Source organism: Cavia porcellus, unplaced genomic scaffold, assembly GCF_034190915.1.
Source record: "Cavia porcellus strain 051 isolate PalLab524CR breed Dunkin Hartley unplaced genomic scaffold, mCavPor4.1 scaffold_10, whole genome shotgun sequence".
Classification (NCBI taxonomy): Eukaryota; Metazoa; Chordata; class Mammalia; order Rodentia; family Caviidae; genus Cavia; species Cavia porcellus.
The window spans coordinates 75,822,131-75,966,309 of NW_026947493.1; positions in this window are offsets into that span (position 1 = coordinate 75,822,131).

Here is a 144,179-nt window from a genome sequence, read left to right on the forward strand (position 1 = left end):
TCAATGCAATAAGACTAAGAAAACAATCCAAAGAATCAACAAATCAAAGAGTTGGTTCTTTGAAAGAATAAATAAAATTGATAAGCCCCTAGCCAACCTTATTTTAAAAAGGGAAGAAAAATCTCAAATTCATGCAATAAGAAATGAAAAAGGAGAAATCACTACAGACCCAATAGAAATACAAAAGATCATCACCTATTTCGAAAACCTCTACTCTCAAAAGTTTGATAACACAGAAGAAATAGACAGATTCTTAGAAGCATATGAAGTGCCAAAGCTAGATCAAGAGGATGTAAAACTGTTGAATAACCCAATCTCTGTTACTGAAATTGAAAATGTAATTAAGTCCTTACCCACCAAGAAGAGCCCAGGCCCAGATGGATTCACTGCAGAATTCTACAAGAAATACAAAGAAGACCTAATGCCGACACTCCTCAAACTATTCAATGAAATTGAAAGGGAGGCAATCCTTCCTAAGTCATTCCTGGAAGCAAATATTACTCTAGTACCAAAACCTGAGAAAGACCCAACTAAAAAAGAGAACTATAGACCAATCTCCCTAATGAACACAGATGCAAAAATCCTAAATAAAATATTGGCAAATAGGATCCAGCAAATCATCAAGAAGATTATACACCATGACCAAGTGGGATTCATCCCAGGAATGCAAGAATGGTTCAACATACACAAATCAATAAATGTAATCCACCATATCAATAAAGCCAAAAATAAGAATCACATGATCATTTCTATAGATGCAGAAAAAGCCTTCGATAAGGTCCAACATTTATTCATGATAAAAACTCTACAGAAAATTGGAATAGATGGTCTTTACCTCAATATAATAAAGTCCATTTATGACAAACCAACAGCCAGCATCATACTAAATGGCCAAAAATTGAAAGCCTTTACTTTAAAATCAGGCACAAGACAAGGATGTCCTTTATCACCACTCCTATTTAATATAGTACTGGAAGTACTAGCCAGAGCAATTAGGCAAGAAAGAGAAATAAAAGGGGTAAAGATAGGAAAAGAAGAAGTTAAGTTGTCATTGTTTGCAGATGACATGATACTCTACATAGAAGACCCCCTAAGCTCCATTGAAAGACTCTTAGATACAATAAATAAATTCAGTAATGTGGCTGGATACAAAATCAATACTCAGAAATCAATAGCATTCCTATACACAAACAACAAAATCACAGAGAGGGAAATAAGAGAAACTGGACTATTCACATTAGCAAGCAAAAAAATGAAATATTTAGGAATTACTCTTACGAAAGAAGTGAAAGACTTATACAGTGAAAACTATAATACACTGAAAAAGGAAATTGAAGATGATCTCAGAAAATGGAAAGACATCCCTTGCTCATGGATAGGAAGAACAAACATTGTGAAGATGGCCATTCTCCCAAAACTCTTATACAGATTCAATGCAATCCCAATAGAAATACCATCAACATGCCTCATAGATCTAGAGAAATCACTCCTAAATTTCATCTGGAACCAGAAGAGACCTATAATCGCAAAGGCAATTCTAAGCAGCAAAGACAAAGCAGGAGGCATCACAATCCCTGACTTGAAATTATACTACAAAGCAACAGTAGTAAAATCAACATGGTATTGGAATCAAAACAGAGCTGAAGATCAATGGAATAGATTAGAAGATACAACCACAACTACAAACACACTCAACCACCTTATCTTTGATAAAGGAGCCAAGCAGGTTCACTGGAAGAATGACAGTCTCTTTAATAAATGGTGCTGGAAAAACTGGCTCTCCATTTGCCGAAAACTAAAGCTAGACCCATCTCTATCACCATGTACTAAATTAAAATCTAAATGGGTCAAAGATCTGAATATTAAAACAGAAACACTAAATCTACTGGAAGACAAAGTGGGTAGAAACCTTGGAGACATAGGAGTAGGTAGAGAATTCATGAACAGGACTCAAACCGCACGGGAAATACTTCCCAGAATCAATAACTGGGACCACTTCTTATTAAAAAGTTTCTGCATGTCAAAAGAAATCTCCAGCATAGTGAAAAGAAAACCCACAAACTGGGAAAAGATTTTAGTGAACTCTCTCTCAGACAAGGGACTCTTGTCTAAAACATATAAAGAATTAAAAAAACTCAGACCTCCAAAATTCAAAGATCCAATCCAAAAATGGGCATCTGAGATGAATACGCAATTCTCAGATGAAGAAATGCAAATGGCAAATAAATACATGAAAACATGCTCATCATAATTGGTCATCAGAGAAATGCAAATTAAAACCACACTGAGATACCATCTCACTCCTGAAAGAATGGCTAGGATCAAGAAAAACAACAACAACAAATGCTGGAGAGGCTGTGGGGAAAAAGGAACTCTCCTGCACTGTTGATGGGAGTGTAGACTGGTACAGCCTTTGTGGAGGTCTGTCTGGAGGTTTCTCAAAAAGTTGGGACTGGAAATCCCATTTATTCCAGCTATTCCACTTCTAGGCATATTCCCAGAAGAACTGAAAGCATCATACCACAGTGATATATGTGCACCTATGTTTACAGCAGCACAATTTGTAATCACCAGATCTTGGAAACAACCCAAGTGTCCATCAACTGAGGAATGGATAAAAAAGTTGTGGTATTTCTATACAATGGAGTATTATTCAGCTATAAAGAAGGATCACATTGAGATATTTATCAATAAATGGGCGCAGCTTGAGCCCATACTCATAAGTGAAATAAATCAATCTCACATGTATGAATACCGAATAGTTTCCCTAATGTAAGTAATGATTCAAATATATGAAAATATGTGGCAATCATGATTCCCCATTATGTGGCCTTGAAGCCTTATAAAATTTTCACTTATTAATTAGAAAGGCTTTATTCTGGGCTTCTTGATATGGAAATATTTGAAGCTATAGTATATGAAGTTTTATCCAAATATCTCAAGGAAAAAGACAGACACTATGGTAACTATTATTCTTTAAAAAATTATTTAGTTATTTCTTATGTTTATTTTAATTAAGGGAAAAATTTAAAAAATTAGGATATATAATAGTAACTCTTTTCGATTTCCTATTAACTTGTTTTGAAGTCCTGTAATACTCCCACGATCTTGTTTTGACTGATTAGACTCTGTTCCATTCTGTGGGATAGTATCAAGTCTGAGGGTATAGGCAACTACTTTGAAGGCAATAAGATTCACTAAGATGCCCATTCAGGTTTGACTATTGTCTCCTTTGGAAGTCCTGTAATGTTTACAATGTCTAAGTTTTATTGGTCTTGTTCTCTACTGTTTTGTCCAACTTTATAATATCTAATGAGATAGACAAATCTTTTTAAGGAAACAAGAGACAACGTTGATAACTATTGTTAATAACCGTGTACTCTGTTCTACATCATGTGCTAAGTCTATCCTTGGTTTTGACTGACAGCTTTGTTCTGCCATATTTGACTTTATTCTCCCCCCCCCAAAAAAGTAACAAGAACTAAGGAGTAATAAAATCTAAAATGTGTAAATTTTGTTGTAAAAAGAGAGGAAGGGAAAAAAAAAAAAAGAGCTCTAACGTATATAACAGCAAGTGTGTATAGGGGTGTTGAATAGCTGACTATATTAATGTTTTTGGATCATTGAACACAGCTGTTTGTAGTCTCTCTGTTTGAATGTCTACTTTGTATTCTTTGATACTGTGTTTTGAGCAACTATTTCCAAGATGATAATATGTAATCTATTAACAGGTGATTTCTTACTGTTATGTGTTTTTTTTTTTGTAGTTCTGTATTATATGTAACCTTACACTGCAAAAAAATAAATCAATAAATAAAAACAAAAACAAAGTAGAAACAATACAATCTTTTATAGCCCTCCTATCACTGTGTATATTATTTTAATTTTATTTCATGAATTTGAGTTTTCTAAGGGAGGTGCAAAGTCTTTGGCAAATAAATTCTTAAAAGATTAAAGAGTATAGCTTTTATTTTAAAGTTCCAAAAATTCAGAACACTATTTCATAAGAATGCCTTATTGATGCTCATCCTGTGGCTTACATTTAGCATGATGACATTAATCCAATATATTTATTATGTTAGATACATTTGCATCCCTGTGGATATTGCTTTCTTTTGTGATAAGTTATCACTTTGTCTTAGTAGCACAAGATGCTACCTGCTGTAGTTTTCATGCAGTTGGAGTCTGCACCCCAAAGGGTCACATATTACAAAGTAATTCACATTGTGAAGCACCTTCTCTCACTACAGTAACCACAGGTGGTCTTTGAGAAATGATTAAGATTTGAGAAGTTTGTATGTATGGATCTCAGTAATGGATTCCTGGTGGCTTTATAAAAGGCAGAGAGACCAGAATAGATATACACAAGTCCACTCCCCATCTACAACCATCTCATGTCCTACACTGTCCTAAGCTACCAACAAGATTCAGTCCCTTGACATTTAATCTTTGGAACCATAAATGAGAATAAACCCTTTTCATTGAAATTTACTTATTCTGTGTTTTTTATTAGCAACAAGAAATAAATCAATATACCTCAAACATTAAATAAGCCCCAATTGCCTTGAAAGGGAATGCTATTTGGAAGACATGATCTTGGAAATAAGGGGTCTTAGCAATACTGCATTGGTCACCATTCCAATATATCAGTGAACAGAGCTCCAAATTAGATGTTTTAGAAGCAATAATGATCTGTCCAATTGTTGCATGAACTATGACATAATGTCAATTTATTTTATGTAAGCATTCTAATTAATGTGAAAGTTATCTGTGGGGATCTGATTTTATTTAAAATGTAATAAATTGATTTTAATTTGTATACAGATTTCTATGAATTTTAACACATGTATAATCAAATAGAACCAACTGCATACACCTCATCTCTAGCCCTAAAAATTATTAATTTCATCTTCATCATTATAGTGATTCTTTTCAAGAATATTATGTGTGAATATTCATTAAATGTATATGTATATATTTATATATGTACTCATAATGTGATTAGTATAGCTGAATAGCATACAACAGAGGTACAGCACCGTCTTTACTGGAAGCCTATAGTACGTGCCATGTAGATATTTTCTTCCCAATGAATAAATAAATGGTGTTTTGTTTAACCAAGCCATTGTGAGTTTTAATAAAAGTGACACTTTTTACAGCAGCTATCTATTTTTTCCTGCTATTTACTTCTTTTTTAAAATATAATTTATTATTTAGCTTACATTGTCACTGTATAAAAATTACTTTGAAATTTGATAAACATTCAATATATTGAAATAAATGAAAAAAATCTGTTTTACTATACTAACAATGACATAAGTTGTCCATATATCTTGAATTAGGTTTTTCTATTGAAGGAAATAATTGACAATAATAATAAAGAAATAAAAAGAAAGTCCAAATAATTTTCCAAAAAGGTGAACTGTTAATTACAATTTATATATAGGCAAAATAAAAGTAGAATGTATGGTGTTTTAGTGTCAGAAAATTTAAAAATAAAATTTGCTTCAAATACGTGGAAAAGTGCTTTGCTTTACTCATTGCAATCATCAGAGCTAAATGAGGACAGGTCAAATTAATTGTATGCAGACCCAGATGTAAAAAAAGTGTATTTATAAAATTTTTGTGATACCAAATAACTATTAGACTACTCCTGCATATTTCCCCAAACACACAATATTTTCTTTCCTTTCCTAAATATCTTGAGATATAATTTCTTGAATTTTGTTTTGGTTTTTGCTTTTTTGAGACAGAGTCTTGCTACTGTCTTATAATTACGTTGATCTTGAGCTCATTTTGTAGCCTAGGCTGATCTCAAATTTGCAAGGATTCTCCTGCCTCAGCCTCCCTAGTGCTGGGATTACAGGCATGTGCCATCATGCCCAGCTTGCTTTCTTGATTGTTTAATAAATGAAATTTTGCTTTGAAAGTCAGCCATATTCCTGATGTAGATTGTTACATACAAAGAAGGTAAGACGATGTCACAGGGAGCCATATGGGTTGGCATGTGGTCTGCTTCATGACTTAATTTTGTTTCTTAAGTTACTGTTAAATTTGTTGGAAATCGTAAGGAAAATAATTAAGAAATTTGTGAAGCCAGACCTGATATCATGATGCTGAAAGCACCTTTGAGTGAGAGGCACAAGGGATAGTTCTGACTTCCTTTATGTCATTGCACTGTGGATGTTTTACCATGGTGTTTTGCAAATATATCTCCTGTTTCTAATGAGATAGAGAAACAGAGAGAGAGAGAGAGAGAGAGAGAGAGAGAGAGAGAGAGAGAGACAGAGACAGACAGAGAGAGATACAGAGAGACAGAGAGAGAAAGAGACAAACAGAAACAGAGACAGAGAAATAGATTTGCTTGCTAGTCTCAAAGTAAAACATAGAATTTCAATATATTCACTTAGGTTTATTGTAATGTGAAGTAGGTCAAATAAAAATTATCTTTGCCTCCTCCTTTTCAAATCCCATAATTACAAAATATATTGTGAACTCCACATGCACCTCTTTTTAACAGATCATTTTCCTTGAAAAACCTAAGTCCTCAGTACGAAGGCAAGAGAGTTCTAGGTGGGGAAGAAAGAGATAGAGTGCACTGAAAAGAGGGAAATGAGAGAGAAGGAGGGAAGAAGTGAAGAAAGGAAAGAGAGGAAGAGAAGGAGGAGGGAAGATTGGAGAGGAGGGAGGGAAAAAGGGAATGAGATTGAGTTCCCACTTTATCAAACCGGTAGCTTAAATAACTCAATGAACCCTAGGCAATTATATTGAAGGGGACAAGATAACCTGGGTTGGAGAACAGAGCTAGAGAACAATGAATAAAAAATGCAATGTTTAAAAAGAAACAAGTATTGAAACAGGGCAGACAGGGAGTGTACACAGACAAGAATATAAAAAGGTCAAGAAATATGTTGTAATCCATTTACAAACACAGCGTAGGAAGCAGGTATCCTGTGATGCTGATTCTATCAACAGGGAATAAAGGTCAGATGGTGGCAAATTGTTCAGGATGGGTTTTAATATAACATTATTTTCTCAACATCATTCACTGTAAGATAGTCTTTGATGCAAAATGAGTTTACCATCAGTCCAGAAAATAAAGGTTCTGTAGAAATGGCTATTTTCACATTAATCAAAATAAATGAGAATTTATCTCAGTGATATAAAATGCATATATTTATTAAATGTACAGATTATGTTTCCTTTTTACATATGTTAAAGACTACACAGTACATTCAGTTTAAATTATTTGAGGGGATTCTTAGGCACTGTGGGAACACTGGTGAAGAGCTGTGGGAAGATCACCTTTCTTCTGATCTCAACTTTGCCGTGTCTTAATTTAAGTGAACTGGCAAAATCTTCCTGATCCACTTGCTTCATACACAAAGTAGAGGTAAATCTTACTGCATGAAATCATCATGAGCATTAAAATATTTTATAGCACACAGGCTATTTGATGTATTGGAAAACTTGAATATTAGAGATTACTACTAATTGAAAATTCACTTGTTTAAGGGTGATAAAAGGAGAATTACTTCTGAGAATCACTCTTGATACCCCTCCATCCTTCTCCTTTTAAAACCTGGTGTTGCCTGCATGCTTTGGTGTCTTTAATCACATATTTTTTTATGTGACTGAATGGATTCTTCAAAAAGCACTTGTGGTGGAGGTGCTGTAGGGTGGCTAAATCAAAGTCATAGTCCTGTGTGAAATTCCTTTCTAGGGTATGTGTGTCAGAAGAGCCTGTTGTTTGATTTTAAGCCAGTTGCATATGAGAAATGGGATGAGATAATACTCCTGTGATCATGCTATGTTTTATGTCTAAAGTAAAAGTCTTGATTGCATTGAACTGTGTGAGAATCTAGCTTAGACACAGAAGTTGAGATCACAAAATGCATTATGCACTTACATAAAAACAAAATAGAGTAAAAGATACATCACCATGCTTCTCTAATTACTCTCCCTCTCCTCAAATATGTGTATCTAATCATCTTGATACACTTCAAAGAAGTTCTACAAGTCTCTCACTGTGAGTCTTCAGTTACACTGTTGGGATTAACTAGGTGTCCTGAATCAGGTCAGAATATTTACTTTTTATGGTTTTCTTGACTTTAGGGAAGAGCTGGAAGTTGCCTGATGGAAGTTTCAATGAATAAGTTGGATGAGGACACATCATAATGTTACTATGAGCCAGGCTTTTTACTGAATGGGTCTAGGAAAACTACTTGCCATATGTTTGGTCATACCTCATACAGAGATTCGTGAGAGAACTTCCAGAACTGCTTCAGGAAGTGGAAGAAATGGAACAAGTGATCTTCAAGCTAAGGGAAGAGTTTGGGGTGGACCCCTGGCAATGTGTCTTATATCATAATACATTTATAATTTATATCACTTGAGTTAAGAAAGAACGGCAGTTATCAAGAAATCAACTGATAAAAAATGCTGACAAGCTTGTGGGCAAAAAGGAATACTTCTTTATTGAATGTAAATTGATACAACCACTGTGGAAATCAGTATGGAGTTTCCACAAAAAACTAAAACTTGAAATTCCATCTGATCCAGCTATTCCCCATTTACATATCTTTCCTAAAGAGCTAAAATCATCATCCCGCAGTGATACACATGCAGCTGTATTTCTAGCAGCGAAATTCATAATAGCTAAATCTGGTGAAAGAAGAACACTTATGAAGCCTATCTACCCACTGACGAATGGATAAAGAAAATGTAGCACCTATAAACAATGGAGTACTACTCTGTCATTAAGATTGATCAACTTGAGGCATTTGTAGGAAAATGTATGCACCTTGAGACCAAAATGGTAAATGAAGTAAATCAGACAACAGTTTGTACATCATATGGTTTTCCTTGTATACAAAATTTACTAGGGAAGAGGAGAGGGAGAAAAGAAAAAGGAAAAAGTAATTATATTCTAAGTACATTTCTGTTGTTGGTCTCTGGTTTCTCTCTAATATGTTATAAGAACTCACATTGCAGGACTTGTACTTCTTTGGATATAAAAGGTCTTTATTGTTGTTGTGAGCATGATCTGTTTTGCAGAAAATAAGTAAAATCTGAGAACGAGAAAACCTATAGAGATAAAAAAAAAAAACAGCTGAGTGGTCTTGTAGATTTACACAGGGAGAGGCTGGGAGATGAGGACTAACAGGTGGAGTACTTTGATTTGAGAGGTTAAAAGTGACCTCTGTTTGACTGTAGTTGTGGTTGTAAAACTTTGTCAGTGTGCTAGAGTCTATTGTACCTTATATTTGAAGTTCACAGTGGTATGCAGATTTTTAATTTAATAAAGATATCTTCTCTAAAAAAATAAAAAAAAATTAAAACACACATGAACAATATATTTCTTATCACTCTGTATTAGAGAGTGACAGAGGCACCTTTTCTGGTTGGAAGGGATAAACTATGACACCATGAAACAACCACATAGCAAGGAACTGCCAGAAATGTCTGAGATACAGTGTAATGGGTTGACAACAGCCAAAAGATAATAGAATTTATCCTACAACCGCATGAAGATGAATTTTGCCAGCATCTGAGTGAACTTTGAAGCATATTTTCCCCAGTTGGCACTTACTAGGGCATAGCCCTAACTGACTCCTGGGTTATGATTTGATGAGGAGCCAAGCAGTGGACTCTGTTAAACAATACTTGAGTTCAGTGTGTATGTGAATGTGTGTGTATGTTCTTGACACCTATTAAACATAGTCTACCATACAGTCAAGTCTAAGAAAGAGAATAGATTCCAGTTACCTTCATTCATGCTATTTCAATATGAGGCCCTGTGCAGGTTCATACTTCCAAACAAAGCTCATTCATACAAAAAGTCTTTCTTGTGAACACAAAGTGCACTGACTGTTTAATTGTTCTTATTTCACAAATACTTGGTGAACAGAACTTCATAGATAAGAAGCTCTCTAAATTAAAGAGAATATTCGCATTTGAGAATATTGTCCACTCAAGATAAATTTGCTAGATGCATCCAGGAGAAAATAAAGATCATTTAAATAGTTTTAAAATACACCTTTATTCCAATAACCCATTTATACCAAAATTAAACTAAGAAGAGAAATGTTTCTGTCACTCAGAACATTATTGCAGATTGCTGCCTTATATAAATGTGTGTCCCACAATTTATAAACTTTATGTCTTCCAATAAATTTCACACTTAATGTGTGTCTTCTTTAGAACTCTGCTTTAGTTACTGTTACTAGAAACAATAACTCAAAAATTTAGTGGTGGACATTTGGCAAGAAATATATAATACTACAGATTCTGTCACACACGTATTCAGTAAAGTCTCTGCGGTGGTTGCTTTTACCTGTTCCACAGTAACTGAGCTTTGAGGACCTGCATATCTGCAACACCTATGACTGAGTCTAGAGAAATTACTTCACAAATACCTCTTTCATTGACAATGTTCTTGGTGAGAAAGTTTGGATTGGCAGGAATTTAACACCTGGACATCTACAGATGGCTTCTTTATGTGACCGGGGCTTTTCACAAGATGACATTAATACAAGGAAGGGAATGCCATGAGAGAGAAGGTCCTGGCAGCCAGATTTCTTAGAGATCATGTTATAAGTTACAAGCCCTGTCATGGCCCACTTCTGAAGTAATGCGTTGTTCTTTGCTTTTTGTTATTGGCTATAAACTGCTAAACAGCCAGCCTGCAGTCAAAAACAAAGAATTGAATTTTAAATTTTGATAAAGAGAACAAAGAAGAAGAGCTACATGTTCAATGAGTTTTCATTTGATAGCAGAAAATTTAGAAAATGCATCCTACTACATACACATGCATTAAAGCTCTGTACAAAGCTTTATTGTATATTAGGTCTCTGAACAAAAATCTAGAAGATTGGTGTGGTGATATGTCTTTTAATACTAGCAGAATAAGACAATTTGTCACTTTACTTCTTAGCTTGCTTGTCTTTGCTCCAAAAGCTTTGCATTACATAATCTACAAGTAGCTGTTTTGGACTCAATGAATATATAATCCAGAATGGAGGCCACAAGTAATTTCACTATTTGTGGTTCCCTTATGTGCTACCAGAACGCTGGAGCAGTAATTAAGCAGGAGGGTGAGCACTAGTTTAAGTTAAGTTCTACTGGAACACACAGAAATTAGAAAAAAGGCAAATATAGGGAAAAATACTTCTACTAATACAATTGTATGTAATATGGGTAAAATGTTAGTTTGAGGTATAACCTAAAGAAAAACTCTTTTCTATTTTTTTCTAATCCATTTTATTCAAACACGAAAAGAGAGGAAAAAAAGTACATCAATCAGGGGGTAACAATAGTACACATATTGCACATTGTCATCCCCAACTCGTTCACCCAGAGCGTAAGACATCTGCCTGCAATTGCCTGAACAATACCAACACAAATCTTCTCTTAGAGAAATCAGGAGCATAATTATCTTCACTATTTTTACACACACACACACACACACACACACACACACACACACACACATATATATATATATATATATATATATATATATATATACATTTTATATACATGCACACATATGTATGTTTATATACATATGTGTGCATGTATATAAATATGACAAACTGCCCATTTTTATAGGTAAATGGATGCACCTTGAGAACATACTCATTTGTGAAATAAATAAGACACACGTGTAAAGTTCATATTGTTTCATTAGTGTGACAAGCTGAAAGAAAAAACATATGCATACTTATTTTATTCATCCAACAATTTTTGTTTGTGTTCCCAGTTTGACTACATTAAATTTTAGTAGATATATATTGCAAGACTATAAAGTATCTACTTATAACTTTCTGATTAAATGAGTCCTTATAGCCAACAGGCTCAATTGTGCCAGTTTTGTATGTAATGTTATCTCTTGGAAAGTAAAATAAACTTGCAATTATTGAAATTTTAGTGAGATCTATATAGTAATTTCTGCAGATATTCTGATCTAAAGTGTAATCCTATTAGTAATAAGGATTAAGACAAAAAAAATCACTAATTGGGTAGAATTCTTAGGCTAGATTTTCAAGTACCAGTTGATTTGTTTGCTATGTAAAATAGTTATTTTACAAATAATATTGCTCCAGGAAAATTTCCAGACAAAACAATATTAAAAGGATAATTGAAATCACAATAAGCATAATGAAGACTTGAAATTTCCGTGGCAGGTTGCGAGCACTTTAAATGTTAAGCAGCAACATCTATATATTTATCCATATATTTATTTAGATCTCACCTAGAATAACAAAGTATTAGATTTAATACTACCCAATATAATCTTTACCCATGGAATAAATACTGGCATGTAGTGCCCCAATGCATATTTATATTGGTTAATTTAAATTTGTAATTTTACAATAATATATAACATCTTTTGGAGCGTTTGTTTCTGGAAGAGGATAAATCAAATTAAACTATTAACTGTGTAGTTTTTTTTAGTTATTCACATTTTCCTTCCAGTGAATTATTTGAATGCAATTCCTGTTCCTGCTCCACCTTAGGAAGTTGATTTGATGCTTATCTAAATAGGACAATTGCCATAGAAACTGCTTACAATAATAAAAATTGAACAGGGAAAACCTCATGGTTCAACTACAGTGTCAGTTTTCTGTAAAAATCTATTTAAAATGACAACAATGTAATCTATAGTTTTAAAGTTAAGCCTTATTCTTACAACATAATTTACTAAGAAAATTATGCATAAAGTTAAAGTCACAAAAAGTCACTAGAGAAACATTCCAGCAACATAACTAACAAATTGTTTATATATATATATATATATATGCTAAACCTGGGAAAATACTGCATGAGTGGTGCTACGACTTGATTCTCTGAACCGTAGAAATGCAGTGTGGTAAAGGACAGTTTTAGGGTAGTGATGTGAGGGGTGTTGATTCAAATTTCCTCAAATTTTAATTTGGCAGCTTTACATAATGGCTTTCCTAGGGGCTTCTTTGAATGAAAACATTTATTCTGAGGAACATAAACATCAGGAAATGAAAAGAAATCACCTTTAAGTGGGTTAATCATTACCCACATCTAAAAAAAAAAAAAAAAAAAAACATGCTACTGTTAGTAAGACATTGCACTGAGGGCTTAGGCAGCTGTGTGAGCTATATCTGGATGATGTCACATTTTGGAAGGGACACCAGTTGCTGAGAATGCCCAGAAGCCTCCATTCAGTGACTAAATTTTGATGCTGATGCTATTGTAATCTAAGTTAAAGACATTAAAGAGAGCTGAATCCTGCTCAAGGATTTTTTGAAATTATCTTTGCTAAGTATGGTCATTTAATCATTTCTGAAACTTAAAAATGTCACTTTTATAATTAATGATAATGATTTTTCATCTTGTATACAAATTTTGCCAGTTCGTGTTTTTTTTTAAGAAAAGTAGAAGGGATTTGAATTAAATAAAACATAAAATATGTGAGTATATACACAAAATTTGCAAGAATTCTTCCAAATATTGGATAGGGAAAATTGTACATTTAGTTTTAGCAGAAAAAATATTAATGTACTTACCAGTGCTCCATGTTTTTTTAAACAAAACTGATTAAATAAATTCTAGGAAAATCAGTATTTTCTAAAACCCACATATATCCTGAAAATAGTCATCCTACAAAATATTTCTATTTCTATTTATAGAATGAAGAAAATGGTTTTGTAATACAACGATTGAAGAGATCTTAAAATATTGTATTTCATATTATTGCACTCAGAAATTTTATTTCAAATTCAGGCATATTGTTAGTCCTAGAAGAAGACCAGGGGCGAAAATGCTGTTTTTCTTTGAGCCTTCCCTGTATTTATTTATTCGTAGCCTCAGTCTAAAAAATAAAGCTGAGTAAACCCTAGCATTTTGAAGAAATGGAAAACTAGTTGTCTGCAAGATTTTTATTGTCATACTTTATTGCACAATCTCATCATATTTATATTTGCTCAAGAATATGAGTATTACATTAATGATCTACCTCACTGAGAAAAATATGAGTTACAGAAAATGAAAATAAGTAAACACAAGTGTTAATATATTATTTTATCTCCTAGTGGGCCCTTTCCTCTGCAAGGTAGAGACCACCCTTTTGGGGGTGGACATAGGAAGGTGTTCAGGAAATGAAGTAAACCTGCCTATCCTGCTCACTAGCATGCATTTATATATTTGATCTCACCGAGCAGATTTTATGTTGTAGGTAGTGTGCTCAACGCATATTTATGAATTTAATTTAAAAGTTAGTTTGCAAAAGCAAACAACTTTATGCATTTCTCTGTACTGCTCTGTGAATTCTAGAATTCATTTCCAGTCTTTCTCTATCATTGTTTCCATGTATCTGAGCAATAGGCAATTACATAATTAATCCTCTATATTTCCATGAACACATAAATCCACAGAGGCATACACATGCAATGTGATATGATAGGTAGATAGATAAACAGATAGATGACATGTAGATGGCTGACATCCTACTACGCTTTTCTCTTTTCAGGTGGTTCTGTCTTCATCACTAATTTTGCAAATATAAGAAAGATTGTTATCACTTCTTCATAGATATTTCCTAATACCTAACTTTTGATTGCTATTCATGGTTACCCGTATACGGCTTTAGCATTTCTTGCTGAGTTCAGTTTGTGCCCATGTGCAGATCATACATTGTTATGAGTAACAATTTTACTATTCTCTGTACTTTATAGGTTTGGATGCTTTTCCTCCCAAAATTCGCCAGTCATCCCTTTTTTCAGAGCTGGTATAAACCCTATGCTTCTCTTCATGATAGACTCTTCCTTAATTCTCACTATCATTTTTATTGTGGAGATATATATATATATATATATATATATATATATATTTTACCATTTTAACACTGACAATTCAGGATTAGTGAGTGCACATTCTGTGCAAACATTACCACTTCCTTTTCAGCATCTCCAATTCAAACTGCTACCCATTAATAAACTTAATCTTCATATTCTCCCTCCCATTTCCCATTTATAACTGTTATATTTTCTGTTCCATTAATGTTGATTTTTCTAGGTTATCCTCTTGAAGTGAATTCAAGCATGTGCCTTACTTCATCTGGTTAATATTAGCTTATTCTTGCATTCTCAGAGTTCCTTTGTATTGTATGACATTTCAGAATTTTCTTGTCTTTAAAGGGCTAATATTCCAATGCACACATGTGCACAACATTTTGTTTATCCACCAGTGAACTGACCATAAGTTTGTTTATATATCATGAATATTGTGAACAGGTAATGGTACCATGAGAATTGGAATAAAAATAATTGTACAGTTCCCTGGTTTGCATTTTGGAGGACAGTACCTTCCTAAAAGTGGAAATGCTAGATCGTATGCTCACTTTGGTTGTTATTTTTTAAGAATGTCCATATTGTTTTCTAAATAGTTTCAGGACACTATTAATGTTATTTAGTAACCATTTTACATCCCATGTGCAGGGTAGAAGAATTCAGTTTTCTCCCTGTCTTCCCAGCATTTGCCAATTCTGCTTATTTTTTAAAATTATATCAACATTCCAACACATGAAATGATGAATAATGGATTTTTCCTGAATGGAATAATTTATGATTAATACTTCCACACGTTCCTATTTACAATTACCTGTTTATGCTTTTAATGAGTAATAGTCTTTTTTAAATTACTTGGTGCTTTTAGGCTTGCTAGAATCTACTGACACATGTGGAAGCTAAAATTGGGCTCACTCTTTAAGTACAGAAGATTTGCTATAATAATATTTAGTAAGTACTTTTCAGATTTTCACTATATCTCTATTCATTTTAAATTAGATTTATTTGATATTTGAATTCATTGGGGAATATCGAGTGTTACATGTAACAGAGTCTCTTTAAAATCATGAATATTCTGGTCTGTTTCATAGAAGCACTCTCCATCTTCTTTATATATCTGGATGCTCCTGTGCATGTATTGATTATGATTTTTGACATCATGGGAGATTTACTACATTCATAAGTTAATGTTATATTTGAATGGTTAATATTTTGTCAATATTGCTGTCTAATGTTTATGTGATGAATGTGCTTTACATACTTGGATTAAAAATTAAAATATTAAATATATGCTGTATGACATTTACAAAATACATGGTATGTACTACTGAATTTGGTTATTTTCCATGAAACTTTTATTAACATGGTCCATCATATTCAAAATCAAATAAAGCTCTTTAAAATCCATAAAAATATAAATTATAAATGGTTCGTTAGATCTTGTTTTGGCAATCATAAACCTATATAGTCCTAAAAATTTTGATGACAACAAAGCACTTATCACAGTACTGTGTACTCATTTAGAAGCAACAAATGTGGAAGGTAAAGCTTGCTCTGAAGTCCTTAAGCTAAAGTACAGAGTAATATTTAGTTGTCAGCAATTTATCAAAATCCACATGACATGCGGTTTATATGAGAAAACTCCCAAACCATACAAAAGGTATAATACATAGTGTATTAAATGCCATGTTGTTATTTCTCTTAAAGGTTATAAATAGTTTCAGGATACTTTGTTCTTTAACAATGTGCCTTCATGTTAGATTTAACAGCATGTTTATTGTACTGTATAACAAAAGAAAACTAATTAGTTACAAAGTATAATTCTTTAGTTTCTATGTTTACTAATATCTTATATGTCATTAATATCAACAATTAGAAGAAAATATAATCAATTTGTCAAATATAAGGGGGCCCAAATATATTGTTAATATATAAATCAAGTCAGTATTTGGAGATGCCAGAAATTGGAAATGAGATTGAGTTAAAAATACTTTAGAAAGATTGCTATATGTCCATTTGACAAAAATATTAGAATTAATTTCAAGTTTTTAAATTATTCAGTAACATAATGAAATTGTAGTGTGTACTTCCAGCTTCCAGACAGCTAGGTAATTTTTCATAGGTTTTATGCTGGTTTTGGTTGATTGATTGATTTTTCTTTCATATAAATGTTTCAGCAACTAACAGAGGAAAAATTGTTTTCCACACTGGAATAACTGGGACACTCTATGGAAAATTGAATATATAATATTTTATATGTGTATCTCCACGTACACACTGACAAACAATTCTTTTGTGGGCATTTTCATCTGCCTACATGTCTGTACTTGTAGTAAGACCACACTATCATGATTACTATGATTTTTATTAAATGAAGTTTTATAATATTAGTCCTCCAGGTTTATTCTTTTGAAAACTGTCTTCACCATTTTAGATCCTTTGAATTTCAATATAATGGGCTTGCCAATTTATACAAAAATCCTGTGAAACTTAGAATCTAATTTCAGGGAGAAGGCAGATAAATTTGGGAAGAACTGTCACCTCAGATGTATAAATGTGAATAAGACTGTATATACTTATATTCATTGCTGTTTTAATTTTACTTCAGATGATTGTACCTTTTGTTAGAAATAATTCCTATGAATTTCACCTAATATATCACTGAATCTTAGTGATGGATAATTGGAAATTTAAAGAAATTCATATCAAAATTTGCAATTTCTAATATCATCTTAAAATGTGAAATAATTGTATATTAATCTTTCCCACTGAATTCAGGAAGTTTTAAGCCCACACTGCTTTCCACCAAGTAGAAGAATAACAATGTACCTGCAGAGCCTTACTGACCTCCACTAGACTCACACAGACTGTGACCATATGTGTAAGTGAAATAAATCAGACTTGCACATGTAAATATTGTATTATCTCCCTAGTATAAAAAACTGGAAGAGGAAATAAGATCCAAAATGCACAAATCAAAGGGAGATAAACTGCTCAAAAGGAAAGAAAAACGGAATTAGGACAAAAGAGAATAGGAAAAAGAGAAAAAATATATATATGTATATAGAGAGCATATATAATTGTCACCCGATCTATGTATCTATCTATGTATCTATGTATCTATGTATCTATGCATCTATCTATCTATCTATCTATCTATCTATCTATACAAAATAGATAGCTATACTGTGTTGGAGACCACTACAAAGCAACTCTGAGCAGGATTTAAATTTATTAATTGGCTTTCTATGTTTATCTGTGAGTCTGTCCTAGGCCTCGGCCCCTTGCCTGGCGATGGGAGCTGATTCATAGTAAATGAACCTCTATGAATCCCTGGTCCTGGCTGAGTCCTGTAGTGGCCTGTGAGGCCAGAGATACCTCACAGGGCAAGATAAGGCCAGAGCTGTGCACACTTTGGCTCCAACCCCAATTAACAAGGTAGAGACTGCGGCTGCAAAGATTACTCCTATGGTCTCACTTCTACCACGTCTTCATGATAAGACAGTGCCACTGAACTGACTTGATTCATTACTTGGAGGCGTCCTTGAAGTGACTCCCAATGTCCTGCTGACTGCCTGCACTTTCCTCAGTTTCTCCGCCCTTTGTCCTTGGTCCAATATAAGTGGACTGATCCAGGGAATCCTTTGTTTTTACCTTTGAAGCCTCGAGCTTAATTAAAGAGTTTTGACCCTCCTGGAGTCCTAAAAAATCATACAATTTATTTCTTTTTATTTAACCTGTGCCGTACACTTATTTGGGGGATCAGGGAGCTAGGACAGAACCCAATAAACTGCTATTTCTGTAAGTTCATCAAAAAGAACAATGTGTGCTTTCATTGTTCGATTGTTTGATCATTTTTTCATGCCTATATCTTATAATCTGAACAACTACTTTGTTGATAACAATATGCAATATATTAACCACTGCTAATTTCCTGTTATTTTGCTTTGGCATTTTGTAACATCATTTTTATTCTTTTTTTCATTTAAAAAAAGATCAGTATACTATGGCACTATTTCTGAAATTGGAAAAATGATAAACAAAATTCTAAATTATAACCAAACTTTCACAAATTATCTTCTGTTAAACAAGATATGATGAAAAGTTTTACTTATTTGGGTCTTTACAAACTCTATAAGGAACTGAATTCTGGCACTGAATGAAAGCAAAATTAGCAGTGCAATTAAATACTTGACAGTTTTTAATGAGGTAAGTGGCATTAACACACAGGCAGAGTTTGAAATTCACGTGTTTATTCAGGAAGCAAGGACTATCTAGTAAAGATAGTTAAAATAGATCAATGGAGCTGCATGTGGCCCTGACTCCTTTGGCTCAAAATCAGGTTGCCATTTCTTAAGGATTGGAAAAAACATGGACATATTCAAGACAAGGAAGCAATATATTTAAAAGCACATTAAAGAATTTATGCTGTTTTGCCCGTTACTTCTGTTAGGTCAAAGTCATTAGATAAACAGTGTAGATCAGTGAGGAATTCTCCTAGGTATGTCTGGGTTAGTGATGGAGATATGGCCTTGGGCACTATAGATGCTCTTTTAACCCTTCCTTTCTGGCTGTGGTCCCTGACCCTTCTTTGAGGGCACCGTAAATTGGGCAGCTTTGCTTCTTTATTTGTTCCCTTCCCATGTAATGTTTCTGCCATTCACACATGGAAAAGATGAACAAGTTGAACTTTTTTTCTCTTAAGTTTTGGGTGTCCCGTGTTGTGTCAAGTTACAGAAAAGCTGAATAATAAGAAAATTTGTATCCCTGAAGTTGAGTCATTACTGTGACTTTACGTGCCCATGTGGTTTGGAAGCCTTTGGAGTTATTTTTGTAGGCGAAGTCTGGACAGGTTTGAAGATGTGAGCTAGTAGAGTGTTAGTATGCTGCAAGGGGGCCTCTCAGGTGACTCTGGTTGGCACTCGGAAGGCCAGCATGCCGTCAGGAAGGTAGACAGCCAAAAGTCATGCTCCAGATGTTTAAGAACAAAACGCCTTTTAGTAGTTGCCCCAATATCATTCACTGCGACATAAAATGTGTACTGTGCCTATCTCCTGAGACTTTGCAGGAGACAAAGAAGATTAATAGCAGTAGATGAATTAATCTGGCACAAGAAAATTCAAGACAAATCCATTCAGAATACGTTATGGGTACTGCTGGCTACTTTACCAAATTTACAGTGAAAATTGGAGAGAAGAGGCAGAGCTGAAAATTTTGAAATAAGACCTACATGTGCATGAAAATTTGGTTCAAAAAGTTGTTTGGCTGCTGAAGAGGCTACCAACATACAGTCTGCTGCCACTACAGTCAAAGAGAGCTTGGCTACTTCAGGGACAGATAGGAGGTCCTGGCATTGTCTGGACGATAGTGGTTTTAATGGTATACAGAATGCAATAATTGTAGGCCGTGTGAAGGAGGGTTGTGAAGGACATGGCATGTAGTCCCTGCCAAGGTGAATTAAGCTATAGGAATGAAACCAAAAGTGAAGGAGTGACCGCCAGAAATCAGGGCTCCCAGGAACAGGGGACACTTGTAGAAGGTCAATGTGGGAGGTTAGGGAAGCCTGTCATAGGGGCCACTTACGAGAAAGCCATAGGAGTGGGGCTAAGGAAGCTCTTTAGATGAATGTCTCATCACCATATGATGAGCTTCAGATGCTAGATAGGGAACCTGCTAGGTTAATGATTGCCTGCTAGATTTTAATTTTGGTATGTTCTGATTCTTCCCATGTGGATCAGAAATGTTTGCCCTGTGCCATGGTACTTTGAGGTTATGCAGTATCTTTTGGAATTGACAGAGGTTCATACAGAAGAGTTTGCGTTGAGTGTCAGAGGAGACTTGAACTTGTAAAAAATGCTGGAATTATTGAGACTTTGAGGAAGGGAATATTACATTTCTGGTTGTATGTGAGAGATTCATTGTACCCTAGGTATTATTACAAATTTGTTACTGCTTTTATTGAAGATTAAATGTGGTTGAAGTTGTGTTTAGGTGTGAAATTGATAAGAGTGTCTTGTGACTTTTAGTCTTGATATGTCAATCTTATTGGAGATAATTAAAGGGCACTCCTCTGTCCTCTGTGTGTCTGGGTGGGTCAGGGAGGCTTGCTTGTATACTATATACGATCACTTCTTCTGTCTTGATGTTGGGTCAGGGAAAGGTGACCAATGCAGCGTAAATTGAGTAACTAGACATGGTTTTTATTGGCTTTAAGTATCATCTAGTAAAATGTGATTTTGGAGAAAAATGTCTAAATAATCCAATAAAGTAAACGGGTTTTTTTGTTGTTGTTGTTTTGTTTTGTTTTGTTTTGTTTGTTTGTTTGTTTTTGTTTTTTGTTAGATCTGCAGTTCAGGCTGGCATTGAACTCACTTTGTATTCCAGGCTGGTGTGGAACTCAAAATTATCCTCCTGCCTCAGCCTCCCAAGTGCTGGGATTATAGATCTGTGCTATCTCCGTTGGCCAGAATTGAATTTTCTAAATAGAAAAAAAGCTCAACAGCATGATTGTGAATTGCTATTAGTGAGTATGATGAAAAATATGGAATACACTGTTCTTGCCTAGTTGAAGGGTGGAAGTTAGGCATAGTGAAGGTTCAAAAATTAAAAACAAGAGAACTATAAGTAGAAAAAGCAGAAGTCATACTGCATGGAGTAGAGCCAGAGCTGGCCTACAAAATCGACAGCCATCCAGACAGACAAACTGAGTAAATGAAGAGGCAAAAGAATGGATTAATTTTTAAAAACTAGAAAGTAAGAAATACAAGTAGCAGAATTCATTAGGGATGAAGGATTGAAAAGGGTTTAATGGAAAAGCAGCTCTTTATCTTTGTAATACAAATAACACATTGTAACATATCACATCGGATAATCTCAAGTCACCCAGTAAGTAGTTAAGTCTTCCAAATCTGTTGAAAATAGTGAAAACACATGGTAACATTTGGTACAAGTCATTTTTTGTCAAGTATTTCCTATATTTTACAGTGATATAGAAACTTTTTAAAATAATCAAGTTCAGAAAAGCAAAACACTTAAACACAAATTAAGTCGTGCATCCTCTTAGACAGTTTAATATTCAATTAACTTGCATCAGGAACAATTAAAAATGCCTTTCCTAGCCAACAGAGCACCAGGAAAGGATGCTACAACTGTTTTTCCAAATGGTAATTTAAGAGATGCAAAAATAATTTCTACGTTTGAAAATATTTTAAACATGTCAGATAAGCAGCCATTTAATAGAGAAGTATGCAAGGCTTACCAGAAAGAAACCACATTAATGTTGGCTAGGATAAGAAATGTCATCTGCAAAATGAGATTTAATCCATTTTGCTAAATTCTCATTACAATCAAAGACAAATGAGATGACTTTTTGCAATATTTTCCATGTTGAAAATACTGAGTAAACATTAATTAAGAGTCAGTAAGGTTATACTTTGCAATAAAGGCATGTAATGAAAGAAAATAAATACTTGACTAGGTAAAATCAGCTCTTTTTAATGAATGCTAGCACTAATGAATCTTCCAAAACTGTCAGATGCAATGACGCTGTATTCACTCTTAATGTTAAGAAGATATTTTTCTTCTTTATAATTGGAACTTTTCAATTATATAAACAGTTCATTGCTTTTAAGTATAACTGAATGATTTCAAAATAATACACCATACCCATACTTTCCAGATTGCATAATGAGACTCCAAAGAAATCAAACTATCGAGTAAATGTATTTTAGCGTAGTTTCTGTAGAATTCAAAATCTTCTTTTTACAGCACAACAAACATTTTGAAACAGAAATGATATTCCAAAAATGCTATTTGTTTACCTTTTTAAACTTTTGTAAACATATGGAAATACAGTATGCAGAATTCTATCTAGTTTCCTAGCTTACTCACTGTATAAATGAGATTTTTTTAATGCTTAGGGCAAAAAACTCTCTCAATTATTTAAATATTTAAAATTATAAAAACTTGGTGAATATCAATTTAATGAAGTATTGTGTTAAGATATTCTGAATCTGTTTCATTTCATAGTTTCAGTGATTTGAAAATTACTTTTAAATGTTTTGTGCTATAAATCTTTTAGTGTATCATCAGTTGGTATTTTTCATCTGAATTACTTCTTTTTACATGGCACAAACAGTTTTTTCACCAGAAACGTAATGGCTTATATATTCTGGAAATTATGCCACCAACTATTTTTATACCAACTTGGAAAACATGATTATAAAAATAACAAATAAAATACTGTGGGACTTGATTTAATTTACATATAATAATTAATTATAAAAGAATTTATAATACAAATTTTAAATATAAATCAATTGAATCGTCTAGTTTAAATGTAAACGGAACAGCAAAGCTATGACATTTGCAAGAGACAAATCCTGAGACATGCTCAAATTAACCAGATTTCTAGTGTCACTAAGCATATATAGTTATGTTTTCTCATGTGCTTCATGACATTTTTCTTATGGTAATATGATTATATTTATTATATGGCATCAATAAACAACAGAGTTATAGTAATTGACCAAATTCACCTACTTGCAGCACAACTTACATTTACATCAGCTTTTTAGTAAAGACATTTCAATTCTAGCAAGTTATATTATTCCCTTTTATCAAGTCTTTTGTAGCTTACATTTTTAGGAAAGTCAAATTCTTTGTATATTTTTTGTATAACCACGTAAACCTACCTGCCTATGTAATTCTTTCAGTGAAATTGAGTTTCTTGTCAGGTTTTGAACAACTGAGAGGCATGTTTCTTAAAGAACGGCAGAAAGGAGTCGTTAGGTTTCACACATGACAAAAGCAGAAACACAGCTACCCTGACAGTAAATATACTCTGAGGAACTCTTTTTACTCTGTCATTTTTTTGCACACAGTAACTCAACAAATGAAGTGAGGTAGGCGTAGACTTCTGGTTGACTTTCACAGAGACAATGCCTGAGATAGACTAAGACATGAGAACAAAAGTGTTATAAAATCAATGGCATCTTGTTTTACTGAAAAACGGTACATGCACACATTTACATTTCAGTTTTGTTATCTTGAGTTGACAGATGGCAAAGAACCTGTGCTAAGAACATCACATCCCAGGCTTTACCACTGAGCTAATCCTCAGCACATATATCAAATATCTTCATATTTAAGTCTCTCTTTTTAATTGTTTACATATTGCCCTTCTGATTTGGCAAATGATCTGATAAAATGCTTATTCTTCTGTGCAGAATTCCTTAGACCTTAAAATTAACTTGCATTAAAATAAAGAATTCCTTCATTCTTACACAACTAATTAGGTGGTGTACACTCTCACCAACATAATATAATACAGGATGGTGACAGTCATACTGAATGTAACTAAGATAGAAATGCACTGGCGGTTAGAATAAAGACGATGCATACTTAAGGATAAGGTTTTGTATTTATTACTGAAAGAAGGCATATAGAAGTTAAGAAACAATAAGAGGAAGGCATTGCTATGATTTGAGTGCGCTTAAGTCATCCAGCTGTTCTTGGGTTGGAGGGCTGCAACATGAGAGCTGTGGGGAACTTTGAGAAGGGGAGAGGTGGGCAGGTGAGGCACGCAGGTGGACAGGCTGTTCCCCACATTCTGGGGCCTCATCTGTCTCCGTGATCTTTGCACCTTACACCATCCTGATGCTGTCAGCTGTGAGGTGACACAGGCAGTGGCCCCTTGCAGGAGCTGGTGGCACAGTGCTTGGACTTACATGTTCCAAAATTCTGAACTAAATAAACCTCTTTTATTTACAAATTTCAATCCTCAGATATTTTGAGATAGGAACAGAGAAACAAGAGTCAATGGAGTAGATAGATTATAGAAAATAAAATAATTAACAGTAATTGAGAAGTTAGCATGTGTGCAGTTGTTAAAATACTTACACATTTGATTTTCCAAAACAAATGATGAATACTAAAATGACATTAATCAGGAAAATAAGAAGTGTTTTCTCTTGAAGGAAATATTTAACAGGCTTAATTCATGTAAAGTTTCACTATTTGAAGATCATTTTCTACATATTTGGATGTACAAAATGTGGATAATTAAAGATATTGGTTTGGAAAATTGCTTCCTTCTTTGAGTAATTTGATGATTATCATGAAGATTGAGGGGTCAGAAGGGAGGATGATGAATGGAATGTTTCTTTTATTTCCAGTAGGCTGGTTTGGAGAGTTGAACAGTGATTGAAAATAAAAGGAAATAAAAAAAAATAAACAAGCAAAATTAAAGTACCCAAATGTTAACAAAACACAATTTTAAAATTAGCAATCTATGTAGGATGAAAATTAACCCTAACCTTACAGCTTTTCATTTTATTAAAATAATCATCAAAGTCAGAATAGTCATTCACAACATTTAATTAGTGGATTTTTATTCAATTTATTTTATTCAATTTGCCAAAAAGCATTTAGAATTTGACAAAGAGCATTTAGAACTTCACTTCTGAGAACTGGTGACAGAGACCCTGGAGACTCACGTGAGCATTCTTTGTAGTGACTGAAATTGGAGAAGGACTGATTAAAAATGTTATTTGAAAATAGTCTCCCTTTTAAGGGAAAGCCAAACACAAATTGTAAGACAGTATTGCAAGAAAACCTTAGCATCTCCTTGAGTGTGTGCTTAACAGGGCGACCAGTGACTCAATTAGGAAAACCATCAGATTGTGAGCACCTTAAGTGTCAATATCACAGATATTTAACTGAATGCCTGACCAAGGCAGATCATCAATAATTATTTACTAATGTAATAAAATTCATTACAGTATAATGGCGACAGAAGGTGCATTGCAGGGTTAGAATTTTTACATTGTCCTTCAATTGCAGATTCATCTGTTGGCTGAAAATTGTTGTGCTGTCCTTTGGATTCTGCAGTTCAAATTCGCTGCTTCTAATGTAGCCTCATTAAGTCACCTGGCAGCACTTCTAAAGAACTGACAGAAATTCCAGCTAAGTTCTTAATACAGGAGTGAGTCAGAATTCTTCTAAAACATACAGTTTCAGTGGAATCGCAATCATAAAACCTCACCTCCTCTTTCAGATTTAGAGAAAATCCTACAATTCCTATGGAATAGGAAGAGGTCCAAAATACCAACAACAGCAACAAAATTTGGGTAATAACAGCAAAGAAAGAGCCACCATACTCCCACATATGAAGATATACTATGGAACTACTTTGATTAAGACGTCATGGTCATCAAAATGAACCAGAGATCTAAATATTTAACAGAAACAATCTCAGTCCAACTCCTGAAGATACAGGTGTGGGCAAGGAGCTTTCAAGCAGAACCCCAGTGGGACAAGCAATGATATCAAGGACCAAAAAAAATGGGAATCGTATGAATTTAAAAATCTGCAGAGCAACAGAAATAACCAACAGAGTGAAGACACAACCTACAGGACACAAAAATGTTTTGACAGGTAAGTTTTGGACAGGGGACTAATATCTAGACTATACAAAAAACTAAAAAAACAAACAAACAAACAAACAAAAAAAAAAAAACCCTGAAAAATAACGCAAGAAAAAAATGGCCATTTGGAATGAAAAGACATTTCATAGTAATAGAACAAAGAGCCAACATATACATGAAAACTAGCATCACTTGCTATTAAAGTAATGCAAATTAAAAGTATAATGAGATATCACCTTAGCATGGAAATAATAGTCATCATAAAAATCAAATAATAGCAAATGTTGGTAAGGATGTGGGGAAGAAGGAATACTTCTATACTGTTTGTGGGAATGTAGACAACTGTATGAATAAGCATGAAAATTCCTCAAATAATTAAAAAACAAAGATCATTTCACTGTTCCCCTTCTAGGTGTCTGCTCAAAAGCATGGAAGTCATTATATTACAGGGATAAATGTATACCCATGTTTACATCAGCACAATTTATAATAGGTACATCTTGGAAACAACACATATGTCCATCAACAGATGGACTGAAGGAGAAAATGAGCCATTTAATCAGAATGGAGTGCTACTCTCCCATGAAGAAGGATAAATTTGATGTATTCATAGGCAAACGAAGAATATTAATTGAGAATATTATGTTATGTGAATAAGAAAAAAAACTCAGGCTTTTTGCTTGAGACAGAGGGAGAGAGATGAAGAGACAAGGAAAGAGGGATAAGATAAATACATAAGAAATAGGGTGAAGTTTAAATAGTTCTCAAATTATCTATTGTTTTAAAAATACCTTAAGAGTTTGAGCATGGTGATGCATACCTAAAATCCCAGCAGCCCTCAGGTGGCTGAGGCAGGAGGATCACCATGATTTCTGGGACTAGACTATATGGCAAGACTCTGTCTCAGAAAACAACAAGAACAAAAAAATACCAAAAAATCTTTAAGATATATTATAATTTATTTCATATACACTACTTTTTTTTGGTACTGAGGTTTGAACTCAGGACCTTATGCTCACCCCACCAGCACTGATGCTGCTGAACTGTATTTCTGGGCCCACTACTACTAGTTTCTTTTAGTTGATCAAAAGTTTTATTTCCTTTTATTTTCTTTGTGTTTCTTTTGTCCAAGCCTATACTGTGAGTAACATTTGGCCATTGTTTTAAGATTGTGAGAGTGATGTGCAGAATACCAACCACTGTTATTCTCTCAGTGTTTCCTATTTTGTTTTTAGTTCAGGCCAGCTTAAAAATCATTATGTAGCCCAGACTACCCTTAACTATCAGTAATCCTCCTGCTTCAGCCTCCCAAGTGCTGGGATTATAGGCATGCACCATTTTGCCTGGTGTATTGTTTTGTTACAAAATTCTGTTCCGTTTTACATAGAATAATGGTTTTTATGTTTTATTCATTAGTATCTGCTTGCATTACACTAAAATAAAAAAGAATTCTTAAGGAAAACGTTTAATCTTTGCAGCAATGTCTTCTATGTGAATTCTTTGGAAATTTTTTCTGAAGCGGAGAGATATTCTAATTAAGTGATTTTTAGCCAAGCACTAATACCAATTTTGCTAACCGATCTCCAGTTATTAATATTAGTCTCAATTTCTTTTTTTTTGTTTATTATTTATTTTTTATTTTATACAGAAAAATAAAAATAACAGTAAAACAGTTTTATAAATGCTTAGAAGAGGAGTAACAATCAGCACATTGTACACTGCTGTATTCACACTGAGAGAAAAACAGTGTTTTTGTTAGTACAAGATAGAGACATAAAATATTATCTAGAGAATTACTAGCACAAAACCTTCCCCTCAATGAACCAAGAAAAATGAATGTATAACTATCTTATCTGTCTTGCTTATACATATATATTTTTCCCTTCCTTCCTTTTCCCTTTCTACTAGAAGAGTTTTTCTTTTTCATTTTTGAATGGCTTTTTTTTTTCCTATCCATAATATCTGTTGTACATTTTGGATTTTGTTTACTTTTCCAGATTCTCAAACTAGTGAAATGATACAATATTTACACGTGTGAGTCTGATTTTTTTCACTTATATGACCCACACTTACAGTAGCATAATTTGTAATAGCTAAATCTTGGAAACAACCCAAATAACCATCAACTGAAGAATGAATGAAAAAGAAGTGGGTTGTGAGCTTTTTTAAATTAATAATGGAATACTATTTGGCCTTAAAGAAGGATAAACTTGAGATTTTTATAATTGGATGCAACTTGAGACCATATACTTAATTTCTTTACAATCATAGTTATTGGTAACGGCCCAATATAATTAACTAGGAAGTTTTAAAACATTCTGATGTTTTGGTCCCATAACTAGAAAGAAACTATTGTAGTCAGGGGTTGTACACAGAGAACAACCAGGATTAGGACATGGAGTTTATAATATTTTTATAATGGTCACCGGAAGTTAAAACAGGAGAATGCAGGAAATCTATCTGCAACACCAAAGACATAGATTATTTAGTCAAGAGCCTAAACCCAACAGCAATGTCCCACATGAGTCCAGATAAAAACCCAGAGCTCAGAACAATGCTTCCCACAAGTCCAACTGGAAGTCCAGAGCCCACAAGAAGGACTCACACCAGTCTCTTTTACGGATTCGTGCCAGGAAGACCCAGGGTCAACGGTGGAAGCCAGAAAGTCTATACCAGCAGTATGAAGGAGCTGTGCTAGTAGGATGAGGACACTCACAACAAAGAGCGGGGCTGTCCTGAAAGCACCACAGCCATCCTCAGCGACACGGAGGCCCTCAGCTCCTCCTCCGACAAGCACAGTTGGGTACATGCCAGGAAGCAGTGTGAAGAGTTCATCCTGGAGACTAAGCGGCACACGTCTTCCCCTCAGGAGCCAGGAGGCAATGCTCGATGTGAAGACCAGAGCTTCTCCAGGAGAACCAACAGCTCAAATAGCAACTCGTAGGAGAACCCACAATGCCTCCTTAATGCCTCAATCCCTCTCAACACCTCTCTTCTTCTCCACCTGTTTATCCTGGCAACCTCCTCAGGTGGAGCATCTGCGCTCAATGCATGCTGATGTAATCCAGCTGGCGTTAAGTTGACCACCCGTTTTCAAACCATAAGAGAAACTCAGATATCAAGAACCTCTAAAGATGTTCTTAACAATTTTCAAAGGTACCCAAGGGTATTCAACATTGCAGCAAAAGTTCAATTTTAGCCTACCGCTTACCCAAGGTAAACCTAACCATGCACGTTTAAAATCTGTGTGATAGTTTAGCTGTGTTTAATTATCTATTATGAAGATTAGCAATTTTCACTTCAATGTTTACACCAAAGCTTATGAAGGATGTTAGCACCCAAGGACATAGTACTCATTATTTCTGATTCCTTATGTTAACACTTTGCTACATTTGCAATATCTTTCACCAGAGAAGCTTTAGATTTCAATGCACAAACCTAGCAAAGCACTCATGAGAATACTATTCATAGACAGCCTGTTTGCTAACTTGGACCTTCATTGGGAACTCAGTTGGCAATCATCTCCCTACAGTGATGTATAACTTCGTATAAATTATGAGAATATAATTATGCCAAAGTGTTTGTGCTTTGAGAGTCTGTAATTTTGATACATGATCAGCTAGTTCTCAGTAAAAAGTCTTACATGGTTCTCCCTGATAAGCACTTCACATATTGTAACAATTGCTGAGCAAATATTAAACCTGTCTCCTGTGACTCCACAGGAGACGAAATTTGGAAGCTTATGTTTCATTTCCTCTGGAGTCCATTCCCCTTTTTTCCTTGTTTATTTTACTTTGTATGTTTTCACTCTAATAAGTGTTGACCATAAATTCAATCATGGGCTTTGTCCTTGACGTGAATCCTTCTAGCAAGCCTCCCCCCATCTGATGATCCCCTTTGTGACTCTTGACACAGAGTCTTGATTGCATTTCAGATAGAAACCAAACCTCTGTGAATAATTTTGATAGAGTTTAGGGATTATGGGCAGAAATTCTCATTAATACGTTTCAGCCCTGAACAATTTAGGTTCTGTACTTGTTTCCGGTAAGCTCATTTTTAATGAGAATAATTTTTACTTCATTTTCTTTATCTAAACCTTGTATTCTCCTTTTCATATAACTGAGAAGCAGCTAACGTATGTTACAGGATTTCAGACAGAACAACCTGCTCACTATGATCACCTAAGAAATCAGTTTCTATTCACTCAAACATAGAAAGGGAATTCTTCACTACCAAAGTCAGCTTCTGACATAAACACAGAAAAGCTAGTTCTGAGATTTAAAGAAAACAAAGGATAATCCTTTATACATTTTGAAGACCAAAGAAAATAGTGCCAAGAGTGGAGGGTCCTGTGGTTGGTATGGCGGTAAGAGTCAGTTTTTCAAGTTGCGGCTTATCTGTGACCTTAGGTGACATGAGACATCAGCTGAACATTGTGGTGAAAATTGAAACACTTTGCTATACATAAATAGGCTTTGATGGCCACAACAAAGTTAATTTAAAAATAACAAAACTAACTTTGTAAATCAATGAATAACTAATATTTTAGATTTTTTTTCTCTTTCTCTAGATGTCATCTAGCCATTAGCTTCAAAGTAGAATATATATAAACAATACATATATGGACAATATTTCCTCTTTTCTAAAAACCTTTGATATTTTCTACTACTTGTAGATTTGCTATCCCTGTCTATCCCACCATCTCCTATATTTGCTACAATTCTATGAGGAAGATATTATTTCAAGGGGCTGGAGGTTTAGCTCAGCGGCATAAGCGCCTGCCTTGCAAGCAGGCAGTCCTATTTCAATATACAATAACTTTATTTTATTCTGAAAACTTGCTTTTTCTCAAAAATACAGCTCAAATGTTACCTCTTCAGTAAAATCATATTATTTTTAAACCCTTGAATATTCCAATTCAAGCAAGGAAAATAAGTTTTCTGTTAGCTACAAAATCAAGGAATCAAGGCCCTTTTATATATGCCTGACCCTGGTTGCTTTTTTTTTTTTTTTTTCCTCTAATCTCTTCTCAGTGTGTCAATTTTTAAAGAATTTTTCCTCCACTTGATAACTAAACTGGTCATCTTCAGATTTACATTACCTCACAAAAAGCACAATAATTTCTCATCAAAGGTGCATACAATTTCTTTGGGGGGGGGGCAGGGTCTTTCTATGTAGCCCAGGCTGCCCTTGAACTCAGGGTGATCCTCCTGCCTCAGCCTTTTGAGTGTTGGGATTACGAGCATGTGCCACCATATCCGACTTCCAAATTCTTAACAGGACCTCTAAACCATTGGGCAGTGTGAGATGCTCACAACTTTGATGGAAAAGTAGGACTGCATAATTTATAGGTCAACAGAACTTCAGGATCACAAAGAACTGAAAAAGGGAACAATTCATGTATAGTGTTTTGTGTTTTTAGATATTCATTCTTTGCACTCTTATTGAAAATATACCTTGTAATGTTTTTACAAAACATTATATATCATTTATAATATATTTCATTATAAACTCTCTCTTTTGAATATTAAAATTTCCTTTCTCTGTAATATTCGCAATATACTATCACAACCACACACAAAAATGTACATAATTCTTCTCGCACATATCTTGATCTTGAATTTGTTTGGTTTGTGGTTGAACTATATTCTCTTCACCCCATGACCATCATTTTATGTCATTGTTCTAAAAGAATCATGATTTCTTATGGGTATTTCTTGAAACTTTCCTTTCCCTGGCTCATAATGACCAAACACCCATCGGTTTCACTTGGGTTCTTCTATGGCTCCAGTGGGAATGGACTCCACAGGCCCCTGTGTTAAACATGTGGTGCCCGCCCTGTGGCTCCATAGTGAGAGGGTGGAACCTCGTGAGAGGTGGGTCTTATGTCATTGAGGTCATTGAGTCATGGAGTGTGCACCCTTTTGGGGTCGTGAGACTCGGTCTCCTCCTCTCCTTTTTGGTGTTCCCCTCTCTTGAAGTGAGTATCTTAGCATGACCATGTGCTCTTCACAGGGAGGTCTAAAAGAAACAGGGCCAAGTGATGTTGGATCAAAACCCCCAAATTAGTGAGCCAAAATGTACCTTTTATCTTCATAAGTTTTTCATCTCAAGAATTTGTTATAAAAATGGAAAGATGACCAACACAGGAATTAAGGAGAATTAGAGTAATTTTAGTTTGAACCATATGAAATTACTAATACTCACAGATTTTTTTACGCAAGTAAAAATTAAAGTAGAAATCCCTTTCTCTCTCTCTGTATATCATTCTCTCTGTGTGTCTCTGGCTCTGTCTCTCTCTCTCTCTCTCTCTCTCTGTCTCTCTCTCTGTCTCTCTCTCTCTCTCTCTCTCTCTCTCTCACACACACACACACACACACACACACACACACACACACACACACACACACATGAATGCTTTTGGGTTGTGAGGAGTTTGCCTTTGGGGCTGAAGCGTTTAGCACTAACCTATATGATATCTCCTCTTCCATTTTTTTTGCAGCTATGTGGGACTCAGAGCTTTTAAATTTTGCTACCTGACACTGAAATGTGATGTTGTACTTTTCCTCTATGCAAGGCTCTTTTTCTTTTACCTCTACTTTCTTTTTTTCTTTAAACTGTAAACATAATTTATGTTTTGCTATCACTAACATGCAGTAATTCTTTGCGTGTTTAGAAGCAGTTTGTTCATTTCATGTCTCCCAAATTCCTGATTTCAGAAAGAAAAGCTTCTTTTTTTTTAATCTGGCATGAACATGTAAACATCAAGCAGGCTATGTTACAAACTCACAAATTCATCCCATTTTTCTCCTGTATCTTTAAAATGGTCTCAAGAAAGAAAGTAAAGCTCCTTATTAAGGCTACCACATCACAGTCATAAACATATGACCATATCAACATCATAACTCATCAATGTCTAGCCATTTCTCACCCAGATTTTCCATATTTCAATTCAAATTCAAATTTCTTATTCAGTTATTACAGGTCACACAATGGCACATGCTCAGACTTCTATGGAAATTATATCCTAGAAAACGTAAATGAAAACATTGACATTGCTTGCTATCACATTATGGAACAGGCACTAATAGTTTATAGTCATTATATTTAATCTTCATAACCAATCTATCGATTACCTTCACTGATGATGATGATACATCAGTGCATGAATATTTTTGTTTGCGAACAATTTGGTTCACAAACAGAAGCATTGGCAAAATTCTGGTTTTTTTTGTTTTGTTTTGTTTTGTTTTGCTTTGTTTTGTTTTGTTTTTTGTGAACAGTGTATCAGGTGACAAGAACCCAGAGACAACTGTACTCATTTAATACCTGTAAGAGAACCGAAGCTTATCAAAGAATTTTCTATAGTGTTCTAGCAAAAGTGACAAGTAATATTAAAGCCAAACTTTGTCCTAGTCCAAAAATTACAGGGCTCTCAGTAATGTAGTACTGATTTCCATACTTTTTTCACAGTTCTTTCAGCAATCTGTTATTAGGTAACTTTTTACTATTTGTGTTAATTATGAAAGTATGTTTTGCTTAACCAATCAGATTCTATGTTCTTTGTTCAGAGTAGTGATACTGAAAGTGGGTATGAGTTTGTAATTATATATAGTGGTTGTACAACAATTCTGTGTAAAATCATGGTTTAGAATGGCAGTCCAAATGAAAGCATCAGTATACTTATTGAAAATGTACCCTGCAAAATAGGTAAAGTCTCAAAGTCTTTGCAGTTTAAAATATGTGAAGGCCTCCAGATAAGAAGTGTGTACATACATGAATCAACTTTCAGAAGAGATATCAAGGAGCAGGACAGCATGATGCACCCTTGCGAGGCCCATACTCTGGAAGGGCGAGGCAGGGGTCTCACAAGCTCAAGGCCACTCAGGCAGCTTCGTGCCTTCCTGAGACTTATCTCAAAAGAAAAAATAAAAATGGCTGGTGATGCCGGTCTGTATGCAGCCCTGGTTTAATCCTCAGGACCATCACATATGCGTATCTACACTAATAAATCAGAATTTAGAATGAAACTATCAACAATAGTATAGCTTTTATCATTTAAAGTGCAACACAGTGATTTAGACTATGTGTATTGAGTACTTGACATTAGTATATTTATAATTTATACAAGTAGCCATTTATTAAATATTGCTTTACAAAGGTTGATCTACTTGGAAAAATTACGATTAATGTGAAAAATAATTAATTGTGTAGAAAATACTATGATATACACCAAAAATCTTTAATAAAAGACAATGTTTTACTAGTATACACATGAATTATTAAATCATTTTAATAATAAATCATGTAGTTGAATGTGGAAACTACCTTTTATGAAATCGGTTCTTCACAGGCTAAAAGGCAATTAAATCTAAGCAATTAAAATCAAATAATTTATAAAGTTTTTACAGCTTAGCAAAACTAATGCACTCACTACGCTCAGCCTTGCTCTTTGCAAGTTTCCTCAACGATGCTTAACAATGATACAATGAAGTTCCTTATCTGTGATATACAAATTTTCAAGCAAAAGTTTGGACTTCCAGTGATTTTATGAAATTTTACATTTTAACATAACTATAAAATATTAATTAGAAACAAGAATGTTTAAGATACATTTGTAAATGCTACAATTAGAAAAAATTTGTACTTTCATATACATTTTTGGTATTTTAGAAAAGCTATTCTTAGTTTTAGACTTTTTATGTCTTTCTTTTCCTCCAATATACAATTGTAAAAACTTATTTAGCTGGATAAGAAATTTATCATATATATATGGTCATATATATATGTATTTGATATTTAGAAAATTATTCAAATATCTTTACATGTGAAAATGATTTAAACTATATTCAGCTAGATTTATAATGAAACAAACTTTCATATATTTAGATCTAGACAGGTAGATCTTTAAAAATGTTTTAATGAGCCATGCTTTTTAAAATCCTAACTTAAATAATAATTTACAAATCACTATATATTTCAGATAACACATTTAGACAGTTGTTTGCAATTTGTGTAAAACTGTTAGTCATTAATATAATGAAAAAGTAGAGTGAAAAATTTTTCTTAATTATGTACTTAACTTTGATAGCATTGATAATAGCTTATTAAGTAAAATATGAAAATTGAAAATATGCAATTGCTTTGTTTCTGTTTAATTAATAGTATGTTAGACATTTGTAAGAGGAAACTATAAGAGCTTCATAAGAAAAACCATTAGTGATTATTTGCTATCTGATCTTAAAGAGGATTTTTTTACATATGTCTAGGTAGATACTTCACAATGATGTAAAATTCGTTTAACACCTAAGAATATGGTTTTATACCATAGTTAACAAAACTTTTAAATTATGTTCTCTGTAGAAGCAGATTGCTGATGATTCTCTATGTAAATGTCTCATAAACACTGCATTTGTAGAAGCTATAGAGACAATATGAAGAAAAAATCAACATAAATAGGAGGAAAATTATAATAAACAAATAAATCAAATAGGAATAAATTGATACTAACTACAACTAAGTGTGCATTCTTTTATTCAACTTCAGTTATAATTCTTATGGTTTTATTTTGTCCTGTACAGTTACTACCCTCCCTTCAGGAAATATTATCTATATATACTGCTACTAAATTAAGTACCAATCCTGATATGGCCTATAACCTGTGTGCTGTTTAAGTCAGAAAGAATATAGCTAATTTTGCCCTATTAAGAATTAATTTACTTCAGACTACTACATTTCATTCCTATTTAAAATTTGAACTAATATATAGACTGTTTTTATTGTGCATATTATATTAATGACACATATATAAGAAAAACAGATGTTCTAGAGTCCATATCACAGAAAAATAATTGTAATAATTTGACCAAGTAGATATGAATAAATGAGCAATCTGGATAACTGTAATGTAGAATCAAAAAGCACTGATGATTGCCATTAAACAGCAAAATACCAAATAATAGTAAGCATGAGTTAAAATAAAAACAGTGAAATCAGTTTAGCAGTTAAAGAGAAACTGAGAGGAAAAAGAGAATTTTTTTTAGAAACAGGGTTTGTAATTTCCTTTAAAAGTAATTTTACTAACTAACCTTATTGTCGTAAAATATATGTACATACATATATATGCATGAAGAGTTAAGAAAATAAATACCTTTATAGAGTTGAATTCTTTTACTCTAATTTTCAAATAAGTTATTCAGATTAATTATGAAAAAGGCATATATAATGAGCACATTTATTAATTTTATAAAAGCTGTGATAATGTTATTTCTTAGGAAGAAAAATTTTACTTCGTAGATGGGTTTGAATAGCAACTACTGTTTAAAAACACTTTAAAATATTAAATGTAGTTTGGATTAGAAATAGCTAACCAACACATGTTTGAGCATTATTGGTTTACTGTACATAAAACAAATATGTTTTAAACTTCTGTTTGGATGTTTGTAACTTGGCAATAGTAAAAAGCTATTGGATAAAGAATTTAGTATATTCTATGACAACGTTTGTAATAGATGTGTACTAATTTCCCTTTAAACTCATCCTGTGCATCAGAGCTTGGAATTTGTTTTTAATTGTTTTGTATGACTTCTTCATGCACTCTCTGTTCAATGAATTGTGTCCTATTGATTATGCATATGCTCAAATGTTTTGTTATCAAAAAGTCTCCCTTTCACATCCTTAAATTCTCTGTTTACTAATTCTCCACATATTTAATACTCTTTAATATTTCCCATCTTTTAAAAAATAAAATATTATTACTTTAGCTTTCTTATAAATTACATGATATATATTTTGCAATTTGAAGCTCATCTTCATTATGTAGTCAGACTATTCAGAAAACTTTGTTTTTTTCAAAATTGTATTGATGTGTTCATCAAATGTATAACACTCCTTTTTTTCCGCAAAGCATCTGGCTGCTAATCATAACAATGTAAGAATGACTCCTAGGGGCTGGGGATTTAGCTCAGCAGCGTAAGCGCCTGCCTTGCAAGCAGGCAGTCTTGAGTTCAATCCCTGGTACCAATAAAAAGGAAAAAGACAAAAAAAAAAAAAAAAAAAAAAAAAAAAAAAAAAAAAAAAAAAAAAAAAAACCAAGAATGACTCCTGTATTTGCCAGCACGTTAGGAATGAGGCACAGGAAAACAATTCAAGTGAGGTTAAGTATCGAAAATAACAATTAGGTCCTATAAATGAAAACCTTCTCAGTATGTAGCTGGCTCAGTGACCATTAGATCACATTAATTAATTGATTCCAGCATGAGTCTATATCTCTCTTTTGTGTGCTCCACCTTTTCTTTCATTCTGACAAGATGTCTGTCCACACAGTGACAATTAAAGCAATTCCATCAGGTTCCCATCATATGAAAACTTATTAATAATTTCTGCTGCACCCCTAATTTGTCCAGCGGGAAATTGCATTTGGTTGGTATGCTTCCCATCGCTTGCCCATCATAGTATGCAGGGTGTTGGCAAGAACGGAGTCTTGCGTCAGCATCAGCTTGCTGCTGGCCAAGTCACCCTCTTCAAAAGTTGGCAGGGGCCACCTAAGCACAGAAAAAGTGTTTGGAAAATCCACTTAAACTGACTATGTTTCTCTTAAGGGTGATTCTGTTTCTAAGTCTCTTAGACTTCTCCCTAAATTGACTACCACCATCTTAACATCGGTATATTTACAAGAAAAGTCTCGTTTTTCTTATCAAACTCGGAATCTGTTTGTTATTTCCCTATTTAAAACTTGTAAAAACAAATGACAGCAAGAAACCAATGTCATGTGTCTTTAAGCTAAATCTCGAATTTCTCACCATGCCTCAAAAGTATCTGAAATCTGCCTTTATTGTCATCATATTTTCCTTTATAATTGAGCCCCAAAGCTCACCCTCAGGCCATACTTAATATTCATCACATTTTATGTTTCAAGAAATAACCTATTCTGTTTGTTGTAATATCTGATTTAGGGTTTTACAAGTCTAGATCACACCTCATTACTCCAAAAGCATATGGTGCCTCCTGTATTGGAAAAACAAAAGCCAGTGTTCAAGTATGAATTATGATCCCCTCTCTTCCACTTTCCATTCAAAAACCATTAAGCTGTTCAATGTGGCTAGTCATGATACATTTTTCTCACCTCCAAAAGGGCATTGTTATTGTGTTGTTATTGTTTCTCTCTCTCTCTGTCTCTCTTTGGTTTCAATATTTTTCAGAATTAAACAAATAAGATGGAGATGGCTCTTCAGTCAGATCAGTGCCTGGAATGTTTTCAATGATCAAAAACTTCTTACTTCCCAGTTATTGTTCCCATTAGTGCTGTGAAAACAGGATCATGATATAGTTATTATCCCACCACTAAGCATAAATACAAATAGAGTAAGAGGTCAAATCAGTTGCCATGATGCAAATATTTATCCCAGTCCTAATGTAGTGCCATCATTTTCATCCATTCAGGATTAAAATATAAGCCTGCTTATGTCCTTAATTCATTTATTTTCTCTAATTTTTCCAAGTATTTAGATATGTACTAAATTTTATTTATTTTTGTTTGTTCTCACATGTGTCATCTCTTTTATAAGCACGTGTGAATTATAAAAAAATAATTGGTTTCATTGTGATCTTTTCATATAAGCATTTAATGTGCTTTGATTATATCATGCTTCCCCCACCTTTTATTACCTTTTATTCCTTTCCCCTTGCCTCTACCTTTCTCTACTAGTCTGCTTTCTACTTTCATGTTATCTTTTAGCTACTTAGTATGTTTCTAGATTCCACATATATGAAGAAAAACGAAGTGACATTACCTTTCAGTGTCTGGCTTTTGTTATGCTAACATAATGTCAAGTTTCAAATATTTCCAGCAAATGATATGATTTTGCTATTATTTATGCCCAAGTAATATTCTATTGTGTATTCCTACCACGTTTGCTTTATTCATTGATCAGCACCTAGGCTGATGCCATAACTTGGGTTGATAGAATCTGCCAGCCTAGGGCTTAGCTAGCTCTAACATGACATCTACCCAGCTTGGTACTGGGCCAGAGGAGCAACTGATCTCTCCAAGAGTAACTTCTATGTTCTCTTTCTACTTCCAGATATAAACCCCGCTCCCTGTTGGAGCCCTCTCCAAACCTAAGACTCTGTGTCCTTCCAAGGCTCCAGCCTCAGTCGCCAGTAAATCTTTCCATTTCCTGTTTTCTACATGCAGATGCTCATTCGAATTAGTTATTAATATGTTATTTTGCCCACCTCCCAAACTCTTACCCGGGCCAGATCTGATAAAAGTACTTCCACTTCTTTGTTCTGGACAGAGAATGCTTTTGTCTCTTCTGCAGCTCTCCTGTGCCTGTAATAAAGGCCTCTTTTTTTTCCTTCCTTTCTCTTTCTAGCAAGCCAAAATCTTATTGGGGATTATGATTTGAGCTGCAGTAGACATGTGTGTGCAACATTTGTGTAGCACATTTACTTTAATTCCTTTGGCTTGATTTCCCAGAGTGATAGAGCTGCATCCCAGGAGATTTCTAGTCTCAGCGTTTTTTGTAGAACATCCATATTGATTTCCATAGTGACTTAATTTACATTTTTACTAATAGAGTTTCTTTTTCCCTGCATTCTTTTTTTTTTTTTTTCCTTTTTACAAGGAATCAATCTCATGACCTCATTCTTACCAGGCAGGCGCTGTGCCATAGAACTGTATCCCCAGATTCTCCCTGAATTCTGGACCATATTTGCTATTTTCCATTTTTTTGTCTCCTTGATAAAACTATTGTCATGCAGGTGAGGTGGAATCTCAGTGTCGTTTTGCTTTGCATCGCCTGCTGTGTAAAGATGCTGGGCATGTTAGCCTATATTTATTGACCATTTGTACTTTTTTAGAAACATGTCTTTTCACCTCATTTTATCATTTATTGATTGGAGCGCTTGTTCTTTTGGTGTTAAAAACTTTTGCTCTTTTGGGTATTCTGGATATTAGTCCTGCCTGATGAAGAACTGGCACCAATTTTCTCTTGTTTTTTATGCTGCCTCTTTACTCTGTTGATAATTTCCTTTAGCTATGCCGTGTTTTCAATTTGATATAATCTTATTTGGCAATTCTTGCTGTTATCTTTTGAGTTATTGGAATCTTTTCCCTGAAATTGTTACCCAAACCAATACATCGAAGTATTTCTCCTTTGTTCTCTTCTAGTAAGTACACAGTTTCAGGTTTTGCAGAAGGGATTTGGTACATTTTGAGTTGTTTTCATACAGAGTGAGAGAAAATGATCTAGCTTTAATCTTCTAAGATCGTACCAGTTTTCTAGCATTTATTTGTTGAAGAATTTATCTTTTCTCCAATCTAAGATTTAGGTTCTTTGAGAATCAGATAGCATAGGACTTTTAGTCAGAAAGGTAATTTAAAATTTTTGCTAAATTATTGAATAACATAGCATATCAGAAATTTGTTTTTTTTTCAAAATTTTACTTTCCTGATGTATACTGTAAATATAATCATACCTATAATATTACTGTCACAGTTTATTTACAAATGTCAAACCAGATTTGAGTTTTTCTCAAAAGAATCTTCGACTACTCATAAAGCATTGGGCAATAAATCCAACATCAATGAATTTATCCATTTTACAATTCACCTAAAATACACTGCCCAAGTATTAATCACTTGAATGATACTGACACAATGATGTTACTCTGTACTAAATCCAAATATCTTTTGAAATGCATTTTACATTATCTATGCCTGAGATGATTTTATCCAAAGCTGGACTGAAGCAAATCATTAATGCATGAATAACACTGAAATGTCAAAAACTATTAAAATCCCTTTCCAATTTTTGATATTGGCAAAATATAACATGGGAAGATAGGAAAGTGCATATACAATACTAAATGAATTCCACCTTAGAATAAATCAAAACTAGGTCAGACTGAACTTTTAACCTATATTAAGTGCTAAACTGTTTTCAAAGAAAATTAGTGGTTCATTATTGATGAGAATCCATTGTTCCAAAGCTAAAAGTATCCCAGAATTTTGCACATGTTGCTTTTGCTAAATATATTAACAGTTCTTAAAGACTGGGATAGGCCACATACAGGAATAAAAGAAAGAAGAATGTAATAACCTCTACTGGCAAGGAAACCTCATTATGCCTACAGCTCTACATTGCCTTTGTTATTCAGTTTTAAAAATTTCTTCCATTGCTTTGATTTTTATACACATAATTTTATTTTCTTCATTTTTATGCCATTTCATTCTTTTGTTTCGTTTCTTCTCTTTTGACCCATTGTGTTAAACAATTCTTGCAGAAGATAATTTGTCGTCACTCTCATAATGAATCCAATTTTCCTTACCCCAGACCTGGCCAAGGCTTGCTATGTTGCAAATGAAGCTACCTGAGAGGCTAATAAAGGGCACCATTGGAGGAGCGTGACTGGACTATTGTAGCTCTAATTAGATCAGTCAAAATTCGTGGTGAATACTCTTCAGCCAACTGTTCTTTAGGGCAGGAAATTTTATTCTTGAAAGCTCCTTTATTCCAAAATACAATCCTATTACAGCCAATATAAAGTCACAGAGGTTTAGATATGAAACCAAATGAATTCCACTTTTCCACGTGAGTATTTTTAGTACTGTCAGTCCGAATCTGCAGGCCATCATGGGGGTGGTAGAGTGTCATGCTGCACTATGATGGTAGCTGGTGAGCAGGGCTTTGGGGCCCTGACAGCCCCAGAGTAACCATAGGGACAGTAGGAAGGCTCAGCTCCAGTCCTCAGGCCCAGCAGTGCCCCAGGCCCACAGTGGGCTGGAGACGGGAAGAGGGTAGTGGGAAATCACACTGCCCACTGGAAGTCACAGTGCCGGCGCAGACTCACAAGTGTCTGAGTGCTGGTCTGAGACCACAGTGACCAGGTGCAGTTAAACAAGGAGATGGAAGACAGGGCGTCTGTCTGCACCCCTAGTATTGCGATGCACGCACGCATATCTTACCTTAAAGTGGGTCCCAGAGCCCTAGTGCTGCAGTCTCCTGGGTCTTCAGAACAGTGCCCTTTGTTTCTCCGTTTCTGGGGTGAAATGTCTCTGTCTTCTAGTCCAGCGTGCTCCCTGAGCTTCAGTGGTATGATCACAGTTGCTGTGTGAGTGGAGCTGGGGTTTTTAAGACTGCAGTCGTTGTACCAGAACGTGGAGTGTCTGTGAGGGCCAAGCATGAAGCTCTGCGGATACATAACCAGTTGGGCAGTGCGAATGCCCTTCTCAGAATGGAGAACAGCGGAGTGGCCTGCCTTCTGGATATAAAATGTGAACACCTTTTCCAAAGCCAAACTACTGTACAGACTCTAGTTTTCTCCCTAACTGGGCTGAAAGCTTATATTCACCGTGTGGCTTTCGACAGGTGGGGTTGCTGGCACCCCTGCTGGTGGAATTTGCTTGGTCCTCTTCCTTTACCCTTTATTCTACTAGGAGAGGCGCACCCCGCTCCCTTTACGCACTTTATTTTTTCTGTGCTATCACAAGTCTCCAGAGTCTCTCGGGATTCGACCCTCGCCCTTGCTCTGTTCCACCACCTCAGTGCTAATCCTTTGGCTGGTTCTTAGCTGCCTGAGAGGTGACCGCTGGACACAACGACTGCTACTTGGTCATCTTCGAATTTCTCATGATTTTTAAAAAGTTACATATTTAATTATTAGCAATGTCTTTTGTAGTTGAGATTAGATTTAAGCAGCTGCTTTGCTTTTCCAAATAACTGCTTTGTGTGCAACCAACTACCTTAAATTTAATGCTTTTAAGGCACCAGTTTAAGACATTCTAAATAGCCATAGGATTTTAATTAAATTCTTATTTTTGTCCTAAATATTCCTACCTTGTTTATTTTATCTGTTAAAAGGTTGATTGGGGAGTAACATATATATAGATATAGATATAGATTTAGATATAGATATAGATATAGATATAGATATAGATATATTTGTTGAATATTGCACATTTGCTTGTGTAAATATCAGTACTATTTGCCAAATTTTCCCTAAGTAGGGCTTGGTCATTTATTATTATTATCTAATTTCATGGGATATAGAAAAATTAACATTTAAAGACCAATCTTTCTATAGTGAAAAATATTCATATATTTTCCATGTGATGCATGTTACTGTATCACGTGTTTGACTTTTCTTAGAGCTTTATTTTTAGTGTTTCTATAATAAGTTGCATATTTTATTCATTCCAGCTTTCTTTTTGGGAGAATTGCTTTATAGTGACCAGAACTATTTCACTGGTTGCCTTTTATATGTAAATTTGATGATTATTCTGAGTTTTCTTACTATGATTTCACTTTTACAACTAATGGGTGACAAGCCACACAAGGATATATCACATTAAAGATCTAATAAAGAGCACTGAGCCCGTTCCTGTCCTGTACCCGCCATGCAACTTCACTTCTAATCATCAAAATTTATTTTTATTGTTTCTGTTTTTATCTTTTGGCTATAATTTCTTGTGTATTTTAAATAAAATTGTCAATAATCTAATGAGTTTTTATTAACTAACTTTCTAACAATTAGCCTTGCATATTCTTTAGACAATTATCAAATATTAACTGATCCCACTTATACACACATGTCTCCTACTAGAGAACAATCACTATTTTTCTTCCCTCATTTAACTTTGTAGGTGAATTTGGCATCTTCCTTTTATTGTGAGCTGATCCCATTCCTTGTTGTAATTCTTACTTTCAATTCTCAACTTTCATTCAATAAAGAAAATCTTTCCCTCAGTTTTTCCTCTTTGTCCTTTAAACTCATTCTCTAGCTTCAGAGTACTTTGCCTAGATTCAGTCAATAGAAGCATGTCTTCTGTGCTGGGGATTTAGCTCAGCGGCATAAGCACCTGCCTTGTGAACAGGCAGACCTGAGTTCGATTCCTCGTACCAGTAAAAAAAACTTTTCAGTCATAGTTATTTTCATTTCTTTTTTATGTTTAGTTTTTAACTCACTAAATTTCTCTCCGAATTTCAAATTCATCTTTATAAAGAAAAACTTTTTCCTTGTACCCTTTATTTTCCTTTTTACAGGAAATTAAATGTTTCTTTAAATTTTGCGAGCCAAGGTGTTCTTTATATTTTTGGAAGCTCAGCTCAGCCCTTAGCATTGTATAGTGTTTCCTGTCTTTATTTTTCAGTTTGCTCTCTTTATCTTGTTCAACAAGGTCTACCTTCAACCTCACAAGTTCCCATGTTGCCTTTTCCAGAATCTGTTCTTTTTTCATTATTTTCTGGATCTGCTCTCATTTATCTTCTCCTTCTCTCAAATCTTTATCTTGGTCAGAAACTGCTTCAGAATTTAGTACCTACTCTTCCAAAATTAAATTATTAACTGCTTGTTTCTGAGCATAAACAAATATGCAAATTTTTGCTCTTAACTCTATTAGTTCAAATTGAATCGATTCTATTACATACATTATGGAATGATTTTCTGGGATGAATCAAACATGCTGTTTCCTAAATTTATCAACATTTTTCCTCATAGGCTTAATTTCCTGGTCCACAGTATCAGATGAAAAGGACTCCTGGAAAACTTAACCTAAAATTTGCAAATGCTTCATCTCATGTCTTAGGGATGCAGTATTTGAAAACAAGTCTTCTTCTTCTATGTTTTTATTTAGTAGTCTGATAAATTAGTATCCATGTTTTAAAAATAATCATAATTTCTTGCATTAAGATACAAGATCACCAGGTCTCAGGGAAGGGGAGACCTTGGGTTAAGTTACAGTCAGTGGACACATAGTTGGTTTTGCTATAGCTGGGGATAATACCATCATCCCATGCTAAATCAATATCAGAAACAACTGCTTTATTTATAAAGAAAATGTGGGAAAGGATTAAGAGTTGGTTTTGCACATCTTTCACTAACCTTCTTTGTCCATGGTTTCTAAAATAAAGTCATTTGGAACACAAATGACATATTCTTTCCTTTTCTACTTAGATACATTTTTATTCTGTTGAACAGTCTTAAACATTTCAGCTGAAATCTTTGGAGCACTATAAAATCACAATGCCCATTTCAGAGTTAAAGGAAAATTATGCAGATGTATTCCTTCTGTACATTTTGGGAAAATACAAGCAAAATGAGCTGTTTGTATTCATAATTTGATATTTATGAAATAAGCCTCTTATCCCATTTTAAAAGGATCTTGAGAAAATACTTTGTATGCTCCAGAGTCTGCAGAGGATTTGGGTCAAAAAGACATATTCTTGAACCATTCAACTGAGGTATCCAGAGATTCATGGATATGTCAAAAGTATGCAAGTACCTACAGGTTGGGTAAAGTTCAAGGGTCCCAAGTGGATTTCCCTAATAAATGCATTATATTCATTTGTTAGTTTAATCAACAATGATTTTTTTTTTCATTTATTTGAGAAAATCAACTTGGGACTACAACAAAGTAATAAGTATTCTGTTACATGGAAATGTAGCTCAGAATGCAATGATAGGCCAAGTATATTCTACTAAGGGAAAAAAAGAAGATATCACACGGCCCATTTTGAGTTACTAATTATATTTATTGTGATGTCACTTTTGAACAATAAAGTTTGCACACATTAACTTCACAGCTGTAAAATATTTACAAAGCTATAAATGTGTGTAATTACCACCCAGATGAAAACACAGCATTTCCAGCACCAAAAAACTTGCACATACTAAATCCCACAAGGACACTCATTCCTCTAGGGTTTCTCATAGATTATTTTCATCCGTTTTGGAACTTAATATAGTTGAAATCACACATTAAACTCATTTGTGACTTCTTTCTCAGATGTTTTCCCCACAAGACTCATTCATATTCTGTTAGTAGATTTTTTCTCTTTTGCTCTGTAAAATTATATTGCACAAATATATCAAAATATTTTCACTTTTTCTGTAATCAATAGACAATTGTTTGCAAACAGTGATTATGACAAGGAATTATTCTTGAACTGTTTAGGAGTATTAAGAATTTAATTAGGAACTGCAAATTCATTGCGTGTATGTATATTTAGATTTAGTAGATGAGTTAATCAATATCTCAAATTAGTTATATCATTTTTCACTTCTACTAGAAGTATGAGAATTTCAGTCGTATTTTAAATCTTCCTTAGTTTCAACCATTTTGACGGGTGTTTCATTTTTTCTAGATTTTACTTTGCATTTGTCTTTTTTTATTATTCAAATTTTATTTTCTATTTGGTTCTATTATACATGACATACAATCGAGTTTTATGTATTGATTTTAATTGTAGTAATATTGCTAAATTAACTTGTTTTATAATGTAGCACTTTGTTATTTTGCAATTGTGAATTAATTATTTGTAAATAGTGAACATTATATTTCTTCTTCTCTAATAACATCCCACCTATTCCTCTCTGTTGTGTTATTACTTGTTCTTGAATCACCTACAGAGTTACGTGAATATGTGTTGTATGAATATAAAGGACCTTCTTTCTGTTTACCGCTTAAGGTTTTTGTGAGTTTCTTATAACTTCACTGAGCATGTGTATGCAACATTTAGGAGACATGGGGCTGAGGATTTAGCTCAGTGGCATAAGTACCTGCCTTGCAAGCAGGTGGTCGTGAGTTCAGTCCCAGGTACCAATAAAAATGAAAAAGACCAAAAAAAAAAAACAAAAAAAAAAAAAAAAAAACAAAAAAAAAAAAAAAAAAAACATTTAGGAGACAGACATTGAGTATAGGAAAGTTTTATGGGAAGGTTATAACTTATTTATTTTATTCCTTGAATAAGTTTGCAAAAATTCTACTAAAAGCCTCAAACTCCTGTTTAAACTGTATAGCCTACTGATCCTAAATTATCAAAGCAGAAAAGTAGGATGAATAATGATCCCTACTGTAGAGGTTAATCTTTTGGATTAAATTAGTAATCTATATGCAGTATTTAGAGTAGTGCCAATCGTATCACAAATGCCTTGCCACTAATGATAAATAATCAAATAAAATGGGTGAGAATTAGGACAACAATTTTGAAATTCAGTGCTACCTCATTTCCTGAACCTGATTCTTTCCCTATTTTTAGTCACAAACTGAGTAGGATGACAACTGAACTAAATTCAATGATTAGCTTCAATGTTTAACTGAAGGGGAAATGTCATAGGGTTTTCCTACTATTTGCTTTGCAAATAGACAGAAAATTGAGTTTGTGAACTGAGGTACCATTGTGTTATAAATATTTTATCCTGTAATTTAATTTACAGAGCTTTCATTTCCTATGCATGTCACAGTATGAAACCAACTTCATTCTGAAACTGATGTTCATCTGTTCATACACAGTTCTCAGTATAAACAGGGTCATGACATTCATCCTGCTTATATGCCAACTCACAAGCACAATATATAACTTTATGGAGCTGATGGTGAGAACTTGGATACATAGTTGATGGTTTTAAATAAACAAAGTTATTGGAATTACTGAATACAATCTAGCTTGCAATAATTCATTTGGAATATCAAAATTATTACATAGGCCATTACATTTTTGAAGCAAATGTAAAACCTCAACAATATAGTACATTTCTTGACAATAGTCATTCTTCATGGAATGAGATGGAATCTCAGTGTTTTTTTTTTAAATTTGTATCTCTTGAATAACCAGTGTTGAACATTTTTCCATATACTTATTTGCTTTTTATACTTCTTTAATTGAAATGTGTGTATTCATTTCAGATGCCCTTTTTGAATTGGATCATTAAATTTATGGTGTATAATTTTTTTTTATTTATATATTCTGGATATACAGTCTTTTGTCTAAAAAACAACTAACTAAAATTTTTCCCCATTTGGTGGATGTCTCTTCACTCTGTTGATTTCTTTTGCTGTGCAAAACTGTTTTAATCAGATGAAATTCCAGTTGCTGATTCTTTGTATTATATCCTGTGGGATTAAAGCTTTGTTCATCAAAGCCTTTCCCTACATCTGTATCTGCAAGAGTTCTTCCTGTAATCCCTTCCAACAGATTTAGTGTCTCTGTTTTTAATATTTAGCTCTTTGATCCATTTTGATTTTAGTTTATTACATGATGAGAGACATATTTAGTTTCAGTCTTCAACAGATGGAAACCCAGTTTTCACAGCACCATTTATTAAGAGATTATCCTTCTCCAGTAAAGGTATTTAGCCTCTTTGTCAAAGAAAAGGTGGGTGAGTGTACTTGGAGTTGTTTCTTATAATCTGTTGCATTACTCTGTTTCTGTATCTTCCAATCTGTTGCTGGGATCTGTTTTCTTGACAACGCCATGCTGCTTGTATCACAGTACCTCTATAGTATAATTTGAAGAGAGGGATTGTAATGGCTCCTCCCATGTCCTTGTTTGCTAGATGATGATGGTGATGATGATGATGATGATGAGGAGGAGGAGGAGGAGGAGGATTGCTACTCTAGGTCTCTTCTGGTTTCAAGTGAATTGTAGGATTGTTTTCTCTAATTCTGTGAGGCATAGTATTGATGTTTTGATTGGAACTGCACTGAATGTTTATAACAATTTTGAAAATGTAGCTATTTACACTGTTAGTTCTTCCCACCCAAGGGCCGGGGATATCTTTTCACTTTTTGATATCCTCTCTGAGCTCCTCAGGAAATTAACAAATAACAAGTGCTAGCAGGGTTCTAGGGAAAAAGGAACATTTCCTCACTGTTGGTGTGAATGTGGACCAGTATAACCTCTGTGGAAACTGGTGTGGAAATTCCTCCAACAACGGAAATTATATGTTTTATGTAACCTAGCTATTCCCTTCTTGCTATCTCACTCAAAGAATTAAAAACATCATAACACAGAAATATATTCACACCCTTGTTTACAGCAGCACAGTTTGTCATAGCCACATTTTAGAAACAGCCCAAATGCCCATCATCAGATGAATGGAAAAAGACTATATAAATGTTAGTGCACTACTCAGCCATAAAGAAAAATAAAGTTGAGACATTTCTAGGTAAATGAATGCACCTTGAGACCACACTAAAGTGAAATAAAATGGACACATGTAAATATCACATTATTTCTCTGGTGTGAGAAAACAAAAGTATAAATAAGGGCCAAATGTATAAAACATATTATGAAATAGAAAATATTCAATTGGGCAGGAGAACTAGGCAGGGCAGAAGGAGAAAAGAAGGAAGGAAAAGAAATGAAGGAAACATGGCAAAAAATTTGTTAATGAGGAAACAAAGGTTGAAAGGAGGGTATATGAATGGAAATATATTGAGTCCTGACCTAGATCCCTAATCTCCCAAATGAGTGTAAGATGAAGGCTCAAATAACATGAGACAAGTGGTATGATTTTAGGGCTCCAGGAGGGTCAAAACTCTTTATTGGAGTTCGAGACTCTGAGGCCTAAGACAAAGACTTCTCGGGACCACCCATATGTATTACAATCCAAAACAAATGGTAGGGAAACTGAGGAAAGTGCAGGGAAATGAGCAGGACCTTGGGAGTCACTTCAGAGACTTCTCCAAGTAGTAAATTATGCCAATTTAGGAGAACCGTCTTATCTCCAGGATGATATTTATGGGGTGTGAGATTTCAGGAGTGAAATTCCTTCACCTGGAACCTCTATTTACTTAATTAGTGTTGGAGCCAAGGTATCTTCAGCTGTGGCCTTATCTTGCCTTTTGGGGTATCTCTGCCTCACAGGCCACTACAGGACTCAGCCAGGACCAGGGATTCATAGAGGTTCACTTGATATGAATCAGCTCCCATCGCCAGGTAAAGGACCGATGCCTAAGCCAATTAGTTAATATTAAACCCTGCTCAGAACCACTTCATAGTGGTTTCCAACAGGAAAAAAAAAAAAAAAAAAGAATTAACATATATAATGGGTAAGTACAAATTCTCTATGATGAATGTAATCATTGTGTATGTCTAAAATGTACCAATAAATTTACTTTAAAATTGTGGCATAAATTAAATATAAAAAGTAAACAAACATAAGTCATGATGGAAGACTGTTTCCTATAGTTATGGAAAAGACACCTTGAAACACTATATAAATTTATTTAATTAAAATGAAAGGAAAAAAGTGTGGATCCCTTACTAAATGAATAAATACATTTAGTAAATTTTATAACAAGTATATTCTACACTGTTAGTCAAAGAAAAATTTGACAACTGTAATTTGACCATTTTAATTTTATTTTGCTTCCAATCAATCAGATTATGAAGCTATGTTTAAAGTAAAAATAGATGTTGGCAAGTATGCTGACAGTGTCGCACCTCTTTGACCACTTTGATTAGGAATTGGCATCAACTTTTGGGGATCACTGAAACTATGAATGCAAACTCTACATTTATTCCTGTGTTAACTTAGATATTTAATTTCTAAGAATTCAGCATATGAAAATGGTCACAGATAGGAGTAAAGATTTACTTATTAAGATTTTATAGTATTGATATTTTTAATGTTTTAAAAAATAAGATCAAATTCATTGTCTAAAGAAGAAAGGAATCATGAACAAAATTATGACATAACTCCACATGCTAATACTTTACAAAGTAATGTACATCTATCGCCTTTAATTGGTTAGTATCATTTCCCCAGTTTTCTTCTTTGAGCTTATTCTTATCTATCCTTGGGTCTCCCCTTGTCTGGGAGAAGTTTGAGTCTAAGGGTATCTCTCTCCTGTTTCAAACACAGTAGAGTAAAGAGAATGGATTCAATGTGAAGAAACAGATTGCTGGTACACCTGACAACAAGGATATGCAAAGAGGAAGAAGGATTCGAGGAACAGTAGATAAATTGTGTAAATAAAAAGGTCAAACATCACTGAATAGAGGTTTCTACCTACGATCAGCCATATATTATTCAAAACCTAAACACAAATAAAAGAATTGAGAGTTCAACATGCAAATTTCAAAATGGCAATAGGCGAACATTATACAAATACAGATCTCTTCAAATCATGAAGTCTTTTACAACCAAGTGAAGCTGTCCCTTTCTCTGCTTTTTTGGTTTAGACTATGACAGTACCAAAAAAAAAAAAAAAATACAATCAATCCACCCAGTGAAGTAGACAGTCTTGGTGATTTAGACACCCCAAGGAATCTGGATGGCCGAATACTGCTGTATCAAGTTAATTGACCAAATTAATTTATGTTTATGTAGAAGAAGTGGATTATATCTTTGTTAAGTCTTAGTAGAATAAGTTAGATGATATTAAAAGAGGTAAGTCTGTAGTATTTTAGACGTTAAGGTGCTTTATAAAATGTTATTCACCAGAAATAATATGTCAAGGATGATGTCGCAAGTTGGCATTTTAATAGAGTGACTCAAATAGCAAGAAAAAAACTCAATATAAAAATTTGGGTGGAAAGAAACCTCAGAGATTGGCTAATGAGCCACACAGGTATTAGCGGAAGCGCCCTTTAGAGAGTAATGCTCCCTTTGTGCACATGCTGCATTTATATATTCTGTTAGCGTAAGAACAGAATCAGATGTCGTGGGATGGGGAAAGTCTCTGGTGTGTTAGCAATTGAAAAGCCAGTCACATATTTATCAATTTAACAGGATCATTTATACATTGTTTAAGAAAGACAGTAAGAAAAGAACATCAGAGATTAGTTAAGAGGCAAATACTTTAATCCAATGAAAGCTGATAATATCCTGGGTTGAATGTAGTGTGGTAACAAGGGAGAGCACAAAAATGACCAAATTCGGAACATATTTCCACTTAGGGAAAGTGAGATCCAAAAATGACTCTAACTTCTAGCCTCACTGTTAATTATAACCACTGTTCATGTGGAGTAGCTATAGTGTGAAGTCGTTTTCACACATCTCCATGTACACTCTTCAGGTTCATTCAAGAAGTATTTAATGAATGTTCAAACTCCAACACAATAAAGAAACAAAAAGGTGGAAAAATACCTAATTTAAGCATCAGAAAGAGATTTCAGACTGGGAAGGGGACGTGAAGGAAGGGAAGGAAAGGTAAAAATGTTTAAGATATGATATGATATGTACTGAATATGTACCAGTTCTCCAGGATGATTGTAGATGTTATGTGACACAAATATATCAATAAAAGGACATTTAAAATAACACTTATGATGCAAAAAAAATTAAACAGAAATTTAGACAGTGTAAATGGTTCAATAATACTCTATCAAAGTTATAATGGGCAAGAAAGAATTTAACTATCATATAAGGCTGTTATATATTTTATTTAAAGAAGATAGGAAAACAGGAGATATGATTTGGAGGAGCCCAAACACTGAAAACTGTGGGCTACTAATAGATAAATTGTCAACAAAATGCAGCTAATATCATGGAAGTTCTGCCTAGCTTAGTATTTAAACATGCTTGCATAGAATCCACTTCACCACTTCTGTGTGACTTAAAAAGTATATTCATGTTTAAATTATGGTTAGTGAAATACATGCAGTATTAAAAATTAAAATAGAAGATCTTGAGAGATAGAAGTTCATAGATATGACAAGTTGTCAAAGTTATTAAATCTCCAATTGATTCAGCTATGACTCTGAATACTTGTTTCAATTTTTGATAATTAATGAAACTTTAATTGAATTATGCAAGATCTTTAAGGCTCAGCCTCCTAGTAGGTACAATGGAAGCTAAGATAAAACCATTCCCACAGACAGATTTATTTGGAATAATGCTTGACAAAATACATTGTCTGCATTTCTGTCACTACTGACACATAATAAGCACTCACATATTTCTTATTGGATCATTAATATAAGTATCATAAGTCATTTACAATCTCCCAGACTCTGTAATTTCTATTTTATAAATGTCACTAATAATTTACTAAAGAAACTTGTAGCACATGTAGATTATGTTTATTTTATGAAACACTAAACTCATATTTAAAAAAAGCAAATTGCCAGAGGTATAGTAATTAAATAATGGTACAATCAATTTGAGTTGACTCAAAATCATTTTCATTTCAAATACTTTTTATTGTACTGAAATATTCCAAATTTAATTTTAGTATACTAATGTATATGTATGTATGTGTGCATATATAAATATAGATAGATGGACTAGAGACATAGATGGAAAAGGGAAATAAAATATTTTATGGATATGATAAACTGTCAAACTTATTAAATCTCAAATTGAGTCTGGAAAATTTTTTATTCTTATTTCACTTTTTAAAAATTAATATAACTTTAAACCAATTATATAAATTCTTACAGTTTACTCTCTTCCTAAAGTAGGAATTAAAATACCTTTTCCATACAGACTTCTTTCAATAACTCACTAAGTGTTGCTTAACTAGATTTCTCTTGTCAAATATTACTTCAAAAATATTCATCACATCTATAGTTCACAGAGAAAAAGATTGAGTTAAATTTTGAGGACATAGGATTGCTAATTTTTATGTTAGAGTAAACCTTGTGTGGATGCATGATAATAAATATATTTTCTTAGGTACTAAAATGGTTAGGTTTCTTTATTGTATAAAGTTTGCAAATTACAATTATTTTCCAATCCGAGCTGTGCATGCTAGATCACAATTAACCAGTCTAACAAAGTTAGCTCTGTGACTCAGACTAACGCAATTTCTGTTTATAATGCAGCAACAGGAATAATAATTTTGTAACTCCCATAAAATCAATGCTTTCAATAGCTATAAAGCCAAAGTAAAATAAAAATGAGCTTATTAAGAACTTCTGTTTGAGCAGCACAATATCACATTCACCCCAGTAAAATATCCTTTAGGAATGAGTAATTCAATCCAAACTTGAATTTTTCATTTGGAGAAATATTACCTATCAAACTGCTAAGTGGCAGCAATAATAATGTACTTCATAAAAGCTACCTAATATCCTACCAATTTTATTGCAACTTTTATTTTAATACAATAAATGTTTCCCAAGATATTTTTTTAAAAAATTTTTGACAAAGTTTTAGTCAAATTTCCATTATTGTTTAAACAAATATATTCCAAAAGTCTTTAGAATTGGGGGAAGATTGGGACTTCAGGGCTTTATGATGTTCCATCTTTATGCAATTATTCTCACGGCAGTATTAGTTCTTCTCTAGTTCTTCTTTCAATTCTAATATCAGTATGTCATTTCCTTCACGGACGGTATAACACCATTCTATAGTGTCAGATCTCCTGCTCTTTGTTCATTCTATAGATCTCTGCTTCATAATATCCCCGATCTATAGCTCTCCATCACATAGATTACCAATTTAAAATATATATATACCATCGAAAAGGAAAAACTGGAGGTATTTGTTTGCTTGCTTTCTAGTTCTAGGGATTGATTTCAAGTCCTCAAATACATGAAGCAATTGGTCTACACTGAGCGGCTTCCCTGGTCTGTTTATTTTGGTTGTTTATTTGTTTATTTATTGTTTTATTATTTTGTTAATTTTTAAGGCAGAGTCTTTCTGAATTTCCCAGGCAGGTCCTGAACTTACCTCCTATCTCTGCCTCCTGAGTAGCTGGCATTCTTGGTATATACCACATGTCTTGTTTAGTAATTTTTGAAACTAATAAGTTTGAAAGTAATATTTGAAACTAATAAGCCAATGTGTCTGTTACCTAATGATGTGTTATTTTAAATTTAAGAATATAATATTAAGAAAAATTAACTCCTATCAGTTTTCTTAAACACATTTTTATTCTTAGCCCTAAGATATGTATCTTTGATTTCATTATCTATAAAAGATGAAAATATCTTCACTTACCCATCTCTAGTCAGCTGACTTTATTTTCAAAATTATTCTAAAAAAGTAGAAAGAGTAAGATCATTTAGTTTTATAAAAAAAAATCTCATTTTTCCACTTACACAGAGAGTCAAGTTTTGCTCCTATAACCCCATATTTCCTTTGCAAGATTCCTCTTCCTTTTCCTTTGCCAAAACTGATAGGCTCTCCACCACTATCTGCTTTAGGATTCATAATTTTTAATGAATTCTTTTAATCAGTGCCACCAATTCCTGCTCATACAACTGATCAAAAATCTACCCAAATTCCCAAGGCATCTGTTTCTACTCTACTCTTCTTGTTACTCATAATTTTTCTTTTTAATTCACTCAAAATTCTCACCTTTTCTTTTTATCTTTATTTTTTTTTTACTTTTATTTTTCTAAAAGTTCTCAAACTTTCTGGCATTGGCTTTCAGAACTAAGATTTTAGACCTCAAAATCCTCATAGTCACAAATTCTTCATTGTGAACTGAATTTCTATCTTACTTTGTTTCCCTCTGTTTGTAATAATCACTGTAAAGAGTTCCTTTTAGATACTTAAAGACATTTTCTGCTGCCATATATTGCAATTCTTTAGCACTGAGATCAAAATGTCCTGTTATCTATGTTGATACCCATCACATTTCTATTTCTCCTCCCTAAAATTCCTTAGCTTTGTACCTCATGTATTAAAAGGTATCACCTAGTATAATTTTTTTTTTTGTTTTTCTTTTTTATTGGTACTGGGGATCAAACTCACGACCACACACTTGCAAGGTAGGCGCTTATGTGGCTGAACTAAATCCCCAGCCCCCACCTAATATAATTTTTAGACACAGGTACTCCTCCTCATTGCAAGAGGATTATGAAAAATTTTGACAGTGTGGGTTGGAGAAATCTTAGAATTCTATAAAAAGATCTGGTTATTGGTTCTGGCCAGGACCTAGATTACAGGAATGCTGCTAGAAATACGAACAATAAAGGCCAGCCTCATGAGTTTTCATTTGTGAGCATAGAATGTATTCACAATTGGTCCAGAATGTATGTATTTTGCATTCTGGGAAACAATAATATTTTAATTTTGCCCTATCTTGTGATTTTCAAACTATTGAGAGTAAGGCTAATGAATTGATTTTATTCTAGTAGAGGAAATTTCATGAAAGCCCAAGATTTAAGAGATAGCATACATACAGCTAGATCCATTTATCCAGATGTATAGTGAGAACCAAGGGCAAAAATGGAACATAAATATTTAATAATCTAAATTTTGGCCAAAACGTAATTATGTGTAAAGATGGGTAGAACCAAAAGATAGGTGACTACTGTAGCAATGAGCATCATTGAAAGAAAACCAGATAATTCACTTAGGGAAAAGAAAGATGCCTCGAGGACAAATCAGGGATCATCCCACTCATTAAAGTTTCAATGACGCAAAATTACAAAGCTTTCTTTCAGAAGCAGATCCCTGGGGCCCCTGCTCCAGATAAACTACCTAGGTAATAAGTTCCCCTGGACGCACATCACTATGCTCTGTTATCTACGAACTCAGAGGAAGGATTTACTAACCATTAAAAACTGAGATGGAGAGGCCTGGAGAACATGGCAGCAGCTACCCAGCTCTCTGTAAGACCCAGCTTAGAATCCAGGAATGATGCAGAATGAGGAATCCTAACCAAGAGGAGATATACCCTTTTGACGCAAGAATGAACTGGGATGAGAGAAACCAACTGGGAATGCAATCCTGGTCCTATAACAGGAAACAGATAAAGCCTCAGCATGCAAGTTGGAGCCTGCACCATTGGAAGCTGCGATTTGGGTTTTCTTCTGCTGCTACTGCATCTGAATTGGGTCTGCAGGGAGAGAGACATGGGAAAGCTCTGAGAACGGGAATCATCAGTGAACGGAGTTGAGAGCTGAACAGGCGGGGAGCCGTGCATCAACCTGCTGTGAGTGAGGGAAACTGGGACTCTTGCACGGTCTAGGAGGCTCCAACAGAGGACATTCTGGGACAGGGCAGACTTGCCGGAACAGGGCGCTGTAGTGACTTCAGTCACTACAGTCACAATCCCTCTCAAGTGGGATTGGTGAGCAGTGCCTAGCCTATGTGACGCTGCTGGCTGAGACCCAGAAGGCTAGCACAACCCAGATCCCAGCACCTGGAGGTGCACCCTAGTGGTGAAGCCTTAGGTAGATTGACCTGGAGGGGCGGCCCTGCATAGGATGCCCAGTCCATAACTCCCTGGTACACTGCGGTGGGCAGGAACACCTCACCAGTGCAATTTAATCAGAATGTGGCCGACAGGGAAGGAAGCTGGGCCTCCTATATATGCTTGCATATATAAGGAACAAAGTATATGAGAAGAGGGAGCAACAAGAAAGGCTCTTGGGCCCCCAATCCTTAGAAACAGGCATTAGAAGACAGGCCACCAATAGACATAAAAGGTTATGTCCAGAGCCTCATAGACAAGTTCAGGAATGAAGTTATTAATCACCTGAAGTAAGAATAAACAGAAGAAATGCTAAGCACCACCCAAGAAAAAACAGATGGTGGAATGGAAGAACAGAAAAAGAGGGGAATTGTTAGATGGAGAAAATAGAGAAAACATAGAATACGTGAAGCAGGTTCAAAGAGATTACCAGGGAACTAAAAACTCTATCAAAAACTGGCATAACAGCTTGAAAGAAACTAAGGATTATCTGAACCGGAGGGCAGATTTGTAATATGGGAGCATGAAATGAAAAAATTCTTAAATAATACAAAGACTTGAAGATGATAAGAGGATCTATAACTTAAGAATTAAGAACATAAAAGAAGAAGTAGGGACACAAACAAATGAACTACAAAAGCTACTCGCAGAAATAATGCAGGAGAATTTTCCTAATTTAGCAAAAGGTAAAGATACCCAGATGTATGAAGCATACAGGACCTCAGCCACCTACAACCCAAACAGAGCTACACCCATGCATATAATAATCAAAATACCAGAAATCCAATATAAGAACAGAATATTAAAAGCCGTCAGAGACAAGAAACAGATCACTTACAAGGGAACATCCATCAGAATTACAGCAGACTTCTCGGCACAAACCATCAAATCACGAAGAGCATGGGGAGAAATAATTCAAGCTTTGAAAGATAATAACCTCCAGCCAAGATTGATATATCCCGCACAACTATCCCTGGAAATTGATGAAAAACAAGGTGCTTTCAGGTAAAGAGGAACTTGGGGAATATGCAACCACCAATTCAACTCTACAGAGAATATTGCAGGATATTCTAAAAAAGAAAAATACGAAGAATCCAGAAATAATGGCAGAGAGGCCACAATGAATGGAGCAGAAAACAAAATGCAGAAGACAAACTGACAACTAATGACAGAAAAAGAGCTCAACAGAAATGAGGCAGAGAAGATTGGATGATAGGAATAGCTATTTTGGAGAAAACGTCATAATAGGTAGTGCTGATTTAGTATCATCTTGTTTTGAAGTCCCACCAAGCTTTTGTTCTTCTGTCTCCATGGGTCTTAACATGTTGTATCTTATTGGATTTTATTATATGTGATACTATAAACAAAAACTTTTATAGACAAGGAGATTATACAGAAACCATAGTTCATTATCTGTTAGTTGATTCTAAATATCCTGTAATACTGTCATTCTTTTGAATGGTTTTACATTGTTTTGATATATTTGATGCTACAGTATACGAAGTTATACTCAAAGATTTCAAGGAAAGAGACAATATGGTAACTACTTTTATGTCAGGATTATCTTGTGGTGAAACACTATTTTGCTTAAATGGTTATGTTTTTATCTGCACTGTTTTGTTGTTATGCCCTCTTTTATCTCAATCTCCATTTTATTATTTACTTTTTTATTTTTATCCTTTTAATTAAGGAAAAATAAATTTAAAAATAGCAGGATATATTATAGTAACCCACTTTGATTTTCTATTAACTTGATTTGAAGCCCAGTATTGCTCTCACCATCTTGTTTTGACTAATGTTCCTCTATTCTGTTTTGTTTGATAGTACCAGGTTCGAAAGTTTAGGCAACAGCTGTGAAGATAGTGGGATTCATTATGATGCCCATTCTGGTTGACTATTATCTACTTTTGAAGACCTGTAATGTCTCCAATGTTTTGGTTTTGTTGGTTTCATTCTTTACTGTTTAATTCAATTTTATTATTTCTGATGATACAGGCAATTCTATTTGAGATAGTGGGAGGCATCACCTTGTATTATGTTTTTACATTATCTATTATGTCCACCCTTTTGATTTAACTGACTCTGTTCTGTTAAGTCACATTTGGTTTTACTCTCTTCCAAAAGAAGTAATAAGAACTGTGGGAGCAATAAAACCCAAAATGTGTAATAGTCATTGTACAAAAGAGACAAAAAGAAAGTGTTCTCAATGGTATAACTGCATGTATATTTAAGTGTAGAAGATATACGATGATATTACTGAGTTTTGTTGGATCATTGAACAGAACTGTTTGCAGTCTCACTGTTTGAATGTTCACTGTATATGCTTTAATTTTGTAACTTGAACAAATATATCTAAGATGACAATATGTAATCCATTAACTAATGATTTCCTACTGTTTGTTTCTGAAATTCTGTATAATTTGTACCCTTCTTATGCTTTTTTTCCCTTTTTCTCCTTTAATAAAATTTTTTAAAAAAACAGAGATGAAACAGGAAAAATGATTGGATTATTTTTCTAAATGACATATCATATTTCATATTTATCATTTTATCTTTCATATACATGATAGTCATCTTATATCAGGTTATACAGGCTTGGCTTCAGTGCTGTGGGCTCATACATATGCTCATTATAAAAGAGTTCAATATTTTCCAATTTTGTTGTGGGCTCACTTAAATATCTCAGGCATATCTTTTCTATGGTGATGGAAAAAACACACGTGGAAATATGTAATGTACCTACTCCTCCTTGAGAGTCATGAAAAAATTAGACCTTAGGATTTAATGACAACCCTAATGCATAAGTTGACTTTTACTTCCCTTACCTGTGCCTAGCATTAGATTCAGGAATTGAGGCATTTGTTTTTTTTTTTTTTTTTGACTTGTTTGTTCTTTCACCAATAATAATAAGTAGATGTAGCCAAGTAGTTGATTATTCCCAGTTTTGTTTCACACAGAATAATTCAAAAGTAAGAATAGAAAACATATATTTTATGCATGTTTTGAATGAATATGTTAATTGTCATTTAGTCTTGATACTCAGATTTTCAGACAGGTTTTATGCCAAATGACTTCTTTAATGTAATATTTGCATATAATTTTGCAAAGTAGAAAAAATGACTATGTTGAAATTAATTTATTCATAATGTTAAGATCAGTTAAAGTAAAAAATTAATTGAGTTTGTGATTAAATTTTATAAATTTTGTCTCAGATTTTCTACATGAAAAAGAAAATTGTGAATGGTCAAGACTTTTCCAAATTTTCTTGGATAAAAATTGATACAGTTTCAACAAACTTTTAATTCAATTTTCATATTGATACTGTTTGAAATACATTAGTTTGAAATACATTTTTATGGAACAGTACCTATATATATATATAAAACACATATTTGAAAATATTAAGACTTTCAAAGAGAAATCTCTATAATTTCATGTGAAACACTATTTGCTATAAAAATTCTTCTTGGATTTATAACTTTAACTTTTATATTTTATTCTGTGTCAACTGTCTACAAACTCAAAGATCCTGCAAATATTTCCCATGAATCTGAGAAGCTTTCTGTGACCTGTGTAACAAATATTTTACCCCCATTTCATAGATGGAGCTACTTGGAAATAGAAAGGTTAATTTGTTTGCTCAAGGTGGCATATCCTGTCAATAGCTATATGTTTAGATGAATTTAGGGTGTTTGCTTTGTTGACTACGATATTACTCACTATATCATTTCCACAACACTGAGAAAGAAGATAAGTTAGAAAAAGACATGTTACCTTATAATACTTTGTGTCAACAACCATTTATGCCTGTGGTTATTTCTTCTTCAACATAATTCATTGCTGAAAATTCTTCTTTTACTCTACCTACCATAAAAACAATAATGGAAAAATCTTAGTAATGCCATGGAAGAGAGGGGAGAGGAAGATTAAATCAAAGAAAAAGGAATTCAGGACACAAAAAGCAAAAATTACCTTAATGATTGCCTTAGTAGACAGCATTCCTTTCTTGGACAAAAGAGTCTGAAAACCAAATCTCACAAAATAAAAGTTTCTCAGAAAAGCATTAAAATAATTGAATAGAACTAATGTTTATTTTCTCATTGAAATACTTGATGGTAAGGATGTAAAGTGTATGGTTCATAGGAAGAAGCCACGTACTTTCATTTTTTGAAGTAGCGTGGGTTTTGTCCTCTCTTTATCAATCCTTCCTGATGATTACGAGTGTCATGTTCCAGTTTAGTTCTCAAAAGTCGCCAAACACTGATGCTTTCTGGCTTTGTGCTTAGCCCACAGCACTCTTAGGAATTGGAGCAACCCGTATCAGGTGGTGCATAGTGGAAGGAAGTCAGGTTACTAGGGGTGTGCCTGACGGGGGTGCCCTGACCTGGACCTCTCACTGCACCTTTCTCTGCTTCTCAGTTGCTGTGAATGAAAATGCCTCCATGAAGTTCTGCCATATTTTTCTGGGACACCACCAAAATGGCCAAGTAAACATGAAGAAAGATACGTGAAAATGAGAGTTAAAATAAACTGTTTTGTTGTTAACTCACATAATTCAGGCTTCTTTGCAAGTATTCTAAAAAGTTATCTATGACGAATGAAGGTCTACCAAAAGGCATATCATCTTCGTTCAGGCTACTGTTAGAAAATGGCATGAACTATATGGTTTATAAACAATAAAAGTACCATGGTAGAACTCCTTTACAGTGGTTTTATATGTCTTTTTCATTTCATGTGTTTATAGGAGTATATTTTGTGTTGTCTTGCTTTGTTGTGTTTCTCCCTCAAATACAGAAAAGATACAAACACATGTTAAGACTCACACATGCATAGAACCTATAAACAGTTAACTAGAACTGATCTTACAATACATGATGAAATGAACAAATATTTTGAAGAAAAAGAGACACTACAGTACCCAGTGCTGATCCCGTAGTGTCATGATGTGAAATCCAGCAATACTATCATTTTTTTTTCAGAGTGATTTTTAGCCTGCTATGATTTGTGTATTCTCAACATAAATGAAGATATGGGTAACTAAATGTATGTTTAAGTGTATAGAATTGATAACCATATTACTAATTTGTTGGATAGCTGAACAGAACTGTTTGCAGTCTCACTGTTGAATCCCTAATTTGTATTTCACTTGTGTATACTGAACAACTATTTTTAAAAGGACAATATGTAATCATCAACTAGTAATTTCTTACTGTTTATTTTTTTTCTTTGAAAGTATGTATTATTTTTACCTGTTTTCTATTTTGTTTAGTCTTTCTTTAAATATTTTTTTTTAAAAAATAAAAGTTTATTGCAAACAATTCTGAAGCTGAGTAGTCTAAGATCCATGCAACTGAATATTCAAAATTCTAGTGAGGGTCTTTTTTCTGGTATAAATCATAGCTTCTTTCTAAACTTTCATGAAGTAGGATTTGAAAAGTGTTCTTTAGGGATTTTTTCTAAATAAGGGAGCTAATCTCAACTATGAGAAAACAGCCATCATACCCTAATCATCTTCTGAAGGACCATCTCCAAACACTATGACTTTTGCCAGTGTTTCAACCTACAAGTTTTCTGGAGAAACAAGCATTTGACTCATGGCATTAGTAACATATCCCTCTACTTTCAGCATACACAAAATTGGTCAGAAAAATGATGCATGAGAACTGCAATTTCTCTATTTTTATTATGGAACTGAAAAATATAATAAAAACTTGTTGTATTTAGACCTGGAATATAATAACACTTGTAATGAAAGAAGTAACACCTGATCCTTGTCTGAAAGAAAAACAGATCTTCATCATTTTTTAAATTTGATAAAATTTATTTGTATTTAATATCATATCTTGTCCCTTTATTAAGGAATTTCCTTTAATACTACATTAAAATATGTTCTTTCCCTATGATTCTTCATTGTGGGAATATTAATTCATACAGTGTGCAAACCAGTGTCTCCAGTTATTTTGTAGTTACTTCAAATTACTTTTCAAAACTATCTAAGTGAATATTTGCACCTTGGAAGTTAGTTTCTAAACAAAATTAACAATCAAAAGATTAAAAGCTGAGCCAAAATTCATCCAAGCAAAATCAATTTAGTAACATATCTGGAACATTCTATCCAACAGATACACAATAAAAAATCTCAATAGCCTAACAAGCATTGTCCAGGACATGTTATGTAGTAGACAACAAATATAGTTTCAGAAATTCAAATTATGTCCTAATGTAATAGTCACAGTGTAATAAAACTAGAAACAAGTAACAGTAAGAACTTTGCAACTATAAATGAAGTGTGTGGAAATGTAGCAACATGATCCTTAAAATCACTAATGAATTAAAGAAGATATTGAGGACATGAAACAATTTCTTGATACAAATTAAAATATAGCAAAACCTAAGAGATACAAAAAGGTCATACCAGGAGGGAAGTTTACAAGAATTAACATCTATATCAAAAGAAAAGCAAAAGATCTTCAGTAAATAAGCCAATATTGTCCCTCAACAGAAAAAGGGAAGAAAAATAATACTAAATGGAACTCCACATTGTAGCAACAAAAGTATAGGTAACAGAGAAGAAATAAGTAAAATACAATGTAAGACCAAGACATTATAAAAGATGAATAAATCAAAGTTGTTTTCCAAAAAATGAACAAGGGCTGGAGATTTAGCTCAGTAGCATAAGCGCCTGCCTGGAATACAAGAGGTCCTGACTTTGATTTCTGGTACAAAAAAAAAAAAAATTGTGAACAAAGTAGACAAAACTTAACCTACAGAAACCAATCACAAAATAAGTTATAAATAAAATCAGACGTAAAAAATGAGACCTTGCATTTATCACCACAAGAATACAACAAATAACACTACTATGAACAGCTACAAATTTGGTAAACTAGAAAAATTAAACAAATTGATCACACACATACATTACAAAGTTTGAATTATAAAGAGTTATAATGTCTGCCCAGACCAGTAACGACTATCATGATAGAGGCAGTAGGAAAAATCTCTCACCAAAGAAAATCCAAGGGCCACAGATCCTCATTACTAAATTTTCCTGAAAACTTAACATCGATGTTAGAGAACTAGAAAAAAATCATGATATCTCTATGGAATCACAATTTATGACCAGCCAAAGCCATCTAGAGCAGGAGAAAAAAGTCTCATTACATTAGACATAAATATATTATGAAACTATAGTAATTACAAAAACACTTTTAACTTTAAACATAGATGATAGAGATAGATAGATAGATAGATAGATAGATAAAAATGTAAAAGCAGAGATTCCAAAAGATATCTCATATATCTACCACCATCTAATGTTAAACAAAGATGTTGGAATATACTGTGGGGAAAGAATATAATATTTACTTAATAGTGCTGATAAAATTGTCTAGCCACATGCAGCAGAATAACTGAACTCTATCTCATTAGGTACTTACAAAAATAAATAAATGTATTAAAACCAAGATGTAACATTTAAGACTGCAAGCAGAAAACATTGGGCTATTTTCAGGATACTGAAATGAACAAGATTTTCTTTTCCAATAAGACCAAGTATAATCCCAAAATCTCAGAGAGCAGAAGCAAAGTTAGACATGTCTAACAAAAAAAAATTTTTTTCAGTAAAGGAAACAAACACCAGAAGAAAGATGCAGCTTATAGAATGGAAGATAACTTTTTATAACTATACACCTGATAAAGTTAACATCAAGCATATATATGAAGAGCACAAACAAATTAGTAGAAAAAGGAAAAAAATAGTAAATAATCTAATGAAAAATGTCAACAGTCATTTCTTTAAAAAGCACATAAATGGCTAACAGTTATGTGAATAAAAGAACAGCATTACCAGTCAATCTGCAAAATGTAATTAAGAACCATAATACAATAACAGTTAATTCCAGTAGAGTAATTATTATAAAAATATATGTGTTAGTAAGGATGTGAAAAAAAGGAATTATTAAATAGTTTCAATAAATGTATACTCACTATCCAAAGAAGTATGAATATTTCTCAAAAATTTAATACAGAATTATAATATAACCCAAGGATGTGACAATTGGGTATGAATCCAAAGAAATTGAATCAATGTGTTAAAGAGACATCTTCATTTTCATGATTTTTGAAGCAATATTCACAATTGGCAAGAATGGTGTTGTGGTTTGTGTCTAAATGTTCCCCCAAAGCTGTATGCCATCTTACAGTTTCTTGTGGAGGTAGCCAGATCTAGAGTGTGTGTTTGATTCATAGTGCAATGCTTGGATTAAGGATTCTTAGATTAAAGGTGCTGGGATTAGGGGTGCAAGTTTTACACCCACCCTCGGGCAGGTAGCTTGCTTACTATTTAAGATACAGAAAGAGGATTGCCTGCTCTCTCTCCTTTCTTGTTACTTTTGCTGTCTTCCATCACCATGAACTATTACCCATCTGCCATTTGTCACCCTGTCTTGGAGCCAGCAGATAATTGGCTAAAACTCCTACAGACTGTGCAATAAATAAAAATTTCCCCCTTTAACTTTGAATGTTAAGATGTTTTCTCAGCAATGAAAGAAAAGTAACCAAGACAAAATTTGGTACCAGAAAAGGAGGATCATTGCTGCTACTATACCTGACCATGGGTTCAAAAGCCATTGGGAAGAGTTTGGAAAAGTTTGGAGATTTCTGCTGAAAAAGTAGAACTGAACCACTTTTAACTATACTGTATGGGAGATTCTGGTCAGAATTCAGAAGACTAGAACAGATAGAAATCCTGCTCGTAAAGATGAGACTTTGGAGGTTTCTGCTGTAAAGAAGGACTGTACTGACTTTAGACTCTAGATCATATGTGTCATGGCTTAGTAGAAACTGTTTTTCTCCTGCACAAAGACTTTGCCTGAAACTGAGATTAAGAGTAGTGGACTTATTAATCCAGCAGAAGAATTTTCAAGATGGCTTAGAAAGTTTTGGCATGGCTACTTTGGGGGGGGGTGTGGTCACATTTATGTTGAAAGCAAACAGCAAAGAATTCAGAAGAACAATTTAAAGTGTTGTGAGTTTGGCCAAAAAGGAAGCTCCAGTAAAGCCGTGGGCTACAAAGATAGAACACAGGAGATCTTAATTGCTGAGCAGGACCAGGAGATTAGAAATGACAGCATGAAGGCATCACAGAAAGCAGCAGGTCTCTACCCTTTGCAGTCTCAAATTTACAAAGATGAAAGACTTTTCTTTGAGAACAAAGCCCCAGAGCATTATGTTCCAGAATGGTGGCAGCCTTGAGAATGTGTTTCTCAGAATTGGATTCAGAGTGCACAGTGATCCAGGTTATCCATCCCTATAGCCTAGAGAGAAAAACCTGGATCCTGCTCCATCTGGCAGGAGACATTGTCATCACCCATGTGACTCTAGTTTATGTATAAGAAGAATGGAAAACTCATGAGGTCTGTAAGGCTTCCACCTAAACTTCAGAAGAATCCACTTGAGGCCAGGCAGTGTTCTTCTGATGAGAAGGCATCATGATTCCACTGACCAAGGTTCACTGGATACCTCAGAAGTGTGGAGAAACCAAAAACTTGAATTATCTGAGGAAAAATTCACAGAGGGGGCAGAGTCAGCCCAGGAAAGAAACCATGGAGGCTATAGCAACAGAAGTGCTATAGGAACAGAATCTCTCAGGCCCTTTGGAGTTCACATTTTGCAACAGATTGCTTCCATATTGCATATGGAATTACAGGATTAATTACTTGTCCTATTGGATTTTGGACTTGCTTTGGTCCCATTCCTTTGCATCTCCCCATTTGTAATTTTTGGAAGGCAAATGTCTACCTTATGTTTAACATTATTTTATTTTTTTAAAATTTTATTTAAGGAGAAAAAAAAAGCAGAGAAAGGGTACAAGTTATACAAATCTACAGAAAAAAATAAACAGTAGGAAATCACTAGGTAATGGATTACTTATTGTCATCTTAGAAATAATTGTTCAAGTTACAAAATTAAAGATTGTAAAGTGGACATTCCAAAAGTGAGACTGCAAAAGTGAACCAACAAACTCAGTGATATCATTATGTATCTTATACACTTAAATATACATGCAGTTATATCATTTAGAGCACTTTCTTTTCCTCTCTTTTGTACAATGACAATTACACATTTTGGGTTTTGTTGCTCCTACAGTTCTTATTACTTTTTTGGAAGGGAGTAGAACCAAATGTGACCTAACAGAACAGAGTCAATCAAATCAAAAGGGTGGACATAATAGATAATGTAAAAGCATAATACAAGCTATCAATAATGGTTACCATAATGCCTCCCGCTATCTCTAATAGAATTGCATATATCATCAGTTATAATAAAATTGAACAAAACAGTAAAGAACAAAACTGACAAAACCAAAACATTGGAGACATTATAGGTCTTCAAAAAGTAGATAAAAGTCAATGAGAATGGGCGTCATAATGAATCTCACTATCTTCACAGCTGTTGCCTAAACTTTCGAACATGGTACTATCAAGCAAAACAGAATAGGGTGACATCAGTCAAAACAAGATGGTGAGAGTAATATAGGGCTTTAAATCAAGATAATGGAAAGTCAAAGTGGGTTACTATAATATATCCTGCTATTTTTTATTTCTTTTTTCCTTAATTAAAAGGATAAAAATAAAAAAGTAAATAATGAAGAGGAGATTGAGATAAAAGAGGGCATAACAGCAAAACAGCGAAGATCAAAACTTAATCATTTAAGCATAATAGTGTTTCACCACAAGATAATCCTGACATAAAAGTAGTTACCATATTGTCTCTTTCCTTGAAATCTTTGAGTATAACTTCGTATACTGTAGCATCAAATATATCAAAACAATGTAAAACCATTTAAGAGAATCATGGCATTACAGGGTATTTAGAATCAACTAACAGAAAATGAACAATGGTTTCTGTATAATCTCCTTGTCTATAAAAGTTTTTGCATATACTATCATACATAACAAAATCCAATAAAATACAACCTGTTTAGACCAATGGAGACAGAAGAACAAAAGCTTGATGAGACTTAAAAACAAGATGATACTAAATCAGTATTACCTATTAAGATGTCATTTTCTCCAAAATAGCTGTTCCTATCATCCAATCTTCTCTGCCTCATTTCTGTTGAGCTCTTTTTCTGTCATTAGTTGTCAGTTTGTCTTCTTCATTTTGTTTTCTTCTCCATTCATTGTGGCCTCTCTGCCACTATTTCTGGATTCTTCATATTTTACTTTTTTAGAATATGCTGCAGTATTCTCTGTAGAGTTGAATTGGTGGTTGCATATTCCCCTAGTTCCTCTTTATCTGGGAAGCACTTTGTTTTTCCATCAATTTCCAGGGATAGTTGTGCAGGACATATCAATCTTGGCTGGAGATTATTATCTTTCAAAGCTTGAATTATTTCCCCCCATGCTCTTCATGATTTGATGGTTTGTGCAGAGAAAACTGCTGTAACTCTGATGGGTGTTCCCTTGTAAATGATCTGTTTATTGTCTCTGATGGCTTTTAATATTCTGTTCTTGTATTGAATTTCTGGAATTTTAATTATTATATGCCGGGGTGTGGCTCTGTTTGGGTTTTAGGTGGCTGGGGTCCTGTATGCTTCATACAACTGAGTATCTTTAACTTTTGCTAAATTAGGAAAATTCTCCTGGATTATTTCTGTGAGTAGCTTTTACAGTTCATTTGTTTGTGTCCCTACTTCTTCTTTTATGTTCTTAATTCTTAAGTTATGGACCCTCTTATCATCTTCTAGTCTTTGTATTATTGCTGTTTGTTTCTTTGTTACTTTTAAGAAGTTTTTCATTTCATTCTCCATTATTACAAATCTTCCCTCCAGTTCAGATAGTCTGTCCTTGTTTCTTTCAAGCTGTTATGCCAGTTTTCGATAGAGTTTTTAGTTTCCTGGTATTCCCTTTGAACTTGCTTCATGTATTCTATGCTTTCTCTATTTTCTCCATCAAACATGTTCTTCCATTCCATCATCTGTTTTTTCTTGGGTGGTGCTTAGCATTTCTCGAACTATTCTGCTTATTTCTAGCTTCAGGTCATTAATAACTTCATTCCTGAACTCGTCTATGAGGCTCTGGAGATAGCGCTTTATGTCTATTGGTGTAGTGTCTGCTATTTCCCGTTTCTCAGGATTGGGGGCTGAAGGGCCTTTCTTGTTGCTCCCTCTTCCCATATTCTTTGTTCCTTTTATATGCAAGCATATGTAGGAGGCCCAACTTCCTTCCCTGTCAGCCACAGTCTGATTGAATTGTGCCGGCTAGGTGTTCCCGCCCACCGCAACACACCAGGAAGTTGCAGACCAGGCAGCCTATGCGGGGCCCACCCCTCCAGGTCACCCTCAGGTGCTGGGATCTGGGTTGTGCTAGCCTACTGGGTCTCACTCAGCAGTGTCACGTAGTCTAGGGACTTCTCACCAATCCCGCTTGGGAGGGGGATACGTGGCTGAAGTCACTGCAGCGCACTGTTCCCGCATGTCTGCCCAGTCCCAGGATGTCATCTGTTGGAGTCTCCTAAACTGTGCAAGAGTCTCAGTTTCTCTCACTCACCTCACCGCAAGTCAATGCACAGCTCCCCGCTCGTCCTGCTTTCAACACCATTCACGGATTCCCTTTCTCAGAGCTTCCACGTGTCTCTCTCCCTGTCGAGCGGATGTAGACATAGACGCAGCTGCTGCGTGGCGGGAAACCCAAATCGTGGCTTCCAATGCTGTGGGCTCCAGCTTCCACACTGAGGCTTTTCTGTTCCTTTTATAGCACCAGGATTGCATTCCAAGTTGATTTCTCTCAGCCCTGTTCGTTCTTGGATCAGCAGGGCATATCTCCACTTGCTTATGATTCCTTACTCCGCACCATTCCTGAATTCTAAGCTGGGTCTTTCAGAGAGCCTCTGTAGCTGCTGCTATCTGTCCGCCATGTTCTCCCAGAAGTCTTAACATTATTTTCATTTGTTCAGGAGCTTACAGTTAAGAGTTCACATTAAGTCTCAGAACAGACTTTTCAGTGATGCTGAAACTGTTAGGACCTTGGTAACTCTCAGAGATGGATGTATATATATAGCCTTTGGGAAGCCAGGGGTAGAATGTTATGGCTTGTGTCTAGATATCCCTCTAAAGCCTCTACAAAAAGAGGCTTGTCTCTCTTTCTTTCTTGTTGCTTTTGCTGTCTTTCACCACCATGAATAGTTTACCCTATGCGATATGCCACTCTGCCTTAGAGTTAGCCCATTATGGGATGAAAGTTCAACAAACTGTGAACTAAATAATCAAGACAAATGGTAAAAGGTCTGTGTCCACAAACTGAATTGTTCAAACACACACACACACACACACACACACACACACACACACACACACACACAAACAGTGGAAAGTTATGCAGCCGTAGAAATCATTTTCCACAAACACACAAATGAAAGTAGAGATCATTATGTTAATATGCCAGACACAGAATGACGTTTGATACAAGAAATCTTCAATATTTATTTAGATGCTAAAGAAGATGCTGAGCTGCCTCAGCAAGGTTGAGAATAGAATGGTAGATACTAATGGCTGGGACGAGTAAAAGGAAGTAAGATTACAGGAGTCTAAACAGTGAGCACTAAGTTACAGATAGATGGAAATGAAACGTCCTGTGCTATTTCATTGTAAGACAATTTTAGACAGCAATAACATGCTACATCTTGAAAAAAACAAATAAAAATTTAGAAAAATTTTTTACTATCTAGAAATGCTAAATATTTAAGAAACATATGCTCAACTTGATTTAAAAGTTACAGAATTGAAGCATATATTAAAATGTCACTTGGTATTTTATATTTTTATTTAACCATTAAAATTAATTTTAGAAATCTAAGACACAACATGTAATCCTAGTGTCCAAATTAAAGTAGTTAAATAGGTATAATTAAAAAAAAAAGAGTGTTTGAGTCAGTACCATTCATGAACTGTGGGGGAAGAGAATAAGGATTCACCAAGAAGCAAGCCTTCCCTGCAAACCAGGGCCATGTGTGGGTTGCCACTACCAGGGGCACAGACAGACCCCAGGCCCTTCCAGGGCATGGACTGGGAAACAAGTGACCTGCTGATCCGGAGAAAAACAGGCTGTGATGGTAGCTATAGAGGAGAAATGCAATTTGATGTGTGTGATGTTTGACATTTCACTGACTTTGCAATTCTAGGGCCACTGGTCTGATCATAGGTTCAGAAGATAATGCTATGCAGTTTAACATCTATTGCAGATCTCTTGAAGGTGGTAGCCATTGTTAATTCTTTATTATATTGTTTAAATGTCCTTTATCATTTTCATTGTTTTGTTGGGTTTTGTTCTGTTTGTTTGGTTTTGTTATATCCAATGGATGGGGAACTATTTAAAAGATAGCAAGATATATTGTGGTAACCATTTTGGATTTACTACTGTCTTGTTTATTACACTTGTTGTTTTGTTTTTATTGGCTCTATTCTGCTCTGTTTTGTTTCATATTTACTGTATGTGAAGGTATCTGCAGCTATTTTGAAGACAACAAGTGGCATCATGGTAACTATTATTGATTTTTCATTGTTTTGAAGTCCTGTGTCACAGTGGTTTGTTTTGATTATCTTTATTGTATTTTATTTTGCTTGATTTTATTCCCTTTAAAATGAAATTTTAAAAAAGTAAGAGTTTAAATATCTGACTATAACTTAGAAGGATACATTTGAAAATAACTTTATTAATGCTTATGGAAGCACTTTGATATTTTACATCAACTTGATATATTCCTAATAGTTGTGTTGTTATGATATAATCATTTTAATATGATTAAATATGTCATCTTAGTAATAGGCAAGGTTTATTGGGCTAATACCAGTAGCCTCTGACACCAACAGAATTACCAAGACCTAAGGAGAAATTACAGAGGTGATCTGACTGAATGTGTTTCTTATTCCCTTGCTGCTTTTATACTATTTTAGTTCTACTCCAGGAAATTTAAATGCTATGAAGACCATGATTTTGATGTTCATAGTGTTCTAGTTCTTTACAATGATATGACTGTTCATAATGTAACATTCACTTTGATTAAATGTTCAGTTCATTTAATCAGATAATCTTTCATAAACATAGCCATCCTTTATTTTTTGTTTAATTTGTCAACGTAGTTCTATTCAGTCTAATCTCAGAGAGTATATTAGCAAATGGAGAATGACTCATTTTTCCAGTGTTTACTATATTTGTTTTCTTGGCTGATAAGTGATTTAACTAAAATTTAATTTTATTCACAGGTGCTCACACTGTACACTATGTGTTGAATTAATTTATTAATGTACATTTAAGTATAATTTTAAAGTTTTGGAAAATTAAAATTAATTTAAAAGTACATTGAACTCTATATAGAATGAAATGGGAAAACATAAGGTTAAATTTTAAAAGTATTAAAATTGGCATTTATTTGTAGATATGATAGGAAATGGACAAAAGGACATGAATTTATTATTTCAGTAAAATATTTATTTGGTATGTCTACCTGACTAACAGTTTAAAAGCATACTTTATGAACAACATTAGTGTCTACACATTGACATAATAAAGCGGAATTTAGACTCAAACATAATTTAAGATCTAATATATCCTATTCAAATCATGGCCTGAGTTTTCTCATTCAGTTAATTTTTTCCTATTGCTTGCTATATAGAAAAATTCTCATCTATAAAATCCAATCCTGGCTTGACAACAACACTATATTGCCAAATGACATGGTCCATGCTGTCTGGGAGTCTATTAACTAGCACTTTCATTTTCACCAGAGTAACCACTTATATGTGGTCTTCAGAATTCAAAAAATGTAACTTTTTCTTAGATCCTTTTTCCCAGTCCTGAAAGTCTTAAGAGGAGATGTGCAAAAGTATGTGGGTTTTTGCACATCTCTCTTACAGTGTATATTTTTAAACTTTCAAACTGTGTGCTGTAATTTAAAGTAAACTTGCACCATAATTTTTAGCTATTATGGAAACAGCATGCCTAACTTCACAATCTAAATTTAAATCTATAAATTCAAACTTAAATCTCCAGAATAAGTGCGTGTCTAATAATTTTGCACTTTTCTCTATGTGTCTCCTAAAAAACACATGGCTACAATAATGATGAAATCGATATAGAACATATTTTGAGGAAATTATTGAAGGTGTAGATAACAGAAACTCCACTTTTTGGAATCACAACACGCTGAGTGTTTGGACTCATGTACAGCCATTTTATGGATTATGTACTGGTACCCCTGGGACAGCACCTTTTCAACTTTGGGATGATTTTCTGATCTCATTAAGTCTGTGCTTAAAAAACAAAACAGTTTAGCAATGAGTGAATTCTTATCAGCCTGAAATATAAAAATGTTTATTACCTAATCATAAATCAAATACTGTAACTAATATTCACTTAATATTTTATTTCTTTAAGCATATAATTTCACAGTGCTATTTGCTATATGGTAATTTTTCCTAGTAATCTTGTATCTTTACATGGTCTTGAAATTTAGAAAGATATGTAGCAAAATGTTCAACAGTTACTGTGTAGTTCAGGCTGGTCTCAAACTCATAGCAATCCTTGTGCCTCAGCCTCCAAGTGCAGGGATCTGCATCATGCACCTCCATGCCCAGCTTTCTTTCACTTTCTGAAGCCCTTCTGGCAACCTCTTTAATTCTGTGACTTCCTCAATGTCCTGAATCAATTCAAAATGTTGAGAAGTGTCTGTCAAACTAGAGCATTTTTGCTTGTGTAATATACACACCTGTGATTTGTTGGAGACTGAGGTGGAAGGATGGCTGTGAGTTCCCCGTCAGCCTGTACAGCATAGTCCCTGACTTAACAACCCAAAATAAAATGAAATGAATAAACAAAAAAGATATTCAATGGCCATACATTTATATAGTATATTGAGAAACTACAAGACTTGATGAAAAACTGTTTGAGTTCCCTTCTGAAAATCATAATTTTGACTATAATTATAATTATATAAATTTTCTTAAATTAAATGCAACTGTATAAAATTAAAGTTTATTTCAATTTTAGTATAGAGCACAGTATTTTAGAGAGCACACTGATGAATTACAAACTTTAGGTTTAATGTGTGATGAGTCTGCCTGTAATCCCAGCACGCCATCACTCTGGGTCCTGGGGATTGAGGCAATACTGTGGCAGGCTCGAGCCCCTTCTGAGCAATTGAGTGAGATCTTGTTTCAAGGAGAGAGTGAGAGAGTGAGAGAGAGAGCAAGAGCAAGAGCTAGAGAATTAGAAAGGAAAAAGGGAAAGAAAGGAGGGAGGAAGGAAAGATGAAAGCCATGGAGTGTTTGCAATGAAGAGTTGTATTACTTTGTTCACCTCAGCATACATAATGAAATTCCATGATTAAAGCTGTGTCTCTTTGATATGAAGATAAGTAAATAAGTTTTAAAACTCAGTAGCATATGCAATCCATTTTTATTTTGTTCTCTTTTTAATGTAAGTCTATTACTTCAGTTTAAGTAGAGTACTGTAAAATTATAAAGCCATCATATGGCTCTAATGGGATTACACATGCTTTATTATCACTAATGTATTGCAATGCTACAATAGTAGTGCGATAGTGACCTTGTGATGTTCCACCACAACGCATCACCAAAGTGACTCCATCGGAGTTAAGGAGAATTATGATACTTATAAAACTTATGGATAGAAAATACAATACTGTGAACTATTAATTACAGAAGAGTGAAGAAAGTTCATGTAAACTTGGGAACGATTCAAAATCACATATTAAATCATAAGGGAAAGTGAGATTTATGGAAATGAATACAAAGAGTAAGAACAAAGTAATTTACTCATAATTTTTCATATTATTAAAGAATGGGGTGAAATGTATAAGCAACATAATGATATATACGTGTGGTGATTATTTTGAGGTAACATATTTTACATTTTGCTTGTTCTTGTCAAATGATTATATAAATCTTCGAGTCAATGAGTTGTTTAAAAGAAATATAAATTTGATATTAATTCCCTTTATTATAAATCCTGTTGTATTAATATTTAGTCAAAATGGTATAATTTGCAAATTGAGATGCATTTATCATTGTACTTATTTCATTATTTCATATTGTAAATGAGCTTCACTGTATTTTAGATTTGTATACTTTATTTTAAAAATGTTTTACATTTCTAAGAAAAATTAAAATAAAGTAAAATATGTAGGTTACAAAATAGATGATTCCATGAAGAACTAACTGCAAGTTTTGTAGCAAAGTTAAAATTGCAAAATGTGAACTTGAGTTTTGTGAGAAATATTTATATTAGTCATTCATCACCATGAATATGTGTTGACAAGGTTTCATAGCTTTTGTGTGACAGATCTCTAAATCAGTTTGCTTAGCTCATCTTCAGAGGAAGGTCGCGAGATCTCAGCACCTCTGTCTAAGCAAATAATGTGGGCAAAGAATTTATGGCTACTGACAGCAACTTTAGGAATAAAATCTGGTTTTATATCAAAGGTTCAACTAAGATTACATTGACTCACTAGTCCTTATTGTACAGTGAGCAGGCCAATCCCCAGTTTTCCTTTCAACTATGAAAATATGTCTACTATAAGACTCTCATGCTAAATATAAAAAAGTATAAATATTAATGACTATATATATTAACCAGTGATGAGAGTTCTCTCATCATGTATCCCAACAACGTCAGCAAACTATAAAGACTTTCTGTGAATAATATCATATATTCTTAAAATTAGAGATTAAAAAATCTAATTAATGTTGTTTAACATTTAGGATTATAAATTATCTGGATTTTATATTTTTGACATGAACTACACTTTACTCCTAGTCTTCATACTATTTTAATAAACAATGTACTTCATAATCTTTAATGTCAGTAACATTCAGACAACTTAGCATATGCATTATCTTAATGCAATTTCACTTCTCACTTAAATTTTCTGTGTTTTGCTAAATAGTTCGTGCATTTTTAATAATATTTCTGGCCAAAATATAAGAATGTGCATATAAGAAAAATTAGAACATAAATATCCATAAAGAATTCATGAATGGAAGTAATCCTTGCAACTCATAGCTATAGGAATATCTTCTCAATATAATTTTTTAAAATATGAAGATTTTTAGATAATCTTTTTCTCTAATCTTTTCAAAATTGCTATTGGTTTTCTCTTACCAGTACTATAAGCATGAGACTACTTTTTTTTTGCAACAAGCAAAACACACTCATAAAACAAAACAAATATGAATGGGGTATTTTAGCATATGCTAACTTTCTTTGATGCTCAAATCTTTTCCATAATTTTCAGTATGTCTACACTTTTCAATCATTCTTCAATCTTCTTGTATGATTTTGCAACTTTCCTTAAAAGCTTCAAAATCTTTCTGCTGCTAAGCACAACACAAAAACTTAGGACTGTCAAAATTATTTCACAGAAGAATGAAGTTCATGTTTTCTTCCTACACCTCTGGTTTACTTGGCTGTGAAGTTTTCTCTGAGCTTGTTGGCATGGAAACAAGCAAACTGGTGGTGCACTCCTGCAGAGTTCCCTGTGGCAGCCAATGCATTGACATCTGCTTGAGCCGACTCAGGGTGCAGAACAATGCTGACCCTGAGGAGCTGGAGCATCTTGAAGAGGAGGTGTTCCGCCACCTCCAACAGGCAGCACTTCTTTCCAGCAAAGTCTGCTGACATTCCCACAAAGATATTTTCTGTCTCTCATGTCTTAATTTTTTTCAAAATTAATGAACAAGTCTACATCTCAGAGGAACAATACTGGACTACTAAGTCCAGTCAAACAGATCACCATTTAGCCTTTGGAAGGATGGTAACTCAGAGACCTAGAAGGTCTTGTTCCTCATTTAACATGGGGTTGAGGATTTGTTTGTGTTTCATTCGAGAAGAGATTGGTGTGGCCACCGCTCATTTGGTGGATCCTTACCATGTCCTTCAGATGAAGGAGTCCATCCCTCATATGCCTGACCTTTACCTGGTAGAGAGGAAAGACCAATTGTTAATTCCTTTTGTCTGCAAAAACTAAAGCTCCAAGATGCCCTGGGGAAACCTCAAGGAGATGACTCACCAAGCTGATGGAGTCCTTCAGCTGGCACACAGGGGCACAAAAGACTCCTGAGATACTTTCTCTATCATGCTTGCTGTGGTCAGCTAAGCAGTAATGCTGAGACATCTTTCCTTGGGATGAGCTGCTCTTTATTGGAATTTCATACAAGATACACTTTTATGGGAACCAGTGACTTGATTTGACTCCTTTTTTCCTGTATTCAAAAATGCAAGTTCCTAGATATGAAACAAGGATCCTTCTTCTGCACCCTCATCTGACTCCATGTCACACAGTGGGACCAATACAACTTACTGGTTCATGCAATCATCTGTCTGTATGCATGCTGATCCTCTCTGGTTACCTCTAGAGCAAATTATGGCTCCATCTGTATTAGGGTCCTAATCCCTTGGAGTTTTATCTTTGGGAAGTTACAAAATGGTAATACCACTACAAATATGCCCATACCTTACCTTGTTCATTTGCCATTTTATTAATTTGCACTCTGAATGTCAGGAAATAAATAAGAGACTATATAAAGGACCCATCAGCCAAAAGACCAAACTGGAAAACCTAATCATGGTTAATTGAGATCAATCTACAGTATAAATGTAAGTATCTGTTTTCTGTATATGCTTCATATTTTTCACATCTGCCTATCTACTGTAATGATTCCATATTCTGGGGAGAAAACAGTTTACCTGCACCTCTACCTTCTTGGGTAATGGCCCACCATAAACCACCATCTGCAGGTTGGGATATTCCTTCCATCCACTCTGCATATAGCAGGAACAATCATTTAATGAAGGGAACCAAACCAAATTTACCTTTCATCATGACTGTACTTCCTCTATCAAAGGGTGCGCCAGATACCCTTATGTGTTTTCATAAAGGTCTCTTAACATTTCCCTCCAGGATTCTTTATTTGAAGTTAGCTGTCACAACTGTATATATTATATTTTTTGCTCAGGTGCCTAAAAATTCACCTACAAATTCTGACATTTTAGTATGTGTTGATGGACACTTGCTTATTTATCAATGAATTTAACCTAACATTGGGGAAAGTTCTGCACCCTTGATATCCTAATTTAGGCCCTCAGTGGTCTCCACTGCCCTAAGCTGTGCACCTGCCCATCATAGTCATTCAGGACACAGCTGCTACTACAGTTGCTTCTTCGGACCAATCCACACAGACTGTTGAATCTGTTAAGTATCTCTTAATGTCACATTAATGCCCTTTATAGTCAACAATTAAGGCAGGGTGTTTAGCTCAGCAGTGTAAGCACCTGCCTGGCAAGCATGAGATCATGAGTTCCATCCCTGGTACCACCCCCCCCAAAAGCAACAGTCTATTGATTTTATAAAAAAGCCTCTTTACTCAATTACACCTTGTAGAATTAGCTACTGAGTTTCTCAAGGATAGGTTTGCTACATTTAACATGAGGAATTCTCTTGCTTGTGATTGGTGCTATAAACCTATATAAAGACCCACTAAGGGAAAGGATATCTTGATGTACAAAGGCTACAGGAACAAATTTTCCAGGCTCTCCTGGCTGCTCTGAGCAGGCTACTCAGAGTGGCATGAAATTTCATAATTTAACCTATGCTGATTGGATTCCCTAACAGGACACCAGTACCCTCTGTGGAATGAAAACTCAATGGAACCACAAGCACGAGAGAGAAGTTTGCTTTTGTGTACAAGCTGAAGTGAGTGTGCTTCGTTACCCTTATTGTGGTTATCATTGTCATTGTTGTTAGTGCTTTGAGTCCTTGGAGTGTAGGCTGGCACTAGCAGTCTCCCAGGAACACCCAGACCTCTTGCCTCAGAGAAGGGGTACATCACTGTTTCCCCTTTTTCTGAGGCTTCTAGTTTCTTAGAGTGAGCAACTACTTTTCTTGGTTCTCCAAACTGTATACACTCATTGTGGGGTGATCTGTCCTCCACGTAAACCAATTAATCCCCTATTGCAGTTATGCATATGTTTTATTAGTTCCATTCCTTTAGAGAATCCCGATTAACATAAGCCAGAAATTACCAAGTTATTGATGCATTACCAATTTATTATTCAATGATATACAACTAAAACAGTCACAAAGACAATATTTCCTGGTAGTATGGAAGTAGCTTGAGAAATATTCTTTATAGAAATAATTATTTTCAGTGAAAAATTGAAAACAACTGAATGAAGCATAATTCACTAATTATTAATTTTATATATGTGTATCTTTTTTTAAAAACAATTATTTGGCAGATAGACTTTTGAAGATAATTATATATTTTATATTTTATTTATCAGAATTTCTAATCCTGCCATATTACTACTAATGAGTGGATGATTTCTCATAAGTCCCACACTCATTTCTCTATTTGATTTAACCAAATCGATAGCTATGGTATGGCTACTTTCTAACATATAATGTACAAAAAAGAAATTTTGAGCAATTTAGCTGAAACTAAATCTCAAGTAATATCCACTTTTTTATTTTGAGTAAATGAATATATCTGTATTAGTACCTTAATAAATTATATATTAATAACAAAAATAAATATCTGGCAAAACTCCTATCTTTCAAACATTATTTATTGAAAATAATATAGATTAAGTAGATTAACAGCTCCACTAGGCATCATCAGCAGTTGATTAACATTTTTTAATGTTAATGCACAAGGCTACAAAGGAAAGTTTTTATGTTTTATTTCCTAGGAATGTAAATTAAATTATGAAAGCACAAAAGAAAGTATTTGACACATTTCCCCTTTCCTATTCTCTTTATCAAATTTTCCCAATCACTCATGAGCAGGTAACTCATTTCATCTATGAATCACAATCACGAGAGCCTATTTAGAAGGTGCATTTGACATTGAATGATGACTCCACCCTCCGCTCTGCTTTTACTGCATTACACTGATGAAGGTTACTGCTGTAATATTATACTTGAAATTGTGTGAGCCTAGACTAAAAGCAAAGAAGGTAATGTTATTTTCTCACATGTTAAACTGATTTTTTTCTGTCACAGAGCCAGAGTATAAAAGTAGTACATAATTTTTGTTACAAATATATTTATTACTGAAGTATATTGCTCAAGGTATCAATTATATCCTCATGTTAGAGTTATTTGGAAATACAATGAATAATTTGAAATGCATTTTAGAATTGTTCTTTTCATGTGTATCCAATCTTTTAAATAACATGGCATGCTTTATTAACATATAGTTGACAGTAACAAAAATGAATACAAGTGATTAAGAACCAAAAGACTTCTCTATATATTAAATCTGAATAAATCTGAATAAGATTAATATGTTGTACAAATATCAAATTCTTTTTGATATTGAATTATAAAATTTATAAGCAATTGCATTTGGGATATATTGAATTAAGGATATGTTTAATCTCTGTGCATTATTTTCATAGCATCTACATGTGAATTCATGATAACCTCAAACAATTTTATGCCAAGAAATTGAACAATCTAGAAGAAATAGATGTGTTTCTACAGACGTATAGCATACCAAACCTAAATCATAAATCCTGAAATCTGAAGAAGTAAATAATGCCTAAGAAAATTGAATCAGGAGATAGAGTCTCTTATCAAAGAAAAGCTTAAAACCAGATGCCCTCATGATGGAAAGCTACCTAACTTTTAAATAGAAATCTAACACATATCTTTCTAAAACTTCAAAAACCTCAAAGAAGAGAATGTTCTACGTCTCACTTTATGAGCTGAACATTACACAGAACTAGACAAAGTCACTGAAGCATATAAAACTACAGGTCAAAATCCCTAATCAAAATAGGTGCAGGAATCCTAACAAAACACTAGCGAACTGTAAAATTAAAAACACAAGAAATCTTAAATAACCAAAGCAAAGCTGAACAAGAACAAAGTTGGAAACATTTCATTGCGTGAGCTCAAAATATACAAGGAAGCTATAGTAATCACAACACTATGGTACTAGCATAAAAACGGACACATGAGCCAATAGAACTAAACGGAAAACAGGAAATAAACTCATCTAACAGAGTCTACTGATATTTGGCAAACAGCTAAGGTTATACATAGAAGACAGGATGATATCTTTACTAAATGTTAGAAGGAAAATGGAATAGCCATACCCCTAAAAATGAAACTAAATGTGCATATCTCACCAACTACAAAATATCAGCTCAAAATGGTTTAAAGATTTAAATGAGGAAAGGCTTATTATGCACAATAAATTACGGTTCAATTGGGGTGAGAGCTTTTGTTATGCCAGTTCACAGCTGACTGATTACAGACAATGGCAATCTCATGTATATTTCAAAATTTAGGATGATTTTGAATATAGACACAGAATAAGATAGGTACCTAAGAGGATAGACATATTTAATTTGATTTAAACATTACATCATGTACAGATGCAATAAAATATCATGTCATTATCTCAAAAATATGCCAAGTTCTTGTATTTTCCTTTAAAAATTAAAATGAAGTGAAATGACATTTCCTAATAAATAAAAATTGAGAGAGTTTTTCACCAGTATACTTCTCCTATACAACACTAAACAGAGACTTTCAGTGTGATAGGACAGGTCTGCACATAGCAATCTAATAAATAAAGAATTTAGGTGAATGTAACTGCACAGGAGAAAACAATTCATTAATATTACATTTTGAGCTTGTAATTCTTCATTTTTCTAGTATTGTGAGATTAATGTAGAAACATAAAAGGCAATAATTTTAAGTCAATGTTATCAGGCACATAATTTACAATGTAATTTATAAGAAAACTAGAATAACAAAAGAAAGATTAATATATGTAATTTTTAAACAAATCTGTATTATTCAAATTAGACTGGAACCTCTTTTGAATAATAATATTAATCTTCAGATTAACAACTAAAAATCACTAAAAATATACATAAAAGGGAAGAGAAAGAAACAAAAATGACACATTAGAAAAACTCATCTAAAGTTAAGGCATCAATTACAATATCAGAGACAAAAATGTGTAAGGTAACAAGGAAATGAACAGTAATATCAGCAGTAGTACCTTTAATATTAACAGATATTTAAAATGTAAGTGAACAAAATTCTCTATACTCAAGCATAGACTGGCAGAATAAGTACCAAAAATAACAGATAAGTAGACTACCCAAAAGCAGAATTCCAATGCCCACAATGGAAATTTAAAAAAAAAAATTTTTTTGGACAGGAGTGGTAATGAAGCAAAACATTCCAAAGCATGGGAATCCTAAGCAGTGCCCATGTGGAAAGGGATTGTTGTAAAATGGCTCCATCAAAAAGAAGCACAATCACAAATCAATAACCTATTTTTCCATCTTAGAGTAGGCAGCAAAAGAGAGCAAACAAAACCCAAGGCTAGCAGAAGCAGTAATATTTTTTGACTGAATATAAACATAATTATAACAATCATAGAAAGAATCAATAAAAACAAAAGCTTGTTCCTTGAAGTGATGAAGAAAGATCTCTAGCTTTAGCTAGACTAATAAAATATTCACATTATAGAAACCATAATGAAAGTAGGGATACAATTGCCCATGTTATAGAAATACGAAATGTGTAAGATCTCACTAAAACTTATTTTCCACCAACAATTTATATGGCCTTTATAATTTATAAATTTCTAGAAACACATGAACTTATTAAAGTGATTAAAGGAAACTGAAAATGTATAACAAGTAAAAAGTTTAAATCAGCAATATAAATCCCATAACAAAGAAAACTTCAGGACAAAAGGGCATCAACAATAATTCTTGTAAAACATTTATCTAAAAGAAAAACATGCAAAATACTGACAAAAATGTGTTTCAATAATTTTATCATGCCTACTACAACACCAAGATGCAAAGTTAAGTGAAGACAACTAGGAAAAATCCCTACAAATTAATAACTTTTGAGTATTGATTTTTAAAATCCAGAAGAAGATATTGCCAAACAATTAAATGACATACTAAAATAATTAAAGATCATGACCAAGTGCAATTTATTCCAACAATGCTGGGGTAACCTTTTTGCAAAGAACTGAAACAAATATATTAGTAACAGAATGATGGAAGACAAAGTTCAATTCCCACTGATGATACAAACACTTGAAATCTTAGAAACAGGTAAAGATAGCCTCAATCTTGTGAATGCTCAATGTTGAACAGTAATAATCTTTCTTCAAAATAACAGAAAGAAGACGGTGGTTTTGATCAAGAAGGATTCATTTAGGGGCGCAGAGAAGGTTCAACGTACACAAATCAGTAAATGTGATATACCACATACATAAAAATAAATTCAAAAATCAAGATATGAAGAAAAATCTTGACAGTATAGTATCCACTAACCATTATGATAAATTGCTGAAGACACTAGAAAAAGGAAGTCTTTATGACAAACCAGTGGCCAACATCATGCAAAATGGAAAAAAGCTAAGAGCTTTCCCACTAAAATCAGGAATAAAACATTCTCTTATCACTCTTCTGTTTCATGTGGTTCTCAAAACAATAGTTGAAATAATAAGACAAGACAAAACATAAAAAGGATGTGGCTAGGGAAAGAAGTTAAATTATCACTATTTGCTAATAACATGATCCTCTACATGTAGGTTCCCCAAAACTCTACCAAAAGACTCCTAGAAGTAATCCCTAAAGTCTGCAGTGAAACAGGATGCAAAGTCAACAGGGTGGAGATTTCAGAAAAAAAAAAAAAAGTACAATTTATAATAGCTAAATCTTGTAAACAGCCAGTATGTCCATCCACAGAGGAATAGCTAAAAATCCTGGTTTGTATAGCAGAGAGCTACTCTTCCATAAAAAACCATTAACTTCAGTTATTTGTAGGAAAATGCATGCACCTTGAGACCATGAAGTGAAAACTCAGTCACACAAGCTGAAATATCATATGATTCATCTTACATTAAAAACCATATATAGTAAGATATATATATATATATATACAGAAATATATACTGTAAAATATATATATTTGCATAAAAAGGTAATAGGGAAAAAAGTTATTGTAATCTTTGTGTGGACATTGTACTTAAAAGTGTACTTTGAATTCATACAATTATCTTATATGTTTTATAAGTTCTTTAGTCAATTAGTCTAGTTTTCAATAAACATAGTAATAAACTTTATAAGTTCTTATAAAATAAATAAATGAATCTTATGTTAGAAAAACAAGTTATTTGGAGGGAAGGGGGAAAACAAATAAATTGAAATGTGTTATGTACATGTACTAATCCTATAAAGTGAATGTAGTCATTACGTATTGCAAGTATGTACTAATAAAATTCAAAAACACAGTAAAGCAGGGGCAGGGAAAGGGAAGGGGGAGAAAAGAACAGAAATATGTCATGTACATGTACCAGTTCTCGACAATGATTATAATCATTATGTACTCCAAAAATGAGCTAATGCAATAAATTTAAAGGAAAACAATGCTTTGCAAGTGTTTGCTAGAGTGATAAGACAACAACAAAAAAAAATGACAGACATTCAAACTGGTAAGAAAGATGTATAACTATATTTATATATAGATGACATGCCAATGCATATTAACATATCTTTTCAAAAATCCATAATGTATATTAAAGCTAATAAATGAATTCAGCAAAGCTGAGAGATACAAAATCAGTGTAAAAATATCTATAAACTTTCAATGAAAAATTTGAAAGAAAATTTAAATTTAAAATATCTTTTTTTATTTTAAAAAGAAAAAAATTTAAAAACAAGGTAATAAGAGTGTGAAAATGTTTACTATATTGTATATTGTTATCTTTAAATCATTTACTCAGAGTATAAGATATTGGCATTTAATTGTCCAAACAAAGTTTTCTTTTGAAACTTCTTCCCACTTACAATATCTGTTGTGCATTTTGGATCTGATTCACTCTTTTAACTTTTATTGTACTAAGCTAAAATAGATTAATACAATAAGCCATATCAATGAATCTAGGAAGACACATAATCAGATATCTTCAAGGGTAAAGCACAGAGGAAGCGTTACATTTTACGACAGATATATATAGATATATATATATATATATTTCTTTTTAAATTATTTCTTGGTCTTTTTGAGACAGGGTCTCACTTTGTAGTTCTGGCTGGCTGTAATTTCACTTTGTAACTAGGCTGGTCTTGAACTTGCCGTGATCCTCCTGCGTCACTCTCCCGTGTGCTGGGATGATAGGAAGCGCACCACCACACTCAGTGTCTTTGTAAATATATTTTTGTTTTAGATTTGCTAAAATATTATTTTAAGGACTCTTGTTGGGTTCACTTTCTTCTCATTTATTTCCATGTTCAAATTTGATAATCTGTATTGACAAATGCTCAGGTTTTCTGACTAGATTCTACATCAGATTTAATCTGTGATTAAATCTCTCCTCCAGAGTTTCTCACTTTATTATATGTGTCAGTTCTGAAGTTTCAATTTAACTAATTTTAAGTTGATTCAAGCTATCATTCATGTCATGGGTTATATTTTAATAACTGACATAAAATTTATCTCATGTCCCTTTCCACATCTAAGAGACTTTGGAATTGTTGTCATTTGTTAATGAACATTTTTAGCGAAAATTGGTAACATTTGTTACATAACTGAATGTTGAATACAACTAGATTTTTTCCTACATGTTGAAATCTTATGTTTTGTGTATTATGAATTATGTTTCATTTCTCCGGAAAAATTGATTAATATACTGCATTTTCATACAGGATAAAAAGCTGATTGGGTTAACCAAAGACAACATTCTCTCAACTTTTGAGAGCACAGAATTAACATCAGCTCAATTGCTTTCTGCTGCATCTGTTTATGTGTGTCCTGTGCATTCTCAGTTCATCAGGTGGGTGCAGATTTAATTAAGTTTCAATAAGTTTCAATAAAAAGAATTTATAGATTTTACTTTCTTGTTACTCTAAAATTCCTTCTTCACCCTCTGTGGTTGCATTTGCACAGATTTCTTTCTCTGCTGCCACTAACTACAAAGATGGAAAGTTTCTAAAGAGAATTTTAGTCACCTGTCCTTTTAGGTATTGAGGTGCTGGCCCACAATCAAGGAAAAGCAATATGGAAACAGCCCGTATCTATATCAGCAGATGATTGTATAAAGAAAATGTGACATTTATATACAACAGAGTAGTAAAGGTCAGAAGAAACTTGAGATTTGTTAGGTAAATGGATCCACTTTGAGACCACTTACTCCAGTTAATCTTAAGTGAAAAAAATCAGACACACAAATTTAAGAACTACATTTTTTTTCTTGCATAAGAAACCAAACATGTAAGTGGAAAAATAGAGGAGAGATATTGGGAAGTAGGACTAACTTGCTCTCATAGGAAAGAGGACACTGTGCGGTATTTTTAAAAGAATGATTTGAAAGAAAATAATGGATATGGAGCTCTTATAAATTGGAAGAGGATGAAGTGTTTAAGGAAAAGAAGGGGAATGTGAAAAAAATGAAGATATATTAAGTACAGATACAAATTCTCCATGATGAATATGATGGTTTTCTATGTTAAAGACGGGTCTAACAACAACAAAAAAAGGAAATTTCACATTCTAACTCCCTTTACCATCTGCCTCCATTTGCTTTCTGTTTTAAATTCTCACACACCGGTTTTCTGTTTCTTATCTTGCACATATACCTGTTACCAGGGCAGAAGTTGATAAATAGTGAAACCACTGACCTATTAAAAATAGGGAATCTCTATTAATGAATTAGTACCTAGCAACTATTAACCTCTGTGGAATTGTACTAGATGGATATAACAATAAGCAAAACTTTTTAAGACCAATGAATGATTTAATGAATTAAATTTATACCATGTGAAATCAGTGCCTTTATGTGGTTTACTTATGGGTACTATGACCTTAATTATTTTGATTGCTGTTTATATACTCACCTGTCTTAAAAATAAGATGCCCAGTAAATGTTTATTAATTCATTGAAAATGTCAAGCACTTTCTAGTGCAGTATGCCAGTGCAATCCTGCATGGTAATTACAGTAAATTCTATTTTGTTTTCAATAACAATAAATCACTATATTCAAGCCAAACTTTGCTTAATGTGACACATTTCCTAAACTTAGGAACTTCCTGATGTATATTAGTCACTTTCCCATTGCTGCCTTATAATTTCTGACATTTACAACGAAAGGTAGGAATGGTTCCTTTGGCCCCTAGTTTCAGGGGTTTTACTCCATGATCAGTTGATCCCCCTGGCCTGGTCTCCGATGTTGCAAACTATCAGCCTGGAGTGGCTTGGTGGAGCGAAGCTGTTTCCTTCAGGTAGCCAGCAACAAAGTGAGTTTGGAAGAGCCCAGTAGAGAGGAAGGGCCCATGGGTCAGGTGGATTCCCCAAAGTCACATCCCATGACCCACATGACACATCCACAAGTGTGCTGTTACTAATCCCATGTGCATTTTAAAATCTTTATCTATAATAAGTGTAGGATAGCTTTTAGAAAAAAATAATTTAAGTGTCTTAGGCAGATAATGAGATTTCTTGGAAAATACTCCCTGGAGAGTGCAAATGACAAAAATCTTTGTGCATCTCACAAGCACAGAAAAACATAAAAGTGCTGTATGTCTTTTTTGTGTTGAATGTATTTTCAGTAGGAGAAGAGAAAGAGTGAATATAGGTTGATGCAGGTTGTGCTGATCAAGTCTTTATATATGAAGCTATAAGAAATGAGAAGGAAAATTCTTTTCTGGTGAGCTCATGACTATTTGTGCTATTATGACTGAATTCATTTTCTTCTAATTGGAAGTAATCTATTGTAAGCATATCCTGTATTGCTTCAATTCTATTCAACAAATACTTGTAGTATGTATCACTCTTTGGGTAAAATGTTAGGGAAAAAAAAAGTATATTCCAGTTTCAGAGAGGCTAATATGTAAAGTCTGCATGCAAATCACAGTAATTTCCATGTATTAACACACCACTGTTTGCAGGTAGGAAGTCCTTCGTATAGATTCATCAAAATAATATCCTTTGACAGTTACGGCTTTTTTTCTAAGTGAGTATATCTTACAACAATCAGTATATAAGACAAACTTATTTCTGCTTTTCATAAATAAAGTATGCTTTCCAATTAAAGTGATACTTGAGTTCATGAATGCTTTAGTTTGTAAACAATTTGGTGTGCAAACAGAAGCATTTGGCAAAATGTTGTTTCTGTTTACAGTTCTGTTTCTTGTGACAAACACAGCTGCAGACATCCTTCATACAAACACAAACACAAACATCTTTTCCAAAATTGTAGAACAAATGAATTCATGGACTGAGGTACATATTATGCATGCTCTTAAAATATTAAAAAAAACCTTTTGCAGAGTAATAAAATTATTAACTTATAACACAATTAGGGCTTAAAAGATGGAATAGAAAACTTCAAAATTTAAGGTAGGTACCAAGTATCAAAGGAATGTCATATTTTGAGAAACTACTGCCATGCATGAGAAACATGTTTAACAAAATGATGTGTAAGAGCCTCCAATTTCTAAGCCTCTCTTTGCTGACCAGGTGTTTCACATTTAGTAGAAAAGTTATCCATATCCAGATTAAAAGTAATCAGTTCCAATGATGGGAATCCAGTGTTTCTTGGAAACTGATTTGAAATTTCTGGGAGTTTATATAGTATTTTCTGTTTCAATGGTATTATTTTCTTACTTCCTCAAAACTGATAAAGTGACATTATTAAATGTCTTATTAAAATGACTGTTAACAAAAGGAATATGTTTTTGAGAGGAACATATTTTGTACAGTATGGAGATGGTAGTTTACAATATGTATTGCATAATCAAAACTAGTTGAGAGTGAACTTCAACCTTTTCTGTCATAAAGAAATGATCAATATATAGAGTAATTGATGGGTGAACTGGCTTTATTTATCCTTCCACATTATACAATCAAAAATAGCATATAAAATTCTATGATAGGTAAAATTATTATTTGTCAATTAAAATAAAAAGCAAAAACAAATATATGCTATTGTCTTTTCCATTTTGGAATTAACTATGAAAAACTGGTAGAATAAACAGGATATAGTTATCATATATTAAGTAAATATGTTTAAATACCTAATGACACATACACCTAATCTAGTTTGGTTTGTTTGTACATATACCTTTATTAATTACAGGATAATTAATCCTGGTTTAAGCAGTAAAGTTTCATAATTATTATTAAAATGTCCTTGAGACTGATGCACAGAGGGAACTATGTGGTCATATGAAAACATCAGGACGTCCAGGTTCTCCCCTTACACTAATTTGCCCCAATTTCCTCCTCCATTTATGGTTCGATAAATCAGTTTCACTGCAAGAGAAGATTTCTCAATATGAGAAATTCCAGTAATTAAAACTTTCAAGATTTTGCATTAAAATAAATAATAAGCTATCCCAAAGTCTACCTGTCAACTGTCACTAGGGAGATGCTGGCCATGAACAATGCAATCATTATTATTATGAAAATATGAAAAATGACTAACAATGGGTCACTAGTTCCTCCTTTGAAGATTGGGTATGCGATTTTATATTTTTGTTTATTTTTTGGTGTTGGGAATCGAATTCAGGCTAGCTCAAGCTATCTCTGGCAGGTATGAGTTTTGATTTTTTTCTTTTTCTTTAGTATGTTTTATTTCTTTCTTTGTGGCTCTTCTATGATTCCATGAACTCAAAGAATGAAAAATGATTGGATGCTTTAAAAGAAAACTCAGAAAATATAATGAAACAAAAAAAGTGATTCATGCAGATAAACTACTTACTGAAAGTTTATTTCTGTTGGGTCTCTTACAGTATTTGTTGATCAAATTAAAACATCTTAGAAATTGTTAAAGTGAGATTCACCATCAAAGGAAGGATGAATAACATTCTACAAATATTTTTAATTTTAAAAATTTCAGTAATTATATATAAAACAAATAAGGCAACTTTCCCCTTAGCTAAACACATCCCTGTAAAAAACAATGAATTTCTAAATTCACATAGTGTAACTCTTCAAAATTTTACCACCAGAATGGTCTATCAGGGTCCAATACATAAAACTACATAACTTATTTTTTCTTTGTAACTTGTATTCTCTAACTTTAGCTGTGTACATTCACTTGTCACCCATGCAGTGTGTGTTTGTGTATATGTATGTTTGTGTCATATGTTTCTTGGGGTTTTCTGTATTAACAATCATGTCACCAGCAAATAATAGAAGTTTTTATTCTTCTTTTTCAAATATCTCTCTCATTTCCCCTTTCCCTCACCCTCTCTCTTTTCTGCCTCTCTTTCTTATTTTATTTTGAAGTCATGAGGATCTCCCTTAAATGTTAAATGTAAGTGATAAGAGGATTCACCTTTGCTATATGCCTGCATTTAGGTGGACCATGTTAATTATTTTAACATTAGAGTTTTAATTAGAGACAGATAGCTATGCTTTTCACTTGTGTGACTTTGTTTTCATGTTTTTCTGAAAAGGAAAGCCAGTAAGTTGTCTAAAATTCATTTTAGAGAGAAGATTAAGGGATATATTTCTATCTCTCATCGTATCTTCTCATATTAATAACATACTCCAGGATTACACTACCTGACTCTCTTATTTTGCCAAGTATTTTAAGTAAATATGTTTGTATTTTCTGCTTTTATTCTAGGTTATGTAAGTATAACCTATATCCAATTAAATGTCTAAATACCTATGTAGGTGTTTAAGTGAGTTTACAGTATGAACTGGACTGACCATACTTTTCCTTTGATGTTTAGGCTTCTTTTCTTACAGGAAAATACATTCTACTACTTGACTATTTCTCTGTGGAATCGTGTTTGCAGTAATGGCAGGTATGACCTTCAGATAAATCTCAGGTTTTTTGTCAGTAGAGGAAAAAAATACTACATTGACATCAAGTCTGAAAATGAGACTAAATACTATTCATATAATTCCACCTTATTATGTAATCTCCAAAGCATTTTGGATTGCACCAAAGTCAAAAAAGGATTCTGATTTCATATATCAATGTGAAAAAAAATGAAAATGTGGATGAGAAAGAATACACATTTTAAAAATTTCTCAACAGAATCTACCCAAACAAATAATTTATGTGCAAAGAACATTATTTAATAAGAAAGCTTCACATTATTTTATCATTTCCAGACACAGCTAAGAAAAGCAAGATATCAGCATACATGGAAGCTCTAATATGTCCTGTTAGCAGCTGATAAGAGATCTGGACTGTGTTTATATAGTTTACCTAATTGAAATGTAATGAAGCCAGAATCTCAATAGTTACTCAAAGGAAAAAAAATTTAATCATACAGAAATCTCTCCACATAAAAGTAAATATACAATTTCTTGTATTTTTATATAAGATATAACATACCACCTTTGAAAGTTACTCACTAGAAAATGCAATGGGAAGAGCTAAACAGTAAATCTGTCAACGGTTGAATGCACAATGACTTTGAAAGGAATATGCATGTGTTGGGGAGAAAGTAAATAGATGAGAAATTATATTAGTAAATATTTGCAAGAAAATAAGTTATGCAGGACTTTTATCTTTTCATAGATTTATGCCTCTTCCAGTCATTTCACATATATTAGGATCATAAAATATTTTACTGTCATCATATTTATTTTGATGCTTCTTCTTCCATGTGTCTCTAACGAGGACTATATATAATAATATTATTATATTTGCTTTTTATATGAAACAAAAGAATAGTCAAATGACAGGAATGCAGCTCAGAGGTGCAGCACTTGCTTGGCAAATGGGAAGTACTGAGTTGGAGTCCCTGTATCTATATAAAAAATGAATCAAATACCTTTCTAGAGTTAAAAGATAAATTATTCATTATTTTTTCGAAACATCTGTACAGTACCACTCCAGATTTTCAACTAGTTAATGGTCTATCAGAAATATAGTTTTCTTGTCTAACAGTATATCTTTATTATATTTTACTCAATAGATATGAGGGGCTATTTTCTCAAATTACTTGCCAGTGTCTTCACATGTAATTACTAAGTCCATTACCACTACGTCACTGATTCACTGTGCACTATTTCTGAGCTGTCTTTAAATATTAGATTCTAGAGACATCAATATGGTTTAGATACAGATTGAATGTGCTCTCCAAGTTTTCGTAGGGTGAAATTCAATTCTTATGGTTAGCCAGTAAGAAGGTGAAAAATTAGTTTTATTATGGTATTTAAAAGTAGGAATTTAAGAGGGCAGTAGAGTTAGTTTAGGGCATTAAGATGGAGCCTTTGGGACTGACTCCTGCAGGATGCATAAGGGAGAAAGAAACCAGAATCTTTGTCTCTGTGTCTCTGTTTCTCTCACTCTGTCTCTGTCTCTCTGTCTCTGTCTCTCTGTTTTTCTGTTTCTCTGTTTCTCTCTCTGTCTTTCTGTCTCTCTATCCTATACCATGATATGCCCTGCACTGTTTTGGAACCAGTTGAGAAATAAAATCATCACCAAATATAGTTATAGTTCCTCTAGTTCAGAATTTCAGAACTCTGAGCCCAAATAAACCTGTCTTCCTTAAAAAAAAATAATCTGTTGTATATATGGGATTATCAGCAACAGGAAAAACGTCAGTGCACTTATCTGCACAGTATTTTTTCTGCCTCATTCCATTTATAATAGAAACCATTTTTTTCAGCTCTCTAACGTTCTCCTCTTCAGCCTTGTGCCTCAGGGGAAACTCTAACCCAGTTTCGACAAGGTTTCACATGTCCAAGAATATTTTCATTTGCTGTGACAGCAATTGGTTCAGAGATAGACCGATCAGTTCTGGCCAAAGATATAAGAGATACTCAAAGTAAGATTAACTCTAAGCTTCACTGCAATAGTGTCAAGTATATTGTAATTTCCAAAATGGCTGAGGCCATCTTGATACAAAGTCAGAATTCAAGATAGCAAAGTGAAGAGGATGAGTAAAACTGGGCCTGAATTATATTGTTGATCTGTTGAATCAGACAGTGCTGGATCCATGATTATATAATCATTGATGAGTGATTATAAAAGTCTTTTTGAGGTTAAAAGTTTCTGCATTTGTAGTGGCAAACACCAAAATATAGAACCAACTGCCACTCGTTTGTTCATTTGTAGAGTGGGGAAAATGATTTTCAAGTCTGTTTTGTCTTCATAATAGTAAACGCTCTCAGATCCCCGTGGCCATTGTGTATCTAGAAAATAAATTACATGTAATCAGGGAATTTCCCAAGAAGTGGAATAATATATATAAAGCAAGTTGAATGCTCAAGATAATTGTATTTTACTGGATTTTTTGAAGAACACACTCTCAAGTTTTAGTCCTTTAGATAATCATATCAATCATACAATTTACAGAATTATGCTGTCAGTCTCCCAGAGTAAAAATATTTTATATGCGAGCTCCAAAAGTATAATTTTGTAGGTGATATATCTGATGATCTAACCAAAATAAAAATAGTAAACCAGACTCACTGAGGTACTAAATTATAAACTGTCTGGATCTTAAACGTTGCTGCAGGCTCCTAGGCTAAAATGTTGGTTACCGGCCACTAGTAATATTAGGAAGCAGTGGAAACTTCAGGAGTTAGGGCCTAGGTACAGGAAGTGAGGTCATCGGGAAATGTGCCCTTGAAAGAAAGGTCTGGACCATGTCCTCCTTTTGTCTGCTTCCCAGATGCCCTGTGGTGAGCAGGCCATCTCTGTTCTGTGGGCTCAACTGATGTACTGTGCTACAAGAGGCCAACACAAAGGGACCAAGCGGCCGTGCATTGAACAATGAGCCAAAATCAACTCTTACTCTTCCTTCCAAGTTATTTTATCTCATTCATTTCCTTGTAGTAATGCTACATAGACTACTATACTGTAGGTGCCACCCTACACGCACCCGCGAGCACCCGTGGATTCAAACTTCAGATGTACTCACAGACTAATTCTATTTCCATCAGTCTCAGTACTTTTGGACAGCTACAACTCAATAGGTTTAATCCCTGCACTCAATAAATATATGTGATGGCATGGATTGTGTAAATCATGGAATATATTTCTAGAGTTGAAATTTTTGTAGCAGACATTTCTCCAAGCATAAAGTAATGTGTAATTGAGTCCAGTTATGTCCACTATTATCAACAACTGACCTGATAGATATTTAAATAACCTAAAGAATTATAATTTCATATTCATATAGTTTAATAATGCATAACTTTCTCGATCTTGAGAATGCAGAGCTCCTTACACACTGAAACCACTTGGTTTATCAGAAATATTCAATTAGCAGGTCAGGATATTTTGAGACGTATTTTCCTTGAAGACATGAGCGCTTAGAATTGTCCTCTTTACAGATTTTAAAGTTATAACGGTGAGAAAGTCATTACTTTCTGACTTGCATGTTTCTTTCTTTCAATAACTTTCTATTTTAAAAACATCATACATAGGAAAAATTATAATATAACTTACTTGGCATAGGCATTTGAAAAGAAAAGTGAAATCATAAATATGTATTCATATGTCTAGTTAATGTTAAGATTAGCAGACCAATTTTTTTAACTTAAAGAAAAAACCCATAAAAGTGCATACTGTCTTCTTAGAAATAGTTGTTTAAGTCACAAAAGTAAAGCATACAAAGTAGACATTCAAACAGGAAGACTGCAAAAGGTTACCAGACCAATTTTCAACACAAAGGAAGAAAATAAAGGTGTTAATGTTGTATTAGTGGATATATAAAATTAAATAGTGAGACTTCTCTTTTGTAAGTGAATTTTTTTTTAAATCCCTGTTTTGATAATTCAATATCCTGAGTTAAACTATTAATTTTTATATATTTAATACATACAACAAAGTTAATACTTTTAATTCTTAACTGATAATCTCTAATGAAGTAAAGGCATGATGAATGCCTGTATGGAAAAATACAAGAAATAAACATTTGACTATATGGTTGTGTAAATCAATAGGTTTGTTTATGTTTATCTGGTGCTTTAATGATGTTTTACTTTTCTCTGTTTAATACATTACTTGTGTTTCTTGGAAATTTTCTGCTGTACTAAAAAGAATATACTTCTGCATAAAAAGAACAGTTATTTTAGATAGAAATTGCATCATCATTTATGGTTTTGGAGAATTGTTGCTTATTGAAGAAACTAAATGGTAACTTTAGTTTTGGACCTGAATTTACTTATGTTCTAGACTTCTCAAAGACTGAAAATTCAAATACCAAAAATAGACACTAGTTTTCCCAAATATATAATTTTCACCTTTTAACAATTATGTAAAGAAATTCTGTCCTATAAGCTATGAGAGAGCAAGGCAAATCTAGATATGAAAATTTGATTTTAATTTTGATCAAATTTTAACAACATCTCTTGAAGCCTGAAACTTTATAAACTCTATCACTCTTCATTTCACTGTTTTAAAGGAAATTAGTGAGTACAATTCTATATTTGACTCTGTATCTGAGTAGGTGGAAATATAGGTCAAGGAAAACATTAAAAGGCAGCCAATTCTTTCATTTGGAATCTTACCTACATAAACATCCTGTCAATTCTATACGCGTTTTATTCACACTCTGGTTGTCTTGCACTTTGTTGATAATCATTCACTATCAGTGTCACTTTCTAGTTATATTTTATCTTTTTTTTTTAATTTTATTTAAGGAGAAAACGAAAAAAAAAGCAGAGAAAGGGTACAAGTTATACAGAGTTTCAGAAAAAAAAATAAACAGTAGGAAATCACTAGTTAATGGATTACATATCATCATCTTAGAAATAGCTGTTCAAGTTACAAAATTAAAGCATATAAAGTGGACATTCAAACAGTGAGACTGCAAAGAGTTCTGTTCAATGATCCAACAAAACTCAGTAATATCATTGTCTATCTTATACACTTAAATATACATGCAGTTATATCATTTAGAGCACTTTCTTTTCCTCTCTTTTGTACAATGACTATTACACATTTTGGGTTTTATTGCTCCCACAGTTCTTATTACTTTTTATGGAAGACAGCAAAACCAAATGTGACATAACAGAACAGAGACAGTTAAATCAAAAGGGTGGACATAATAGATATTGTAAAAACATAATAAAAGGTGATCAACAATGGTTACCATAATGCCTCCTGCTATCTCAAATAGAATTGCCTATATCATCGGTTATAATAAAGTTGAACAAAACAGCAAAGAATTAAACCAACAAAACCAAAACATTGGAGACATTACAGGTCTTCAAAAGTAGATTATTATCAACCAGAATGGGCATCATAATGAATCCCACTATCTTCACAGCTGTTGCCTAAACTTTTGAACCTGGTACTATCAAGCAAAACATAATAGAGGAACATCAGTCACAACAAGATGGTGAGAGCAATATAGGGATTCAAATCAAGTTAATAGAAAATCAAAGTGGGTTACTATAATATATCCTGCTATTTTTATTTATTTTCCCTTAATTGAAAGTATAAAAATAAAAAAGTAAGTAATAAAATGGAGATTGAGATAAGAGAAGGCATAACAACAAAACAGTGCAGATCAAAACATAACCACTTAAGCAAAATAGTATTTCACCACAAGATAATCCCCACCTATAAGTAGTTACCATATTGTCTCTTTCCTTGAAATCTTTGAGTATAACTTCGTATACTGTAGCATCAAATATATCAAAACAATGTAAAACCATTCAAGAGAATGACAGTATTACAGGGTATTTAGAATCAACTAACAGAAAATGAACAATGGTTTCTGTATAATCTCCTTGTCTATAAAAGTTTTTGTTTATACTATCACATATAATAAAATCCAATAAGATACAACATGTTAAGACCTATGGAGACAGAAGAGCAAAAGCTTGATGGGACTTCAAAACAAGAAGATACTAAATCAGCATTACCTATTATGACGTTGTTTTCTCCAAAATAGCTCTTCCTATCATCCAATCTTCTCTGCCTCATTTCTGTTGAGCTTTTTTTCTGTCATTAGTTGTCAGTTTGTCTTCTTCATTCTTCATTTTGTTTTCTGTTCCATTCATTGTGGCCTCTCTGCCACTATTTCTGGACTCTTCATATTTTTCTTTTTTAGAATATCCTGCAGTATTCTCTGTAGAGTTGAATTGGTGGTTGCATATTCTCTAAGTTCCTGTTTATCCTGAAAGCACCATGTTTTTCCATCAATTTCCAGGGATAGTTGTACAGGATATATCAATCTTGGCTGGGGGTTATTATCTTTCAAAGCTTGAATTATTTTCCCCCCACGCTCTTCATGATTTGATGGTTTGTAGTGAGAAGTCTGCTGTAATTCTGATGGGTGTTCCCTTGTAAATGATCTGTTTCTTGTCTCTGATGGCTTTTAATATTCTGTTCTTATGTTGGACTTCTGGTATTTTGATTACTATATGTCTGGGTGTAGCTCTGTTTGGGTTGTAGGTGGCTGGGGTCCTGTATGCTTCCTACATCTGTGTATCTTTACCTTTTGCTAAATTAGGAAAATTCTCCTGGATTATTTCTGCAAGTAGCTTTTGTAGTTCATTTGTTTGTGATCCTACCTCTTCTTTTATGTTCTTAATTCTTAAGTTATAGATCCTCTTATCATCTTCTAGTCTTTGTATTATTGTTTTTCTTTGTTATTTTTAAGAAGTTTGTCATTTCACGCTCCCATATTACAAATCTGCCCTCCAGTTCAGATAATCTATCCTTAGTTTCTTTCAAGCTGTTATGCCAGTTTTCGATAGAGTTTTTAGTTTCCTGGTAAACTCTTTGAACCTGCTTCACGTATTCTGTGTTTTCTCTATTTTCTCCATCAAACAATTCTCCCCTCTTTTTCTGTTCTTCCATTCCACCATCTGCTTTTTCTTGGGTGGTGCTTAGCATTTCTCTAACTATTCTGCTTATGTCTTGCTTCAAGTCATTAATAACTTCATTCCTGAACTCGTCTATGAGGCTCTGGAGACAGCGCTTTATGTCTATTGGTGCTGTGTCTACTATTGCCTGTTTCTCAGGATTGGGGGCTTTCTTGTTGCTCCCTCTTGCCATATTCTTTGTTCCTTATATATGCAAGCATATATAGGAGGCCCAGCTTCCTTCCCTGTTGGCCACAGTTGCGCTGGCTAGGTGTTCCCGCCCACTGCAGTGCACCAGGGTGTTATGGATCGGGCAGCTTATGCGGGGCCCGCCCCTCCAGGTCATCCGACAGAAGGCTTCACCGCTAGGGTGCACCTCCTGGTGCTGGGACCTGGGTTGTGCCAGCCTACTGGGTCTCAGCCAGCAGAGTCACATAGGCTAGGCACTGCTCACCAATCCCACTTGAGAGGGGGATATGTGACTGAAGTCACTACAGCGCCCTGTCCCAGCAAGTTTGCCCTATATTTTATCTTTTCATGCACATGACTGATTCATTTTCTTGATAAGAAAAATGTAGTACAAAATTAACATTTTAATCTAGCCTCTATTTGATAATCACAGAGAGTATAAAAGAAAGGTCTCTAATCCAGTTATCCAGGTTTTTTTTTAATGTGGAATAAACTTTTTATTAAGATACAAGAAACAAAGTTTGCTACTTTCCTTTATGAATTGGTTAGTTTATATTTCTTGATATAATAGCTGAGCTGTACTTTTGCATTTAAAACAACACATATGCCTTCAAAAAATGCCAGTTTTTATAAACATATTTATTACAACCAAAATATACATATAATTTAGTTTTAATCTTCGTTATTTTTGAATTAATTAAGGTAGAGAAATCAGCGAACTTCATATTTAATGTGTTTTATGATTATAGTCTAATTTATACCATGTGATATAGTTATGTAAACCAAATTTGTTCTTCAAAATGTTTATTAGATTTACTAGGTGCCAGTGAGGGAGTATTTTCTCAGTGTGATTGTGGTCTCAGATACTGAATTCACTTGTGACTGCTTTAGTGTTCCTGCTTGATGCTGGCAGAAACAAAATATTCTGGCATAAGAGTATTTTTTCAGGAATAGCTTATTCTAAATTGTAAAAACAATATGATTCTAAATATGTAATTGATGTAGTTGGATAAACGTTTTTAAAATTAGCCTGTCATCCTTGATTTTCACTGACATTGGTGTCTACATGTTCTTAATACAAATTAGTGTAGCATCAATAACAAATACTAAACTGTATTCCCTAGGTTAACTATCAGTTGTAAATGAAAAGTGTTAGAAATATTGCTTAAGAAGAAGACAACTTTAAAAAATATAAAAAAAACCTCACGTGTATGCTGTTGAAAGCCAAGGCCATCAATTGTTGAATTATGTTTTATGGAATGTTCTAATGTATCATTATGTTGATAATTTATGTAACTGAGCAGGTTATTTGAGTTCATAAAGGTCAAACATTAAATGATGCGCAGAAGAACAAATAGACCTGTAATCAAAGTTTCCAATAGTCTAGCAATCAAGCTTTTGCTTCTGAAAATGGAGTCAATATCTGGAAATTTGGCTGAATGCAAACAGTTAAAATTCAGAATTAGTAATTTCAACAATCTGACTCCCTTGGAATAATACTCATGACAAACAGGTGATGGGAGGGGAGAATTTAATGCACAGAAAAATCCATGAAATCCTCCACAAAACAGCATTTTCCAGAGATCATATATAAGCCTATAAAATATCCACAGTGATACAGCATTCTTTTTTTGTCTTTTTCCTTTTTACCGGTACCAGGAATTGAACTCACGACTGCCTGCTTACAAGGCAGGCATTTATGCCACTGAGCTAAATCTCCAGCCCCAGTGATACAGCGTTTTAAAACCAGTTTAGCCTTGCTTAAATCAACATTTTAGAATTATATTAAGTATCAATAACTTAAAATTGATTCAAATCATATGTATCTCCTGTAGTTCACTGTTGCAAGACCTCAGTTGGGAAATGTAAAATATTTGTCCATTTTATTGCTAACAAATATTTAGCTTTTATAAATGTTATTTCTCTAAAGAAAAATTTATTCATGTAATGGTTCGCCAAACCTAGTATGCTGTCAGAAATGCTAAAAATAGCTAAAAGTTATGCAGAATTAGCTGTTTACATAAAACATATGAAAGCAACATCTTTTATATTTACCTGTCCATGTAGTTGCTCTTTCTATCTTACACTCTGCACAATAAAATAATGATCTACTAAGAAATTTGATGGTTTAATATGTTTTAAATTATTTTGACCATTTTCAATTGAAGAAAAAAAAAACATCTCAGACGTTACTCTTGATAAAATCAGGATAGAACACGATGAAGTGAACATGAAAAGTGATAACTAGACCGACAGACATAAGTGCATTCTGAATGAAGACCAAAATTCCAAATAGCACCAAGTGATGGTGAGTTTAACATCCATTTCCTTTGGTGCTCATACCATTTGGCTCGTAACATCACAGCTACCAAAATATTCAGGCACTATTGTTGAAAATAGAATTCCAAGGAATTATAAAAACTTCAGTGATCACAGAGATGCACCAGCTTGGAAAATGACACCATTGAATTTTTGTCTTAATAACATTTGGGGTGAATTATGATCTTCATGTATGTGAATTTCATTTTAATCAGCACAGCAAATAGTTTGAGGACTTAGTTTTCAAGTCAAGCAACACCCAAGGCAGTAAACTTCAAATAGAATAAAACCAAAATAATCTACACCCAGATATGGAGATTATTATAGGCAAACTGCACTGGTTAGAGTCCATTTAAGATCAATATTTTATTGCATCATGTATTATGATACCTCTAGTTTGATTTTTCTTTTTTTGCTCAGAATTGATTTGGCTATTCAGGATCTTTTCCCCTTCCATATAAATCTTAGAAGGCTGTTCCTCTTTTTTTTTTTTTTTCTATTCTGTGAAGAATGTCATTTGCATTTTGATAGATGCTGATAGATCTATAAGCCACTTCAAGAATAATGCACATTTGAAAATTTATCCTTCCAGTCCATGAACATGGGATGTCTTTTCATCATGCAAAACAATTACATAAAAGGAATAAAAAATGCACTCAAGTTATCCTATTAGATATATTTCTGCTATAATTTAAGATTACATAATTTTATATAGAAAAATATCTGAATACTGTACACACATACACATACACACAAATGCTATTGGAACTTTATCCAAATTCAGTAAAGTTGTAGGATAGAAGATAAACGTAAAAATCAGCAGTTAAGTAGTCAGATGTGGGACCAGAGACTCTATGATCAGCGCTGAGGGAGGCTGAGGTAAGAGGTTCTCAAATTTGAGCCAAATCTGCCTAATCAGGCAACTCCAGGACATCTTGTGTCAATAACAAAGAAATGAAAAGAAAAAGAGGTGAGGATGTATAGCTACAAATATAAAGGTATCAGATTCAATCACCAATACCATGAGAAAAGGAAGGAAAAGTTGGAGGAGGAGGAGGAATAATTAATGGTATATTTATATACAAATAATATTCTGATAAATCAGTAAAGAAATTTCATTCACAATAGCTACAAAATCTCTAGGAATTAGTTTAACCAAGTAAATTAATGATCTCTACAATGAAACATCACAAAACATAAATGAAAAAAAACTGAATAGAATGTAGGCAACATTTCATCTCCAATTAAAGCCAAATGAATTACAATTTATGTTATGAGTAATAGAAATTACTATCAGCTTTTACAATTTAAATTTTGAATATGAACTGTTCATCATTTTAAAGACAAGTCAATGTAAACTTTATGTTTTAAAAAGCAAATATAATCAATCAATATTTATCTTGTGCAATTTATCCTGAAACTACTTAAATTGTTACAAAAAATTAACAAAATACTCTAAGGGGGTGTTGAAGGATTGCTTTAATAGTGAACTTATTTAGAGTAGTTTGTATATTGTTTAATTTGTAAAATTGAATCAAGATAAAATTATTAAAACTCAATCTTATAAAGCAGTCCCAAGGTCCTGGAGGATAATCAAAAGAGTTGCAGACCTTCTTAACTTCTGAAGGTTTCCTGCTGCTAAGTAATAATAAACTAATGTGATTTTCAAGTAGAAAACCACAGGGAAGATAGCACATACAGAAGAAATTTAAATCTGAAGTTTGAATTGAGCTTCTTATTATAGTTATTATCCTTCATTCAACTCACGTTTTTGCACTTGAGACCATATGGAATCTACTAGTACTCAAAAATACATTTTTTGTCATTCGTATCCATGGATATTTTACAAATAATTAATATGGTACAAAATTATTTCGGCTAGAATATATATGATATAAAAAACAGCCAATTAAGTGTAAAGATCATGGGTATTGTTTATATTGTTTTCCTGGGCTATTTCTGACAAATGGTCTGTCATATCACTCATGAAGGTACAAAGTTTTCCACTGAGAATTGATATATGATTACCTATTGATGCTTTAATGTGTTTTCACTAGTTTACATAATTTATTTTAATTTTATTTGTATTCTTTTCATTGTTTCAACCATTCTATGATAAAAGGTTACTTTAAATATATGTAAAAGGACATATGACAATTAATTTTTTCATAAAGATAAATTGTTCCTGACTTCATTATTTATTGTGTTTACATAATTGCACTCAAATAAAATTGAGTAATAATATTATGTAAATCAACTGAAGACCAAAAATAAATGAACAAAAGCAAATAAAATTACATCCAAGAAATAAAAACAGTAGTAAAAAACTTCAAAAGTCAGTTATTCACTTTTTAAAAAATTTTCTGTACTATATAAGTAAAAGGAAAAAGACTTTGAAAAAGACAATTTTTGGGTAACAGTTACTTAAATGGTTAATAATAAAATACTTACATAAATATAATTTTGAATGGATAATGAAATAAAGCTATTGATTAAAAACTTGCTTTATTGTGAAGTATAACAGTAAATGGATGTTTTATTAAAAATTCAGATTTCATGGAAGGAATACTATTGATTTATATTGACATTGCTTCAATTTTCTCCAATATTAATCTTTATAAATTTGAGCCTCTAAAACAATCACAATTTTGTAATTATTACCTTTTAAAAGCATTTAATCACATACCGTGTCATTTTAGTTTCAAGTGAAAGGACGTAGCAAATCATGTAGATTTGTACTATTTAAAAATAATTAATAAAACAACATTTTTCCATGGAATCTTGATCAGCTTTATGGGTACACTTGAACTTCAAATTCAAACAACATTGTTGAAATACATGGAAAAACTACTCAAGCATTCTTTCTTTTTTGGTTCTTGAGTCACAACCAAGAAATCTTCTGAAAGTTTGTAAACAAAAGTCAACAAAACATGTAATCCAGTTAATTTTTAAAATTATCACTATGAATCTTGGTAAAATAAATACATCTAAAATGTACAAAAGTGCTGCTTCCAAAAGAAAAACCTCTTCCTGTAACAGTTATTAAAAATATCTATGAATATGTTTCAAAATAATTTTATTTTTAGTTCATTTAATAAGAATATGGTCAAGATATTGAGATATTACACAGCGCTATTTAAGGAAGTAAAATAAATAATTTCTGCTGTGTATTAGAAATACGTCAGTAATGGACTTTCAGTTAAAAAGAATTCATTCAGGGACACATGGTACTTATTAATAGCTAATTAATTAAAAGAAAATATTCAAAAATTGGCATACAAAAGAAAGATTTAACACTACTAACACAATATATTCAATAACTATGATATAAAGCATTCAAATTAAAAATAAGTGTGGAAAACTAGTTTTCCAAATACTGTAAGATAGAATATTTTTTCTGGTAAGCAGCAGGTAATCTAGAACTTTACCCACTCTAGAATAATTAGGGCTCTGTAATTTGGTTTTGGTTTTAAAATAAGCAACTGTTAATAATTTTCTATAGAAATAACACTGCAGGATTGCATTTAGAGAGGGAATAAATGAATAAAAAGATCATTCAATATCACTTGCAACTACAAAATGAAAAGAGGGAGAAATGAGGAGAGACTGAAGCTGGAGACCAACGTGCAGAGCACCCAAGTGAGCCACATGAACAAGCTGTTGAAGCTCTAGGAACATGGACAGCCAAAGACAATCCAAGCAAGCAGGCTGCTAAGCACAGGGATGTCACGTGATGTTAGTCAGTCAAGTGTACAAATAAAAGCACTGCAGTCATGGCCTCATTGAGAGAGAGAAGACTCCACCTACCTGAACTTTCTGTATCCTGATTCTTCTATTTGTTCAACATTCACCATCTTTCATGCTGAGAATTTCAAGAGCTGAGTTGGACATGGCAGTGTAAGTCTCTGATGATTGGATATCATGTCTATTTACTGAAGGGTATGAAAATGGAATCATAGCAGTAAAAATTAATATTCCATAAGTAATTTCACACAGACTTTCAGGAACATACAAAAACATTCAAGATAAATATTAATAAGGGAATTGTATTTCTGTATAATTTTTTACATTTAGTTATTCAAAATTTGTTGGTTCACAGAAGCAAGAAATCTTACAATTTCTCTAACACAATAAAGAGCAAATAAAAACATTCATTGAAGTTTTAATCTTAAAGAAACATTTAGGGAACTCACAGGGCTTTTCCTTTTAATTGAAAATTGTATGACAAATGCTAAAGTTTCCTTTTTTACCACAAAACATTAACATACCCTAAACTACTGTTGAGAGATGAAACTTTAGTTTTCCTTTGGGAATGTTTATTTAGCTTACCAAGTGTCTCTCTCTCTCTCTCTCTCTCTCTCTCTCTCTCTCTCTCTCTCTCTGGCTCTCGATCTCTGTGTGTCTGTCTGTCTGTCTCTCTTTGGTTCTGCATCTTCTCTGTCTTTCTCTCCATGTAATATATGTACATATGTATGTATACATGTACTCAATTTTGTTTTAGTCATTAGAAATGTGTATATTGATATCTAAAATTAAATTGACAATGAGTTTTCTGTATCAGGGCTAAGGAATTTGTATTATCCACCATCAAACAGGCCAAAGAATTGTTCATCTCTGTAGGAATGAACTTCTGTTCAGTGATGCAATTTTCCTCTATAATTAAAACTAATTTCTATTATTACCATTCATTTAGCCAGGCTGCAAAAACATACATGTTTCTCTAAAGTGTTCTATTATGCTTTACTTACCCCATCATGGTCTATAAATTTTAAAATCTTCCCTCTTCATCCATTTTGATTTGGAATTAAGAAATAATTGCTTTGCAAAATGAGTGAGTTCTCTCTGTTACTCAAATAAATTGCAATGAGAAGAGCAGCTTAAAAAGCAGAATTTCTTCTTATAGATTTTCGAATCAGAAAGCCAACATTAAGATACTAGCAAGGTGTGGTTCTTTCCAGAGATCTCAGAAGAGACCTGTTCCCCTGCCTTTCAGCTTCTGGAGTCCAGCTCCACTCCTCCTTCTTGACTCTTTCTGGAGCTCCATCTCTTCCTCCATCATCTCATCCTTACCACTGACTTGTCCCTTGCATCCCTATTAGGAGGACTTCTTGCTTATGTGAGACCTGCACTTTTATCTAGCATAAGCTTCTCACCTCAGAGTATTTAATGTCACATACAAAGACTGTTTTATAAGATAAAACAACATAGGTTTGGGCACCAAGAATTAGGCTGTGGGCATTTTTTGTCTGAGATTGTTGTTTTCCTTTGTAATAGTTAACCATCATAAGGTGGCAAGGAATATGGATAAATATTTTCAGAGGTATAATCTCTTCCTCGATTTCCATATGTTACATTTATCACCTGGTTATAGAGAAAATTACCCTCTCTGAGAATTATTTGATCCCACTTATTTAATATTTCAGATAAAATGGTTTAAATCCAATACTGTATATGCCAAGTAACAATTGGTTTCTCCATTCATTACTTTTTTCATTATCTACTCATATCTACCAGTATATATTAAGCACACTGGAAATTTCTTCAATAACAGATATTAATAGGAAGTAATATAATAAAATGCAATGGGAAATCTTTCCACTGATGTGTAATAATGTTACTCTTGTATACTGAATCTTTACATAAGCATGGAAGAAAAAATATCTACAGGGAGTACATGAAGTAGATCTCAGATATAATTGAATCACCGGTTGATTCAACTCAATTTAGAATTGTATCTGTTTTTTCCATAGTCAAATTTACATTTCAAACAGTGAGTAAAGTTAAAATGAATATCCAAGATATCTTTGAACAGAAAATTATTTCTTAAAGGAAAATGTACAACACATACCTTGGAAAGGACAAAGATTGTAAATGTCAGAAGGTGAATTCTAACTGCAGAAAACTACATCCTGCACCTTAGAATTTCATTGGTTGGACTTAATCATTATAAAATGTTAAGGAACAAATGAGATTTGAAGAGCATTAATAATCTCTGCAACACTAAAACTGTATAAAGTTATATTACATAGAATACAGGCAAGATGCAATCAATATTTAATCATAAATCTAAAATAATAAAAAAGAAACTAGTAGATCTCTCTTGAAAGCAATAAGCACCATTCCTTTATTGAAAATAAACTAAGCTAACATTCTATAAATTCTTCCTTAAATATGAGAAGCATAGAAAACTATTCTGTAAGTGCATTATCAAGAGACAATTTATGTATTTGTGTGTTAATGCTCGGAGAGACTGAACATGGGGCCCTGTATATAGTAGACGATAGCCTTATGATTGAACTCTAACCCCACTCTTTTTTTTATTTTATTGATCTTGAGGCATGAATATGACCAATTCTGCCAGGCTGGTCAAACTGTTGATATATTTTTGTCTTAGGATCCAAAATACCTTGAAATTATACATAAAACTGGCAAGAATTATTTTGAGGGGAACTACAAATAGCATGAGCTGTTCTATTATTTAGCACTTCTGAAGTATACAACAAAGAAAACAGCTCCTGCACTCAGGGATCTGACTTTGTTGAGGAATGAACTAGAAGTGAAAATAAATAACGTTTGGAAACTTTTAGATGGTGTTAAGTACTTGGGTGATAATTGGGAGTACGGTTAATGAGTACCTTGGGGAAAGTTTTTCAATTCAAAGTACAGCTGTAAGAAAATGAATTTGACACTAGAATAAAAACATGAAAGTATAAGAAATGAAATTCCCATTATCCTGGCAAAAATGATTGCTTAAGTCATTAATTAGCACGATATAATTTTTATAGTTCAATTTTGTAAAACCAGGACCATTATCTGCTTTTGAGTCGGAGCCTAGGACAATGCAAGCACAGATTTCAGCACCTTTAACAACACAGTGAGGTGAGGATAGTACACAATAAACTTAATATTCTATGAATAACCAAATGAAAGGAGCCACAAACTCAAAATACAAAGCCATGTTGGGAAAGAAATATTACTTATTTTGATTTGATCAGTGCATGTTTTATTGAAATAAAATATCTCTTTTAAATATGTGCAAGTAATACTTGTTAATCACATTTTTTTTAAACTTAGAGTTGGGAATTCTAGCTGCCCCAATTATATTCTAACACATAATATGCATACATTGAATAATCACATTGTGCCTCATATATGTACAACTAACGCTAACAATTCAAATGTCATTTTCATAAGGAAAACGTTGAGATTATTTCAGGTGTCAGCCTTTTGGAACTGTACATATTAATGCATGGAACTGAGTATCAGACATCCTAATTCTTAGGGATCCCTCCCTTACCCATTTTTACAGTTTTTTCACCATGTTTCTGTGCACCTCAAATGCTGTCTCATCCATATTGCCGGTCTTCCACAATTTATATTTCTTTTTCCCAGTAGATTTTGGCAAAGCTTTGAATATTTTTCCTTTAAGACTTATTTTGTAATGAGAAATATTTCTTTGATTTTCAAATATCCTCTCTGTTGATTTTCAACATCCTCTCTGTTTTGTGTATCAGTCTCTGGTTTTGTTGATGTAGAATTATGCATTTGTCTTTCTATTTCATTTAAATATATACAGTTACTTAGTAATAGCGATTTTATTATTGAATGTCTGAACTCTGAACAGATGAGTGTATTTTGAATAAAACTGCACACTGAGGACATTTTACTCAGTTCAAATTCATAATTACTAACACATACTGATGGTTAACACTGTCAGATAATTATGTATCTTAATAATGTTCTCTCTCCCTTCTCTACTTTACATGACCATATCCTGTTTTTTTCTTCTTTACTTGACCCTTTCTTCACAGTTTAATCCCTAGTTGTGGTAGTTGTATTGCTAAGTACACCTAATCTCAAGCTCCAAAACCCATGTCCATTTACTCAAGGAGACAACATGTCCAAATAATCCCCTGCTACTTTGAATAAAATGTATTCTACTAAGGTCAAGGCTTCTGATTCTAAACTAGCACTCACTTTTTTCTGACTCAATGATTCCATTGCAAGAATTCTCCTTCCAGCTGGCCTTTCTTATCAGTTTTGCTCTGTCATGTAGATTATTTGATAAGCAACCAATAAATTCATAATAATATCTGGAAAAATGCAGATCTCACATCTCCCTTTATCTTTTTTTTTTTTTTTTTTGCAGCAAAATTCTTAGAAAGGGATGAATTTCTTTGCCTTCTCTAGATCCTCCACTCACGATCTCTTATTCTTTCTTATTTCAGAATATTTCTGTACCAAATGACCTCATCTTCGTAGCAAATGTCATGGTCAGTTCTCAGTCTCCATGTCATACCAGTTAGGAGCTCAGATGCTTGTTGATACCCTCGTTCTGCTTGGCTTCTTATAAAATTTACCTTTATTTTTATGTTCTCATTATTCTGTTAGAGATTTGTGCTGATTTAATTTATCTTAAATTTTCAAATATTGAGCTGACTCAGTGTCATTTTGTGATTTCTTTTCTGTACTATTTTTTCTTTATATTTGTCACGTCCAGCTTGGTTCCGGGTAACCTGGGGTCCACCTTGTTTGTATTCTTTTTGCACTCCCTGCTTCAGCGTAAATTGTACCTTTCCTGTATCTGACTTTAGAGGTATTTTGTAGTTGTCCATTAGAAGGCAACTTGAGTACATTATTGGAGAATTATAAATCTCATTCAATTTTAAAATATTATTTTTAATTACTAATGTTTTCAGATTTAATTTCTAAGACTTCTCTCTTTCTTCAAGTTCAGTCTTATGAGCCAGTTTACCTATTTGTCTACTTCTCTGTGATGTATCTAGGGATGTTTAATTTGGTGCCTCTTTCTATTGCCTAAGAGAGCAGTTAAGTCAATTATAGTTCCTCAGAAATATTTGTTGAAAGAAGGATATCTTTAGGCCACAAAGTATTGACTTTAAAAGACATAGTACAAATATAGATAATTAAACAAGTTCTTAATATAAAATTTTATTAAGAAAAAGTTTCCCCTCAACAATAAGATGTAATATATTGGAGATTGTGGATGATGTATTTGACAATGTAATACTCTCCTATTCAATTTTATTTTCAGATGGAGGTCTTACTCTTTGGATGGGAGGAAAGGAAATGGTTCTCACTGTAGGGATGATTATGTATTTAGCAACACAATGTTAGGTGATTCCACTTTAGCAACTCATTACTTGGATTGTTTAGGAGCTTGGTGTTCTATTTTTGGGGTGAAGCAGCTTCTTCATGTGGCTCACGCTGGACATTCTTTGTATTTAGGATGATCATGCCCCAGCCCTGCATGTGTAATCATTTTTTTTCAGCTTCAACAACTCCCAAGGGGGAGAGTCAGCTCTTTTGTTTCCCAGTCCACATGCCTGATGGCTCATAGGAAGGAGCTGGCCTCACTCTCCAGGCCCATCACTCCCTCTGGCTTACAGGAAGGGGTTAGCTCTTGGTTCTCCTCCCCACCCACGTGGTCACCCTGCATATCTATGAATTTTTCTACATCTTTATTTCTATGAGATTATTGTCTTCTTGCAAGCAGGCAGTTGTGAGTTCGATCCCTGGTACCGATAAAAAACAAAAAGACAAAAAAAAAAAAAAAAAAAGAAAAAGAGATTATTGTCTTTCCTGTCATTATCATTAATGTGAGAAGTTAGAATACAAAAGCCACTTAGATTAAAGGTATTATTGGAGATTAAAAGAAAAATGGATTACTCATTGTGAAACATACGTTACTATTTTTTCCCTCTGAGAAGTATTACTTACTTATTTTCAATTGAATATTTAAAGTAGTAAATAAATAACAAAAAAGGAGGAAAAGTAGAAGAATGAATATAATTTCCAGGAATTTTAGACGTTTCAAGACTAAACTCTATCACAGTTTGGGTATAAGATGAGACAATTTAAAAATTCAAACTTTTTGTTTAATAGGGTTCAAGCATCCCAGAAAAACCTCAAGTATAAGTGAGTTATTTCAGTGTCACACTTGCAAAATGTGAGCATTCTTCCCACAGAAATAGTGTTATTGCTTTTAACTAGTATGCCTTTTCCCCTTAGAGTCTGGGTAACCTAATCTTTTAATCAATTTTATGTTTATTCAGTTTAATTTACTTTACTAAGTATCTGATGTATACAAAAGTTCTTCAAATACTAGATTCTATTATCTCCACAAATAACAATACATGCAGAGAGAGGTCTAGTGACTTCTATCTGATTCCTTCTAACAAACTTTGAATTCATATTGCCCATTAAAACTACAATTTCATTTTCTCAACCCAAAGTACTTCTAATATGAGCAATTTCTAAAAGGGTGATAAAAATCAATATTATAATTTAATGAGAGAATTATTTTTCCCAAGAAGCTTTATGGACACACTCGACTTTCCTCAACAAAAGTGTTATCAAGCACCTGTTCAAAAGTATGCTGCTTGTGAACAAAACTGGGTTCTTTGTATAAGAATTATCTTTGTATATCAATTAGTACACTGGCTAATTTGGGGAACATATATTATTTAGCATTGACTGTGCTTTGGAATAACTAAAAAAAAATAAAAATTTCTCATACAGATAAATCTTGTCTATCCAGAAATAAATAAATTCACCAGAAATAAAAGGAAACTGAATATAAGTGAAAGAGAGAAACTGCAACTTATTTCATTTCTTTTTTTTTTTTTTTTTTTTGTCTTTTTCATTTTTATCGGTACCGGGGATCGAACTCACGACTGCCTGCTTGCAAGGCATGCGCTTATGCCACTGAGCTAAATCCCCAGGCCCCTACTTATTTCATTTCTGATGTAGAGTAACTGAGCATGGCATATCATCAGAAATAGCAAAATTAATCCTAGAGGAGAACACAAAACAGGAATGCAGAAAAAGTCATTGCTCATAATTGGTTCAATTATCTGTTTCTGTTCTTTATTCTAAATTTTTATTTTTGTTTGTGAAAATTAGAAACTTGGATTACGATCATGTCAAATTGGGGAATTAAAGCAAAACCGGAGGTTTTCTTTTCATTTTTTTAAACATAGGTGTTTTAGATATCATTTACATACTACATAAATCTATTTATACATACAATATGTAATTCACATAAAAATGTAGTAAAGTACAGATTTGAACACCCTTCAAAACAGTGAAGTAAGTTTCCATATTTTTACCACCTAACAAAAAATTCCTCAAGCCCATTTGTAATGATTTTTTAAGTGTTACAAAGATTGAACTTTCCTGCATATTAGAAATGAATCATTTAATATGGGAAATTTTTTGCAAGAGGATAGATTCTATTACTTAACATAATGTATTGAAAATGCACTCGTGTTTTCATACATTTCATTACTTCATTAATTTTAACTGTAGAATGACAGCCTCTTGTATACCACTCCTTTGACCATTCTTTCAGGGCATCTGGACTGCTTCCATACTGGGAAAATTACAAATGATCATGATACAAAATCTACATACAGATGTTTTTTGGACATACAAATTAATTTCTCCTAGTGAAATGTTAAGGTCAGATGATAAATTTATGACTGACATTTTAAGAAACTGAAAAAAATGTTTCCTTAAGTGGCTGTACAATTGTATTATATTACATTATATTTTCATGTAGTATATAGATAAAAATACATATAAATATCTGCAATGCTTACCAAATCGATAACCCATTACTGCCTTCTGTCTGTAGAATTATTGATATAGGGCCGAAAAGTTGGACACACCCAGTATCTACAGCCACCAGACACCATAATGTACCAACCCCTTACAAGGAATAAAACCACTGTGTACTCTAAACATGTAACAAGAAAAAATAAAAATGAATAAATAAACAAATGAAATTTTCCTTTTTGGTCAAGGATGCTGTAAATAGTTTCCTCTACTTGCTCATCACATATTCACATCTCTTCTTTGTTAATGTTTCCTCATTTTTCTTGCTGATTTTATGGCCTAAGTCTTTTAAATTTTTTTTCTTTTGTTCCTTTCAGTTTTGGCATTTTGATACAGTAATATTTGCATGATGTTTTAAGTGACCAGAGTAGCAATCTGTATATGGTTACTGAAATCTAAAGAAATATTTTGCAAATGAAAAGATTTTAAAAATCTCTCTTTGTAAACAATGAATTTTGCTCTTCTTTATGTTATCACACTGTTTTAATTACTTTACATTACTCATCTTGAAAAAAGACAGTGAGAATCCTATCCTTTATTTCTGAAATTGCTTTCGATGTTTTCAGCCAACTGAAATTTCATAAAAATATAAAAATAACTCATTAATCTCTATTTTTAAAAAGGCTGACCATGGTGGCACATTCATAGCCCCAATACTCACATTATTTTATTTCTAATCTAGAATAACTGCATATTGCATATCATAAAATATAACAAAATTAATCCTAAAGGAGAAGATGCATCAGGAATGCAGAAATTTTCATTGTTCATAATTGGTTAAATTATCTGTTTCCATTCATATTCTATATCTCTACTATTGTTTGTGAAAATTAGAAACATGGACCAAGATCATGTCAAATGGGAAGCAGGAGAATAACAAACCTGAGTCCAGCCTGGGCTGTGTAGCAGATTCAAAACCAGCCTGTACTATGAAGCCAGACTGTGTCTCAGAAACATATAAATGAAAAAGCCCGTGGAATTTTATTTGTTTGTTAATGAAATCTATAGATTTATGAAAGGAAATTAATCTCTTAACACTATTGAACCTTGCCATTCAATAACATGATACACATTTCTCCATCTATTTAGAATATCATTAATTTCTTTCAACAGTATGATTATAATTTTCAATTAACAGATTTTGTTGACTTGCTTTATTTTTTATGAAAACTTTTCTCAGATGTGTGATGCCTTTAAGTGATAAAATATGTTGTTAAATTATTATAAGTGCTATTATATTAATTTCAATTTTCAATTGTTTAGTAACATCTTTTTTAAAAATTGATATTGTGATCATACTGCATTCAAGTTTTAAATGCCTAATTCATTCAATGGCTTGTTCAGAGTTTTTCTAGGTCACTGTATTTTTTAATTTTTATTTTCATATGTAAATGCATGGAGTATATAGTTATTACATTCATCAGGAAATGTTGGTGCATGTACATAACACACCTTAAGTTTTTACTGACTCACTTTTCCTACATTCCTTCCATCTCTTGGTTATAAGCAATGGTATTATAGAAGAATACACAAAATTTTAATACTTGTTTTACAATACTGCTTCTTAATGTTTTTGTCGTATAGCAATGGGTAGGACCTTTAATGTAATATAGAACAGCAGTTGAAAGAATAGAAGATTTTATATTTCCTACCAGAATGTCTTCAAGTTCACTAATGTATTTCTTTCTATCTTCCTTTTTTTTTTTTTTTTTTTTTTTTTTTTAATACAAGCTCTCTCTATGCAGTCAGCCTGGCCTTGAGCCTACTTTGTATATCAGGTGTTTCTCTCAAACTTGCAACAATCCTCCTGCCTCAGTTTCCTGAGTGCTTGGATTATAGGCATGTGCCACCATTCCTGGCTAAATTCATTGTTTCAAACTGCATTGTTTACCCTACTTTAATTATAACCAATATGTTCTAAAAATTTACTTCTTTTAACTCTGAAAATTAAATGTTTTCTTAATCTTCCATTCCTTCAATCCTTAATTTATCTTTATCTCATTATTTATGTTTATGTGCACACAGGCATATTTTTAGTTTTCAAAAATTTACTAATTCTTTTTTCTGTATTCTTTTTATTTGAACTTGCTGTTTAACCTTCCTTCTGATTTTATCTAGATACATGGTATGACATTGTTCTGTTCCAGGTGGAGTGATATGAAACATTTGAAACATTTCTGATTCTCTCTTACTATCCTTATGAAAGTTTCTCGTCTCTTAACAAATGAATAATCAACACAAAATGAGCCTTCTTTCTCTCCTCTATTTCCATGTCATATAAACGTAAAAAATCAATTGCAACATTTCACTTAGATGGGAAACTCTATTCAACTCAGGCCACTGCACAACTGTTTCACTGCATGCTAATGTGTGAAAGTGTTTCAAAGTGTTTGTGATTCACAATTTGAGTTTCAGATACTGTAGAAATGCTTTTTGATTGACCCTGCATAATCATAAATACTTTTTGAAAGTAGATTGCATCTTCCTACTTTTAAAAGGTTGCCTTATCTGTGCTTCTGCTATACATTACTGTCAATTTTTTTTGAATTGTTGAGAACTTCAATAAGCTTTAATACACAAAATCAGAATTTTAAGTATTGCATTTTATTAAATCTTGCTTTTATTAAAAATGAACTGAACTTATTATAAATGAACTGATGCTTGTATTTCACATTTACCTCTTATTTCTAACGTCTTATGTGGTTTCCAAATGATCAGTATATTTGGTAATGAATATAAGTAGCAGTGATTCTTAAAAGATAAATTGTTCTATTAAATTTTCCAAATTTATTTCATCAAGAAATAATTTGTATAACATAATTAGTCAAATCCCATAGAAAAATGTCCCAAAACATCAGTATTGGAATTCTGATTAAATAAAAAAACAAGCAACTATAAAATCCAGTGGCTTTGATTTAATGCAATAGGAATATGAAAATCTACAAAATTTCAGCACACTGAAAGAATTATTCTGTAATAACCAGTTATAATTCTTTCAAACACATTTTTAAATTAACTTTATGAAATGCTGAGCAGTGGTTTAGAAGTTGTGGAACAAGCATGTGGCTAGAACAGGCGATGTGCAGAGAACAATTTGGGGTGTAACATAGTTCTGATTCTTATTTTTGTTATAGTAGCATCACTCTGTGTGTTTCTCATAACTGGCAGAAATGTACACCAAGACTAATTTCATTTTATAAGCAGTATATAAATAAAAATACTATTGTCTTAAGAAAAATAAGAGAATGTATTTATTTTTTAGAATGAATATATAAGCACATTAAAGTTGCACTTTCTTTGTCCTCTAACTGTATTCTCCATGAATATAAAAGAGAATGTCAATTTTTTTTCCATTTTACAGCTAGTATCTTCACTCTAATTGCTTCTTTTTCCTTGAGTTTAATTGATAATTCCATTTATCTATTCTATTATTTCTTGTTCGATCAGAGTTGTTTTTAAAAAATCCTTGAAATTACCTATGGTGTTAAGGGGCTTATCTATTTTATCTTCCAGTAAGTTTTTATTATATTTTTCAGTTTTAATGTTTAGATCTTGGAACAAATTTGACTTTAATTCGGTAAGTGGTGAGACAAAAGAAGATAACTTGAATCTTCTGCAAATAAATAGCCAATTTTTCTAGACATTATCTATTAAAAAGGCCATTTTCCTCAATATGTTTGTAGCACTTTGGTCAAAGATTAAATGCTTGAACATGCCCAGGTTATTTCTGTATCTTTTCTTGTCTCCCATTGATTCACATGTCTGTTTTTGTTCAAATACTATGCCATTTGTTTACTTTCTGTTTGTAGTATATTTTGAAGAACTATTGTGACATCTCTTGGTTTGCCTAGTAATGTTTTTGCTATTTGGAGTTCCTTCTGGTTTCATATCAATTTGAGGATTGTTTTATCTCTTGCTGTGAGGAATGATGTTGATATTTTAATTGGGGTTCATGACTTTGATGGCAAAAGAAAAAGAGGAAGAGAAAGTGAAGCACAAACATTTAAGATGTGCCACATGCAGACACCAAACACAGTAAATGCACACATTATATGCCATAAACATGAGTTAACAATAGTAAGAGGAATGAAAATAAGGAAAGAAGATTTAAAAGTTGAATGAGGGAAGTAGATTAAGAACAATTCAGCTGTGTTGTGAACATGCAACTGCTCCTTAAAATGAATGTAAATTTCATGTACTGCAAACCTGTAATAATAAATTGAAAACCAAAGTTAATAAAAATAAAATGCAGTAATTCAGAAGGGCTAATAAAGATCAATGAGTCAATTTTTGAAGTGTTTTAATTCACTTTTCCTTCACTAATTAACAATACCTGAAGCCTACCATATAAAAGAGATGTTAGTTTTAGCTCACAATTTTCAGTCCATGGTCATCTGCCTGCAAGGCAGGAACAGCACAGTAAAAAGACATGGAGAAGGAAAAGGTGATTAAGTAAGGGCAGTCAAGAAATGCAAATAAAAAGAAAGAGAAAGGAAGAAATATTTTTGCAGGTCATGATCCCAGTGATCTACCTCTTTTGATAAGATTCCTCTATAGCCCACTCAATCACTGAACTCACCTATGAAGCCAGCAAAGAGTACAGTAAAACTGTCATTTAACCACTCTCTCAAAGTTCCACCTAACCACAAAAAAATTTGGGGTAGTTCATGTTCAACCATAATTTACACATGACGTCCAAAAAACTCAGGGACATCCCTATCAGCAAACTGTATGTCATTGACCTTTAATAGCCACCAAAGTTTTAATAGTTCCAGCATTGACACTAGGTCCAAATATAAAGTCTCACGTGAGACTTAAGGCAAATTCTCATCTGCAGAACGTTGTAAAAAACAAAAGAAAAGTTAAAAACTGTTAGCTTACAATGGCACAAGAGAAACATTCCTATTCCTAAATAGAGAAATTGTGAGTTTAAAAGAAATGGGAACAAAGCACGACTAAAACATGCCAGGAAATACACTTAATTCTATAGTTTCATGTCCAGCCTCAGAGCTGGTAGTATGATATGACTTCCAAATAAAGTAGATGGCCCTACTTGATGGCGTGATATTTCTGGCTGGTCAGAAGTGGTGTTTGCTCCCTTCCTATGCCTTTCCTCAGCATTCTATCTTCTTTACTTCTTCAACTGTTTTGACTCTTCACAGCATTTTTGGCTTCACTGTCATAGATTTACACACTGTCCTCTAGAGACACATTTCCTGACTTTGCAAGTCTTCTTCTGAAATCTAGGAGGAAACCTCTGAGTCCACAATTTTTGCATTACACATACATGTAAAACCAGCACCATTTGGATGATGGTAACATCTGATGTCAGCTTGAGCAAAAGCCGGTTCCCATGGGAGCATAGTTGAAGAGACTTTTGAGTCACTGTGGAATGGATCCCAGGGACAAATTCCCTATGTGGAAGCTCCTTCTCTAGCTCCTCATCTTGGGGCTCTGTTCTCAAAGCAAAGTCATTCAAAGGTGTTTATCTTCACACTTACATATGCTTGAATTAGTAAAGGACGCAGTTGCTGTTTGCTGAGATGTCCTCAAAGCATCTTTCTACTGTATTACTGCACAGTATACTAGGCTTTTTTTAATGCTAATATTTTTAGTAATTATAATCTCTTTTGCTACAACTTTGCATATAATTTCTTTCCTGCAAAAATAAATTTTTTTAAATGAACATTTTTCTCCTGGTTTTCAGTTTGTCACTAAAAGCAGCAAGCGTTATACATTCTACATCCTGAACATTGAGATGCCTTCCACCAGAATAATTAGACCAATACCATTAATCTCAATCTCCTGAAAAACCAGAATTAGACCAATACCAGAATAATTTCCTCCACCAGAATAATTAGATCAATACCATTAATCTCAATCTCCTGAAAAACCAGAATAATTAGACCAATACCAGAATAATTTCCTCCACCAGAATAATTAGACCAATACCATTAATCTCAATCTCCTGAAAAATCAAAGAGCACTTGCAAAAATTGAGACAAGTTTTCTACCAGAGAATAACAACCAGTACCTTAAATTCAACTGCCAATAGAATGCTTGCTCATAACTGAAGCCTTGACTGTTGATTTAGCTCAGCAGCATAAGCACCTGCCTTGCAAGTACATGGTCGTGAGTTCAATCCCTGGTACTGATAAAAAATAAATAAATAAATAACCCCTTGAATAACTGAAGCCTTCTGAGCCTGGCCTTTTCCATTTGCATTTCTTTCAGTATTATTTTCTTCTGAAATTCTTCTTCAAGTTAGGCTTACGATATTCTTGGTCGTCTCTATCCAGTATCTCAAACTTTTACAAACTTTCTACAAACAAGATCCAAAGGCTTCTAAACAACATGCTATTATTCATAGAAATGACCCTACTTCTTTGGTACCAATATCTATCTTACTCATTTCTCTCATCACTAAAGTAATATCTAAAGCCAGCAATTTAAATGAGTAGAGATTTATTTTGAATCACAGTTACAGTCTATGGTTTTGTTGGCTCCAAGGCACAGACGACATGGTGGAGTAGAATAGCAAAGAAAAAGTTGCTCGTATCCTATCTATAAGAAGAACTGGGAAGGAAAACTTAACTTTTCAGGTCACAGCTCCAGTGATCTGCCTCTCCTAACATGGCCATAACTTCAAACATCTCACTTAGGCCCTGACTCACCAACTTTTGAATTAAAGAATAAGTAAAGGACCAACATGATCCAACTACCCTCTGAAAACCCTATCTCTAGGTGCATGGCAGCTTTGCAGGTCATACTAAAAACAAAAGGGCTGAAAGTTCTCTTGCATTTTAAGTAGCCAGAAAATGTTGGAGAAACGCAAATTAGGATGATTTTCCACAGGTATAATGATGACTCCAGAAAGTATGGACATTTCTGTCTTTTTTGCCTCAAGTACATAACCTTGTTTTCCATACTGGAAAATAAGTGGGGGGCAGACAAAGGCTAAATTATTAGCATCTTTTTTTTGTAGCAGCATTTAAAGAACTGCTATTAGTTTAAATTAAGGCACAGCAAGGTACTATAGCATAATTCAAGCAAACCATTTACCAAACTGTAGCCTCCATTTTTACTATTTCTTGTCAGGCAGCCCGAGCACAATGAGAAAACTACTTTATAATGAGGAGTGAGCATAACAGGGCAGAGGTGAAAATCCAAAAATATTCACTTTCCAAAACATAGATGAAGACATGCAGTCAAACATCAAATTCTCAGGGCAGATTTTAAGTGCTGTAATTATAGAATGGAATGTAAGCTGTATTTCTTAAGATAAATCAGATTGAGAAACTCTCAAGTTTTATTTCTATTTTATAATGATTCAAGTAAACAAAATAATGAAACGCAGAAAAATGGTGTTTCATTTACCCACTCAATTAACACACAGGTTAAACTTGGAAAGTGGCACTGACAGCATGACTAGTGCAAAGAGGGTGTGACAATAAGCCGCCAGGCTACCCAAGAATCCAGGAAGAAACATTATTTGTTCCAATGCCTTCTTCTCACAAGAGCAATTTTTATATTAAATTAGATCAACCAAATAAAATCTCTGTACCTGTGTCTTCACTTGTCAAAATTCCTACATGTACTATGAAGCATATAAATAATAAAAGCTACCATTATAAGAGATGATAATATCCTTTTTCTCCAATTCTTGCTGTCAAATCTTCCTAGGGGAATTTTGAGAATACTGAATTAGGAATAAATTGTCTACTATCCAAATTCACTTAAAGATAGAGTAGGTTTTTTCTACCCAGATCCATTTGATATCAAAGCTTGTGTTCTTTCATTTATTGATGGACTTCTTAAATATTTACTGAGTACGATTCATAACACAGTCCTTCTAGTACAGAAATCAAAACAGACACAGTTTTTGTCCCTACTTGAAATCCATTAGGGAGGAAAGAAAACACTCATTAAGTATTTACACAAATCATTTAGTTAGTATATTTGTGATTGTGGATATAAAACTGTAATGAGTGCTTTAAATTTTATTACAAAGAAATATAACTTGCTAATGTCATTCTAGGAAAGTGAGTTATTCAACAAGGTTAAAAAATACATAAGTCATAATACTATAGAAAGTTGCAACAAACTGAAAATTGATTTAATGAATGTCACATTATTTGAAATAAAAAAGCTACTATTTTACAAAAACAGGTTTTCATTTTAAGAGATTTATTGTCTCTGCATTAATAATTGTTTCAGAATTGCTTTCCCAAAGCTATCCTCTAAAATTCCTACCAACAGTATTTAATATGCCAATCAATAATTTTTCATACTCCATAATTCTTGTTTAATTGATAAATGTAAGATAGAGAGCTAGCCAATTTAGTTAAATAGTCAACTCATCTTTCAAGGTCCAGCTGAACTGGCATCTTCTCTGTCCTTCCATACTTAAGACTTTCAACTAATGATGGAATTTATCTCTTACATTCAATTGCTCCAAAACATCTCAGTCAGTAAAAGTTTCTTCAAGGAATCTGTGAAATAAGTTATTCCTGGACACTATGGTATTTTCATGCTTGATATTTATTTCTCACTCAGTCTATGATAACTCCAGAAGACTTACTTGGGACCCGTACTGCAGAGCTGATTTAATTTCTAAGTGGATTTTGGGTTGGTTGCCATCTGAAACATAGTCTCCCCTAACATGAACCAGTAAATTAAAAACAAGAAAAAAATACATAATGGACTTGAAGGTTTTGGCTTAGAGCTAACACATGGTTACTTCTTTCTTTTGATGCTGTGGTCAAAAAAAAAAAAAAAAAAAGCCAGAGTAAAGACTAATAAACAGTAGAGTGATCAGTTTCTAACAAGACTAATATCAATACAGCAAGGAAATATTTTGCTTATTCTCTGTTAAATAGAAGAAGAGATTCAACCATTAAAAGCAAAATTCCAAGCTAATATACTATACCATTCAACATATATGCTTCAAAACATCATTTCAAATAATTTTAGATAGTTGTCAATATGTGACTCTTCTGGTATAAAAAAGATATTGAAAGTCATTTATTTTTACTTCATGGAATCTATTGTGTTGAATCTAAATAAATATTGAATAAGTAAAGAATAAATGTCATTTTAACTTATTCATATCAGTATGACCATGTAAAATAGAACTTTAATTAAAGTATTCAAAAATCACAAACCACACAATAGAGGAAAGACACTCTTGATAAAAGTGCCAGAAAAATAGATATTCACATCAGAAGATTAAAATTTGCACTATCTGTAGCCATACAAGATAGCAAATCAAATTATATTACAGGATAGCAACTCACATTATATTATATTACGTGTGACTGACCATAAAACTGTTGGATAAAAAAGGGGATATGCTATATGACATTAAAATGGCCAAGAAATTATTTGATAAAATCTCAAAAGCACAAGGAAACCTTTAAATATGATTCTGTTAAACCAAAAGGCATCTTCACAATAAAGGAAACAATCGGCAGAATGAAGAGACAACTTACACATGAAAATATTTACAAACTCTAATCCAAAGAGAGATTAATATTTGTAGTTTATAATGAATTTAAATAGCCCAGTAATCAAATATAAGTAACGAGATTTTAAAAGAAACTAAAGAAAGACCTGAACAGATATTTCTTAAGGCATAAAACATGACAAACAGACGTATAAACATGAAAGCATTTTATATATATATATATATATATATATATATATATATATATATTTATTTATAATGCTTTAATTATATATACATATGTATGTATAATGCTTTCATTATATATAATGAACAATGCGAAACATTATAAAAATGTAATCAAAATCACAATGAGATATCATATCTTCCTGGCTAGAATGGTTATTATTTTAAAAAATTACAAAGACTGAAAAATTATGGTGAAAGATGAAGTCATAAAAGTTTGGTGAGGATGTAAATTTGTACAGTCATTATGGAAAACAGTATTGAGTTTTGCCTCTAATTAAGAATAGATCTTCCAGGGCTGGGGATTTAGCTCAGCGGCATAAATACCTGCCTTGCAAGCTCGTGGTTGTGAGTTCAATCCCTGGTACCCATTAAAAAAAAAAAAAAAGTTGAAAAAAAAAAAAAAAAAAAGAATAGATCTTCTGTATGACTCAACGTTGTCACTACTGGGTATATATCCAAATAGATTCCAATCAACAAGTCAAGAAGACTTCAGTGTAACAACTTTCACTATAGCAATATTAACATAACGAAAGTTTGGAAACAAACTACGTCATTGTTAAGAAATAAAGAAAATGTGATATTAAAATCACATTTAAATTGGTAACAAGTAGATAATACATTCACTATTAATATTTGTAATATTTTCAATGTGCAAATGCTAGACAATCTTGTTTAGTAATATAATTTTCTGTGTAGCTTAAGATTCTCTAAAAACTAATGCAAAATTCTGGCTAAGATATTTTATGCAATTTAACCTAAAACATAAAGGGACCTCCTTAAAATACAGTGACAACTGGACACTCAAGGTGAGTGCTGAAAACCACTGTGGCTGAGATGTCATCTTGACAACAGCGTCTTCAGATCACTAAGGAAACGGAATGCCAACAGGTTGTATACATAACAGGTTGTATTAAACTGATAACAAATTCACTTGAGAAAAAAGTGCACTTAAAATGCACTTTTTCAAATTATTTATCTTAACTTTACCTGTTCTTTTCTTTCTCTCAGATATTGTCTTAGTTACTTTTTACTTGTCGCTGAGACAAAATACCTGAAGCCCAAAGTTGGGAAAGGAAAGGTTTATTTCTTACAGTTTTTGGAGGTTTCAGTCCACACTCAGTTGGCTCCAAGACAGGCAGGCATGGCTGGGCTGCAGTTCATGGGGCTGCCAGCAGCAAACTCGAACCAGCAAAGAGATAAAAACACACCTTCTTCCTGCCATTACATCACATCCTGACTCCACCCCTATGTGGGTGGAGCACTGACACCATCAATCCAAGCACTAGACAATGAACGAATAATAAATGCACAATTCAAACTCATGAGGGCTGGGGGACACAGACATAAACCATGACAGATATCCTTTTCCTTTTGACTAAATAGTCATTAAAATTCCTCAAAGACAAAAAAAGTGGGGAGGGCTGGGGATTTAGCTCAGCGGCATAAACGCATTCTTTGCAAGTGTGCGGTCCTGAGTTCGATCCCTGGTACCGATAAAAACGAAAAAGACAGAAAAAAAAAAATTCCTCAAAGTCTGTTGATGTAGCCTCCAGTTTATATTTTATTAAAACCCTCAACAACACACTTTGAAACACATTTTTACTTGAATGAAATTCGCAGTTTGGCATCCTGTTTCCTTAGTGATCTGAAGATGCTGTTGTCAAGATGACATCTCAGCCACAGTGGTTTTCAGCACTCACCTTGAGTGTCCAGGCGTCACTGTATTTTAAGGCCGCCCTTTTATGTTTTAGGTTAAATTGCATAAAATATCTTAGCCAGAATTTTGTATTTGTTTTTAGAGAATCTTAAGCTACCAGAAAATTATATTACTAAACAAGATTGTCTAGCATTTGCACATTGAAAATATTACAAATATTAATAGTGAATGTATTATCTACTTGTTACCAATTTAAATACATGTGTTAATACAGATTGTAACTGGCATCATTAGCCATTGTTTTTGAACTATTTTTGTTTCTTGAAGTATAACATGGAATAGTCTATGTAGAAGCCTTTCCTTGTTTCATAATTAGGGCAGGTTATTCCTCACAAATCACAAACCTGTCCGAGCCCGAGACCACACCAAAGAGCTAACTGTGCATACCCTGTACAGTTCATTGCTGTGTAATTACCTTTCATCCTCGCTGGACTTTGATATTTTTTCCTAATCAATCTTTAATTCTACTGGGTTTAATATAAAATATGTTACCAGAACCTACTGTCATCATTGTATATCCAAATTACCCAGAATAATCTGTAACATTCTCATACTAATTGAAAGTAGAGCACATATATAAGAACTATGGAAGAAAAAAATGTGAGAAATAATGGGTAATATTCCTTGATTTTAAAACACATTTAGTTATTAGCAACCGTGTAGATCAGCTTCAAAATATATCAGGTGTTTATACTTGATTCCGAACCTTACATGGCTAAGCAAATCATGAAAACATTTTATATCAGAAAGAAGGAAATTCTTTAACTATTAATACATTGTTTATTTTATTTTATTTTTGTTCTGGGAATTGAACCCAAGACCTCACATTTCCCAGGCAGGCATTTATGCCCCTCAGCTAAATAGCTGGTCCTTAATTTACAATTTTATGTCATGACATTATACATTTTTTTGTCAAAGACAGATATATCTCATCAGCTGCAACTATCATGCATAAAACCTGACTTCAGTGGAAGATTTAAAATTGAACTTGATGAGTAATTAGACACGATTCCTGTAAAATTTAGCTTGATTATTTCTATTCCAGGAATCCATTCTGCTTGTCTGTACTGAGCAGTAGTTAACCATTTACTTATTAATACTTGTTAATTTCCAAATCAGAGTGGTTAGCGTAACTAATTTTGAAGTCAATGGTAAATAAATAGAACATCAGCTAACATCTGCAGTCCAGTGGCATTTTGTAAGGATTTCTCCAACGTAATTTGCAACAGAGCTCAGGTTATTAAATCACCACATTTTGAATTTGAATTTGTGACTTTAAAATAAAAATTTTATATATAAGGGCTAAAATTACTCTTGATTGTGCTTATGTCCATTTTTACGACAGAGAATAAGTTCAAAATGTACCTTGAGATATCTACATTTTTTCACCTGCACTCTCAACATTTTAATTTATATTAGCATCAGATTTCACAATAAGTGCATTTCCATAATACTTTCCTGTATTGCTTTTTTGCTCCCGGTACCAATGTAACATTCTCCTCACAGAACTGCCTGGAGAAAGCAACTATGTGTGTGTGTGTGTGTGTGTGTGTGTGTGTGTGTGTGTGTGTGTGTGTGGTAGGTGGTGAGAACAGGACATTTACTCGGGGTGGAAAATGTGCAAAAAGCAAATGTTAGTAACTATAACTTCTCTGCCACAACTATAATCTGAACACTTCAAAAAGGAAAAAGTTGATGCAATCAAAACCATGATGATTTGCATAGGTAGGTTTAAAATTAATTAGTATTTTGGTGAGGACCATTGCATTTACCTTCATCAGCGACATAGATTCATCCTTTGGTTTTTGTTTGTGTTTTTATCATGGCTCACTTGCTTTTTAATTTTCTGGAGAGCCTTTTTTTTTTCCCTTCTCTCATCTTCGTATTCAGGTGACTATGTGTAATGACACGGTTTAAATCTTTGTTTTTATGTTTCATAATTCTGTATGAAGATTTTACTTGGCTCTTAGTATGAAGCTTAAAAAAACATACATAACAGGTTGTATTAAACTGATAACAAATTCACTTGAGAAAAAAGAAAACTCCACACTTTTAAGAGTGACACAACTTTTACTCAAATCACATCATTTCATTTACCTGTCTTCAACATTACTTTGATTTCCACTGCATTTTAAATTTTTTAAAAACGAGTAAGTTGGGCTGTCTTAATGGATATCTACAATATCTTGCTAGAAATTGATCACTATATTCCTTTTTTCTCTCTTCTACTACATTCTTCTTATTCTGTCATTTGACCTTCTTTATTTCTTTTTAGAAAATATTCTCCATTTTCCTCCCTGAAAAGTCACTTTCTTGAAGATTTCTCTGACTTGTACTTTTCTATTACTTAAATAGTGATATTTTGAAATCTTTGCATGAAACTTTATTTTATTTTATTTTTGTACCAGGTATTGAACTCATGACCATGCGCTTGCAAGGCCAGTGCTTATGACGCTGTGCTAAATCCCCAGCCCTACACGAAACTTTATATGTATAAAGTGTATCAGTTTCATTATGTTCTGTTCAAATGTGTCTTTACAATTTCTACTGTGTTTATTACACAAACTTATGTGCTGCCCTAATAAAGATTTTGGAAATTTCTATGCCACATTACAACTCTGTAAGACTTTATAATTTGAAAATTTACTCTTGACTACATTCAAATTAGAAATATCTTTGTGTTTTATCTTTCTCATACATTAATACTTTATTATCTTTTCTTATTTTAAAATTTTATATCTAACCTGTTCATTTATTTTGCCACACAGTTTATGTATTTTTTTTTTGCAATTTAAAATGTATAATTGAGTTATGTTGGGATATTTGCAGAGCTAGGCAACCGTCATCACAATCAATTTTACGATATTATTATCACTCCCAGGAGAAAGGACATTTGCTTTCTACTCTATCATTTGTTTATTGTAAAAGTTGTCAAATTCATTCCATCTCTAACTTTATTTATAGTCACTTTTCAATTCAACAACACTTGTAACTTCTTAAATTCTATGGAAATATAGCAGCACCATTTGATTCCCCTCAGCCTCTTGTAATCCTCATGACATAGCCAAATTCGATGAAATGAATTTCTTCAGATTCCACACATGACTAATAGTTTGCACTAACTGTCTGACTGATTTCATTTAACATGATGATCTCCAATTCCATCGATGTTGTTACATAACAACGTTGCCCTAATTTATGACCGTGTAGCATTGCAGTCGCATGCACGTACTTTATTTTCTTTATCAGTTTATTAGTTGATGAACTCTTGGTTTTCTTCATTTTTTTCCAACTGTAAATAGTGCTGTGAACAACGTGGAAGGGCAGGTGTCTCTTCCACAGACTGCTTTAATTTCTTTTGGTTGAATAACCAACAGGAGAACATATGGCTCATATAGTAGTTCTATTTTAAATCCCCAGAGAAGTCTTTACATTCTAGTTCCTTCAACTGTAGTGTTAACTTGTTTGTTTGAAGTCCTTTTTAAAAATATCAGCGTTTGTTGCCTTAACTTTCATTTTAGAGTGTTTCTTTTCCCTTCCACCTCCCCACCCCAAGTTCCCTTTCCCTTTGAATAATTGCTTCCTATTCAAAATATCTATTTGGCATTTTGTTTCTTACTTACACTTTCAGTTTCTTACACAAGAGAGACAATGAAATATTTATACATACATGTTTGATTTATTTCTCATAAGATTGTGTTAAGAAGGGATTGAAGAGAGGCGAATGGGTTGGGTAAAAAGAGGGACTAAGATATGTCATATTCGGGTTCAAATCTCTTATGGTAAGTGTGATTATTATGCTTATCTAAATCATACAATAAAAGTAATTATCAAAAAAGAAGTGTTTCTGATCCCTCACATAAAATTTGTTGTTTTCACGTGTCTATTTTTTACTGAATTTTTTTCTTTAATCAATTGCTTGTTCATTTGTTACTCCAATGTTTAATTCCCAAATATACTTTTAATTTTACTTATGATCGAAGAAGGCTGCTTTTCCAAGGCATTTTGATGGTAGGATGAGGTGAGGTGCCCTCTCCTCTCCTGCATTAGTGGCTATTTCAAACCCCATACCCTTTCTCTCACCAAAACCTGTTTTATGATGAGTTTAAATATAAATGATCAAAATGTTAAATTGCACATCAATGATCATATTTTAAATTTTTACAAAAGATTTAATACACAATTAAAGGAATTTCTTCTAGTGTTAACCACACAGGAAAGCAGTGTATCCCTACTATATTTTATTAATTTACTTACTAATACTATACATAATTTTGGAACTATCTGCCCAAAAGCAATTCTTAAGAAATGAAGGTAACAAGCTCTTCATTGATTAAAAATGAGATACTTAATGATAATTGATTTTTTTATTATTTTATAAATGGCACAAATAATATTTAATAATACTGAGATGCACCAGTATAGTTTACATACATTCTTATTCTTGTATGAGAAAGGGAGCTGCTACCATTTCATTTAACTGTTTAAGTAGGCTGAAAATTCAAATCTTGTACATAGTGAGCAAATGTTTATGGAACACTGTAATGTGATGATGAACACTAGAATTTTTATTATATTTTTGAAATAAAACAGTATGCTCAAAGTTCTTTTGAGCTTAATTATAAATGAATTTAATTTAAACACTAATAGTCTTCTCTAATTGATTTATTATAGCATCTAATGCACAGTCTTTGCAATGGTATCATAATTTTCCAGTTCATTGCCATCATTTGAAAATGACATAAAAGCTTGGCTCATTTAAAATATCTCTTTGTTCCTAATAATTCATTGTCCTTATTTCTTGGTAACCAAACACTTAATGAGTTTTTTATTTATCATAGATTAAAAATTACTTTTTCAGGTTACTGCATAAATTTTTAATTAAAAAACCTTTTCAACTGTCCATATTTTATAATATCAAGATGAAAAGTTAAACATATGCACAGGTTTGAATTAAATACATAATCTATTGCAGACATATAACAGGTATTTTTTTTTTTAATTTAAGAGGAAAAAGAGAAAAACACAAAACAAACCAAAGCGGTGTAAGGGTACACGTAATACAGAACTACAAAAAAACAAAACAAAACAAAAAAAAAACCAAAACAAACAAACAAACAAAAAAAATAACAGTAAGAAATCACCTGTTAGTATATTACATATTATCATCTTGAAAATAGTTCCTCAAATCACAGTATCAAAGAATACAAGGTGGACATTCAAACAGGTAGACTGCAAACAGCTGTGTTCAATGATCCAAAAACATTGATACAGTGAGCTATTTAACACCCCTAAACACACTTGCTGTTATATCCGTTAGAGCTCTTTTTCTTTTTTTTTTCCCCTCTCTTTTTTACAACAAAATTCACGCACTTTGGATTTCATTACTCCTTAGTGCTTATTACTATTTGGGGGGGGGGGGAGAATACAGTCAAATATGGCAAAACAAAGCTGTCAGTCAATACCAAGGAAAGACATAGCACATGATGTAGAACAGAGTACAAGTTTATCAACAATGGTTATCAACGTTGTCCCTTGTTTCCTTAAAAAGAATTGTCTATCTCATTAGATATTATAAAGTTGGACAAAACAGTAGAGAACAAGACCAATAAAACTTAGGCATTGTAAACATTACAGGACTTCCAAAGAAGACAATAGTCAAACCAGAATGGGTATCTTAGTGAATCTTATTGTCTTCAAAGTAGTTGCCTATGTCTTCAAACTTGATACTACCATATAGAATGGAACAGAGTCTAATCAGTCAAAACAAGATCGTGGGAGTACTACAGGACTTCAAAACAAGTTAATAGGAAATCAAAAAGAGTTACTATTTATATATCCTAATTTTTTGAATTTTTTCTTTAAGACAAACATAAGAAATGACTAAATAATTTTTTTTAAAACAATAAGGGGGAGATTGAGATAAAACAGGACATAACAATATAACAATAGAGGTCACAGCATCAGTGGAATAGATTGGAAGATACAACCACAACTACGAACACACTCAACCACCTTATCTTTGATAAAGGAGCCAAGCAGGTTCACTGGAAGAACGACAGTCTCTTTAATAAATGGTGCTGGAAAAACTGGCTCTCCATTTGCCGAAAACTAAAGCTAGACCCATGTCTATCACCATGTACTAAATTAAAATCTAAATGGGTCAAAGATCTGAATATTAAAACAGAAACACTAAATCTATTGGAAGACAAATTAGGTAGAAACCTTGGAGACATAGGAGTAGGTAAAGAATTCATGAACAGGACTCAAACCGCACGGGAAATACTTCCCAGAATCAATAACTGGGACCACTTCTTATTAAAAAGTTTCTACATGTCAAAAGAAATCTCCAGCATAGTGAAAAGAAAACCCACAAACTGGGAAAAGATTTTAGTGAACTCTCTCTCAGACAAGGGCCTCTTGTCTAAAACATATAAAGAATTAAAGAAACTCAGACCTACAAAATTCAAAGATCCAATCCAAAAATGGGCATCTGAGATGAATATGCAATTCTCAGATGAAGAAATGCAAATGGCAAATAAATGCATGAAAAAATGCTCATCATCATTGGTCATTAGAGAAATGCAAATTAAAACCACACTGAGATACCATCTCACTCCTGAAAGAATGGCCAGGATCAAGAAAACCGACAACAAATGCTGGAGAGGCTGTGGGGAAAAAGGAACTCTCCTGCACTGCTGGTGGGAGTGTAGACTGGTACAGCCTTTGTGGAGATCTGTCTGGAGATTTCTCAAAAAGTTGGGACTGGAAATCCCATTTATTCCAGCTATTCCACTTCTAGGCATATTCCCAGAAGAACTGAAAGCATCATACCACAGGGATATATGTGCACCTATGTTTATAGCAGCACAATTTGTAATCGCCAGATCTTGGAAACAACCCAAGTGTCCATCAACTGAGGAATGGATAAAAAAGTTGTGGTATTTCTATACAATGGAGTATTATTCAGCTATAAAGAAGGATCACATTGAGATATTTATCAATAAATGGGTGCAGCTTGAGACCATACTCATAAGTGAAATAAATCAATCTCGCATGTGTGAATACCGAATAGTTTCCCTAATGTAAGTAATGATTCAAATATATAAAAATATGTGGTAATCATGATTCCCCATTAGGTGGCCTTGGAGCCTTATAAAGTTTTCACTCATTAATTAGAAAGGCTTTATTCTGGGCTTCTTGATTTGAAAATATTTGAAGCTAGAGTATATGAAGTTTTATCCAAATATATCAAGGAAAAAGACACTATGGTAACTACTATTAAGTCAGGTTATATGGTGGTGAAGTACTAGGTTGGTAACAGGTATTTTGAATGTGTAAATGAACCAAACAAATGTTTCATGGACCTTGTTTCTGACTGACTGAAAATCGAGGTAACTTAATAAATTCCAAATCCTAAAAACTTCCAACTTTAAGGTCAATAAATCATTCTTCATTTTGCATATGCAACTAGAGTTTTCTTTGCTTTGCTATCTTCTTTAGATATGGTACATCAGTATCAAAATTCAAGACTTTGCTTGTTTTTCAGTATCAACTGAATTTCTTATGTCTGATAAATCAATTGTTCAAGAACAAGTGTTTCCCATTAAACCCAGTCTATATGAATCTCACAGAATTTCTTCCATGATTAATATTTCAGACATTTGTTTTCAATAATATCCTTGGCAAGTGTGTGTTTTGCATGTGTGAACAGGGATACTGCACATGCAATATCCAAGTGCATATGTGAACACCTGAATAGATTAAATGCAGGTATCTAGACTGTTAAAAACTGTTTTAAGTAGTGAGGGAATATTCACACTTCCAGTAATGCCGGGCAATTACAACAAACGCTATTCTAATCCATCGTTTCCTAGATCATTGCTTAAAACATTTCATGCTTGAAAGAGTTGAACTGTTGGACATGTTAAGTCTTCCTTTATATTTTTTCTCCTACATTTTTCCAAAATATTGCTTTAATATCAGCAAGTAATAAATCTAAATCTAATTCAGCTTCCTGCTGAAAATCATTTACTAAAATTCCAACGAATTCCTAGGTGTTTGGCTTTAATAGAAAATCAGTATGAATATTTTAGATTGAAAAAAAAAAAAGTAGTTCCAAGCCTGCTACACATCTGTAGTTGAAGACATTAGCATTTAGATGAGAACGTGCATAATAGATTTCACTTCCAATTGTAACTGAAAGGAGTTTGTCCATTCAGATAAACATATTTACTTTCTTCCATCGTACAGGGAAAATTTATAATGAAATCTGCTTTCAGTTAAGCCGTAGTTACCTGGACGTGAGGCACTAACTCTTTGTTTAATACTAAGGGCAACAGTAATTCAGACAAGACTGCACCTGCATCTTATTCCTTGCAGGGTTTCACAAGGTGTAATCCAAAGACAGTAAATGTTTAAATTTTAGAAAAATATTTTATGCCACTACATTTGCTCTTGCATGGTGGTCTGCACTCATGCCTTATAGTGTGTTTCTTTTCCTGCACCTACTTCACCCTAAACTCACTCTGCAGACCCTGTTTCTTTCTTACCCTTTATAAAACTTTGTTACCATTAAAAAATATTGTAGTAAAAGACACAATGTCATTAATCCACCGGAAATGACTCTCCCTCGATTTGAATGAACACATGTATACCAACATTCTCGACACTTTCTGTAGCAGATCTGGGAGTTTCGTGTCCTGCTATCCCAAGCTGATTCGAGTTCTGGCAATTTCTGTCACATAAAAGCAGTATGTTTTGCTCTTTATTCACCATATTCACGTCCCTGGCACTGCGTAGCTTCTGTCTCTTGCTCAAAATCAAAATAAGCATGAAAGCTCAATGGTTTGAATGTAGTTGAGGCAGTCGTGACAGCCCAACTAAAGAGACATGAAAGTGGATTTCCAGAAGTGCTCCAGAAAGGCGGCAAAAGGGACCTTATATGAGTGTGCCAAGCAACAGGAAGTATTTCAAGGGGAATTAATAGCAATGTTTCTTTTATTGTAATAATCTCAATACCTTGTAATTTAATTTTCTTTTATGAAAAATGTATTAATAAAAAATGTGTTTGACCTCCAGTGAATTAGACAGGATCTGTACAACATGAAAAGTTGTATGTGTCTATAGATTAAAACATTACACGATGAGGGAAAGGAACATTTCCACCACTCCTGAGGTTTCCTTATGCCCATTCATCATCTCCCTGCTTCCCTCATCTCCAGACAACCAGCGTCCTATTTTATCCTCATGATCCTTAATCCTGACCTGTCAGATTCATTTGATTAACAAAATCTAATAGACCAGGAAAGCCTGCTCCTGCAAGAGCCTGACTTGGGTGCCGAGGACAGTCTCTCTCCCCCGCCTCACTGGCTCTGTGTAACTGTGGTTTCCCAGCTGCCGTGAAGTAAGAAGCTTTGCTTCACCACACACTCCACGAGCCTAATTAAACATTTTCTCTCTTAAACTAGAATTCATTGTGTGTCAGTTACAAGAACTTGTCTAATACAATCGTTACACAGGCTAGAATACACTTTTACAATTTAATATTAATGAACTCATACAATACAGTATTTTCTCTGATTTTTTTCCTTCAAAATTACTACTTTTAGATTCACTCACATTGCACTTCAGCAATACTTTACTTTTTTGGCAACTGTAAAAGCACTACAGGTTTTTATGCATTATCATATTGATGCATATTCTGTATAGGCTGTTTCTACTTGATCACATTAGAAGTAAAATTTCTGTAAGCATTCCTACAAAAACTATTTATAAATATACACTTGTATTTCTCTTGGACTTATCATTAACAGGGACATAAATGTATCTTATGGAACCTCTGCTTAATTGTTTTCAAGTGTGCCATACAGATGTTTAAAATAGTTGTAGTATCTTATAATCTCTTCAGATGTTTATGAGAATTCAAGTTGCACAACATCCTCACCAATACTTTCATGGTTGGTCTTTATATTTGGCTATTCTAGAGAGTATGTTATTGCCTTACATTGCTAATTCACCTTTTAATTTTATTAATGGATAGTAATATTGAAAATTTTTTTAATATAGGTGATATGCTTTCTGCTTTTCATTTTCACTCATTAATATGATACGAAAGAATTGCTCCAATAGATATATTATTTGCTAATATATTGACTTATGTTGTCCTCTTTTCATCCTCTCAATGGTATACTTCACAAAGCAGAATTTTAAAAAAATAATGAAGCCTGGTTTTTCAATTATTATACTCATTGCAAATAGTACCAGAATGCAAAGATTTTATCCTGTGTTTTGCTTACGTTTATTATCATTTAAGATTTCTCTTTGGCCTGTGATCTAATTTTGTTTAATTTTTATAGAGCATGTGAGCATAGTTCATTTGTTTTCAATTGTATATTCAATTTTCCAGGACCACATGTTTGAAAAATCACCAGTAAATTGACTTTGATTGAAAATGAGCCATGTGTGCAAGTGTATTTGTGTGTCTATGTGTGTTCATGTGTATGCATAAACACCTGCTTTTGCCCTTTTCTATATGGTATTTAGTTCCATTAGCAAATTTATCTTCCTATATGCTAATACTATCTGCCCTGATTACTGAAATTTTAAAATAATGTATGATAGGCAGTTTTTGTCTTCCAATTTTTTTGTTGTTACAAAAGTCATTGAAAAGTTCTAGATTTTTTTAATTTGAGAAGACTCTTGCATATTATTTTGTTAGAACTTTTGCCAAGGGTTTAATTATGGAAGTGTTGAACTTACAAATCATTTAGATTAAAACTCATGCCATCAGTACATTGTATTCTAACTGATGAGCTTCATGTGATTATCCTCTAGATTAAGATCATTCTTTAATTTTGCTCAACAATATTTTGTTGTTTTTAGTATACACATGTTCACAATCTTGCATGGATTTTTGTACATGATCATATTGTTACCTATAAACATACACATTTTGTTACTTTAATTTTAATTTGATTAATTTTATACAAATTTAATTTACTGAATTAAATTCTGAAAATTTTTCTTCATATATAGAAATATTCTTAACTTAAAAAATTTAGTGTTATATCTTGAAAACAGATAAACTTACTTCTTAGGATAGTAGTCTGTGTAATTTAGAGTTTTTTCCTTAAATTTATCACTTCAGTATCAGTAAGAAAAAAGTTTGAAGTTTTCCCTCGTCACTTGGAAATGCTGATATTGGCAGAAAAGCTAGTTTGAAACAAAGTTGGACACAAAGGTTGAAGCGACTTTTGTGTTTAACTCTGATCTCAAGTGGAAATTTCTCATTCTTTCAACATTGTTTTATTTTACCTGAAAGGTTTTCATTAATTTCTTTTATCTCATTGAAGAAATTATTTTCCTTTTCTGGTTCACTGAGGGCTTTTTTCAGAATTGAATGTTTATTAGATCATGCCCAAACATTTTTACCTCTATTGAGACTATTGCATCACTTTTAATTTTTATTAACATGAAGCACTGTAATGGTTGTTTTCCTAATAAATATATATTCTTAAAATAAATCCTGCTTGGTGATTGTGGTGAGTCATTAAATATACTGATTTTTGAATCAACTTCACTTTTTGAATTAAATTTTAATTTTAGAATTTATGGTCATCAAGGTTCTTGTTCTACAGTTTTCTTTATACTTTTTACTATAAAGTAATTGTGGCATCCTGTAAAGAATATAAAAATACGCTGTCTTCTTCATATGTTTAGAAGAGTTTTTTAGAGCTGACATTGTTTCTCTCTTAAACATTAGGTAAAATTTTTCGTTGAAGCCATTTGTGCTTGAATTTTTTTTGTGCAAAATTTTAATAATAAATTAATTTATTTAATAGATATTTGGCTTTAAGTTTATCTTTTTAAGTCTCCATAATTCGGAACCTTCAAAGATATTTCCATTTAAAATAAGTCTTTAAATTTATTGACAATCATTTATAATCACTTCTTAATATGCTTTTAATATCCTTGGAGTCTGATTAAATTTTATTATTCCTAATATAACCTCTGTCATCTCTTTGTGTTATGATCAGTCTAGCGAGAGACTTGCTAATTGTATTGATGATCTTAAAAAATTCTCTTTTAAAAATCAATTTCTATATTATTTTGCCATTTTCTGATTCACTAATATTCCTTCAGGCCCTTATTTCCACCATTCAAATTTATTTTTATCTAGTTTTGAAAATGGAAAAAAAAGTTTATGTATTTAGCTCTTTGTTCTTATAACACCCAATTTTATTAGTTTACCTTCAAATATATGATATCATATGTTGCTATGCTGCTTTTTCTCCCTTGAGTCTTTTTTGACATTTCCTTAGATCTATCAGTTATTTAGAACTTGTATGAATACTTAACTAATGGTAATTTTTTTAAAAAAATCCTTATCTGCCTTATCTTTGATTTAATACTATTATCATCTAAGAATATACTCTTCATAACTTAAATCTTTTAATCTTACAGGAAATTGTTCTATGCCTTCCATGTGGTTTGTCTTGTTAAAACTTCTATGTGACCTTGAAACTAGTGTGCATTTTTCTACTGCTCAGTGTAATGTCTGATAAAAACCAATTAGATAATATTGATTAACAGTGAGGCTTAAATCTTTCACAATCTTTTTTTAACTAGTTCTTCTGCCAATTTTTGAGACACCCTTTAATATCTTTGATTAAGAGTAATATTTGTATTTCTCCTTATATCTTATGAGTCTTTGCTTCATGGTTAGTTACTGTATGTATAATATATAAAACTTGGGAATTAGATATATTTATTTAAGGGTTATATACCTTCTATAAGTTTCTAAATGCAGATGCAGAAATACTGACTATTTTATGGCCTTTTGACATTCTGACAAGGTTATTATTTGGAAATAAATCATTTTAGCCCTTATCACTGTAGCGAGAGCTTGAAGTTTATTTTTTATATATTTACAAATGTTCAAAAGCCTTAAATTTTATATTAACTGATTAAGACCTTGTTTTCTTAGCTATCATGCAAGAAACTTATATTTGTATGAAAAGCCTTTTCCTACACCTAAGCACCTAAGTTATCTGTACAGTCAGAATATATTTTCTTGTTGGTAGTAAATCTATAATTCTAGAGGAAAGATGTCTCGTAAAACCCATAATACATATGACTGACTTAAGGAATGGTTTATAATACAGTGTAGTCCATCTCACATAAAAACATAGAACTAGTAGCAATGATTGTTTTTTAATACCAGGGATTGAACTCAGTGCCTTGCACTTGCCAGGCAGGCGCTTGCACCACTGAGCTCAAGTCCAGCGATGCATTTTTCAACTTATCTAGACAATTTGTTACACTGTTCAAACAACAGGCACATGGCTACAAATATATAGTACTTTATTGGGTTGAAACACTTTTGCCCACAAGTTTTCAGCAATGAATGTATAATTCCCTTCCTGTATGTAGCAGGTACTCAATGAATAATTCTAAAATTAATCCAAAATCACTGCTTCAGTTGAACAGTGATTTCTGGAACATGACAAAATGAGTGCTTTTTCCATTCAAATCTCTGACTTTGAATAGTTGAGCAGTTCACACCCATCATTTTATATATCACTTTTGTAATATTATGTGTCCATTAATGTAATTTAAACTTGAATATAATTTGGGCTATTCATATCCATTATTTTTAAACAAAAGTAATTATTTTTTATTCTCATAAAAGTATTTCTCTGAGTAGAGAAGTATTTAACAAAATGACATGATAAGAAGTCTTGAGTGTCCTTCCTCTTGTAGAAATGCAAATTCATCAATAGACAGATTAATTTCCTTTCAGTAATCCTAAAACTAATCGACAAGCTCCTGCACTCTGAAAAAGCACAAAACCAGCCACAGGAAAACTGGTTTTGAACAATGGAGCTATTCAGTCCCGTTGGCACAGAGCTCTTCCTGGACACAGCATCACACAACTGAGAAGATCGTCTGCTCTATCTTTGTTGATGTGAAGGTAAAGCCTAGCCCAGGCAGCTCACATTTCAGTGCAGGCTGGAGGGTTATTCCAAAGTGTTGACCTCTGTTTCACTTATCTGGAAGCAACAATAGAACTTGACATCTCCGGACACTTGGGACAGACGTTTGATTAGGACATTAGCTCTTACCCAACATTCTCCTTATGGAAACTCATTTCCAAATGAACAGATAAAAGTTAAATGAATAAGAAAAGAAAACATTGCAGTTTTTTGATTTTATCTGTTTTGGAGGACCAACAGAAATTGACATATTCTAGATGGCTGAAGAGAAGAACAAAGACAGAAGAGACAGTTGTCTGAGTTACCGTGATGTTTTGGTAAGAGTATGTAAGGGTACAAGTAAGCGTGTTTTTCTGTATGTTGATAGTCTACAAAAACAAGACCATATTTGATTGTGTTGTCTGATACAAAGATACTACTACAGAGAGAAGGGACAACAAAGAAATGAGGAATTATATAACAAAGCTCAAGAAAAATTACCAGAAATGAATTGTAGTAAAACATAGATAAGACAAAAAGTGAAGACAACTGTGTATAGTTTTTCAAAAGTGTTCAAGAGAACAAGGTATTAAAAAATGTGATAATATCAGTAGAAACAGGAAGAAAAATAGCCCCAGATAGAAATAACCAACGTGGAAATACAATAACTGAATAGAAAAATTCATGAGAAGTATTCAATAGCAGATTAGATCAAGTAGGAAAATATGGCAAACTCAAAGATAGATCACTGGAAAGTAATCAGTGACATAAAGAATGAGAAATAGTAAAGAAAAACTTACAACAAGTGCCAGTTGATTTGCAAAAATAATAAAAATGAATATGTGACAACTTAGGAGTTTCAATTGTAACGTTATATCTTACATCTAAAAATGAACAAGTGAAAATTTAGCAGTTAAAAGAGAGAAGTCAGCATTTTATGTCTTGTTAAATACTCTAACAATTTAGTTACAAAACTTTCATATGCAAAATGTTGAAGTAAATTATTTTATCTTCCAAATTCACATGCCAAGTATTACAGAAAATGACCCTGAAAGTAAACATGCCATATCACGAGTAATAATGACACTTTATCTCTGAAAGGTTCTAAGGTAAATATTCTTTAAATTCTTAGCATTTCTGAGATATTTTTCTTTCTGAGATATTTTCTTTCTGAGATATTTTTTTTCAATTTTAGTACTTAGGTGGAAATGCCACACAAAGTGAATTACTTTTATACCTTAAAATATATAGCTGGCCTCCTTTCTTCGTTAGCAAATTACAAAGATAGAAAATTTTCAATAACAAAACATTTAAAAACTCAAGTCTTAAAATATTAAAAATTAAAATGAGTCTTCCCATGGAATGTGTGAAATGTGTAGGCAAGTCACCGTTACATTAAAAAACTTCTAATAGAATCTCAATATCAAATAATGTCATTAACAAGACGGAAACATATGACACATTTTTAGATTTCAACATTATAAAAATAATATACAGTTGGAAATCAATCGGCACCACAGTACTCAGATATTAAAGAAAAACACATTGTATGAAGATCTTTAAATTAAAATTTAATATTAGACAGCTATGAAATATGACTTATATCAAAAATAAGTTTCATTTAGTAAAACTTGTGATTTGTTGGAAAGATTAAAATAATATGTTAGCAACTTTAGAGATGATTAATTACTGTTCCAACTGCTACTTATTAAATCATAATAATTCTTTATATAAATGATAATATAATATTGACTAATCTCTGTGATTAATTTTTAAGCTAAAGACTCTATCAAGTTCTTTCTAAAAAATACAAAGAAACAACAGAATTCCTGTTTTTAAATCTTGATGATGTCTAAATAGAGTACCATTTCAAGTTTTATCCTTGTGCTTTGTTAAAAAGGCATAAAAGGAATATTGAAGTTTGATGAAATTAAACATTTCCAGAGATACTTTATAATAAAGATTTTCATTATATCTTTGACAGACTATTCAAATAAGTATGAATTTAAAAATCTATATTGTGTTTTTATCTTTATATTTTTTTTTCCAGGGAAACCATTTGGATGGGTAGAAAGAGAGCTAAAATTGAAAGAAAAAAAAACCAGAATATATATTTTGGAGTTTTCATAAAGAAAGAAAATTAAAACTAGAAAATTAGCAGCTTATTGGATTTCATTGGAAAACTGAAGAATTTAGGGTTAAATGATTTTCTGGTTTCAGTCTTAAAATCTCTTTCTCTTCTACATTAATTTACTAGCTAGCATTCATTTTTAATAATCAAGTATACTACAGGTTTATAATGTGTCATTCCATTTCTGGTTTTAAGAAAATAGTGAAATTCATGCTCAGAAGATTATATACATAAACACAAATAGCTATGTGAAAACCAATCATGAATTTAATGACTTTTCTAAATACTGAATAATTTAAAATTACATTCCTTTATTTCACTAAACATAGTACAGTAGTGTTATATGAAGGTAAGGAAATTTATAGACCCTAAGGATAATATGTTAAACAGCTATATTTCCCTTAAAGAACTTAATTGAAGTAGCACAGACAATGAATATACCAACAAATATACATTATCAAGAAGTGATACCTCTGATTAAAAACTTAAAGCAGCTGAAGAATAAGGAAAGATAGGTGGCCCAGCTCAGCTTCAAAGGCATTGAGTGAAGTCGTATCTGATATCAGTATGTAAGACTTCCAAGAATGTGAAATTTCAATGATTACTGAGAGAAAAGAGAGAATTATCAGGTACAAATGCCGTAGGGTGAGAGTTTCCTTAGCAAGTTGATTCACATTTAGGGCCAGTAAACTGACCATTGCATAGCTACCCAAAGAGCTACTGCATATGATTCAATTTTAAAGTGCCAAGGAACGGTAAAGAATACAGTGCCTGTGAATGCAAGACTCATGGAAGAAAGGGAAGTTTCCACCTTGATTTCAGAAGGACTTAAGAGTCTTGTATTCTGAATGTCTACAAAAGTATCACCAGCAAGATGACAGCAATGGCTGTTGCCAGACTGAAGAGTCACCACCTTCCCTTGAGCTGTGACCTCAGAGGCTTCTGAGTACTTAGATGGCTGAACACTGTGAAACAAATCCCAACTTCTAAATCCTGAATCCCAAGTAATTGATTATCTAGATAGGTTTTCCCTGGCAGGAGACACAGGAACTCCACTCTCAAATGAAACAGTTACAGTGTTTCATCCTTGATGTCTTAGACAGTCCTAGCAGGCCCTCACAGTATCTTTCAGATTGCCCTGATGCAAAGTGCTTACCTTTGTTTAATTTTTTTAGCAAAATAACTCTCCATTTTCCAACTTTGCAGGGATGTTTTTTTTTTTTGATGATGTTGAAAAATTTTCAAATCAGCTTTTTTGCTCCTGAGTTTTACTATGCATTTGGTCAAAGTATCCAGCAGTACCTAAGCCACAGCTTGAACTCTGGGTTGCCTTGAAATTACTTCTGGCAAAATAAATAGTACATAAATTTCAGGATCAGTTTCCTATAAAATTTTAGGACATGGAAAAAATGAAGATAAATTTTTTACCTGTGTAACACTTAGGGCCTTTAGTTCAACTTTTAATGGATTCTGTATACCCAACTAAAACTTCTTCAGCCTGGCATTTATTCTCCACATTCCAGTCATCATTCTAGTCTTTTGAAATTTATCTAGGATACACAATTCACCTCTCCTGACAACTTTATAGAGCTTCTCTGGCCCACATGGTCAAAGCTTTCCAAACTCCTGTAACAAATAAATTCTAAAGTCTCTTGGGCCACATGGTCAGGTACTGTCAATCAAGGCATAAATGACATGGTAAAAGGGCCTGACAGAGGAGGGCTGCTCACACTATGGCATATGGGAAGCAGAAAGTCAAGGAAGAAGCCAGGAGACATGTATCCTTCCAGGCTGTATCCCTAGTAACTCAGCTTCATTAGATCTCACCTCTTAACAGCAAGTAAATTATAGTGTTCCTATGACTCTATCACTTTCTAAAATCCCTACCACTGAACACATTTTGAGGACACTCCATATCTAAACTATAATTTTCCAACTTTGACTGCTAAAGATTCATATCCATCTGATTACAGAAAATGAATTTAGTCCATCACAAAATGTTACCAAGTTCTTAACAGTTCCTGAATTGCTAAAATGTCTAAGAATGAAAGCATTAAGACTTGAGACAAACTCTTAGCTCTGAACCCTAATAAAAATAAAAAGAAAATAAAGCAACCCCAACATACAATGGCATAGTGTAAACATTCCCACTCCAGCAGCACCCTCAAAGGCTTCTGAAAATTAAGTAGAAGCCTCTTTTACCTGTCAAGTCTTTCATTCTGCATGCCTGTAAAAATGCATATCCATGGATGATGTCAGGATTTTCATGCAAAAATAACAATACCTGAGCCCCATTGGATTACGGCTGCAGAGATTTCTGTGTACCTGGATGGCTGATTTCCAGGAAACATTTCCCTAGTTGGTTCAGAAAGAGTTAGGCTTTTTGGTGATCTCTTTCCAAAGCCAAATCTTTGACTTTTGCACTTTAGAGTCTGGGAAGGGTGGGGATGGTTTCATTGCCAAGATGTTCCCTAAACACCTTTCTTATGTCCTGATACAAAATACTTTGATTTCTTTAAAATGCTAATTGTCTTCCCATCAAAGCTCCTTGAACCCCACTTTATAAGTCCAATTTTGCAGGTGGTTTCTTTCTGGTCATGAGCAAAACTTTCCTTATTCTTATGATGGATATGACTAAGAGTACCCAGTAGCAGCCACACTACACTCTGATAGCTCAGTCAGAGTCTGCTGCCCTTAATCTGCTGTCCAAATTCACAGGACATCCACAAAATGTATACTAATTTTCTACCAAAGTTCAACACACATGGTCCCTAGGCCAAATGCCACAGGATCATTATTCCTAAGTGAAACTTCCCGAGCCTGACTTTTACCGTTTGGATTTTTACCAACAGTCTCTCTCCTGAACTTTCAACATTACTACACATTAACCACTGCTCACTACATCACAGGGCTTCTCTAGCCAGTTTCTCAAAACTTTCCTAAATTCCTCCTGCCACTAAGTTCCAAAGACTTTTAAAACCTGTGTTCCAATATAATTAGAGGAATGAGCCCACTACTCTGGTACCAGTATCATGTTTAGTGACCTTCCTCTTAATTGAAAAGGAGTACCAGACACAACTTCATGAGGAGAGATTTATTTTGGGTCATGCTTTTTAGAGGATTCAATTCATATTCACCTGGTTCTAAGGCATAAATATGATTGTATAGTGACATACACTATAGAGGAAGAAAGGTAGCTTACTTACACCATGGCATCCAGGCAGAAGACAAAGAGGGAGAAGGAGACAGAGAAAGACAGAGACAGACAAAGAGACAGACATAGACACAGAGAGAGAGAGAGACAGAGACAGAGACAGAGACAGAGACAAACAGACAGAGAGAGAAAGAGAGAGGCAGACAGACAGAGAGACAGAGACAAAGAGAGAGAGAGAGAGAGAGAGAGTTGTCAGATAGGGTTTCTTTTTATTTGTATTCCTGTGAAGGAAATTTCTTGATGCTGTCTGCTTAGGGCAGTTAGATCACATTTTAATATTTTGACTGTTCCTAGAAACTGACATATAATCAGAATAATAGTGATCTAAATCTTGGATGAATAAATTTATCTTTAGTTTTCTTCTTCTTAATGACACATAAATGTATATGCATTCAAAAGAAGTTTTGATATGTGTACAAAGTATAGAAAAAGTAAATCAAGCTGTTTAACCTAAGCATTATCTTACATATTAGTTATTTTGTTTATATGTCAGGAACCTTATTAAAATCTACTCCCAGAAGTTTTGAAAACCAAAATAAACCATTAGTCAAATCCACAGAAGAGTAGAAAAACTGCTGCTTATTGGAGCCAGGGCATGGGAAGGGAGAGAGGAGGGGACTCGTTGGTCAAAGAACACACAGTTGAGTTACAAGGAAGGAAGTAAGTTCAGTAGGTCCCTGGTTGTAGGGACCATCCTTTATAAATAGGTTTTTAAGGAATTATCTAATAATACTTCATGGCCTGCCTAGAGTGGTCAAAGGTTCCTTTCTTTTTTCCCCTCTCATTCATGCCAGCCTTTCATCAGCCATTTTATCACAGTCAAATTGTGTATGATGTGAATTACATATTTACATAAACATTTTAGTGCTAATTGATAGCGTTGCCTATTGCTGCAAGAAAAAGCAAAAAAATTCTCATTGTCATATGTCTCTAGGAAAGATATGGTAGCATGTTTCACTTTTCCATGTAATTATTTTGTTAGCAATTTAATCTGTCCCTTCTATGTGAAACCTAGAGCACTGTTATCCTATTTTCTAAAAACAGAAATTTTGACCTTCATCTGACTGGATTATTATATCTCACTAAGAAAGTGTCTTTCATTGTCTTATTCCTTTTATCAAATATAGACTGTGTGTAGTCTACTTTACATCATATTGTACACACATCTCAAAAAACTCTGCAGAGATTACACTCCTAAAATATCACAGGTCATGGCTGGGATTATACGCATGGACCACGACATCTGGCAGTACAGACTTTCAATTTCTTAGTTTTACTATGTTATGAAGTTCTCAGTTTGATGT